General features: G+C 44.5%; 1 protein-coding gene across 1 annotated transcript; it reads left to right on the forward strand.

The window, feature by feature from the left end:
* Positions 1-26,516: 26,516 nt before the first annotated feature.
* On the forward strand, positions 26,517-54,433 carry ANXA5 (annexin A5). Its single transcript, XM_083174442.1, has 13 exons — positions 26,517-26,667; positions 27,505-27,538; positions 35,973-36,057; positions 38,722-38,816; positions 39,320-39,433; positions 40,319-40,409; positions 41,434-41,513; positions 45,405-45,461; positions 45,554-45,647; positions 46,871-46,966; positions 51,345-51,403; positions 51,636-51,758; positions 53,851-54,433. The coding sequence occupies exons 2-13, from the start codon at positions 27,530-27,532 to the stop codon at positions 53,911-53,913; spliced, it is 966 nt and encodes a 321-aa protein (XP_083030568.1). The 5' UTR covers positions 26,517-26,667; positions 27,505-27,529; the 3' UTR covers positions 53,914-54,433.
* Positions 54,434-144,179: the final 89,746 nt, after the last annotated feature.

Genomic DNA, 144,179 nt, shown 5'->3' on the forward strand with positions numbered 1-144,179 from the left:
CTCATGCTGAGCCTGCTGTCAGCACAGCACATGCTGTAGAAGTGTGTGCTACTGGTGATACCCGGGAGGGACGAGGGGGAAGGGAGGGGTTGAACCAGGGCCCCTGCGGGGCCCCTTCAGCAAGCCTGGGCCCGGGTAATTAGTACCTGCTCCCCCCCTCTCTCGGCTCCCCTGAAGACAGCTGCCCGTCCCAAAAGAGATAGGGGTAGATTTTCCCAGTCACTGAGCTGTTTACTTATTTTTTTAATAATTGGCGTGTAATTATTATTATATACCTCCCCTAGTTTAGCTGTGATTTTAATGCCTAGATATTTTAGTGGTGTTGTTAGGTAGCGGAATTGCGTAAATGTCTGTCTAAACTTAGTTGATATTGGTGTATTTCCAAGACACAAGATTTCGGACTTATTCTGATTCACCTTATAACCTGCAAATGCTTCGAATTGGGCAATGTTTTTATATATGCCCTGTACTGATGTTTCCGGATTAGAGATAAAAAGTAACAGATCATCTGCGAATAGTGAGATTTTAATTTCCTTTGTTCCTACTTTTATACCTTGAAATTCTGGGTTTGACCTCAGGAGTATGGCTAATGGTTCTATTGCGAGTGCGAACAGTAGTGGGGAGAGGGGACATCCCTGACACGCCCCCCTTTCTATCTTTATATGGTTTGATAGTTGGCCATTACTCAGGATTTGGGACGTTGCTAGGTTGTATAGCGCCTTCAGTGTCTCCTGGAATTCCTCAGGAAATCCAAATCTTTTTAGGGTCTCCCAGAGGTGATCCCAGGAGAGAAGATCAAAGGCTTTCTCTGCGTCGATTGCCATTAAAATATTTGATGTTTTATCCTGGGTTTGGTCTAAATTTTGTATTACCGCTAATATTTTCCTGATGTTACGTGTGGAGTGCCTGCCCGTAATGAAGCCTGTCTGGTCTTCATTTACCAGCTGTGGTATTGAATGTTTTATTCGATCGGCCAGTATTTTAGTAAATATTTTATAGTCGACATTCAATAATGATATCGGGCGGTATGATTCCAGTTTTTTAGGGTCTCTCCCTTTTTTTGGTAGCACTCGTATCAGAGCTGAATTAAAGTATTGTGGAGTACGATGAGTACTTAGTATGGAATTAAAAAATATTGTAAGGGTTTCTGTAGTTTGGTTGAGCAATATTTTATAAAATTCTCCTGTAAACCCATCTGGGCCAGGAGTTTTTTTAACCCCTTCACGACATTTGACGTATATATACGTCATGGCCGGGAAGTACTTCCCGACACATGACGTATATATACGTCATGACTTTAAACTGTCACTGCGTCTCGAGACGCAGTGACAGAGGGACGATGTCTGCTGTCCCTGACAGCAGACATGTCCCTGCATGCCCAGGGGGGGCTGCGATGTCGCCCCCCCGTCGGCGATCGCTGTGATTGGCTGTTCAGTGTGAACAGCCATTCACAGCGTTTTCCTGTGTTACCAGCGAATCAGACGCTTGGTAACACAGGTGTCAATCACCGCCGGGCGTCAGGGGGCATGAGGGGGTCATCGGTGACGATGACACCTCACCCCACCCTCACCCCACCTGCCCCCAAGGCTGTGATTGGTCCGTGGGACCCACGGACCAATCACAGCCAAGGCGCGACATTTAAACTAACGGTGACTGCGCTGCAGACGCCATTCCGGTCTGGAATAGCGTGCAGAACGGTCACCGTGCCTGTCTGCCGTGAATACCGACCTGATCCTTGCTAATACTTACCTGATCCTTGCAAATACCTTACCTGATCACCTGCTCACTGCTTGTAGCGTGCTGGACGCTTCCTGGATCTGACTTCCTGAGACTTCCTGCTGCTGCTGCAGTGTGATAGAGAGATAGAGAGATAGAGAGAGAGAGATAGAGAGAGATAGAGAGATAGTGACAGAGAGAGCTATATTTTGTGTCTGCTACCCCCCCTTTTTGGGGGTGCAGGGTTTTTTTATATATAAATAACTGTCGCTGCTGCTGCAGTGTCATAGTGATAGATAGTGATAGATAGTGAGAGATAGTGATAGATAGTAATAGATAGTGAGAGATAGAGAGATTTGTGTCTGCTACCCCCCTTTTTTGGGGGTGCAGGTTTTTTTTTATATATATATAACTGTCAGTGCTGCTGCTGCAGTGTCATAGTGATAGATAGTGATAGATAGTGAGAGATAGAGAGATAGAGAGAGATAGTGACAGAGAGTGTATATTTTGTGTCTGCTACCCCCCCTTTTTGGGGGTGCAGTTTTTTTTTTATACATATAACTGTCAGTGCTGCTGCTGCAGTGTGATAGATAGTGATAGATAGTGATAGATAGTGAGAGATAGAGAGAGATAGTGACAGAGAGTGATAGAGAGTGTATATTTTGTGTCTGCTACCCCCGCCTTTTGTGCTGATCACTATATCTGAGGTGATCAGCAACTTTTTGGGGGTGCAGAGGTTTTTTTTTTTTATATATACCTGTCAGTTGCTGCCAGTTGCACCAAAGGTTGTGCACCTGCTGCCCCTCACTGGTAATCAGTGTCGCATCACTGATCACCTTTTTTTTTTTTTTGTGGGTGCTGTGTGGTCTTTTTTTAATTTTTTTTTTACACACACTGTGATTTTGTGGGTGTCCTGTGGCCACTGTGCGCTGATCAGTGACGTACATCACTGATCAGCTTTTTCGGCACAGGGTTGATCTATTTTTTTTTTTTTTGATCAAATTCCTGTTGCCTTTGAGCGCTGTTCAGTGACAGACGTTACTGACCAACATCTGTGCTCAATTTTTGGTGCAGGACCTTTTTTTTTTTTTTTAACCCCTTCATTTTTTTTTTTTTTAACCCCTTCAATTTTTTTTTTTTTTAACCCCTTCATTTTTTTTTTTTTGTATAAAGTATTTTTTTTGTTCTGCACTACATACACACAACACACTACATACCCCCCGGGTTGAAATAAAGTTTGTACCCCCCCCTACACTATACACGTGTTGAAACATTTCACTACCAGTAACACAAAAATAAAAATGGCATCCCAAATGTCCTCCCAAATGTCCTCCCAAATGTCATCCCAGTCATCCAGAAGAATGTATTCAGTGGAGGAGGCATATGCCATGCTTGCCTCTGATTCTGACACAGCCAGTGAGGCAAGCGGGGAATTTGAAGGATTCGTCTTAAGCTCCTCTTCCTCCTCTGGTGATGAGGGACCCCCTCAAAGACGCCCCCGTAGAGCAGCTGAGACCCCCCCCCCAATAATTGATCTCGTATGGACCCCACCACCAGACAATTTTGAGCCCCAGGTTCCTGAGTTTTTGGCCATGCCAGGAATCCAATTTGATTCCACAGGTCTCAGAGAAATTGACTTTTTCAAATTATTTTTCTCTGATGATTTTATAAATTTAATGGTGGACCAAACTAATTTATATGCCCAGCAGTTTATTGCTCAAAACCCCACGTCATCATTTGCTAGGTGGACCCCTGTAGATGCAGTAGAGATGATGACGTTTTGGGGTCTGGTGTTTCATATGGGCATAGTAAAAAAGCCACAAATTAGGCAATATTGGAGTACAGATGTTCTGTACAGCACCCCATTTTACCGTATGGCCATGACTCGGACTCGTTTTGAGGCAATCCATAAATTTATACATTACACCGATAATGCACAGTGCCCACCCAGAGATGATCCCACCTTTGACCGGCTATTCAAAGTCAGGCCGGTCATTGATCATTTCAGTGCCAAATTTGCAGAGCTATACATCCCTGAAAAATTTATTTGTATTGACGAGTCCCTTATACATTTTAAAGGAAGGGTTAAATTCCGCCAGTACCTTCCCAGTAAGAGGGCAAGGTATGGCATAAAAATGTATAAGCTGTGTGAAAGCACCACAGGGTACACCCACAAGTTTAGGGTATATGAAGGGAAGGATTCAAGAATTGAACCGCCAGAATGCCCCCCCTCCCTCGTAGGTGTTAGTGGCAAAATTGTCTGGGATTTAATGCACCCCTTCCTGGATAAGGGTTATCACCTCTATGTGGATAACTTTTACACCAGCATCCCCCTGTTTAAGGCCCTTGGTTCAAGAGGTACAGCAGCTTGCGGTACTGTGCGCAAGAACCAAAGAGGCCTCCCCAAAACGCACATTGCCCAAGTAATGAGAAGGGGTGAAAGCAGGGGAATATGCACCGAAAATATGTTGTTGGTCAAATATAAGGACAAGAGGGATGTCCTTATACTGACAACAATTCATGGAGACAGTACCACCTCCATCCCTGTACGAGGTACCAGTACCCACACCTCAAAACCAAATTGTATCCTAGATTACAATAAGTACATGGGCGGAGTGGATCTTTCAGATCAGGTACTGAAGCCGTACAGTGCCCTGCGGAAAACAAATATCTGGTACAAGAAGCTGGCCGTGTATATCATCCAGATGGCACTGTATAACGCTTACGTGCTATTCCGTTCTACCGGCCAGAGGGGGACATTTATGCACTTTCAAGAGGAAGTCATAAAGGGCCTAATATTTGGGAACCAGCAGGCAGAGGGCCCCAGTACTTCTAGTACTGGGCCCCGTATTGTACCAGGGCAGCATTTTCCCAACGAAATCCCCTCCACTGCAAGAAAGGGCAGGACACAAAAAAGGTGCAAAGTTTGCTATAAAAAGGGAATAAGAAAGGAAACTATTTTCCACTGTGAAACTTGCCCCGACAAACCCGGCCTATGTATAAAGGAGTGTTTCAAAATATACCACACATCGATGGATTATTAGGTTCATCATTTCACCGTGCATCGGGGGTCTTGCTAATGCCACATAGCACCCACCATTCATTCCACCAGAATCTGAGCTGCAAAATCCAAAAATCACTCCTTCCCTTCTGAGTCCTGCCATGCACCCAACTGGTATTTTTTGGTCACATGTGAGGCATTGCCGTACTCGGGAGAAATTGGGGCACAGATTTTGGGGTGCTTTGTCTCCTTCATTCCTTGTGAAAATGAAAAATTTTGAGCCAGAAGTACATTTTTGTGTAAAAAAATGTAATTTTTCATTTTCACAGCCCAGTTGTACCAAAATTGGTGAAACCCCTGGGGGTTTGAAATGTACACTATACCCCTAGATGAATTCCCTGAGGGGTGTAGTTTGCAAAATGGGGTGACTTGTGGGGGGGTTCCACTGTATTGGTAATGCAACATAGCACCCACCATTCATTCCACCAAAATCTGTGCTGCCAAATCCAAAAATCACTCCTTCCCTTCTGAGTCCTGCCATGCGCCCAACTGGTATTTTTTGGTCACATGTGAGGCATTGCCGTACTCGGGAGAAATTGGGGCACAGACTTTGGGGTGCTTTGTCTCCTTCATTCCTTGTGAAAATGAAAAATTTTGAGCCAGAACTGCATTTTTGTGTAAAAAAAATGTAATTTTTCATTTTCACAGCCCAGTTGTACCAAAATTGGTGAAACCCCTGGGGGTTTGAAATGTACACTATACCCCTAGATGAATTCCCTGAGGGGTGTAGTTTGCAAAATGGGGTGACTTGTGGGGGGGTTCCACTGTATTGGTAATGCAACATAGCACCCACCATTCATTCCACCAAAATCTGTGCTGCCAAATCCAAAAATCACTCCTTCCCTTCTGAGTCCTGCCATGCGCCCAACTGGTATTTTTTGGTCACATGTGAGGCATTGCCGTACTCGGGAGAAATTGGGGCACAGACTTTGGGGTGCTTTGTCTCCTTCATTCCTTGTGAAAATGAAAAAATTTGAGCCAGAACTGCATTTTTGTGTAAAAAAATGAAATTTTTCATTTTCACTGCCCACTTGTATCAAAATTGGTGAAACCCCTGGGGGTTTGAAATGTACACTATACCCCTAGATGAATTCCCTGAGGGGTGTACTTTGCAAAATAGGGTGACTTGTGGGGGGGTTCCACTGTATTGGTGCTTGGGGGGTCTTGCTAATGCGACATAGCACCCACCAAAATTCCACCAGAATCTGAGCTGCAAAATCCAAAAATCACTCCTTCCCTTCTGAGTCCTGCCATGCACCCAACTGGTATTTTTTGGTCACATGTGAGGCATTGCCGTACTCGGGAGAAATTGGGGCACAGATTTTGGGGTGCTTTTTCTCCTTCATACCTTCTGAAAATGAAAAATTTTGAGCCAGAACTGCATTTTTGTGTAAAAAAATGTAATTTTTCATTTTCACTGCCCACTTGTATCAAAATTGGTGAAACCCCTGGGGGTTTGAAATGTACACTATACCCCTAGATGAATTCCCTGAGGGGTGTACTTTGCAAAATGGGGTGACTTGTGGGGGGGTTCCACTGTATTGGTGCTTGGGGGGTCTTGCTAATGCGACATAGCACCCACCAAAATTCCACCAGAATCTGAGCTGCAAAATCCAAAAATCACTCCTTCCCTTCTGAGTCCTGCCATGCACCCAACTGGTATTTTTTGGTCACATGTGAGGCATTGCCGTCCTCGGGAGAAATTGGGGCACAGATTTTGGGGTGCTTTGTCTCCTTCATTCCTTGTGAAAATGAAAAATCTTGAGCCAGAAGTGCATGTTTATGTAAAAAAATTTAATTTTTCATTTTCACAGCCCAGTTGTACCAAAATTGGTGAAACCCCTGGGGGTTTGAAATGTACACTATACCCCTAGATGAATTCCCTGAGGGGTGTACTTTGCTAAATGGGGTGACTTGTGGGGGGGGTTCCACTGTATTGGTGCAACATAGCACCCACCATTCATTCCACCAAAATCTGTGCTGCAAAATCCAAAAAACACTCCTTCCCTTCTGAGTCCTGCCATGCACCCAACTGGTATTTTTTGGTCACATGTGAGGCATTGCCGTACTCGGGAGAAATTGGGGCACAGATTTTGGGGTGCTTTTTCTCCTTCATACCTTCTGAAAATGAAAAATTTTGAGCCAGAACTGCATTTTTGTGTAAAAAAATGTAATTTTTCATTTTCACTGCCCACTTGTATCAAAATTGGTGAAACCCCTGGGGGTTTGAAATGTACACTATACCCCTAGATGAATTCCCTGAGGGGTGTACTTTGCAAAATAGGGTGACTTGTGGGGGGGTTCCACTGTATTGGTGCTTGGGGGGTCTTGCTAATGCGACATAGCACCCACCAAAATTCCACCAGAATCTGAGCTGCAAAATCCAAAAATCACTCCTTCCCTTCTGAGTCCTGCCATGCACCCAACTGGTATTTTTTGGTCACATGTGAGGCATTGCCGTACTCGGGAGAAATTGGGGCACAGATTTTGGGGTGCTTTTTCTCCTTCATACCTTCTGAAAATGAAAAATTTTGAGCCAGAACTGCATTTTTGTGTAAAAAAATGTAATTTTTCATTTTCACTGCCCACTTGTATCAAAATTGGTGAAACCCCTGGGGGTTTGAAATGTACACTATACCCCTAGATGAATTCCCTGAGGGGTGTACTTTGCAAAATGGGGTGACTTGTGGGGGGGTTCCACTGTATTGGTGCTTGGGGGGTCTTGCTAATGCGACATAGCACCCACCATTCATTCCACCAAAATCTGTGCTGCAAAATCCAAAAAACACTCCTTCCCTTCTGAGTCCTGCCATGCACCCAACTGGTATTTTTTGGTCACATGTGAGGCATTGCCGTACTCGGGAGAAATTGGGGCACAGATTTTGGGGTGCTTTTTCTCCTTCATACCTTCTGAAAATGAAAAATTTTGAGCCAGAACTGCATTTTTGTGTAAAAAAATGTAATTTTTCATTTTCACAGCCCAGTTGTACCAAAATTGGTGAAACCCCTGGGGGTTTGAAATGTACACTATACCCCTAGATGAATTCCCTGAGGGGTGTACTTTGCAAAATGGGGTGACTTGTGGGGGGGTTCCACTGTATTGGTGCTTGGGGGGTCTTGCTAATGCGACATAGCACCCACCAAAATTCCACCAGAATCTGAGCTGCAAAATCCAAAAATCACTCCTTCCCTTCTGAGTCCTGCCATGCGCCCAACTGGTATTTTTTGGTCACATGTGAGGCATTGCCATACTCGGGAGAAATTGGGGCACAGACTTTGGGGTGCTTTGTCTCCTTCATTCCTTGTGAAAATGAAAAATCTTGAGCCAGAAGTGCATGTTTGTGTAAAAAAATGTAATTTTTCATTTTCACAGCCCAGTTGTACCAAAATTGGTGAAACCCCTGGGGGTTTGAAATGTACACTATACCCCTAGATGAATTCCCTGAGGGGTGTACTTTGCTAAATGGGGTGACTTGTGGGGGGGTTCCACTGTATTGGTGCAACATAGCACCCACCATTCATTCCACCAAAATCTGTGCTGCAAAATCCAAAAAACACTCCTTCCCTTCTGAGTCCTGCCATGCACCCAACTGGTATTTTTTGGTCACATGTGAGGCATTGCCGTACTCGGGAGAAATTGGGGCACAGATTTTGGAGTGCTTTTTCTTTTTCATACCTTGTGAAAATGAAAAATTTTGAGCCAGAACTGCATGTTTGTGTAAAAAAATGTAATTTTCCATTTTCACATCCCAGTTGTACCAAAATTGGTGAAACCCCTGGGGGTTTGAAATGTACACTCTACCCCTAGATGAATTCCCTGAGGGGTGTAGATTGCAAAATGGGGTGACTTGTGGGGGAGGTTCCTAACTTTTAGCACTTATGGTGCCTAGAAACCTACATGGTGCCTAAAAAAAAATCTCATAAAAAGGAGGCTCCAAAATCAAGTAGGTGCTCCTTCTATTATGAAGCCTGTGGTTTGGTCAAAGTGCACACTAGGGCCACATATAGGATATTTTTGAAAACAAAAGAATTGGGGGAATCAATTTTTAGTCACATTTCTCTAGTAAAATCTACTGTATTCGTTAGAAAAATGTATTAAAATTGAAACTCTGCAAAAAAAAAGAAATTTTGAAATTTCACCTACACTTTGTTTTAATTCCTGTGAAACACCTAAAGGGTTAACAAACTTCCAAAATGCTGTTTTGAATACTGTGAGGGGTGCAGTTTTTGAAATGGCATCATTTATGGGGGTGTCTCACATACAAGTCCCTCAAAGTCACATCAGAACTGAACTGATCCCTAAAAAAATCAGTGTTTGAAATTTTCTTGAAAATTTGAGAATTTGCTATTCATATTGTAAGCCTCCTAGTGTCCAAAAAAATTAAAAGGAAGTTGAAATAATGATGGAAACATAAAGTAGACATATGGTCTATGTTAGTTATTAACTATTTTGAGTGGTATGATTATTTGTCTCACAAGCAGAAAATTTAACATTTTGCAAATTGCTAAATTTTCCATTTTTTCACGATATTTTGGTATTTTTCACAAAAAAACACAGACTGTATCGACCCAAATTTACCACTAACTTGAAGTACAATGTGTCACGAGAAAACAATCTCAAAATCACTGGGATAAGTAAAAGCAAAAAAAAGTTATCCCCACTTAAGTGAGACATGTCAGATTTGAAAAAAAGGGCTCTGTCATGAAGGCACAAACTGGCTCTGTCATGAAGGGGTTAAGCTTAAGAGCTTTAATGGCTGATTGAACCTCTAGGGGAGATATCGGGGTACATATTTTTTGGACCGTTTCTAGTGCTAATTTAGGGAGCACTATACTATCCCAGAAGGCTGTCTTTTCTTCCAGGTTCGGTTTATCTTCTTTATATATCTGTTCATAATATCCCCTAAATGCTTCCACTATCTGGGTACTATCTGAAGTAATCGTACCATTTTTATTATACAGGTTGGAAATCAAAGTTGGGGCATTTGAGGCTCTAAGCAGGTTTGACAATATGCGGCCTGATCTATTTCCTAATTTATGGTACCGGTATTCCTTCTGAAACGTATATCTATCTCCTATATCCTGAAGAATGTTTTCAAATTTTTGTTTGGCCAATCCATATTCCATTTTAGTTTTTGCATTTACTGTGGTTTTAAATTTTTGATATGTATCTGTGAGTTGTTTTTGTGCTACATTGTATTCCTGTGTCTGTTGTTTTTTTTTTTGAATCTCGTATGAGATCAGCTCACCTCTTAATACAGTTTTTGCAGCTTGCCAAAAATTCTGTGGGTTCTCTTCTAAATTTTGTATATTATTCCTTTTAAAGTCTTCCCAACATCCTTCCAATTTTTTTTTAAGTTTGTGTGAATTCGCAAGGTGGGTCGGGAACCTCCATTGTCTGTATGTCCCTCTATCCTGTTGTAGTGCAACTTTTGCCCAGACTAACGCATGATCTGAAATCGTTATAGGTTCTATCTCTGATGTTATCACTTTACCAAACATAGCTTCTGAGAACAATAAGTAATCAATCCTTGATAGTGACCTGTAGACACCTGAATAGCATGTATACTCCTTCTCTAGTGGGTGTTGGGCACGCCATACATCCATTATTTTTAGTTGTTCACATATCCATTTTATACCATATTTCAGCATTCGCGCCCCCACAGGCCGTTGCATACTTCTGTCCATGTATCTAGAGGTCACCAAATTCATATCCCCACTCATCAGCATATTGCATCCAGAATAAGGTCTAAGTCTATTTAGTAGCTTAAGAAAAAAGCTGCTGCTATATACATTTGGTGCATATACGTTAACCAGTATATATCTAACTTTATTTATACAGATATCCACTATCACATAACGTCCTTCATCATCACTGAAAGTAGAATTAATAGTGTATTGAATCTGGGAAGAGATCAATATCGCCACTCCCCTTGTTTTTTTATTATATGCTGCAAAGGCTATCATCTTCCTTCCCATCATGTTCAATTTTACTACCTCTTCCTCCATCAGGTGGGTTTCCTGGAGAAAGGGTATCCCAATCTTAAGTTTATTTAGGTATGTCAGGACTTTTTTCCTTTTTATTGGGGAGTTTATTCCTCCCACATTCCACGTTGCTATTTTAAATCCTGACATACCCGAGCAATTCTTTCCATTTGTCTTTTTGCATCCCAAGCTTACAAATAGGGAGAGGGGCTAAACACAGGGGCAACATATTTGAGGGTGACATGACACATATACATAACATTACACAAATACTAACAATACTCTTTCCTCTTCCAGGCGGAGAAAGAAAAGAGGGTCTTAACTAATTTCAATATTGACTTCCTTTTCTTTTCTCTTTTTTTATCTTTCTTTTTTTTTCTTGTGAATTAGTGCTCCTAACCTCTAGCCTCCATTTTATACAATAACATCTACTCTTCAGCATGTATTCTGCTTACTCGGGGAAACCAAGATAGCCCCCATGCAGTTCCCAGGCCTACCAGGAGAAGGACAAAAAAAAAAAAAAAAAAGTGTCCTTAATCTGGTATCCTTTGTTTGTCTTTGGGGTGTCTGTTGTGTCTTTCTTATTTCGGCAGGGAGGTACTCATGGTTCTCATGTTTATTTCCTCAAGATATTTCTGAGCGTCCATGGTTGACGTAAAATCTTTGTGGTTTTCGCCTTCATATATCCTTAATCGCGCTGGATAGAGGAGCGCAAACTTCCTGTTGGCTTTAATCAATGTGGAACAGATTGGGCTAAATTCTCTCCTAGCTTTCGAGACTTCAATGGAGTAGTCCTGGAATAGCAGGATTTGTCTTCCTTCCCATTTTATATCTCTCTTTTGTCTGGATGCCGACCATATTGCCTCTTTGTGGAGGAAGTTTAAGCATTTAAAAATAACTGCTCTAGGATGTTTTATTTCTTCTTCTCCATATCTAGGCTTGCCCAGGCGATGTGCTCTTTCGATCACTAAGTCCGTGCAGGCTGCTTTTACATCCAGTAGTTCTGGTAATGAATTTTGAAGGAAATGTAACAGCGCGGGACCTTTTACCGTTTCAGGTAGTCCTATCACTTTAAGATTTTTTTCTTCTTGCTCTGTTCTCCATTTCGTCAATTTTTTCCCCCATCAGTCGTTGGGTTTTTTCCATATCTGCTAGTTGTTGCTTTAATTGCCTCGTGTCTTGGAAAACCTCTCCCAGTCTCTGTTCAGTCTGATCCACACGTATGGATATCTGGTGTACTTGTCCTTTGATTTCTTCTACGGCCTGTTTCATAATGTCTGCTTGCACCTGTAGCATTGGTTCAATAGTGGCCTTAATTGCCTGTACCATATCTTGGTAACCACTTGATTTTGAGCTTTGTGGGGTAGCTGATGTTAATACGTTTAAAATCGTCTCGTCTTGTTGCAGGCTTATATTGCCTGCTGATCCGGCTACTTTAGTTGACTTACTTGTAGTGGTTGCAGGGGGGGATGTCCCTGTCGCCTGGCGTGAGCGTTCTGCTCGTTCTTTTTGCGCTTTGGCAGGCATTTTTGGGGATAAATATCTATCCATACACTAGACCAGCACTTTAACCGTTTCTTATTCTCAGAATTCTTATGCTTGAAACTTTTTATATGCCCCTCCTCTGCTCAATGTCCCTCGGTAATACTCCGGTCTTATACCTTTATTGGGCTGCTGTAATTGATATTCCAAAGTGCCTATTCAGAGTTGGGCTTTTTAACTCTGGCCCCCTCACCCCTATATGGTAGTCTGTGTATATATTAAGGTTATTATTAACCACTCCAGCCAGGCTTAATGCAGTAAGTGTAAAAACTGTTTCGACTCACCCAGCCCGTAGGGATTACTTGCGGAGATCCAAGTATAGGTTTCTTCCCTCAGGGTTGCTTCCTTTCCGAGGATTTGCTTTATCCTTGCTTTACTTCCTGCACACCACCAAGTTCAATTGTATCCCCTTATATGTTCTAGCAGGATTGATATGAAACAAGACAACAAGCAGCTGTCTTGGTGGGTATATTGTCCTGGCGTTGTGCTTTTAGTGCTTCTTGTCTTGAGGCAGGAGTTTTTCTCAACACTTCACCTTTGCCTTCTCTCTATTTGTGTCGGCTTCAGACGGAGGATTCGCCTTGCAGGCCGTCTGTGTTCTATGCAATGAGAGGTACAGTGCTTTTCCTCTCTGGGTGATCTCTGTATGGTCTCTCTCAGCCGTTCAACCCCTAGAGCAGTTTAGGTGGGTTTCTTCCGTGCCCCTGCTCTCTGCAGCTTCTAGGGTTTCTGCCGCTGAGTTTATCCGGGGTGGCAGCCCGGAGTATTCGCACTGTACAGGGCAAGAGGGTCGGTAAGTCCGGGGTGGAGGGCTCTGTGTTGGGCAAGAGGATCAGTGCGCGTCCAGATTCGGGGCTCTGTGCGGGGTAGAAGGCTCAATGGCGGTACGGGGCAGAGCTCTGGAGGTTATACAGGCTCAGCCGTTCAACCCCCAGGGCAGTTTAAGTGGGTTTCTTCCTCACCCCTGTTCTTTGCAGTTTATGCGGCTAAATTTATCCGGGGTGGCAGCCCGGAATATTAGCACTGTGCAGGGCAGGAGGGACAGTGAGTCCGGGGTGGAGGGCTCTATGTTGAACAAGTGAGTCAATGCACGTCCGGATAAGGGGCTCTGTGCGGGGTAGGAGGCTCAGTGGCGGCACGGGGCAGAGCTCTGGAGATTATGCAGGCTATATCACCTACTTCTGTATGCTTTGCGTAGGGAGCCCGCCTGGCCTCGTGTCTGGTTAGGCTCTGGTTCTCCGGCGCTAGTTGCCATTCAGCTGCAGATCGTAGCAGCACTCCAAAGCGTCTTTATGATCGGCGGCTCTCCCCTCTCTCTCCGTCAGGCTCCACTCCTCTCCACTCCCCTCTCAGCGTCACCCCGGTACGTCTCGGAGTAGCAGTTTGGTCTGCTGTCACTTCCGCCTGTTCTCCGCTGTTCCGTAGCTTCCCGTGCTTCCTGCTAGCGGTGCACGGGCGGTATTCAGGCACTGCCCAGGGGTCTCTCCGTCGGTGTCAGTATTTCATTGCTGCCGGTATTTTCATTTTCATTTCATTTTAGTTTTTGTTCGTATTGTCCGTAGGCTTAGTGTCAGTAGGGCTGGGGTAACGGAGCACTCGTTCACCACGGCTCACTCCATAGCCGTCGGAACCGGAAGTCCAGACCATAAGTATTAATACATTTTTGAGTTTTAATATAAACAGACCCCTATTCAATTACAATTTAATATCAATAATTCCAAATCTAATGATGAAATGGAGATAAATGCTTAAAAGAAGATAGACCATTAGGCATCTCCTTTACCAATAAATCATACTTGCTTACATTGCTGTACTCTGGAGGTAGCAGCCTAGTCGTCACAAGTGGCCGTACAGGTATTAGTGAAATACATTTACAGTGTGAATGTCTATTATGTGGATAAAACAAACAGATGAACTGATATCCCTTGCTTGTGTACCCTCTGTTCATGCTGTTTTGTCAAATTAATATGTTTAATATCACCACTTACTAATATGTCATTAGTCATAGGACAATCAGTTTCTTCTCACAACAGTTTCCTTTAGAAAATACTGTATACCATATATACTCGAGTATAAGCCTACTTTTTCAGAACATTTTTATGCTGAAAAAGCCCCCCTTGGCTTATACTCGAGGGAGGGTCCCACTTGAGTCAGTAAGTTTTCCCATTTTTTTGTTGTAAAATTAGGTGCCTAGGCTTATATTCGGGTCGACTTATACTCGAGTATATACGATAATTTTAGTTCTGAAAGAAACAGGAAATTGCGAGGCTGTGTACACATACGGTAGTATTAAGCTGTGTTTGGTAGTTTAACTAAACATGACAGCTTGTCAAACACCATGCTGGAGCCTGCATTTGGAAACAGTTCAATGTATGTTTATTGATTGTGCATTTGCATATCGGTATATATATTTTTAGTACTCACTTTACTTAAGTTATCACAGTGACATCTACTACTAGAGCCCCTGTCACTGGATCAATTTAATGTTACATTCAGGTAATCCTTCATTTTTAATTTGGCGTGATGAGCAGTAATAAGAAATAGCAATGATCGAGGCCAACCCCCAACAAATAATAAATATGACCCTAAGTCAATAAGGGTTGATGTATAAAGCAATAAAAAAGAGTTGAAAAGTGAACCAGTGGAACAGTTACCCATAACAACCAATCAGCTTGTACCTATACATTTATAGCATATATTTGATAAAAGCTAGCTGGATGCTGATTGGTTGCTATAGGCAACTTCACCACTGGTTCTCACTTTACTGCTTGATATATCAACCCCTTAATTGAGTGTTGTAATAATCAGTAGAGATAGACCTACAGTATCTGTGGGTATCGTTCTGATTTATACAGTAGTATAAGTTTCCCATAAACACCATTTAGCATCTGTCAGTTATCTACACAACCTATAAAATAACAGTTAGTAGCTGAGTGGCTGCATTGGGCAATATCACCCCTTCATCCTTCTCTGAGCCTTGATACATTTCCTCCACTATCAACCTATTTGGATGAAACATGTTTTTTAGCAGAAGTCTTTTTTGCAGAATTGGGGTGGCTGCAGGGCCGGATTAAGTTTCTAATGGGCCTGGATCTGAAAAATATTCAAGGGCCTATTATTTGTCCCCCAGCAAACGGGACTTAGACTCCGGTTACCTCAGTTTCATCTGGGTCATTACATTGACCACATGTACTCTGTTCAGTTTAGTGTTGCCTGTGTCTGCCCCGCTGCCGAGGGAGCCCTGCCATAGGAGATTGTGGCTGTGCACTTGCATATCAATCTTTTCATAAAAACTGTACCCCAACAAACATCTGGCTGTGCCCCCACTTCCCCACTGGAGGCCAAAAGTGACTTACTCCGTTTGATCTTATGCTTTGATCTGGATTGACTCAAACTGTGGGACAGACCAGGGGCGGATTGGCCCACCGGGAAACTGGGCCATTTCCCGGTGGGCCGGCCCAAAACTCATCAAAAAGGGTCTGGCAGCGCTCGCCCCTGGGCTGGCTGGGCCGCGGGCAGCGGCCACAGCACTTTGCCCAAATCCAAAATGGCCGCAGAAGGGCTGCTGAGAAACTAGCTAGAATCTGTTTTGCTACTATAGGCAATATCAACACTTCTAAAATCCTGCACTTTAGTAAATACACTCCACACTGTGGAATGAATGCACTGTGTGACTTTTTACCAACTTAGATGCAGTTGCAGTCCAAAAACATTGATCTTTGCATGAATTTCTCAATACTTCAGTACAGTAATATGACCAATCACAGCATCCCAAGGCATTTAGCTGAATGCCCAAATTCTACAGTAAAATAACCTGCTCTATTAAAGTGTTAGAACACGTTTCATAAATTAAAGAGGTGATTAGTAAAGCAAAGTAGTTTAAATAAAGGGTGTGACATTGTTTATTTTTATAGATATGTAATGTTTTTTTTTTTTTTTAACGTAGTATTTCCTTTAGGATTACAGTTATTTGGAAATGTTAGACACCAGCATTGATGCTGAATGCATAATTTTCTTGCTGTTGGCTATTGTTTCAGAACATTATCTTTTTAATATATTTTTGTTATTTTTTTACAATATATTGATCTGTTTATTTTCCATCCTTTAGTTTATTAATTTAAACTATAAAGGTAATAATTCATAGTTATTATGATGCATTACACCTAACTGTTAATAGCCTGTAGTTTCATAATAAATATTATAGATAGATAGATAGATAGATGCTTCTTATGTAAAAATGTTAACATTAATATCTAAACACTGTTTATATTTTTGGTATAATATAGTTGCATTATAATTGTATTATAATTAGGGAACGTGGTATTGTAATCCTTACTATAACCAGTATAATTAATAACCAATAAAGTGGCTGTGATTATGATGGGTCTTTTTGTCTGCTAATTATATGCAACTTTTAATATATACCCAACGAAATTAAAAAATGGTGCTTATCGTACTGAAGACCATTGTTTTAAAATTGTAATTGTAATGAACATTTAAATAATCCAATTTATAAAGACTTATAGTTACCTATAAACCTGTGTGTCTAAGCATTTTTATTTTACTGTTCTTTTAGAATGAGCCTCACAGCACTGAGGTCATAGGTTTGATTCCCACCATGGCCCTAACTGTGCAGAGTTTGTATATTCTCTCCGTACTTATTTGGGTTTCCTCCGGGTACTCCGGTTTCCTCCCACAATCCAAAAATATACTGGTAAGTTAATTGGCTTCCAGCTAAATTCTAAATTAACCCTAGAATGTCTGTGTGTGCGTGTACATGTGGTAGGGAATATAGATTGTAAGCTCCACTGGGACAGAGACTGATGTGAGTGTTCAATAATTCTCTGTAAAGTGCTGCGGAATTTGTATGTGCTATAAAAATAACTGTTAACATAATATAATATTGTTAGTGGATTCTATATTAAGTTTTTTATGCACTATGGAGCCCCTTATATGTTTTTAATTGAAAAAAAAGTTTATTTTGCCGCAACCCTGCAACCAGGCCCCCATACACTTGTTCAACTTGTCTGAGGGACAAGTTGGACTTGATTGACTGTGAACTTCCCCAGCAGCTTGATGCGAGTGGATCTACATCTATACATGTAAGCATACAAGTGAGCATCATTTATCTACACCGTCGACTTTCTGACAGTTTTTTACAAGTGTAAAGAAACCTTTATATGTGGGGGTTATAACTCCTTAATGTAAGCCTTATTGTAAGCACTATTCGAAATCAACACACGTGGTGATCCCATAAAGAAAATATCCTCACACGGGCCATAAGAAAGAACTTTAAAGTATCCCATCCCTACTGATTCCAATCATCTGGACATACTTCACTATATGCACTTTCTATTTTATGTTTACATGTCTGCGGGAAACATCTGTAAGGAAGAAAAAACTGGGATTGTGAACTTTTGAACCAGGAGATCAGCTTATGTGAGATCTATCCATAACAAATTTGAAACCCTCAGTATAGCGCTAACCCATCATATTTTTATTGTGTATTGATATTGTATTGACAGGACGATAACCCCTGTAGGTGGGTAGGCTGCTATTCTATTTGCGCAATAGAAAACATTTCTTCGTTTTTAGTATAACGTGGACACTGGGAGACGAGGTGATTATAAAAAACGTGAGAAGGGGAAAGGGGGGGGGGGGGGGGCAAAAAAACTAAATATTCTCAAAATCTACGGTATGGTATATCTGGATAAGGGATACCCAACCTGTAGTTAAAACAAGGGAGTAACAACTAACCCAATTGTAATACTGCTTTTACACCGGCCTAAATATCCCAGGTTATTGCACATGAACGCACAAAAACCCAGGATATTGGGCCTGATTTAGGCTTGTTCAGTATGCTGCGAACATCGCAGCTTACGAGCACCTGAGACGCTGCCCTGCTGAACCATGGAATGATTTCTCCTGCCTTCGCAAATATGCGTGCACCTGGATGAAGATAGGGTGGGCAGCTGACGCAGGCATCGGTTAGCCTGCGTATCCATGTGAACGTCCAGAGTTTTCATTGGGACGCCCATAAAGCGATGGGCGATCACTGTCCCTACCGCCATCTGCCCTGTCCCCCCCCCCCGCAACGAACAGCCCAGCGAGGGTATAATTTGCCGAGGCAGTTAGTTGCTGTGGTCTGCAAATTCACAAATACGCAGACCCCCAAACATCGGAACAGGGCCGAATTCGCCTTGTTCCAATTGAACCAGAATAAGGGTCATTGTGAAGTGCAAACGCACCCATTTGAAATATGCCAGGTTGAACACAAGAAGCGAGTAGAGTTTAAACCCGACTCGCGGTGCAGTGTAAACAGGTAACCCGGGATCTGTTCACTGCAATTAAATAGTTGGCGCTGCCAGATTATCTCCTCTGCCAGTGCCGGTTCAGGACCTATCTCCACTAATGTCGCCTGTCACAGCAGTGGAAAGTGATCACAAGCCGGATTTCACCCGGGTTGGAGCTGGGTGCAAAATCCCGGGTGTGACCATGTGATTTGGTATAAAAGCAGTATAAGTGAGAAGAAAGAGTTAATATTAATGAGGGATGTCTATATGTGAGTAGGCTGTGCTTCATTCTGATTTAACACAAATTATACAATGATTGAACTAATGACCTGACTAAATAGACCATGAGATTGCTTTTTGGGATGAAAATATATTTATGCACATTGAGCTACAGTATAATAGATTGTGCATTCTGTTTCTATTTTTACATTATTTTACTAAATCTCACATACTATAGGCACACCCATCGGGAGAACATTGAGTCACAACTAGTGTGTAAGAGTCACATCTTCCAGATCAGCTCCAATTTCCGTTACTTAACTGTGTACATGCTAAAAATTAAAGTGCTAACATTTTATTCATATCTTCTGTACTAAAAGAATTATTGTAATATTAGAAATTTACATTTTCTTATCAGGTATTTTCTTTTGTCATTCAGTCTACCTAATGGGCTTGTACTTGATAATATGAACAGATGGGCTAATTCATAGGGATGTGAGAGTTCGGGTTGGGGGATTCCAGATGCCTGTGGCACTCCCAATCCGAACCCGCACTCCGAGCATGTTTGGGAAGCCCAGACTCGGAGAGCGGGTCTCTGCATCTCACGAGATCCAACTGTCGGATCTCGCAAGATCCGGACCCTTTAAAGGGACGGCCGGTCGGATGACATTTTCACTCCAGTCTAGAAGAGTGAAGAGGCAGCATGTCCTGGCTGCCTGCCTGACTGACTGCCTGCCCGCTGCCCCGCCGTCCAGTCCAGTGATAGTGTGGTGCTGTATTGTCCAGAGTGCAATGACTCCAGTAGTACTGTCTTGTCCAGTCTAGCGATAGTGCTGTCGGCTGTACAAGTGCAGTCCAGTGCCAGTGATAGTGCTGTATATTCCAGTGCCAGCGATAGTGCTGTATAGTCCAGTCCAGTGATTCTGCTAAATAAGTCAAGTCCAGTGATATTGCTGCATAAGTCCAGGAACCTGGTCAGCTGAAATCGTCCCCTGCCCCGATGGTCAGGTTTTGCGTATGCGCATTACTGCGCAGCCACAAACCCCGACTGCAAATGTCCGATGCGATTTCCAATGTCGCTGGGCCGGTGGCACGGAGCGAATCTGAATCACCCCCCAAATGCTCTGTTCCTGGACTTACCTTAATTTATAATTGCCATCACCTTGTTGAAACATCTTTCTTATCAATGAACTAGACACAGAGAATATATTGAATCAGTTCTTGCTGCTATACTAATACTTGCCTGCTATTTGAGCTATGAGTATGGAAGGAGAGGTGATTATGCTGAGGATAAAATATAAACAAAGACATAAGTTACAGTATACCAGTAGCATGACTTTGGACCTTATTCTGGTCTGTTTGCTGCTGGTGCACGTTCACACGAGGTGCGATATTTTGTCACTGCGCAGCTCTGCACATGTGCATACGCACAGTGTGCGGGAGGTGGAGAGGGGCGCGGGCAGCCTCATTAGCATATGTAAACGCCCAATGTTTTATGGGCGTTCCCATGAAAATGCTGGGCGTTCCCATGCTAATGAGGCCATGGCGTGGGCACCGAGGGCGGGCAGCGGACATCACCGGAGCTCAGCTGCCCACCCATTTCCTTCTGAATGTGCATGCATATGTAAGAGTGCCTCAGACCACCCTTATATATGAGTGCACGTTCCACATCATTTGGTGGTCGCTGACCATGGATAATGTGGGTGTTACCCTGCACGCTGCGAATGTATGTTTATGTAAAACATCCATTCACAGCCAGTGCAAAGGAACGCGCCTTGCACATGGTGGGCCGGCGTACCACCATTCACAAGGCGGGGCTAGGTTGACTCGCTGGGATGCCAATATGCATCCGAACGAATCAATCCGAATAAACCTTTGTTATAATGTTGTTTCTTCTTGGTGGTTTAATTTAAGATGAACAGCCAAAAAGTACAATGCAAATAAAAGACTGCAGTTTCTGTACCTGTTATATTTGTCTGGATATAGACAGTGGTCGAAGTGGAAATTTTGAAGTGGGGGTATGGAAATTTTGAAGTGGGGGTATGGAAAAGTAAAGAGTGAATATAGTGCGCACCTTCGGACACCCCCCTGTCCATCAACGTCCCCTGCCAGACTGCCCCGTTGTACAGGGGTATTACAAAAGCACAATATGTGCTGCTGAGTGATCAGAGAGCATCCTGAGGGGGAAAAAAAACTTTTTTTTTTATCTTCAGATTAAAGTGGGGGTATGCCATACCCCCGTATACCGCCCCACTTCGACCACTGGATATAGATATGATATTCTGAAATCCATACTTACTGTAGTTATGTCCCCTGTGTCTCATTGCCAGTGTTTGTAACTGTGTACTCTCTGGGACTGAATTGTAGTGAAACATACATGGCAACAACCTAGATTCCAACAACAACATTAACATTCACACAGCTACTGTATGTGGTGCTTTTATACTAACATTTCCCATTCAATATATATATGTACACAGTCCACAGAGCAGTGTTGTATATTCAACATCTCTGATGGGATGTGGGTAATATCCTAGCTGTCGGGATGCTGGCAGTCAGAATACTAACCGGCGACAAAAGACCGACGCAGAAATCCTGACATTGATGGAGATGCGGACGCTGTTTTTTATTTTTTCACTGGGCGAGTTTTTTTCTGGAGAGTGCTCCCTAAGAAAAACCCCACCACTGTGGTTGAAGAGTCTATCAGCTGCTGCCTGGCCCTGCCCCAGGCAAAACGGCTGTGTGCGGTGTGACATTACTAAGTCACGCCACACACAGCAGGGGGAAGGAGGCAGGGCCAGGCAGCAGGAGCTGGTCAGCCGATGAAGCTGAGTGTGGCTCTGATCTCAGTGCTCATCTCAGCTGCCCTGCCTGGTGGAAGGGAGCGCAGGCAGTGGCAATCCCAAGAATTTTCCGGGTTTGTCAGTCTGCGCACTGGAGCAAAACCAGGAAAATTCTCGTGAGTACCACTGAAGCGGTTAAGGTTGGTTTAAGCACTAGCGGAGGACTTAGGGTTAGGGTCTGAGTGGAGGGGGGTTAGGTTTAGGCTGCCGGGAATGAGGGCTAGGGTTAGGCAGTGGATGCAGCAGAGCAGCAACAGTGGATAACAGATGAGAAGCGTTAATCTCCTGCATAGCTGCCTACATCCCCACTGACACCACCAAAACAGCAGCCCAACTACCAACACAGATCAACATCAGCAGCAGCAGTTACACTCCCCTGTCCCCTTATAAACACCAGCAGCTGGCAACCGGGTGCCGGACGCGGTCCCGACAGTAATTTACCCGACGTCGGGATCACGACTGTCAAAACGCACACAGACAGGTGCCCGATGGCCACCCGCTACTTTCCCTCGTGGGGGTCCACGAACCCATAGAGGGAGAATAGAATACACCCACAGGGTGGAGAGCGCTGAGAGCCCACAAGGGGCTTTGTTGCGCTCCCCATGCTGTCTGAGTCCGGGCAGTCGGGATCCCGACGACGGGCTAATGACTGTCAGGATCCCGACAGTCGGAACCCTATACCGCACCCCTGCCAACCCTCTCCTTCCCTTACAATCACCAGTAATAGTCACACTCCCCCCATACAAACATCAACAGAAGCCAACCCCCCTAATTAACACCAATAGCAATGACCCCTACCCCCCTACAAACAAAGACCTGTGCAGTAGACTCTGGCACAGTGCCATTCCACAGCATTGTGGTAGAGAAGGGGACCCAGTCAGAGCCTGCACGTGGGGACACTGGTAACTGATGTATTTAAAACAGCAACAAAAAAAATAAACCAGCCTGGTTTCAGTGTGTCTAAATTTCCCGATAACTTACATCAAGAGTGCTGTGAGTAAAGGGGTGTACACATGGGCCCTTATTCTGATTGAGTCGGATGGCTGTGTGTTCAGTCGGACAGCCGATGTTATGTGTTTGCGCATGTGCAGAGGCGTTTCTGCGCATGTGCGAATGCCGCACACTTCCAAATACGGCGTGAATTCCGTACAGAAAACGATCGGTCGGAACAATCCGAACATTGGGCGGAGAGGGGCGCTGCGAAACACTTGTGGCGCCTTATAAATAAAATTATAATAATAATAATAATAAAATAATAATTGCTGGGCCTGGATACTGTATGACCTTTTTGTGGAGATGTAGCCACGTCCCTCGAACAAAAAAATATATGAAAAAGGCAAAAGCTGGACTAAGAGTACGCACTTCTGGCACAAGCTAGTGCACCCGGCCAGGGACTGGTGAATTGTTAAGGGTGCCTTTCAGCAGGGTCGTGTGCTGTGTGTCCTGGGCATTGTACAACAGAAACTGCCTGCACATGTCTGTAAGGGAGATGCCAAGTACTGGGTGTCCTGCTACTGCGTAGCAGCGCCAGGCACCTGTGCTCTCAAAATTGCTCCCTACCATAGATGGTCTCACCACATTGCATTGTATAGTAACACAAGTCACACAGTGAATACAAAAACATATTTAAATGGAATAATTCATATGACTATTCATCAAAAACTTTGTAAGGGGGTGGAGTTGGGACTAGAAAAGGGAGGGGTCAGGAGTAATTCCACCCTAAAAGAGCATTCTAGATCTGCCCTGACACAGCAGTGTTGATAACCAAAGGATAATGAGAAGCCTCCATTTTGAATTGAGTGAGAGTATAAATGAGAAAAATATTGGAAAGTAAATCAGTGGTAGTTAGCATATGATTCTCAGATTTTGGAGAACTACAAACCTCAGTTTTCCTGCTGTCCCATCACATCTGTCTCAGTGACAGGGGCGTGCTTTGTATGTGGGCTGCAGGCATGTCCCTGTCACTGAGGCAGAGTGACAGATTCCGCTTCCCCATTGATTTTCAATGGGCTTTGCAGCCTCGGTTTCTGCCCGCAGCTTAGCCCCGCTCCCCGAGTTTACAATTGCCAGTGGGTGCCGCTGCTTCCCAGCCTCCCCACACATAAGTAATAATAATAAAATAAAATAAGATATTTATAACACAATATATTTGTAAAAAAAATGTTTGTAAATATTTTTGAATCATTTATGACAAGTGAGGCACTGCCTCCCCTACCTCCCCTGACTGCACTTCCCTGCTGCACACAGGTTCCTATGTGGCTGCCCACTTGTGGGTTAAGGGGCCAGGTGCAAAAATATAATTTGGGCTCCCATCCTCTACCCCAACCCAAGTTAACAATATGCAACCTGGCAGTGGGTGACAGGGAGAGTAGGGTTACCACCTTTCCCCTTTAATTCCGGACACAAATTAATTACACAGGTTCTGTGGAAGTTTAAAACCAGGTGAAATGGAGTCTTGAAGTCAGCCAGCCACAGAACCTGTGTAATTAATATGTGTCCGGAATTAAAGGGGAAAGGTGGTAACCCTAAGGGAGAGGCATGGGGAGGCAACGTGTGACAGGGACAAATAGTGTGTGACAGGGAGAAGGTGACAGGGGCAGCAGTGGGCACCGGTGCACTGCACCTTCTGCACCAATGGTAGTTTAGTGCAGCCCTACCCTAGTGGTAGGGCCGCAGCTGCCAGTAGGGTGACCAACTCATCCCTTTAATCCGGGACACATATTAATTACACAGGTTCTGTGGCTGGCTTTCACCTGGTTTTAAACTGCCACACCTCAAGACTCCATTTCACCTGGTTTTAAACTGCCACAGAACCTGTGTAATTAATATGTGTCCCAGATTTAAGGGATGAGTTGGTCACCCTTGCTGCCGGGTCCTACTGCAGCACCGGAAAGTGGGACGGCCGGATTCATGTTTGAACACATTCATTTTAATTAAGCCCTTTTCTCTTCCCTAACATGTGTAGTGTACGGATTCCTTTAATGGAATACTTTATTTTATGCAGGTTGGAGGGAAATTCTCCCAGTCTGGAATGACTCCTGTTATCTCACAAATCTTTCACCTTTGATGAAATATTCTGGATAATTAAAAAGAACACTTGAAGCCACCAATACCACAGTACTGCTTCTGGTGCCTCGCCCCAGACAAGCACCACTCATACAGTTAGGGTTACCACCTAGTCCCTTTAATTCCGGACACATGTTAATTACACAGGTTCTGTGGCAGTTTAAAATCAGGTGAAGTGGAGTCTTGAAGTCAGCCAGCCACAGAACCTGTGTAATTAATATGTGTCCGGAATTAAAGGGACTAGGTGGTAACCCAACATACAGTAGAGGCGTAATTACATCCCAGTTGCCCAGACACAAGTTATACTTTGTTGCCCCCCACTCCCCTAAAACAAATGGCTGGAGCCCACGTTGAATTGGCAAGGCTCCAGCTCTGCTGTGTGACAACAGCCCATGGGTTAAGGTGCATACACACGTACAGATTTTTCTGTCTGATCTATCTGGTGGGAACAAAAACCTGGAAATGTATGGGAGCAAATGACAATCAAAAATTTTCACCCAAATGCAGGAAAACAGAAAAAAATATATGCTTTGATAAATTTCTTATATCGGAATGATTGAAACAATTTGTCTGACTGATCACTGTCTGTTTTCAAGCATTTGGGAACAACTTTTTGATTGTCATTTACTCCCATACATTTCCAGGTTTTCATTCCCACCAAATAGATCAGACAGAAAGATCTGTATGTATGTACGCACCTTAAGCATGCAGAATCAGCTTTCTCCTGTGGGTCCCATCTCACAGTGCAGTAGCAGCAGCTGCAGGTGCACTGTCAATTGCTGCATCACAGGCTGAGTGGTATCAGGTGAGAGCCATCCTGTCCCCTGTTGCAAGTGTTGTCAGTGCTCCTAGAGGTGCGTACACACAATGGGGAGATATATTATTAGCAATATATTGCTCAGTGTCTCCTTTTCATCAGCGACCAGAGATGGTCGCTGATGAAAAGGAACCTCTGCTGGGGGAGCCGCAGAGGTAATTAGCTGGTCGCAGGAGCAAGCTCCTGCGACCAGCGATTACAATGGGGCAGAAAACGGGAGCGCGCACCCGGCGATTTATCACCAGGGCACACTTCCATCACTGGCAATATGGTCGCCTGCGACCATATTCCCAGCGATTATAGCCCCTATCGCCCCCGTGTGTACACAGCTTTGGACAGAGACAATAAACTATGCAGAAGCAGTGGGTACGCTGCAGAGCACGGTTGGAAGAGCAGCGTCACACTAAGATCCTGCTGTGAACTACACAGCTGATGCTCTACATCGGTGGTTCAGAACCTCTGAGAACCAATGTTTTCCAGGTCTCCTCACAGAATCTCAAGTGAAATAATTAGCTCCAGCTGTGGATCTTTTAAAATGTGTCAGTGAATAATGAGTGCACCTGCCGGGTGACCTGGAAAACATGAATTGTTGGGGTTGCCCACACAATAATAAACTAATTAGTATAATGTGCAACATGAGATGTGGGAAATATTTTATATTAGGTCACATTTTAACCCCAAATGTTAGCAATGTACTTGAAGTTATAAAGATATGAATTCTCTAATACAGAGTACCTGGACTATATAGTAGATATGTGGAAAAACAGAACAATTTTGAGGAGAAAGTTCCTTTATATCATAAAGTTCAATATTCACATAACATTTCACGTACAAAACCTGGCACACAGCAAGCAGTGTAGTGAAACATCAGAACTTGCATATAGAGTCCTGCTGCACGCTTCTGAAATAGTTAAACAGGGCTGGGAATTTGGTATAAGTAGGAGGAAACATCCTCTGGCAGAGGAGTGAGGTGGAAGAGGGCAGTACTAGTGGTCTTGGGTGTGTCAGCACGCTCTCACTTTACAGCTACACTGAGCTCTGTGTGTGTGTGAGACTCCCTGTGTGTAGGCCTAACAGAGCAGCTGCTTCTTTCTGCTTATCACTGTGTGATAACCAACAGGTCAGGTAAGGTACTCTACACCTGTGTGTTCTACCTGTATAAGGCTGCAAGAGGGATGGAGGTGGTAGTGTATTTGTGCATTACTGTGTTTGGTTAAAAAAACAAGGTTGTATCTATTAGAAGTGAGAGAACTTATGACTGGCAATGATCATTTATTTTGCAAGTAACACTGATATTGTTTGTGCTTAGTTGATATATATAAAAAAAAAAAAAAAAAGTAGTGAATACACCCAGTGTATCCCTTTCAAACTTTAGCAATACTGGGAGTAACTTTAATGTGACTGGGAGTATAGATGTTCCTATAATCCACAGATATTAAATGTATGTTCTGTAGTTCTCTTCATATCTTGTAAGCTAAAATAAATATATATATTAAAAAAAAAAAAAAAAAAAGTCCAGTATTTAAGTTGGCATCAGGCTTGGAGCTGGCACTGAGATGCACACATCACAGGCTCCTTTGCCAGAGTGAGCATATTACAGCCAGTGTTGTAGTTGTTGAGTGCTCAGGCTGAAAGGGTTCTATTGCTGTAATGTTTAAATGTAGCTATCGGGCTGCCCTTGAACACAATACTACAGTAGGGCGGTTTCCTAATTTGCATAATGTCTACCTGTTGGGTGGGCACCGCCTGTGCCTTATACTGTAGTTGTTGGAATAGGTTTTTGTGTTCTGGCACCATGCGAGAAGCTTTCCTGTTGAAGGTGCTGCTCTGCAATATTGCTTATTGTCTTCCTGCGACCTTGTGTCTGAAAGCTTTGGCGAATAGCCATGGCCTTGACTTAAACAATAGTCTGAGTATTTTTTATTTTTTTGTGCACCTAACCTGGCATCTGTCTTTTTGCAGCCCTTGACATCTACCCAATAGCAATATGGCAAAGGTGAGTCTCTCAATTTGTAGTTTTCCAGTAAGCAGATGTGCATTTATACGGCGTGCGTATTCTTTTATCTGACCAGTAACCCTCAAACTTATTTTCTGCTTTCTTCCCCTAACCTTTCTAGAATTGCTTTATTTGCATTTTCTTTTTCATATCAAAACCACAGTATCGTCATGTATGTAGTGTACAGCTTGCTATCTCTCCAGACAGCAATACATAACATTGATGTGTGCAGTTCTGTTTCTGATGTAGTCCCAGAATTGTTTTCCTTCTCTTCTCTACTAGTGAACCCACCCAAATACTAAAAGGAGGCTGTGTATATGCCATGTCACTGGTCATGTGAGCAAGCAGCATCTATGATTGTGATTAGTAACCCTGTCAGTGCTTTGTAGTGTTTAGCCACACAGCAGCTGCTGAGACTGTCCTGTTGTACTGATCTCCTAAACAAATACTGCTAGGGAAATGCCGGCTTCTGAGCTTACCACAGGAATGGCATTATGTTAATAAACGCAATTAAAGCGGCACAACCTTTTTTTATTTGGATTTTCTACGAGCGTACCAAGGAGTTATTGTAATGTAGGGAACACACAAGAATGATCGTGAGATGACCATACGATGGTCGCATAATCTGCTGGAGCACGTGATCTGCATCTGATACCAGTGGAAGGGGTCATTTTCAAATCCTGACTGCAGCAGGTAGGATCTGCAGAACAACCAGCAGGGACGCGCATTGAATCTGATCTAAAACATGCCCAATTTACATACAATCGGTCGAGATTGTATCGGAATTGAGGCCAAATCATTCTAGTGTGTACCCAGCATAATTCTGCGTACCCTGTGACCCAGAAATGAAACTAGAGCCATAGCAGGGTAGTTCTATGATGCTTCTTGGGGCCTTAAGGTGCCCATACATGTTACAATTATTGTATACAATCTCATTGCATCGCGTCTCGGTGATGAGATCTAGTACAAAAATTATTGTATACAATAATCACTGCTCTGCAGAGCAGCCAGTGATCGTTGAAGAGCTGCCGTGAGCAGCGCTAGACCATGCCACTCTGCCCGCCCCTAATCTCTGCCACTTTATCAGGATGACTGCATCTCCTGGCATGACAAGCCCCGATTTTAAAATACCTAAATTGGGAGGTATGCTTGTGTGTCTTACATCATGGAACTGAGGCTGGGGGCACCTGAGGCAGTGACACTGCGTGCCGCCCTCTTTGCAGTGGCGTAACTAGGGTTCTGCAGCCCTAGCGGGGGAGGTGCTACATGGGCGCCGGAGCAGATGCCGGAAATGTGCTTCCTGCGCTGCTCTCTCCTGCCAGATGCTGAGACTAGATGTGCGCACTGCGCCGCTCCCCCCCCCCCCGATGCTGAGATGTGTGCCCTGTGCTACTCTACCCCGCCAGACGCTGAGATGTGCATCTCCCTCCCCCCACCCTGCCAGACACCGCCGATGTTGTGTCACCCTCTCCCCCCACCTAGCAGTCCAGGCGCCTCCCTCCTCCTCCAGCCGCCCGCACCATGAGGGGAAAGAAGCAGTGCTGGGCCTGCCTCCCGCACAGGGATGACACTGCTGCAGTGCTGCTATGTTCAGCCTGAATCCCCCTGCCGGCTGTCTCCCCGTCATCCTGTGGCTGGATCCATTTCTTGAAGCTCCCCCCCCTGATTGGTAAGGGCATATGGAGCCCTGTACCCCTCTAACTGTAACCAATGTGTGTGAAACCTCTTGACCCACCTAGCCTCCTCCTTTTTGTGTGACACCACCCCTCCTCCCTTGTTTGACACCTTGTCCCCTGTGGGGAGGGGGCATAAAGTTATTTGGCTGGGGAGCAAAATTAATACGCCACTGTCTCACTGCTGGTTGCTCAATCAATTTAATGGTACTTTGCAGGTGATGAAAGGAAGAGGTCAATTTTAGACCAGGAGAAATATTACCTCGGCACACTGAAAAGAATTTGCAAGGCATCTCTGTTCCTTGTGGTCCCTAGCTATATGTTATAATTGCATATTAGTATGCTACATGATGACACCTACATTATTAGATTTAAATTGAGAGGCAAGTCACTTGGCAGCAATATCCTCCAAATGGCATTACAAGGACCAACACATTCTAGTCCCACCCATGGGTCTTAGAACAGTTATATTAAATGGCATTTGCTCATTCAACTTAACCCCTTCCCGACATTTGACGTACATTTACATCATGGCCGGGATGTACTTCCCGACACATGGCATAAATGTACGTCATGCCTTTGAAGTGTCACCGCATCTATAGACGCGGTGACAGAGGGACGATGTCTGCTGTCCCTGACAGCAGACATCTTCCCTCATTGCCCAGGGGGGGCAGCGATGCCCCCCGCCATAGGCGATCGCTGCGATTGGCTGTTCAAACGTGAACAGCCAAAAGCAGCGTTTACTGTGTGATGTGTAAAATTTAGACTCTGCTGCCCCCTAGTGTCCAAAAAAATTAAAGGAGGTTGAAATAATGATGTAGTAATAAAGTTTAGATATGGTTTATGTTAGTTTAGTTAACTATTTTGAGTGGTATGATTATTTGTCTCACAAGCAGAAAATTTTACATTTTGCAAATAGCAAAATGTTCAATTTTTTTACGACATTTTGGTATTTTTCACAAAAAAAAAAAAACTTATCGACCAAAATTTACCACTAATTTAAAGTACAATGTGTCACGAGAAAACAATCTCAAAATCACTGGGATAAGTAAAAGCAAAAAAAAGTTATCCCCACTTAAGTGATACATGTCAGATTTGAAAAAAAGGGCTCTGTCAGGAAGGCAAAAACATGCTGCGTCGGTAAGGGGTTAAAGGATCACTTTGTTTATACAGTATATGCAAATGTTGTGTTTGTTATGTAGCTTATTCAATGCATCTACAAAGCACTTTGATTAGCGTTTAGACAGTTAACTCTATATTCATTGTTTTTATAAGCTTGAGAACTAAAACAAATAAAACATTTTTGTCCCCCCTCCACTTATGCTGAGTACACACCAAAACTATTTGGGCACAATTCCATCAATCTGGATCCAATTCAGACCGATTGGATGCAGATTGGGTCAAAATAATTTGGTTGGATCTGTATAAAGGGGCATACACAAGTAGAGATCTGTGCTAAGCAATTTTGCTAAGCTATTTTGCTAAGCAATTTTGCTGGTGTCAAGATCTCCCATGGGGAGCACATACACATGCAGAGATTTGTGCTAAGTGATTTTGCTAAGCAATTTTGCTTAAGCAAAAAAAGTCAGGGTAATGGTTCAGAATGAGAGATTGTGATCAGTATCTCTCATTCTGTACACACAGAGAGATTTGCAGTAATTTGCTAAGCAATCTGACTAGATTGTGACTGCATGCACTGACTAAGTTAGCAAGAGATATTTAATCTCTCGGAGCATACACACGGAGAGATCTGTGCTTACTTTCTAAGCAATCTAGTCAGATTGCTTAGAAAATAGCACAAATTTGCTCTGTGTGTACACCCCTTTAGATCCATTCATCTGAATACAGATGGGATTGGATCGTATGCAAATCGTATCGCACGATTTGCATACAATCCAAATCGTTTTGGGTGTACCCAGCATAACTCTTCACTGTAGGCCTTTTGGCAGATGGGTGTGGATCATTTTGTCTACAACTGGGGTAGCCAACTCCAGTCCTCGAGAGCTACCAACAGTTAACATTTTCCAGTTCTCCTCACAGAATCATAAGTAATCAGCTCCACCTGTGGATCATTTATAATGTCAGTCAGTAATGAGTGCACCTGTGCCCCAGCTAGGTGATCTAGAAAATGTGAACTGTTGGTCGACATGCAGCAAGGTCGACAGGGTCATTAGGTTGACGCAAGCATAAGGTCGACAGTCAAAAGGTCAATATGGGGTTTTCACTGTTTTTTTTTTTTTTTTTTTTTTTTTACCCAAATGTTGACACAGGTTAAAGTGCACCGTGTCCTCACTGCGCTCGCCATGCTTTGTGCTTGGTGCCTCACTACGCTCAGCACACTATTTTATTCTCCCAACATACCCTAGTGCAGGGCTGGGCAACACCGGCCCTCCAGATGTTGATGATCTACACATCCCAGCATGCCTTGCATCAGTTTCAGCATGGCCACATAGCAAAACTAATGCAAAGCATCCTGGGATGTGTAGTTCACTAACATCTGGAGGGCCGGTGTTGCCCAGCCCTGCCCTAGTGGATGGTAGGGCATGAAATACCGCCTGTCAGCTCAAAAAACAGTGAAAAACTGTCGACCTTGCCAATGTCGACCTAATGCTTGTGTCTACCTAGACCTGTGTTAACTTTGCTCCGTCGACCCCCCAATGCTTTTTGACCTAGTTGTTGTAAACCAAATGACCGTATCCCTGGCAGATGTGTGCAGCTAGCTAAACATCATACTTGCTAATACCAAATTGACAACAGTGATTGTCCCCTTTTCATACCAGTTCCCATGCACTCTTCTGCTGGGGTTTGACAATAACCACATCATCTAACCTGAGTCCCAGCTCTAGGAAATCGGTTACCCATTTATACCCCTTTAAAGCTGCATACATACTCTGCAATACATTGTTTGCTCTGCCATTGATCTTGTTTCATGAAAAATTTATTTTTAACGTCTGTTTACACTGAATGATATTCCTAGTCCTAAATGACATAGGCAAGGTGAGCAAGTCTCCAGCACAATGCTGGAATCCGCAGGTCTCTGGAGAGGGGGCAGGGCTAAAATTATGCAAATTGCAGCATTTTAGCACCACCCCCTTCCTGCAGAGCCACAGGATTTTATTTTATTTTTTTAAAGGTGGTGGGGCTTGGTGACTCACCCTCTGCACCCTCTTCCCAGCATCTGCATCTCCCGCATTCACAAAAGCAGGAAAGCATGTGCATATCATCTGCCTGTATTGCATAGTATGTACGGGCCTCAACACTGCCATGAATATCACACGTTATTGCATGCGAATGTACAGCAAACAGGGATATTGTGCAGTGCGGCATAAAACATACCACAGATTGGAATGGTGTGTGTGTGTGTGTGTGTGTGTGTTGCCCTGTGCAGCCGGTGAACCTGCTCTATATTAACAATCACTTATTTATGTGCATTTGTATAGCCGTGTGCCATAACTGCCTACCCTCCTGCATTCTGCGGGAGACTCCCTGAAATAGCAGCAATCTCCCTCTCTCCCTCATTAGTCTACCAATCTCCCTCATTTCACCTGGCCCACATTACACTGTTACATTTTGGGGGAAAAAAGGAATGCGAGACAGAGACATTTACATTGCATCATCAGCACCATTCCTCAGCACTTTACCAAGTATAGCAACTCTTACTAACTGCTTTGGGGCTCATCTACATTTAGATATAAGTCATTTTACAAGAATCCTCTCAAATGTAGCAGTATCTCTTTTCATAATCTCTCCATATATGGGACTAGACACGCCCTTTGGGGGGAGCATGACACACACCCTCAGTGGGGTGCTGTGCAAAATTCTACTACCAACTATAATCTCCCTGAAACTAGTTTTCAAAAGTAGGCAAGTATGCCGTGTGCATATGCATCCTCGGCCAAAGCCTCTTGGCGCACATAATGTCACAGAATTGACAGGGCAATAAATGTTACTACCTGGAGTCTCTAGTAGCAGGGTGTCTCCCTAGGTACCCCTAGCAAGCAGTTATGCCTACATGTTGGCCATGTGCCCTGTGAAATAGCACAGCCTTCTTATCTTCCTATATGTATTATGGCACTATAGGAGGCTAGCACACACCTATGGATAGGGTGCCATACTGAAAAGCTTCCGCGATATTTTACTGGTGCATCCAATCTGACATCTTATTTGCTCACATGTGATTCTGTAGGCTCCGATGCGCACGGGAACGCGCATCGCATCAGGTGTCAAACAGATTTGGCCTATTTTTAACAGATATATCGGCCTGATCCATTGAAAACTGGTCAAATTGCACCTGTGTATGGAGCCGTTTAGTTACCACTTTGTGATAATGGGGAGAATGCATGCTGTAAGAAACAATTTGTTAAACTTACCTGTAGAACAGTCATAACACACTGGGTAACTCCAGTCTGTACGCAAGTTGTCGCAATGATACTTGCACTACATGTGAATATTTGCAAGTATGCTGAGTTGCATGTATCTGTGGTTGCAGATCTATGTACTGCCCTATATTTCGGGTCTTGCAAATAGCCATTTTTAGGGTGCACTTACATCTGCCTTATCCTTGGTTCAAGTGGTCCGTAGGAGAGATCACAGAGCATTGAAAGACTGGATTAGTTCCGACTGCCTGACAGTATAATGCTTTATTTTTCTGGCTGTAAATCAAGCAGCATAGTAGTCTGCTAGTGATACTGTCATGGGAGGTACTGAGAAGACGAGAGGCTCCTGCTATAGTAATCCCTCCTTTATATCTTCCACGGTCACTTGTTTGCTCCTTTATGGTGTTAATATGCAGAGCAGTGGAAACATGCCAAGTGACAAATAGCAGAGAGATGCTGCATGCAGAATGTAAGGGTAATGTGCTCAGATTTAAAAAGGGGGAAAAAAAAATGAATTACCACAGGTTATATTCCAATTAAATAACTATTTCTAAAATTTAAAAAAAACATTTCTGATGATCAACAGTATTTTGTAGGGTTCTGTGTGAAGGGGGGGTCAACCCGGGATATTCCCTGGTTAAATGTGCTGTGTGAGAGGGGGTCCTTTTTATATTTTTTTTTTTTTTTTTTTTTGTCCTACCTGAATTTTTGGATCCAGGGGGGGGGAAAACCGGGGTTATTCTGTCTGAAAGTCGCATAAGTTTTATAGGTCTTCCTATTCTATCTTCCTGGTTATGGTATAAATGGTTGACCTAAACATGGACGACGGGCATCGTAGAAGTATAACTCGTCCTCTCACATGGCTCGTTGTGCTTGCCATTTTTATTCTCCACTGTTTAATATAAATATATAACAAAGTGTATGGTCTATAAACTGGAGACCGATTTTTTTTTTTTTTTTTTTTCTCCTGCCAAGGTTACACTATGCCATCAGCGCAAGGGATAATACAATGAAATGCCTTATTACAGAGACCATAGTTTTACACTTGCTATATTACATACTGTGCAATCACACCTATTTATCTCATTATTGTCGGCTCGCTCAACATAATTGTTCTACACTTGTTTTTCAGTGCAGTCCAAATTCAATATTTTTTTTCACTTTCAGACAATTAGCAAATTATTTACGGTGACAAATCATCAAATGTATTACTGGTAGTGTAAAACAGGGATAATTGCCAACTACACTTTGATGAATACAGACGATAAGATCTGTTCACCCAGTCATGTAAAAATAGATAAAAAAAATGTACCATATGGCTGATCATGCGTGTAATGTTGGTTTGATGTATAACCATACATCTTGCTCACCCCAGGGCAATTGTGTTTTTCTGCTTTCCTTATTTGTAAAACTGCATAATGCATACGATGGCTATAGATTATTGCATTCAAGGGGGATATTCAATCTCCCACCACCATTACCGATGGCCCTTTTTCAATGCTGTCTTCCTTGATCGCATTGAACATGGATCTCGACAGAATGTGCCCGACTTCACGAGCAGCCAGGCACGTTCTGCCGGGAATTGTCAAGTCCCCAGCCTCTTAATCTCAGTCAAGCAGACCGAGAACGGGACAGGATCACGGCTGTCGAGCCAGCCCAAGTTGTGACCCTACATTGAATCAAGCTATAGATTACTTTTTTCATTTATTTTTTTTTGTAAGCGATAGAAGGCACCCCCATCATTGATAATGTTCAGCAATAGTGCAGTAAAAAATACATAATTAAAATAACTTTTTTTTTTTTTTTTTTTTAGATTTATTTTGAAAGGTTCTTTAGCCATCACACCATTTGCTTTATGGTTTATTTTTTTTTTTTTTTTTATCATAAATATTTAAGTGTTCTATTACAAACACATAGCAATTAAATGGTCTAAATGAATGTTTACTTCTGTGGCTTGAGATTTTTTCCATTAAACTGTAATTGTTTACTGTCATTTGCAATACACCATTATGAGCGATTAGGCTATGAGGTGGGTTACCCAATGTCCTATTTGGGTTCTACTCAAGAAAATGAGCTGGTAAAGTAATCATGCATAATCTAACTTCACAATGCCTAGAGGTTCAATATTCAGTGTAACAGAATGCTAACTGTGATGCAATCTGCAATAAAATGTGTCGTTAAGATATCGGATGCCTGAGGTGTGTTATGCCGCCTGTGCGACTCTTGAAAATCATGAGCCATGTGAGGGATGCTAACTTGGGGTCCATGTGCTGAAATCTACAAATGGACACCCAAAAAAAAATGTGGAAGATTAAACATGTTCTGTCCTTTATAAGATCCAGTTCACCAAAACTGTCTAGCCTCTAATTGTCTCTTCCATTTTAGTATACAAGAGGAACCATAAATGATTTCCCTGGATTTAAAGCCAATGACGATGCAGAAGCACTCCGGAAAGCAATGAAGGGTCTTGGTATGTGTTGCCCAGCTGTAGGTGGTCGTCTTTCAGATGGCATGATCTCCTTATCATTTACACTCGCTTTAATTACATTACTTGACTGCACTTGCTGTTAAATTATCTAAAGTGTGTTCTATGTTCAGAAAATTCTCCCAAGATATGTACCTATTTTTATCTGAAGCTGTAACATTTGCGTTTCTTAAGGCTAGTTTTGGCTATTGATGTGTTTTTTTTTTTTTTTTTTTTTTTTTTTTTTTTTTTTTTTCTTTGGACTATATATTCAAAATTGCTTAGAAATCTCTGCATGCAATAATGTGTGACCCTGCGAGGTCGGTATAGCATGGCTAAGTAGACTGGGCAGGAGTCTTATTGTTGACTCCTGTAGGATGAATTGCAAAGTCAAAATTGCAAGTGCAGTTAGCCAAGTCGCATGGTAAATATGTCTTCCATTAGCCAGGGTCGCACAGGGTGTACACCCTTTTTACTGTGTGTGTATTATAAAGCACAATACTGGATGGATCTTTTGAATGAAGAGAGCAATTACTTTAACTTCTAGTTTGTTTTGTACATACACCTGAGCGCTGAGAACTGGATTCTGAGTGGCAATTAATGCAGTCACTGTTCTGATGCCAACAGTGATGGAAAGTCCTATGCTACTACTCAGGGGCGGGCTGGGCTGGGGGGCAGGGTGCCATGTGCCCCCCGGGCCGCTGAATCGTTTTAAATGCGGGCCGTCATTGTTCTGAGGCTGCTGCAGCCAGACTGACCAGTTTCCGAGTGGTCTCCATAAACATGGCCGCCGGCCTCCTGCACTGAGGACATGTCTAGTGCAGGAGGCCACTACAGAGACTCTGTATGTTCCACCTACTTCCTGCCTGTGCGTTACACTTTCTTCCCTATGCTGCAGCCTGCCTCACTGTCTGGCATCAAGGTAAGAGGGAGTGGGACTGTACAGGCTGAGCAGCCTGTAAGGTTCAGTTATTATACAGGGGGGAGCAGCCTGTGGGGGTCCAGTTAATATTTTAAGGGGGAGCAGCCTGTGGGGGTCCCATTATTAATATACAGGGGGAGCAGCCTGTGGGGGGTCCCATTATTATTATACAAGGGGAGCAGCCTGTGGGGGTCCTGTTGTTGTTGTTATTAATATAATACAGGGGGAGCAGCCTGTGGGGTCCTGTTATTACACAGGGGGAGCAGCCTGTGGGGTCCTGTTATTACACAGGGGGAGCAGCCTGTGAGGGTCCCTTTATATACAGGGGGAGCAGCCTGTGAGGGTCCCTTTATATACAGGGGGAGCAGCCTGTGGGGGTCCCGTTATTATTATACAGGGGAGCAGCCTGTGGGGGTCCCGTTATTATTATACAGGGGTAGAAGCCTGTGGGGTCCTGTTATGATTATAAGACAGGGGGAGCAGCCTGTGGTGTACTTTTATTATACAGGAGTAGCAGCCTGTGGGGGTCCCATTATACAGGAGGAGCAGCCTGTGGGGGTACTATTATACAGGGGAGCAGCCTGTGTTGTCCTGTTGTTATTATAAGACGGGGAGTAGCCTGTGGTGTCCTAATATTATACAGGGGGAGCAGCCTCTGTTGTCCTGTTATTATTATAAGACGGGGAGTAGCCTGTGGTGTCCTGATATTATACATGGGGAGTAGCCTGTGGTGTCCTGATATTATACAGGGGAGTAGCCTGTGGTGTCCTATTATATATATATATATATATATATATATATATATATATATATATATATATATATATATATATATATATATATATATATATATATATATATATATATATTTTTTTTTTTTTTTTATATATTTTTAAACCGCAAAACCTAAATTTAACAATGCGCTGTTACGTATGGGCCAGTGCTCTGGACTGGCCCCCCAGGCTAAAAGTTGCCACCCTGCTACTACTGTATAGCTGATTTTGTTTGGAAGTCATGCATCTTTGCAATTACACCGGCCCTAGCCCTCTCGCATGCTATGCACAGTAGAGGCTAATGAAAATACACTATGCAATTAATAAGTGCCACTCAGACTTTTGGCAGGATATACTAAAGGAGATACCCTGTTTATGTATGTATTAAGCCTTGCACTCCGGGACTCCAACACTAAGGGTAATGCAAGCTGTTTTCATTGCACTTATGACTTTTTTAGAGACTGGCAGTGAAACCTAACCTTGTGGTGAGAGGTTTTTGATGGTGTATGCTGTAGGGGGGGATGAGTTTAGTATGCCACCAGTCAGGATCCCAGCATTCATAATACAGACACTGGAATCCGGACTAATGCCAGGAGACCAGTACCAGAATACGGAACTGCCGGAATGCTGGTTGGAAGTATGCTGGGTGGTTTAAGGTTTAGCTGGGAACGGAGGGTTTAGGGCGGCTATGGCATGGTTAGGTTTAGGCGGCAAGGTATGGGGGTTAGGAATGAGTATATTCTGTCTTTAGTTATTGCTAGCCATTACTATTGCGTGTGCTGTTATAGTGGCAATTATTAGACATGGCTAGAAATAATTCCATGCAATGTTTTAAAAAAAAAACCTTATTAAATACAAATCAGTTATTGGCTGCCCTTTAGTCAATTTGAAGTGTAGCATGCTGTTTAAATTGTAACAATTCTTTTGACCACCTTTTTAACTCACGGTCTTCTCTATTTTGACATCTAAACTCAGGTACTGATGAAGACACTATTATGAAGATTCTTACGGCAAGAAGCAATGCTCAGCGCCAGCAAATTGCTCTTGCATTTAAGACCTTATTTGGCAGGGTAAGGATGACAGTAACTGCTCTACAAATGCATTCAAAACCAGATCTTACATATGTGGTACTATAAATAAAGAAAAATGTTACAGTAGTCCTAAAATCGTTACATTTCAGAGAGACCCAGATTGCGGTGTATGTAATAATACAAAATGAATACTCTGGTGCTGCTTCAGCATACCCTACATACTTCTGGTTCACCGAGAGAAAGAAGAGTGTCATTATGGATGCACACTGTCTTTTCTAATTAAAACATTTTATGTCAAATTATGTACTCTGCACGGGTAAATACAGTACAGTAGTCACAAATGTATCTAATCATGTTAATGTATGGATGTGTTTACTGCTGACTTTATCTCACTCCGCATTGCCTCAATACAAAACTTCTCAAAAACAGTTCTGTTCTATGTATCAATGTTTTTTTTTTTTCCTGACCATTTCCAGTCCCAATGGTACTTTTTGCAACAATGAGCAAAATTACTAACTTCAACTAAACTTTGTTATGAATAGGATCTTGTTGATGATCTGAAATCTGAGCTTTCCGGTAAACTAGAGAATGTTATTGTGGCACTGATGACCCCATCACGTTTGTATGATGCATATGAACTAAAACATGCTGTCAAGGTATGTACTGTAGTTAATTATCACAATCAAAAATAATGGAAAATCTGGAGATACTTAATATTAAAGTGTGTGTGGTTTTTTTTTTTTTTTTTATCATCAAAAGGATTGTAGAGCTTTTTTATTTTTTCTACAATTGATTTTAACCCCTGGGTTAACTTAAGACCCATACACACTAGACAAGACTGAGAGCATAGGACCTTTCTGAGTGTTATTATTATTATTATTACTTTTCTAGTATGTACATGCAATATTGTTCACTATGCGTGCTCCCATGCATCGTTCCTTCATCCTGTGTGTACAGACTAGCGACATCCTCATTAATGGTGGCCATGCTGCATCTGAGGGAGAACATGCCTGGGAATGTGAATTGCTAATATAGCAGCAATTACCGGTCAAAGTTGATACAGCAGGGAAATCCTCTGGCCCTTAAAACTTTTAGATAAAAATGCTAGACAAATGCTTTATCAAAAATTATATAATGGATTGTGGTATCTCATGTATAGCTATATGGTTTTTGCATCACCGTATAGCCATAAGATTATACTCCCCAGATTTTCAACTAAAGAAATACTTTAGATCACACTTGTCACTTTTTGGTGCACCCAGTCATTTTTTAAATGATTTCTTCATAACTATATGAGATGTTTGTGTGTGAGTAACACTGGCATTTTAGAGAAAATGAATAAAAAACACATTTTGTTATATAAATGTTGTAAATTAAAAATCTTTCCTATAGAAGGTAAACATTACAGGTCATGATGATGAATAAAAATGTTTGGCAAAACTTCATACTTACTGTATTTTGACAACTTCACTTGGCACTTAAAGGGTTAAGTAAAGAGTGCCATGTTCTACAGAGCTAGATTAATTGTTTTTGTTTTCTAGGGTGCTGGCACTTGTGAGAATGTGCTCATCGAAATTCTTGCTTCTAGAACGGCAGCTGAGATCAATCATATAAAAAATGTCTACAGGGAAGGTATATGGGGGGGGGGATATATATTTATTTCACCTGATTATATCTATTTAAGTAAATATGCAGCTTGGAAAAGTAATGCACATATCATACGGTAGATATCATTGTCCAAGCTAGGGATGGCCATTGGTGCAGTCACGATCAATGGCTGCCATCGATGGTGATACAGCAACCAGCTATACTATGTGATGGATGAGCATCGATAGTCATCCATTGTCTTTAACTGAGTGGCTTGTAGGCCAATCGGGACAGAGTGTCGGGGGCCTCTGTCCCGATACCTTGGAAGAAAAAGACTGTTTCTGCTCTGCCATCGATGGAGGGAAACTGGTTCTAACCCCCCACTGCCCTCACCATCGTTGGCAAAAGTATTCAATAATGACAATAAACAATGGTTTGATTTTGAATAGTCGATGGCCATCCCTAGTCCAAGCCAGGTTGCGGTCATTCAGGGGCATCTTAAACCAGGTTAACTGTTTGTATGTGGATTCAGCACACATACTCAAGGGGAGGGGGATCACCTGAATAGACTAGGTTTGATTTTTCATGGGTTCAAATTGGTTTTGTATTGAGAGAATGTTTGTGTGTTGGACTATTGGTGCACTTAATCCAATCTGTATTAAATTACAGTGGTAAACATCAAACCTACCCTACAGTACATGGCTCTTTAAGGGTATTATATTATGGTGTGTATGTATCTAATGGTTTTGTATTGCCAGAACAAAACTTTAAAATCACACAAAAAAAATATTCAAGTATGTATAATGAGATGATAAATTGATATTGTATGTACAAATTATATTGTATGTACATAAGGTAACACAGCATAGCTGCTATATGCATATCTCTAGTCTCACTGCATGAAGCAATTGATATCTTCAGCTGATTGTAGGAGTTCACTGATATGTAATAAAACATGGATATAAGTCTACCAGTGATAAACAATGTTTTTAAATTGATTTAATATTACAATATTTTAAATGTAATAGGAATTTTGATACGAAGTTCCTCCTATACTGTTTTTCTGTAGAGTATGGCTCTGAATTGGAAGATGACATCACAGGAGATACATCTGGGTACTTCCAAAGAATGCTGGTGGTTCTTGTCCAGGTGAGAAAAATGATGTACAATCAAGTGTGTGTGTGTGTGTGTGTGTGTGTGTGTGTAAGTGTATTTGTATAATCCATCCTATCGATGTACAGCTTATACAGGGAAAAATGGGGTGCAAGAAGGGTTAGTGTGTGTGTGTGTGTGTGTGTGTGTGGGGCAGGGTGCATCTCCTATTGGTGAGATGGAACTAGTTCAGCTCTGTTTTGGCCCTGGCACAGTAATTCTAGCAAAAAGTATTATAGTTTGCGTGGGTTTAAGAAAAAATAAAAAATCTACAACTGGCTCTGCCTAATGGGGAGAGGGGACTTAGGTGGCAGATGGAAATGACATTCTGCACATGCAGTGTATTACTTGGCATATCGAGAACAAAATGAGTACCATGGCAAGGGGAGGGGACTGTTTTGCACACCCTCCTGAGAATGTGGGTGTCTTCTCACAACAAGGGGTATGGCCTTAAAGAAAATGCTATATCCACAAGCCTTGCTTTCTTTACACTTCCTCACCCACTGCCTTTATGCCAGCCTACTCAGCAGTCATAGTTAGGCTCCTCCTTGGGCTCTGGCCTCTTAATGACAGCCCTCTCTTTTCCCCTATTAGCCCCTCTTCCAAACAGCTCTACTCAGCAAATCACCTTTAATTTCTGACTGCAGAGAGAGTGCAAGGCGGTGGGTGAATCACCTATAGAATCTAGGCCCCTCTGGCATAACGCCGCTATTGTTAGGGAAGTGTCAATATTATGTGATCTGCTGCAAGGGGGTAATTTAGATAAAAAATGTTTAGATTTTTTTTATTTATTTTTTTTAATATTTATCAGGAGTGGCTTTCTGGATACTCAAATCCACCCTGCATGCACCACTGTAATGAATAAAATATTCCCATTTATTTACTTTCATAGGCTAGCCTCCCTCCAGGGGTATATTCAATGACCTTTGGTGAGCTGTGATGGAGAGCAGTGCCAAAAGCTTGCGGTCACAGCCCGCGGGTCAGTATTCAACTGGCCCTGTCCCACCCTGCACTCGCCATTATCAACTCGCTGTTTTTTTTTCAGTGAGGTTGAAAATGTGAGTGCTGTTGTCAAAACGGTGAGGGTTGCTGTTATATGCAGCGGCCTTGCTGTTCGGGGGAATCCTCTCCATCCTCTGACGGCGAGGATTCCCCCGTAACATAGAATAGGGCGAGCGGGTTAAAAGGCGAGGATGGCTTGTTTTCGGAAATCCTCTCCAAAAACAAGCCACCCTTGCCTCAGAAACCCCCTCACCAGCGGCATTGAATATCACGCTTAAGAAACCAGCAGCTAACATACCCAAGGGTCCCTTTTAAAGATGTCCTGACCATCCAATGCATTCCCAAAGTTCCTTTTGTTGTGCTTTTGATATGATTAAATATAATTTGGCACACAATGGTCTCATCCACTGTATTTGTGCAGTCCGTTTACTTTAAATGTGACAACGCTGGTATTAAGCTTCCAAAAGTCCTAGAGCTCAATTCAGATTTGTAAGCAACACTGATGTTTTATGTAACTGAGCATTTATCGGTAGACACTGTATGACTCAAGGTACTCTATCGATGCTGGCTGCAATAAGCAGCAAAAATAAAGTGCTATAAATTGTTTGAGGGAAGGGGTCCCCCCCCCCCATCGTTATCTTGCCTAGGATCCCATTATGTCTAAATCAGGCTGCGCCTCCTAGATTCCCCTACCATACATATAATTCCAGCTGAAGGTATTTGTAGAACAGCTGTTTGTACTGTAATTATTTAATACTTTTCTATAGGATGTCTTCTGACTCATGGTGGTGAAAGTTCAATTGTGTTTGACCTGAGTATTTAGTGTTGCTCAACTCCCCTTCCCCAAATTGGCCAATGTTTTCACTGCAGTATTGTCTATGCACAATACCATATTGGCTACTTCCTTCTTAATGGCTGTTGGCATAAAAGCAGAACTGAGTAACCACACATACTGTTCTCGCTGTAGAATCTCTGAAACACTGTATGAACTGGGTCATCTTGGTATACTGGTAAGAAGCGGGGGAGAATATTTCCCTATAGGTCTCTGCTGCAGGTTAGCCCCTTGAGTGGTGGGTTTTGCTGGGGCAGGACAAACCTACCTGAGCAAAACCCACCACAGAACATATGAAGGCTCCCCAGACGCCAGTCAGTCAGCATTGACCACAGGCAGCAGGCTCTGGGATGTTCGAGGCGGCGCCTGAGCGCTCCCGAGTGTGCCGCCTACGTCACTGCTGTAAAGGGCGAATGGCGGCAGGGGGGTGACAGGGGGTGGCCCTAGAGGTGGTGCTCCGCTGGAGGCACCTACTGCATAGTGGTATGCCTGGAAATTTTCTGCGGCAGCATAGCTGCGACTGGAAAACTTCCGGGCATACCACTCAAGTGGTTAAATACTTAACATTCTGACACTAAAGAATTAAAGTATACAGTAATGTCAATTTGTCAAGAGCAATTATCTTCATGAGTGTATTTACTGAAAGAGGTAAATGTCAAAATTCTCGGTGAGATTGTGATCTAGTTCAGTATTAAAAACAGGACGTTCCACTTTAAATCCCTGAAGTGCTAAATGTAATACACTTCCAGTACACAATGTAATTTGCAGTTTATCTTTTTTAAATGGTTTCAATATCCAGTTATGTTTTTGCTTGACATTTAAACCGATTTGGTTGTTTTGGAAAGTGGCTGAGCAAATAATGAAAGCATCCGCAAATAAATACAGCGGATCATTTCCAGAGCAGTTGAGTTATCACTTGCCTGCATATTATTATTATTATTATTATTATTATTATTATTATTATTATTATTATTATTTTTTTTTTGTAATTATTAGATAAGTCACAGCACTGACACTTGCACATATAGTTAAATTGTATTAATTATCAAAGGTCCAACTTTTCAATAATGACACAGGACTCCGGGCCAGATTCTCTAAGCTTCAAAAGTGATAAAATGGAGAGCGATAAACAGCCAGCCAATCAGCTCCTGTCTGACATTTTTCAAACAGTCTGTGACATGGCAGGTAGGAGCTGATTGGATGGCTGTTTATCACTCCATTTTATCACCTTTTGAAGTTAAGAGACGCTAGCCCTCAATCTGGTAGAATATCAAAATCCTTTATAAACACATAAAAATGGAAAAAACAACAAAATACACATACAAGAATCACATATTATAATGAAACCAATTATTTGAAAGAAAGCTGGTGTCTCAGCTATTTTGAACAATTTGAATCTTTCTAAAAATAGCATCAGCAGGGTCATTGAAAATCTAAATATATGGTGAGTGGAGAGAAGGCAGGGATGGGATTAAAAATAGGCCCTGGCATTTAAAGTACACAGGCCCAACTTGGCATCAAAAGTGAAGGATGTAGTTGTGCTTGCTCCGGAAAAGGGGGACCTGCTGAGCAGTGCTCAGGATACAGCCAGGCTGGTCCCCGCTCTCTATCCAGCTGTCCATGCATTATTCCAAGCGACGGCAGCTCAATAGGGCCCGGCACGCCCCCCCCCCCCCCCCCCCAAATCGGCTACTGCTCTGTTTATAAAGATTAAATTTGTTCAAATAGCTGAGACGCCAGCTTTCTTTCAGATGTTTCATTATAATATGTATATGTGTTTATATAAAGGTGGACCATTTGTTACACTATATAATTAATACATTTATCTATAGGTGTCAGCACTGTGACTGTTATCCAATTGTGCTTTCTTCACCCTTTACAAGCTGGCTGCTTGCTGCACATGTAGTTTTCCTTGCTTATTTTAAATATAATTTATTTATAGCTCCAGGGCATTGGTGTGACTGTCATCACCTCCCTTTCCATTTTTTTTTTTTTTTTTTCTAACCACATTAAATAATATTGTGTAGTTTAATCATGTACTGCTTTTCCTTTAGGCTAACAGAGACCCGGACTCCAAAGTGGACGATTCAATTGTTGATCAGGATGCCCAGGTCCGTGTAATGCTTTTCTGTTTTCTTGGTACAAAGAGACAGATGGTTCTGTGAAGCTGCTTAGCTTTATGATTTTCTTCTCATTCTAACAGGACATATTTAAAGCTGGGGAGCTGAAGTGGGGCACAGATGAAGAGAAATTCATCACTATTTTAGGAACACGCAGCGTTCCTCACCTGAGAAAAGGTAAATAATTCTTAGTTACTACATTCATTAAAATGGTCTTCTGAAACTGGGCACTAGTGTGGACATTAAGAGGGGTGCGTGTATTTATCAAATCATAAATAGATAAAGTAGTACCCTTTAGCTCCTAATCAGTGGAAGATTTTACCTATGGACAACAACAAGCGCATGTTTAAAAATAAATTGTATGTTCCAATCTTCCCCAGTCCTTCTCATAAGTGTGTAAGAAGCATATTAATTTTAAGACATTTCTATAAATGAGTCACTTTAAGCAATGGTTATTTCCCTATGAGTTAAATGTCCACACAAACCTCACCCATAAGATATGGAAAAAATTTCCGCTGGTGAATCATCGGACCACAGAAGGAATACCCATTTTGCTGGCTTGTTGAACAAATTCAGAATTTTTTTTTTTGTGTTAATCTTTTTAAAAGCAGTGCTCTGCTCTTCACTTGTGTGCTGCTCACATTTCTTCCTTTTTTAAAGGTGTGTTGTTTTTTTTAAGCACCAGTAAAACTCAGTGGCGGGTTTCACCCATGGGCTGCAGCCCCACCCCCCCAGGTGAAATCCGCCGCTGTAGTGCACTGGCTTGGGATTGGCAGTGACTTCCTCTTGGAAGTCCGACCTGTTGTCATGTCTGTGCGCACACTCGTCGAGTTGTGTGCGCGAGCGCACAGCTTAGAGGGAACACTGGTCGGGATATCAGGGGAACTCCTGCATCGATTGCCAGAATTACCACTGATTCTCGGCTACCCTCCTGCACCCAGGATTCAGTATAATGCATTATACAGTTAAGCCCACCCTTGGCCAATAGGAGTCCCGGTGGCAGGCTTAAGTGTATAATGCATTATACGGACTACCAAGCTGCCATGTTCAGCTCTCCAAGGGATCAGAAAATGGTATTGCCTGGAAATCTGGACTATCCTGTGCCAGCAGCACAGCTCAGGCCAGAAGATTTCCAGGTATACTGTTTAAGGGGTTAATCACCCACCCCCTCTTTGCCCCTCCAAGAATGGAATAGTCTGAGTATTATTCAGAGGAGTAGCCCATTATGATTGATTCCCTAGTCTTGTAGCAGGTTTATTTCTGGTCCTATTGCATTCCCAGCCAAGTCATTGGGATCTAGAATACATATATAATTTTTTTTTTTGACCAGATACAAAATGGGACATGTACTAAGATGTGGGGTTATCTGTAGCTATTACTAACCTCTGTCTGTTTTACAGTGTTTGATAAGTATATGACAATCTCTGGATATCAGGTGGAAGAGAGTATTGACCGGGAAACATCTGGTCACCTAGAAAAGCTACTTCTTGCAATAGGTATGAAACCGACTTCTTCCTTTTTTAAGTGGTAAATTTAATAAATTTGTGCATGTTTAAAAATGATTGATTCTGCAAAGTCACGTTCTTCGATTGCTTTTCGTTTTTCTCGTTATCGTGTTAAATCCTTCCAGGTAACAGTCTAGAATAAAGGCTCATTCTGTAATGTGTAGATTCTGTCATGAAGTATTGCAAAGTATAATTATATATATTTTAAAGGAGACTTGGTTTAGGCTCCAGTGGCATACGCAGGATTTTTAGAGGGGTTTCCAAATGTAATAAATATCCCACTGTGTAGCAGATTGGAGTAAGAACTGGGGGGCTGGAACAGCCCTGAAAACGAGTAGTTTTATACACTGGATAGAGTATGGAATACAGTATTAATATTTAACAGTACAGATGGTCTATAGTACAGGCTGTTTCAAAAATTTAAATAAGTGGTCAGGAAAAGGTTAAACATGCCATAATAAATAAACACACAAACATTATAGAACCAGTACTGCACTTTCTAAGCTCACATTCTCCCACCTCATGTTAAGGCTCCTGTCTCTTCCTCCTGGTAGCTACTCTCTTGTCTATTGTGATTGAGGGTTTAGATCCACACATACAGTAAATGTGGTAGAAGATGCCGGTACACTAGGTATGTGCAGCAGCTCTGCTCTGTCCCTTACACTACATGATGTGGTGGCAGCTGATCTCTATTGATCATATTATGTACCAGTGCCATTGTTATAATTTAAGGCACTTGCCCAGAGGAGGGGGGTTTCTGTGCAACCAGACCCCCCCCCCCCCCCCATCATTTGCCTATGTGTTCTTTTTAAATAGGTCCCACAAGGTCTCCCAATATTATTTTAGCCTTTATGATGTAGAGAATGGTGCTACCCTTCTCAATTAGAGAGATGATTTTAATGGTGTATGTACTGTAAGTACAGTACTTGACATCTTCATTGAACCTCTTATACCCCTTTTACACTGAAATCCTGGATCCGGTATTTTGAACACCGTTCCAAGCCAGGTCGGATCTGGGATTTTCATCCATTTGATGCCGACCCACAGTGTAAACGTGGGTGGAGCTTGGAGATTACATAATCTCCACCGATCGCCGGACTTCCGCGCCAAGGTAAGCTGCTTGGCTTCTCCCAGCCTCCGTGCACACCCCCCCCCCCCCCTAGCCGTAGAGGTAAATGGATCCCGCAAACAAGCATACATTCAACTCCTCCCTGCCTCTACTGCTGTCTGCACAGTATAGCAGACGGGAGCGGAGGTGCTGTGCGCCCACCGTCCAACCTTTGTTGACTGCAGGGTGCTGCGGTCTGGAGATTCCCCCATTTCTGTAACGAGAGCCAAGTTTGATGAACCGGCATACCCGTTTACACTGCCCACTACGCAGGTCCTGCCTGTGTTCTACTCTGGTCAGGACCTGGGTAGAAGTCACTTGTACAGGGACTCTGGTTAATCCCATTTACACCGCCGCTGACCCGGGTCCATGAGGGGGAAAAACCCGGGTTTTTACGGCGGTGTCAAGCACCATAGTATAACTAATAAATGTGAAGAAGTATGTGCAACCCTTTCAGGGCAAAAAGGTAAAAGATTTGTTATGCCGTACACAAAAATCAACCTACAAATATAAATGCTGATTCTTCAATAGAACTAGTAAAATTATGACCATTTTCAAATGTAAAACAGAGAAATAAAATCATAATTTAACATATCGAACAATAATTACCTGCCTGCAACCAAGAGTGGAGGGGGGAAAAAGGGCACAGGATTAAAGAAAAATAGGGCATTGATGACCTAAAGGTTGATAGGAGTACCATGAGGTGGATTGAAAGCACTGCACTGATTCAGACCTGTTAGCAAGGCTGCAATATTTGCAGATGGACAAAACCATGCTGTACTGCAGGTGGGGCAAATGTAATTTGTGCAGAGCGTGTGAGTGGGGTGAAAGTGTTTGACTATATAGCCTCTTACAGATGATCGCCAGTTTGCGTGGCCCAATCTGCCAGAATGGGGCGCATAAAACTCTTGTGCACCCCATTCTCGGCAATGGGACGTGCAAGCAAGTCCCCATCCACCAGCCATGCCCCTGGCCAGCACTGGCAGGCATAATGAGAGGCTCCATCTGTATGATCTCTAGGCAATCCATAGTAAATAGAGCAATCTAGAGGTTGCCATAGAGACAGTGGTTGCTGAGTCCTGAAGCGTACGAGTCTTTCTGTCATTTTTGGGGAAATCCAGTTGATCATCTAAATAACCAGAAAGAGCCCAAGGTGCAGTGCAACAAAGAGGTTAGCCTAAGTCCTATGGTGGCATAAGGATGAAGACCATTCCAAACACAATGAACACGCTGCCCCCTCAGATGCCCATCGGGTGGCTTTGTTTTGGTGCTATACATAATCTCTGTTTAGTAATCTCCTTTTTTTTTTTAAGGGTTTAAATTGGAAGGTATTTAAAATGGTATTCAAAGGCAGAGAAGGGATTTGCAAAGCCCATGTAGCCAGCTCAAGAAGTTTGGTTGCTGGATACATTTTTGGGCATATAAAAGCATAAATAATGGAGAAATGAATCAAAGGTTTATAAAATTTTGACAGTGTCATTTTGAGAAAACCGATCTTAAATATTAGGTAGCCTGGAAATAAAAGAACCTGTGTTGTGGAAAGTGTTTATATTTTTCTGTCAGTGAGCGGGACATAGGAGATGTTTTGGAGGTTTCGTAGACTTGGACTACCAGAAGATCTCCAAGCCATAAATGGTTGCAAGGTTTTGCCATTTGTGAAATGTAAACTCCCAACTAGAGGTAAAGAGTAGAAGTACTGAAGGTTGAGGGACCTCCTTAACTGTTTCCTATCCTTAATAAAAAGTGGAAGCCAGAAGTAAATGATCAAATAGTGGGACTTCAGATTTGAGGACTGGGCATGTGACAACAGCCAAGGGAGAGTGGATCATCATGCCTTGCCACAGTTTTGCTATTAGGGAATGCTAAAACTATTGCTGCCCATACACTTGTGTAATTAGATTCGATGCGACATCACAGTGCAATATCCATTGAACCCGATCGCATCTTGTGGTGCTAAAGTGTCCCCTTTGCAGCACCCGATGTCGCATGCCATCTTGAGATGGCACATCGGGCTCGAAGAGGGAGGGCAGCGTTATGTAGCGCAACAAGTGCTAGCTGGGGTCAGTCAGCGGTGGCGGCAGAATTGTTTAAAACACTGGGCAGCCCTCTGGCTGAGCTATCTCAGTGTTTTAAACACTTCTGCTGCTGCCACCGCTGACTGACCTCGGCCGCCCGCTAGCGCTACATAACGCTGCAGTCTCCCACGCCGCCAGCGGTCCCTCCGGCCCCCTCTCCCCAATCCCAAGTCAATGAAAAAGTCACCTCCCACCAGTGGATTGCTTTTGAGCATCGCATGTGGTTAAAAACCACATGCGATTGCTCCTGCAATTCGCTAAATAAATATTTGCAACACATAAGATCTTGAGACCCAACATTCGACCGGCGTGCATGGCGTCAAATGTCCCCTTCAAAAATGCATACAATCATTCGATTTATCAGCCAGATGTGGTCGAAATTGAATGATTGCATGCAATATCTCATGCAGCCCACACATGCGCCGATGCCGGCGGTGCGATGGGGTGCGTGCTCCCGCGGCGCCTCATCGTACAGTACAAAAAGTATGTGCTGCACATACTTTTTGTACTAGCTTTTTCTAGCACAGCATCGCATCGCATGCACATCGTATGCACAAGGCATATGATGCTGTGTGCTAGTTAAGCCCACAACGCACGCTGGAATCGGTGCGTGTGTGGGCTGCATCACAAGTGTGCAGGTGGCAGCATATGGCAAGGCATGCTGGAATGTGTACTTTCACAACAGCTGGAGGGCAATGTGTGTATAAACTAGTATCATTGAGCCCAATGTATAACAAAATGCATACAGGTCAGAATTTTTTTTTTTTTTCCAAATTTTTTTTTTTATGAAGCACTTACAAAAACATACAGGAAATGTACATTTGTTTTAAGAATATATTGAGTGTTTAGGAGAAAATAACGTATTGTAGAAATATAGAACGATGTAATGTATATCGTGTTTTTTTTTTTTTTTTTTTTTTTTTTTTAATAAAGAATAACTTAATGTTTCTCTGTCTCCATTGATTGTTACTATATACGAAAGCATAAATAAGGTGTATAATTCAATCTTTAAAACCATTTATGTAGCTCTCCCACATGGAACAATCAGATTGTTTTTTTGAGAAACTAGCCATCCTAAAGTGGATTTCATTATAACATATTTGGGTATTGTCCTCCCGCCCACCCATATATACGCACACACACGCGTTACAGACTTGGCTTTCAAAAATGTTTTTTTTTTTTTTAGTGAAGAGTGTTAGAAGTGTTCCTGGATATTTTGCAGAAACGCTGTACCACGCCATGAAAGTAAGTAAGCCTTCAGCGTGTGTGTGTGTCAGAGCAACTTTGATATTTATAGATTACAATATCCTATTCCAGGCCTGGATAAATCTACCCCATGGTATTATATGCAGTCAGGGCAGCACAACAAGGGCCACTTAATGTATGTTAAGTGATCAGTTTGCTTAGTATAATTGTGCTATCTATTCCTAAAGTTATTGTGGCCTACTCAGCGCTGTTCTCTTAACTTCATGTACAGGGAGCTGGCACTGATGATTGCACTCTTGTAAGAGTCATGGTTTCCCGGAGTGAAATCGATTTGCTTGAAATAAGGAAAGAATACCGAAAGAATTATGGGAAATCTTTGCTCCAAGCAATTAAGGTAAAATAGATGAATTCATTCTCCATATCTCACAAAAGAAATACAGTATATACTCGAGTATAAGTCGACCCGAATATAAGCCGAGGCACCTAATTTTACAACAAAAAAAACTGGGAAAACTTATTGACTCGCGTGGGACCCTCACTGGAGTATAAGCCGAGGGGGGCTTTTTCAGCATAAAAAATGTTCTGAAAAAGTAGGCTTATACTCGAGTATCTATGGTATTTTGGCTCTTCATGTGTATATATCAAGATAATGAGATCTAGAACATGATCTATCTCTTATTTTTCCATATTCCGTAGACTCCCTGTTTTTCATATGACCCAAGAGTTGGTACAGTGGTTTCCTTTTTTATAGTGTTACCATAATGCTAACGCATCGCGACATACGGTTTCACAAGAGATTGGATGCATGCAATCTAGCTTACATTATAAAACTGCGGTTGCGATTGTGGCAACATTCTAAGAAGACTTAAACCCCTTCTTACTGCAGCCAAATTCCCGGGTCTAGCATATAGACCCGGCATTTTCCTTTTTAACGCGGGATTTTTGGCAGTGTGAACGGGTCGCATACCTGCATCTCAGACACGGGTAAAACCCTTCTTTTTACCCGTGTCTGAGATCCGGGTATGCAGACACGGGTTGACCCATTCACACTGCCAAAAACCCGTGTTAAAAGGCAACTTCCCGGGTAGAATTTCTTCACCCGGGAATTTGCCTTGCAGTGAGAACGGGGGTCCAGCGCGGCATGCCGGGGAAAAGCTGTGTATTTCTCACTCGCAGTGAGAACACGGCATTATCTGTACAGGGTGATTCAAAAGTCGCAGTACACCCTTTTGTTTCATAAACTGTGCAGGAAATGGGAAAATTTACTTAGATTCAAGATGGGGCCCATGTGCGGTACATACCCTAAAAGATAGCCCACTTTCTCCCCCCCCCCCCCCCCCCCCCCCCAAACCATACTGGAGTATTCAAGTTTTCACATTTCCTGCAGTTTTTGAAAGGGTGTACTGCGACTTTTGAATTGCCCTGTACATCAGGTATTTGTTTTTTGTCCCCAGAATTAAAGGAGGTGGCAGCTGACTGTTGTGCATTGCCATTGGAATTTTCACAGACACCGCTGGATTAGGATACATATTTAGCATGTCTGTTCTATGATGGTGGAACCACTTTCCTTTTTGACAATGGAAAGCTCTACCATTTTTGTGTCCCTGGTCCTTTACAAACTATTGTAGGCCTGTAGATCCACCTGTCATACCTAGCTCCGTTGTACAAGATGTTTGTTTTGATATTTACTTTTTGGAGAGAATGTCCGGTACTTGTGTATTATCACGGCGCCCCCGATATTAATTTTCACGATTTTTTGTATCCCATCGCATGCAATACACCCGATGCAATGCGATGTAAGCCCCTATACGATGTTAAATTGTATAAGCACCCTAATGGGTGCTAACAATGTTAAATGCACCCCCACACCCCACCCCCCAGTATGAACGTGAACCCGAAGCGTGGCGAGTGCAGCAAGCCTGCGAGAGGCGGCGGTACGCCTTTTCATACCCCCACTATCCACGTCGGCGTGGAGTTGACTTTATATAGTGTGGCGAGCACAGCGAGGGGACGAGTATACCTGTGAAGTAATGTGGGGCTCGCTGCGCTCGCCACACTATATAGAATCAACTCCACGCCGACGTGTATAGTGGGGGTATGAAAAGATCGGAGGACGTGTACCGCTGCGCTCGCCATGCTTTGGGTTCACATTCATACTGGGGGTGTCATGGGGGTGCATTTAACATTGTAAGCACCCATTAGGGTGCTTATACAATTTATAATCGCATCGTATGCCATATACAATTTTAACATTTTATGACATTGGGGAACATCGCGGGACATCGCATGCCTTATGGTCTGCGATGCGATGGGCGCCGTGAAAATACACAAGTACCGAATGTCCTAAAAACCTGCTATTTTCTATTTTTATCGTAAGTTTCCACAAGTCTAGGTCTTCAAACATCGAGGGACAGATTATTATTATTACTTATTTATTTTTTGTAATTTTTATGCTGAGTATCTTACCGTGGTTTTCCTCTCCACAGGGCGATACATCGGGAGACTACAGGAATACCCTCCTCCTTGTGTGTGGAGGGGACGATGAGTAACATTTCAGCTGAGAAGTAGTAGATCCGCTTTGTGCAATGTCTGTATATCCTACTAGAGCGATTTTTACTAGATGCTAATTGCTTTGTTACTCACATGGTGCATGATCAGCTCATGAGAAATAGAACTGTGTCCACTTAAGAGAATTTGTAGGTTACAACCATAATGCTGGTGCTATTATATATTTGGACCAATGCACAGTCAGTGTTTATACTGTATGTACCGTGTTTTCTTATCCTTGTACTGAAATTGAAACCAGTAGCTGCCATTTCAGACTCTCCGAGTCAATCACTCTATAATCTCTACTTTATTTTTCCATTGCCTGTATTTGTCTTTTGACTGAGAATATTGTGTAGTTTTGTACCTACCATTTACTACATGCAGTATAAGATAATCTAGGTAATGTTGGCATTTGCACAAACAAAATACTGTCTAGTAATGGTCTGTGAAATAATGTAATAATGTAAGTAATGTTGTAAGCATCCTTACTTCGCAAGAAATAAACTTTGGTATTTCACATTATTTCTTACATAATTTTGATTTAATGCATGGTTGTATACTCGTTGATAAGGTAGATTATATTCCTATGTATTTTTAAAGCCGGAACCTTGGTACTACAGTATCGGCATCATTTCCAGCCCTCCCTTAAGCACTCACTACTTTGATTAGAAATTTTGCCATGTTTTGGCTACACAGCCTACTACATAAGCTGTTCACACTGCTAAAAGTTGGCATTCTTTTCTAACCAGCGAACTAGTCATTTTACAGAGTTTTAAATCTATAAGACCATATGTTACCAGACTTTATAAACCAAGCCAGCTGGTTGGAATGAAAATATTTAAGCATGGCCATTTTTTTTTTTTTTTTTTTTTAACCTGAGGTCCAGATGCAACCTTAGTAATGGTAGCTAAGATGAATTCTAAATGGCCAAAGATAAATGCTTAAGAAGCCTAAAACCATTGTTTTAAAACATCTATCCTATCTATCCTATCTATCTAACTGAGGGAATGAAGTTGGGGCTACTTAGGTCGTCTGGAGGAGTGGCAGTGGCGTAACTATGGAAGGTGCAGGGGATGCAACTGCTGAGGCCCGGGCCCTTGGCCCAGCAGGCAATCCCCAATTTTTTTTAAATAGTTCAGGAAGGAGTAGGACAGTGTCGGCGGCGCTGCCCCATGCCCAGCCCCCCCGCCAGAGGCAATGTTCACCAATCAGAAAGGCGGTCCCGTCGATCCTGTCTCCTTTCCCCGATCACCTATCTGATGCTGCCGGGGCTTAACATCACTATCTCGTGACCAGTCCTGGCGTGAAAATCGCATAGCCCTGTGCTGCTGGTGCTGTGCTGTCACTGTGGGAGATCTAGCGGCATGCAAAAGACCATTTCCGGGAGACGGGCTGCGGCTGCAGGGACTCAGAGGAGCAGTCGGAGAGGAGCCCGTATCCCAGAGATGGTCTTTTGCACGCTGCTCGGTCTCCCACACAGTGATAGCGCCACTGGCCAGCAGCACCACGTGGAAGGAGCAGTCTGAGACCCGGCACTGATGAGGACGACCTCCCCATTTGCTGGAGGTACTGTACACAATCAAATCTTCCCTGCATCCCCAGACCCTCTCTCCACCTCCTTACTTTTTATCCCCCACCATTTCTTCACTCACTCACTATCAAACCCTTCCCCTCCGTGTATTCTCTCTCTCTCTCTTTCTTTCTTTCTTTCTTTCTTTCTTTCTTTCTTTCTCCCCCCCCCCCCCCCCCCCCCCCCCCCCCCCCCATGTGGCAGGGTTTTTGCTCCTTCAATAAACCTTCAGCTATGAGTGTTTTATGGACTTGGTACAACAATGCATAAAAGCTGCAATTAGACAAGGGGTTAGTGAGAGGGCTTTGTTCAAAATTTAATAAAAACCCTCATCGTAAATTCCACTCTCTGGTAGCTGATTTCATGCCACATGATGCACTCTGCTGTTACCGTCAGCAGGTGTATTACTGGACACCTCACTGCAGGGGTATAGCTAAAAAAAAACCACAAAGAGCTCAAGAGGCGCACACACCAGTGGCATCAGGAAGCCTGGTGTCCACTCTGGATGATATGTGTAGGTTTCAGGTCTTGCTTGGTAGACTGATATTTCCCAGAACAGGAAAAATAAGGCCAAGCCATACCCTCCAACTCTACCAATTTAATGGTCTGTAACGGCTAATATAAAGTGTACAGATTTGTACTTCCCTGTAATAAAGTCCTAGTGATGAAACCTGTCAGGGTGAGGCCTGCTACACCCACCTCTCTCCTCTCTCCTCTTTCCTGACTGCTCGCCCCACACGGGTCTGAGTAAGCAGTTTGCCTTAGTGAAAAGTTTCATGCAACGTGGTAACAAGCCCACGCGGTTTTTAATTTGGGAAGAGCAGATATATGCAGTATCCTGGCTTTTATGATGTTTTCATATATTAAATCTGTTTAATGCACCATGAAGCCTACCTTGTCATCAATCTGTCTCCATCCGTCCATCCATCCTCAGGCTCTGCAAGTGAACACACTCACCACTGGGTACTTTTTTTTTTTTCTGTGATTTTTATAAAATCCATGCTAGTTCTTTTTGGTACTTTTAAACTCTTAAGAGTCTAAACAAAAGGACCTATTTAATATTCAAAAACTTCCATATATTTGTTATGATGAAGTCACCATGACGAAACGCGTTTGGTTTCTGGGCTATCATTTCATCAAGAAAAAAATCACTGAAGTGACAATACAGGCGCTTAAGGGACAGTTGTGCCAGCTACTCCCACAAGAGGATGGTCAGTCCCCAGTAAAGATATTGGAAAATAAAAAAGGTGATCAAGTTGTCTGAGGATGACTAAACACGTCAGACCAAGCCACACTCCCCTGTTAGGACTCTGGAAACCTTTTATTGATTACCCCACTTGGATCAGCTCTCCTCCTAACTGGTATTTGCTAACCAACTGGACACTTCAACCTATCCCGAACGTGAGTTAAAAACACCTTTTCTTCACAAGTGGAAACAAATTAACAAGGCATCCAGTCAGGTTTATGGACACCCACCATACCAGTATACCATGGTCTCTAATGTGACATACCACATCTAATTACTGGAGGAGAGCAATACTAGGAACAAGCGGGACTTGTCTGGAAGGACAATGGAAAATATACTTAGAGTGCATTTTTAATTCTAATTGTGTATTTTATATTGTTGTTTTTTTATTATTAATTAACCTTACATACTAAATCTCATGATATTTAATAAAGCTTCATGTGATACCCAATTGATCATAATAGACTTTTTTATATATAATCTCAACATATTACATTTGAGCACTCCAAAAACCCCCTTTTCTCTTTTCCAATATTTAATCAAGCACTGACTGTTAAGTGAAGTGTCAGGATAAATGCATTTGTTTTATTTTATTTTATGTTTTAATAAATACATTATATGGAAACAAATTGTGTAATATTGTTCCATTGAGAAATCACTCCCATTTAAGTGGTGGAGGTATACCTCTGAGCGTGCTCTATTCTTTGTATTAGTTTCCCCTATTCTCTACCAACAGGGAGGACATATAGAGCTGCGGTCATTCCAATAAGTGCAAACTGATGTGAGGTAGATAGAAAATATATATGTATATATTGCTCAAAAAATAAAGGGGACACTTAAACAACACAATGTAACTCCAAGTGCATTACACTTCTGTGAAATAAAGCTGTCAACTTTGATTGTCAATCAGAGTTGCTTCCTATTTTGCATGCTGTTGTGCAAATGGAATAGACAACAGGTGGAAATTATAGGCAATTAGCAAGACACCCCCAATAAGGAGTTGTTCTGCAGGTGGTGACCACAGACCACTTCTCAGCTCCTATGCTTTCTGGCTGATGTTTTGGCCCCTTTTGAAAGCTGGCGGTGCTTTCATTCTAGTGGTAGCATGAGACTGAGTCTACAACCCACACAAGTGGCTCAGGTAGTGCAGCTAAGCCAGGATGGCACATCAATGTGAGCTGTGGTAAGAAGATTTGCTGAGTCTGTCAGCATAGTGTCCAGAGCATGGAGGCGCTAGCAGGAGACAGGCCATTACATCAGGAGACGTGGAGGAGGACGTATAAGGGCAACACCCCAGCAGCAGGACTACTACCTCCCCCTTTGTGCAAGGAGGAACAGGAGGAGCCCTGCAAGATGACCTCCAACAGGCCACAAATGTGCATGTGTCTATTCAAACGGTCAGACTCCATGAGGGTGGTGTGAGGGCCCGATGTCCACAGGTGGGGGTTGTGCTTACAGCCCAGCACCGTGCAGGACATTTGGCATTTGCCAGAGAACACCAAGATTGACAAATTAGCCACTGTGCTCTTCACAGATGAAAGCAGATTCACACTGAGCACATGACAGACGTGACCGCATCTGGAGACGCCAAGGAGAACGTTCTGCTGCCTGCAACATCCTCTAGCATGACCAGTTTGGCAGTGGGTCCGTAATGGTGTGGGGTGGCATTTCTTTGGGGGGGCCACACTGCCCTCCATGTGCTTGCCAGAGCTACAGATGAATCTTGGCTAGTCTTTGCTGGCGATCCGCCAGCAGCACGGCACCGCTATCTGACTGTGACGCGCGTGCGCCACAGTATCCAGGCGACGGGGCGGCGAGGCGGACACATTACTGTCCGCCTCCTGCTCCAGGGGCAGGGGGGACCCGAGGAGGCTACGGGGGGGTGCGGTCGCCCGGTGTGGGCACCGGGCGACTGAGGGCAGCACCGTCGGAAGGGGACGCGCGCGCACCTCGTGCGTGCGCGTCCCCTTCCGGCATACAGATGGCGACGCCATCGCCATCCCCTGCAAAGATGAATCCCGACCCATCTGTAGCCTGACTGCCATTCGATACCGAGATCCTCAGACCCCTTGTGAGACCATATGCTGGTGCGGTTGGCCCTGGGTTCCTCCTAATGCAAGACAATGCTAGACCTCATGTGACTGGAGTGTCAGCAGTTCCTGCAAGACGAAGGCATTGGTGCTATGGACTGGCCCACCGTTCTCCAGACCTGAATTCAATTGAGCACATCCGGGACATCATGTCTCGCTCCATCCACCAATGCCAAGTTGCACCACAGACCGTCCAGGAGTTGGTGGATGCTTTAGTCTTGGTCTGGGAGGTGATCCCTCAGGAGACCATCCGCCACCTCATCAGGAGCATGGCCAGGCATTGTAGGAAGGTCATACAGGCACGTGGAGGCCACACACACTACTGAGCCTCATTTTGGCTTAGTGGGGAAGGGGCGTGGCCACATTAGTACCAATTCACATTACGCCACACAATCGTGCCACTTATACACACTGCACAAGCTAGAGCCACTTGGACACACTGCCCCAGGATTATGCTATGTGTAATAGACCATAATGTCTATTACACATAATGCCACATACCGTAATGCCCAATATATATTATGCCACGCACTGTAATGCTTATTATATATTAGGATACCTAAGTTCCGCTTACCTACATTGCTATAACAGCCTACTCCTCTCCCTCCCACATGTCACATACGCCAGCTGCCTCCTCTCCCTGTCAGCCTCCTCCTCCCCCCCCCCCTCCCCACACACACAAATAAGTGTTTACAAAAGATTCAGTATTCAAACATACCCAGCATGGGGCAGGATCTTCAGGGACAGAACCTGATTGCATGCAAGTCCATTTTAGTTTTCCAGCACATACAGCTATTGGGAACGTGCTCCTTGTGTTTACTTATGGTGTCCTTGTGTTTACTTATTGTGTTTCTACTTCTATGTATATATTTCTCCTGCTCAACCGTATAAGAAACCATGGCTAACCAGCAGTGGACATCAGGACCCATTTTTGCCATCCAGGTTCTCGCTATTATGACCTTGGCCAGTGAGCACAGTCCTGCAATATACATTTTAACATCTGTCTTAACTCTCCTATCACTCACTATATAAAGAATACAACTTTTCAGGGTGAGTATTTTTCTGGGTATACCTGTATCAATCATTATTGGCCACAGATTTATATTCCCAGAGCAGATGCAAAAAAGTGCCTGAATATTTTTTACACTTTGGACAAAGTGATGAGGCCAAACCCCCAAATTTTACCATCCTATTTGTTGTAAGATTCGCTCTATGGAGAATAAAAAGTTGTACTTGCTGTACTCGTATAGCATTTATAGCCTTGGCCCCTGATGATATGGCACCGTGCCATTACTCCTCACTTAGGGTCCCCATGACCTCCTCCCACCTTGCCTTTAATTTCCTTAAATGATCACTAGGTTTAGCCCTCCCGATAGTTCTATATATCCTGGAGGCCTTCTCTTATCACCCATTTTTATCATTTTTTTTATCGCAGATTCTGAGAATCTTGGGTGGGGAGCTGTGAAACCGCTTATCAAGGGCACTTCTCAGTTGGAGAGAACGAAAAAAATATGACTGTGGCAGCTCAAATTCGTCCTTCAAAGAACAAAGTATTTAATAAGAATATATCATTCATTCAGATCTAGGATGTGTTACGTTAGTGTTCCATTTATTTTTTTGTGGTGTATGTATGTATGTGTATATAAAAAAAGGTGTCACTCTTGCAATTGTGTTTGTGCGGTGCAGGGTCCAGAAAGTCAATAAATAGCAACACTTTTCTCCCTTAATAGGGAAGAAAGAACCAGCACTCACGTTTTTTTAGGTAGAAGATATATACTTCAGATATACATCATGTTCACAAGCCTGTTGGCCGACCCAACAGCTGTTTCGGTACTTGTTTCCTAGAACGGCCACAACGATTTAGATCGTTGTGGTCGGAAGATAAAAAATCGGATCGATCGCATCTCATGCGATTTGGTCGCATGCGATGCGACCGATCCGACCGACCGATTTTTCACCCGATTTTTTTTTATTTTTCACCAGATTTTTTTAAATTGCCCCCCCCAAATGTTACTAAGTGGGCTAGACCCCACGATAGACGTGAACCCGAAGCGTGGCGAGCGCAGCGAGCCCGCGAGGGGCGGCGGTACGCGTCCTCCGACCTTTTCATGCCCTACTATCCACTAGGGCGTGGAGTGAGAATAGAATAGTGTGGCGAGCGCAGCGAGCCACCGAGCCCGAAGCGTGGCGAGCGGACGCGTATAACTTCACAGGTATACGCGTCCCCTCGCGGGGCTCGCTGCGCTCGCCACGCTTCGGGCTCGGTGGCTCGCTGCGCTCGCCACACTATTCTATTCTCACTCCACGCCCTAGTGGATAGTAGGGGAATGAAAAGGTCGGAGGACGCGTACCGCCGCCCCTCGCGGGCTCGCTGCGCTCACCACGCTTCGGGTTCACGTCTATCGTGGGGTCATGGCGGGCACATAAAAAATGTGAAATGGGTCATATTGACCCATTTCACCTTTTTTAACATTTTTCCCTATGTGAGATGGACTTAATCAAGTCCATCTCATCTTGTGCCATTATAATGGCACAAGACCGACGCGATCCTCCCGATTTCAATGTTAAAAGATTTTTTAACATTGAAGTCTATGGAAAAATCGGGTGAATCGGTCGGTCGCATCGCGGCCGATTTTAATTGGTCGCGACCGACTGATTGACCCGATTTCTGTCAATCAAAGGGGAAAAATTGTAAAAAATCGGCCACATCGTGAGGATCGTGTCCCTTAATTAAGAGCCACGATCACTCACGATTGTGGCCGTTCTAGGAAACAAGTACCGCTGTTTCAACTGGCCAGATGCCAGACTTCATGAGGGTTTTTTACAGGGCATTTCAGCAGTGTTTAAATACTTGAAATGAGCAAAGAAAAGGTGCCAAGACCGCCCCAATTCTAATGAGCGGGAAGCTGTCACTCTGCACCTCACAGAGGAGGTGCGCATGGCTCTCCTATCTGCATTCAGGGGGGGGGGGTGTGGAGGCGCGTCAGAGGGAATCCCCAACCTCTGCCCGGGGATGCGCTGCGTCAACAGATTGAAGTTGAAGTGAATCTGTGATAAGCAGCTACAGGGGAGTGGGCTGCTATCTACATAATCAGATAGCTCAAGGTGACTTGCGGGGCTAAGGACCGACTGATGTTTGTGAGGGCTGTCATAGTTCTTAGCTCAGAAGTTAGCTGCCGACGTCAGACATATAGTTATCACAATGAGCAATAGAGGTTGATTATATAATTAACCCACTGCAGAAGCATTCAGCGGTGTTAGTTGTATTGGTATTACAATATACAAGACTGCCAATACATGACGTTACTGATTACATCTCAGCGGTTGATCATTGTCGGGATTTCGGCGGTCGGGATTCCGGCGTCGGGATTTTGAACGCCGGGATTTCATACTGAATCCGCATCCTCTAGCCATTAGCAATTAATTGACCTATTTTGTAATAAGGAGACCTGCGTGTACCCAGTACCTTACTTTAAGTGGGAATAAATTAGTTTATTATTCACCTTCAAGTATGGCTTTGATGTGGGGATTCCGGCGTCGGGATTCTGAATTAAACTGGACGGGATTTAAACTGCATCCCGAGGATGCAAAGATTGCTATGGTACAGTATACTATAAGACAGTCAATGTACAGTATGAGCACTAAGCAACCTGTTAAGGGGCAGAAGGCGGTGCTAAATGCAAGACAGTACTATTTTAATCTCAAAGGCACCCACATCATCTGTGGTACACTCAAGCACTGTTCGTGGGGTATAACACTCTAGTATTGTTTACAGTGTGAATACTCCCCATATGTCAGACAGCATAACATTACACATGGTGTGTATTGATAATATTTATATAATATTATATAAACTCGCCACGTCTAAAGTGACCATTAGTGTTCCAGGAGGTATGTCTGTGATTGTTATTTTGATAGTCCAAGTTGGATGAGGTCATTGATTCCCTTTTGTAGTGCCAGGTGGGGTCATGGTCCAAGGGAAAATAGCATTCTGTCTGCATAAGTTGGTTAGAGGCTTCTTTTGTATAGTAGTCAAAATCAAGCAAAACTATTCCATCACCTTTGTCTGCTGCTCTTTTCACAAGATCTTTGCCATCTTTCAAGGTCTTTATTGCCTACTTCTCATCGCTAGTCAAATTTTGGTATGAGATCCTTTGTTTACTGATAAAGGGGCACGTATTGCGTTTCAGTACCCTCATAAAGGTGTTCACTGAGGCATTCTGTGTAGGTGGATCAAATGAGTGCTGGTTTTAGGTGCTATTGACAATAAGTTAATAGCCTATTGTCTGTGGTGTTGGATTGCGCTGAAAGAAGTCGCTAAACCTTAACTGTCTGCCCAGCCTGTACATGTCTGTTTGACACTCAAAACACTTTTGTGTCAATGTAGGCATAAATGACAAACCTCTTCCAAGCAGTGATTCTTCCGCCAGGGTCAGGGTTTGTGTCTGGACAAATGAAAGACTACTGAGCAGTGTTGTTTCTCCATTCTTGTTTTCTTCCTTTTTTGCCCACCTCTGCGGGTGGGTACTAGATATTGAGCATCTGAGTTGAAACTGAAGGGGCATCAGTCGCTTGCAGATGTCTGTGAATGACTATCGATATCAGTAAAGTGTATTGCTGGTCTCCTGGCTCCGCCCCTTCTGAAATTTGGGCGAGGTCTCCTGATGTCAATCCTGGAATACCAGGCGTAAACTTTATTTTCTTTATAATCAATTTTTACTTGTTTATACTTGTTCTGTCAGGAGGTTATCTTTGAATTTTTCCAATTCTTCGTCCATTTTTTTTTGAGCAGATCGCACTCAGGCTGACTTAGTGCCTGGTAGGGTTCTGTTTCATGCAATTCATCAATTTCCACTTTAATGATTGTTAGGTCAGTGCTAGTTTGTTCAATCACTAGTAACATGAGGTCCTGGGAACACTTGTTAAGAATGTTACACCATTTGGTGCAAAAATTGTTATTTTGTCTGCCCAAAGTCGGATGTTTGCGCAGCCTAAAACCTCTTGGGATGAGTTGGTCTTTGTGGTATTGTGACAATGTTAGTGCCAGTGAATCCGTGTCAGTGAAGAGGATTCTTTCTTTGTCCGTGTCAGAAAACTAAAGCGTGGACGTGATGTCACTACCTGGTTGTGTAGACATTTGTGTGGAGTAAAAAGGGTTCCACTTTGTAGATGTTGTTATCACAGTAAAGGTCCATACACACTGGGCGACTATGCCCAGCGTGTATGGAAAGCGATGAGGACAATCACCGCTGCGGGGAAAGCCGCTCAGTGCATATACACTGAGCGGCCTTCCCCCTGCCCGGCACAGACACAAAGGGGAGGACGGCTTTGCATAGCGCACAGCTATGCAAAGCCTTCCTCAAAGACGCTCATCTGCTGGTATTACCAGCAGATGAGGGGCTTTCTCTGCGATGTTGCATGGAACATACACACTGGGCGGCTTTCAGCTGAAAGCTGCTCAAACAGGCTGTTTTGAGCGGCTTTCAACTCAAAGTTGCCCAATGTGTATGGGCCTTAAGAGATTGTATTGCTGTGTTAGAGATTTAGAAAAATATGGTATGGTGCACTGCAGTAAGATTTCATAGACTTGCTGCTATGTACATTAGGGCGGAGTGAAAAAACTGAAATTGAGAAATTCAAAATCGGCTAGTGTGGGAAAGTTGTGACTTGACCTGAATAAGAAACGTGCAAAAGCATTTTGACCTGAGTCAACATCTTCTGTTCTGGCAAGAGGCCTAAAGTTTCACTTTTTAGGTGAAAATAACGAAACCTACGAAGATGCTCCAATCTAGTTATAATTATGTCAGGATGTCTTAGAGTGGTACATTAATATACTTTAGCATATTAAAAAACAGTATGAGCTTGTCCTAGTGCAAAGTGACTGACTGGCGGGAGAAAAAATCCCTAATAATTGACCCATTTTCATGGTCACAATTGTGAATATTGTGTGTTTTCTCCTGAACGTGTTTATAATAGAAGAAGCAGAAATACTCTAAATGGAATTTCAGTGACACTGTGTGAAATATAACACTGCATAATGGCCCTTAATCAGACCTGATCGCAGTACAAATTTGTTTTCAAAATGGGCAAAACAAATGCTGCATTGCAGGTGGGGCAGATGTAACGTGCGGAGAGAGTTAAATTTGGGTGGGGTGTGTTGAAACTGAAATCTAAATTGCAGTGTAAAAATAATGCAGCAGGTATTTACCCTGCACAGAAACAAAATAACTCAACACAAATCTAAAGGTGGCCATACATCTACAGATCGATTGTCAGATCTGGCTGGTTGGAACAAATACCTGGTAATATCTGAATGACAGTTTTTGGCAGTTTTCCAGCATTTCAAAGCAAAGTATCAGCATTTCAAAGCATCCATTACCAGTATTTTGTTCCAAACAGACAGATCGGACAATAAATCTGTAGATGTATGGCCACATTAACTCCCTCTGCACATGTTACATCTGCCCCACCTGCAGCTGCATTACAGCATATAATTATGCCAAAGATAAGCCAATATATTAACAGTTAAATACATTAAAGTGCATTATGCTGTAAATAAGTATTGCTGATCAATCCTGCCTAGCAGGGCTGTCTTTTTGTATGGGCTTAATGGGCACTTGCCCAGGGGCCCCAGGTGTATGTTGATAGCTGAGGATCCGCCTTTTTCCAGAGATACCAGAATTTTGAAAATCGGCCCTGGGGAACTGCAGATATCCAACTTCAAAGCAGCAGTCCACATCCGACCTGTTAAGTACAATTTCCAGTCATATTTCTCAGGTTCTCTCTGACACTAGTGGCTTGTCTCTATCATGCCCAGAACCAGAGATATCAGCCTTCCATCAGCCGGTCCCTGCTCCAGCTCCAAATGTCTGGTGTAGTTTTATATTTTTGTCAATGGATTGCTCTGGCTCCTGATCTCTGATACCCAAGTACCCAGCACCTCCTGAAACTTGGGACTCTAGGTTTTTATACTAGGCTAAGAAATCTATTTCCAGATAATGGCGATATCTGCAGTCAAACAAGCTGCCCTTCCACTGGAAAATGACGAATATTAAGCCCACTCCATTATCCAACCAACCCCTGTGTATAAAACACCCCCTACCTCCCTGGAAGTCATTTACAAGGGACCCTTCATACAGCTCAGTGCCCCCTTCCACACGTTAGTGTTCACCCTCCCGCCACCTGTGCAGTAAAGGAGTAATTAGCAGAAGTTACTGCTCCAGGTCCTACATGTTGAATGGAAGATAGAGCACCCCCTGCCACCCGTGGGACATCAAAGCTGCTGCTGATACCACCCCCCACCCCTAGGAGGGGAGAATGGGTAAGGGACCCAGTGCATTGCTTTGCCCAGGTGCCCACACTGCTGTTAAGACGGTCCTGCTGCCTAGAAATGAACACAGTGATTGGCATATATGTACTGCTGGACACCACTCATAGAATGATTAACCTGTTATTTTTTGAATCAATGTATTTGTTTATTTATTTATTTACAGTTTCTTATATAGCTCAGCAGATTCCGTTGCGCTTTACAATAGTAGACAGTGATAAAACAAACTGGGTAATGACAGACAGACTTGGGGGTTAGAGGGCCCTGCTGCAAGCTTACAATTTATTACATCATAATACACTTCAACGTATTTAACAGTTAATATATTGGCTTATCTTTGGCATAATTATATGCTGTAATGCAGCCCAATCATGTTCCCAGTATAGGGGATGCAACACTGTTTTTCTGTCAATAAACAGAAGTGATATGTAAAATGATACATTAGACAGTTTACACTGTTACTTGTAAAACTTATGCTGCTTTCCCACTGCAGACCCGTTTTAGTTTACAGGTAATCTTAAATGGTATTTAGCATTCCCACTGCAGCAGATTACAGTTTCAAATGCCATTTAAGTACCATTCCCATTGCAGGTAAAACGTTTTAGCTCTTCAAAACGTTTAGTGCCTGTGACAATGGGTCAGGCCTGTCTTTCCTTGTTGAGATATATATATATATATATATATAGATATAGATATAGATCTATATATATATATATATATATATATATATATATATATAGATCTATATCTATATATATATATATATATAGATCTATAGATCTATGTATATATATATATATAGATATATATATATCTATATATCTATATAGATCTATATATATATAGATATATATCTATCAACAAGGATAGACAGGCAGCTTGGAGGGGGTAGAGGGGGGAAGCTGTCCCCTTGTGCTGTGGGGGTAGAGGGGGGAAGCTGTCCCCATGTGCTGCGGGAGGAGGGGGGTCCCTGCTGCTGCTGAGGGGAGAGGGGGTACCTGTCAGCCTGACACGGCGCTGCCGCTGCTGTATCTCCCCCCCGGCGGCCGGTCCTTGCGGCGTATGTACAGTCAGTGTCGGTGGTCCCTCTGGCGCAGGGGAAATAAGTACTATTTCCCCTGCGCCAGAGGAACCGCCGACACTGACTGTACATCCGCCGCAAGGACCGGCCGCCGGGGGGGAGATACAGCAGCGGCCGCCGGGGGGGGAGATACAGCAGCGGCAGCGGCCGCCGGGGGGAGATACAGCAGCGGCAGCGCCGTGTCAGGCTGACAGGTACCCCCTCTCCCCTCAGCAGCAGCAGGGACCCCCCTCCTCCCGCAGCACCTGGGCACATCTTGCCCAGCGCTGCACGCTGTGGACCCGATGCGGGTGCCTGCACCCGCAGCGGGACCATGTACACCGCCATTTACACGGGACCCATGTAAAAGGTGTAAAAGGGGTATAACAGGACGGGGGCGAGGGGGAGGGGGGGCGGGGGGCAGCGGGGCGTACCGCCGGGCTGAAAGTGGTTAATCTTTCAGCCCGGCAGCGTACACACACGGAGATGATTGCTGAAAAAAATCAGCAATCATCTCTACCGTTTAAAGATGCATTCCCATTGCATCTTAAACGGTAGATTACCGTGCAAAACCCTGCTCTGAAAACGGGTTGAAATACCGTTTAACTTTAAACGGTATTTCAACTCTGGCGGTTTCCCACTGCAGCCTTAAATGGTATTTTGCCCTCAAAAATCGGCAAAATACCGTTTTAAGGCTGCAGTGGGAAAGGGGCATCATTGTAACAGTTACTGTTTTTCAATAACAGACTGCAACAGTTATTTCTTATTTATATACACAGGATTGTCTATCTTTGTATATGCACTGCAAAGAGAGCAGCATAAATCCAATTTCATGTAGTTCAGTGACAGGGGCGGATCCAGGATAAAATGACAGGGGGGGCACCATGATAAAAGAGGGTTTAGGTGGGGGAGGGGCGGTGTTAGTGGTGCCAGTGTACATGCTAAGATAGCGGCAGAGAGAGGGTGGGAATGGGATTAAAAATAGGCCCTGGCATTTAAAGTACGCAGGCCCACCATGGCGACAAAAGTGAAGGATGTAGTTGTGCGCGCGCCGAAGGCGCGCTCTGGAAAAGGGGGTGTGGCCACTCAACAGGGGACATGTCCTTGAGTGTAGTGTACAACATCATATACAACTTCTACACATTATGCAACAAAATACTAGACCCCATTATACTTGCCCCTACACATGATGCCAAAAGTAATGAGCCAAAATTCACATAATGCCACACGGATTGTGTCAAAATTCACATAATGCCACATGGATTGAGCCAAAATTTACATAATAACACATGGATTGAGCCAAAATTCACATAATGCCAAATGGTTTGAGCCAAAATTCACATAATGCCAAATAGATTGAGCCAAAATTCACATAATGCCAGATGGATTGTGTCAAAATTCACATAATGCCAAATGGATTGAGCCAAAATCCACATAATGCCACATGGATTGTGTCAAAATTCACATAATGCCACACGGATTGAGCCAAAATTCACATAATGCCAAATGGATTGAGCCAAAATTCACATAATGCCAAATGGATTGTGTCAAAATTCACATAATGCCAAATGGATTGAGCTAAAATTCACATAATGCCTCACGGATTGAGCCAAATTCATAAAATGCCATATGGATTCAGCCAAAATTCACATAATGCCACACGGATTGAGCCAAATTCATAAAATGCAATATGGATTGAGCCAAAATTCACATAATGCCACATGGATTGAGCCTAAATTCACATAATGCCACATGGATTGAGCCAAAATTCACATAATGCCACATGGATTGAGCCAAAATTCACATAATGCCACACGGATTGAGACAAAATTCACATAATGCCACACAGATTAAGACAAAATTCACAATACGCTTCATAAACAGGGACATTGTCCACCAAAGGCGCGCATTAAACATTTACACCATAATGTCCATTGCACGTTAAGTTACACAGCATGATGTCCATTATTTATTATGCCAAACACCATAATGCCTATTTAAAATTATGCTACATACAGTAAGTGCTACTTATCTACATGCTCATTGCCAAGGGTTCCATGCTCATTGCCAGAGGTTCCATGCTCGTTGCCATGTGGGATTACATGCTCATTGCCAACGGGGAATACATGCTCGTGGTAAATGGGGGACAGCCGTCGCCAGGCAGAAGTGATAGCCACTGACAGTGGCAGAGCCTGGCTGTATTCCGAGCACTGCAGGTCCCAGCTATTTGAAATAATACCCATTTCACACCAGAAAATGCATTCCCAGGTTGGCCCCTTTTACACCAGCCTAGTCCCTGCATTTTCTGGTGTGAGGGGGAGAGAAAACCACCCCTCCCCCCCTTTAACCAGTTATCTCATTTAACCAGCTATATCTTCGGAACTAACTGACCCATTTACATGCGACAAGTATCATATTGAAGAACTTTCGAGTGGGCTTTGAATGATTTTGGTCCTGTAAAACTGGAACCTTTGGTTCCAGAGTAATCTGCCCTCAAAGAAAATGAACAGCCATGAAATTACATTTCAAAAATAAAAAAAATCGATTTACACGCTATATCTCTGGAACCGATTGACCGATATGGACCATCCTGGTATCATATTGAAGGACCAGCGATTTGGAATTGAATAACATCAATCACAAGCTCCTATGATGCCAGGGGGGAACTGGCAGCTGTCGGAACCGGGTGGGGGTCGGAATTGACGGGTCCCATATTATCCTATGGGGAAAAATGTTACAGCTTTGCCAGGCGATATCTCTGGTTCCCGGGGGGCTAGAGACATGGGGCTGGGCTCGTTGGAAAGCTCTGGTCCTCATCTACAAAATGAATGACAGGGGGTGCACGTGCCCGGGTGCCCCCCCCCTGAATCCGCCACTGTTCGGTGACACTGTGTGAACTATAACACTGCATAATGGCCCTCAATCAGACCTGATCGCAGTACAAATTTGTTCTCAAAATGGGCAAAAAAATGCTGGACTGCAGGTGGGGCAGATGTAACATGTGCAGAGAGATTTAAGGTGGCCATACATCTACAGATTTATTTTCCGATCTGTCTGGTTGGAACAAAATCCTGGTAAAAGATGAGAGCAAATGACAGTTGACCATTTGCTTTGAGATGCTGAAAAACTGTCATTCAGATATTACCAGCTGTTTGTATCAACCGGCCCAATCTGACAATTGATCTGTAGATGTATGGCCACCTTTAGATTTGTGTGAGTTATTTTGTTTCTGTGCAAGGTAAATACCGGCTGCATTATTTTTACACTGTAATTTAGATTTCAGTTTCAACACACCCCACCCAAATTTAACTCTCTCAGCACGTTACATCTGCCCCACCTGCAATGCAGCATTTGTTTTGCCCATTTTGAGAACAAATTTGTGCTGGGATCAGCTCTGATTAAGGGCTATTATGCAGTGTTATATTTCACACAGTGTCACCGAAATTCCATTTAGAGTATTTGTGCTTCTTCTATTATAAATACGTTCAGGAGAAAACACACAATATTCACAATTGTGACCATGAAAATGGGTCAATTATTAGGGATTTTTTCTCCCACCAAAGTCATTCACTTTGCACTAGGACAATCTCGTACTCTCTTTTACTATGCTAAAGTATATTAATGAACCACTCTAAGACATACTGACATAATTATAACTAGATCGGAGCATCTTCATAGTTTTCGTCATTTTCACCAAAAAAGTGAAAATTCAGGCCTCTTGCCAGAACAGAAGATGTTGACTCAGATCAAAAAGCTTTTGCACGTTTCTTATTCAGGTCAAGTCACAACTTTTCCACACTAGCCGATTTTGAATTTCTCAATTTCAGTTTTTTCACTCCGCCCTAATGTACATATTGCCCACGCAATATTGACCAGGGAGAAAGAAGGCCTTGGTTTACGGCTGCTTAAATGCCTTGCTGGTGACTGTGCAAAATGTAATATAAATTGGCCAATGCATTGAAGAATAAGACAAACTCTATTGCGTAATTATGAAGATTTCCACATTCTTCTAAATAGACAATGGATCACAAAAATGTTCTATCCATAATGTTGACATTCAGAATGTTAACATGATTGTTATGTTGACTTTTTTTTAACGTCGACAGTAGTAGTTTAGTGTACTAACGAAAAATGTTGACTTTTTTGTTAATTTATTATTTACTGTAATCTTAAATGTTTTTCAGAATTTAAGCACTAGATGGCACTATTATCCAAGCTGTGTAAAGCTCTAGAATCAATGCTGCAGGCTTTGCTGCATTTTAGAAGTTTAGAAGTTTTAAAGTTGTGTGTCTTTACAGAATTACTTCGAAAAGCTAACAGGATAGTTTTCCTTTTTTTAGATATGTATCTGGGCACACCTTATTGTTGTAACAGTGCCTGTATCAAAGCTATAAGACCAAACATTTTCAGGGTTTGGCACCACAATTACAACACCTCAATTATTTTTATTTTTGTAAATGTTTATCAAAGATGCTAATGCAGAGGTTCCCAAATGCGGTCCTTAAGGCACCTAGTGGTAAAGGAGGGAGATTGCCCAATTTGCCAGCTGTTCCAATGACTGGAGCAGTGGCCATCGATGATTGGTGACCCATTGAGATCTTCGGGGATATTAAGCATGTTATTAGCCTTCCTAAAGTCTAAAACATTTGTTATTGTATGCAATGAATCAGTCTCTGTCTTCATTTTCACTCATACTGGTCATTGGTTGCAGTATTTCATCTACATTTACATCCTATATGCTATCATCATTTGTAAGTATTACAGATGGGGCAGGTCCCATCTTGGCAGGGGATGGCGATGGCGACGCCAGCCGCCATCCCCCGCCAGCGCCATCTGCATAGCGAGAAGGGGACCCGCGCGTACGAGAGGCGCGCGCGTCCCCTTCCGACGGCGCTTCCAGCCACTCCCCCGGGTCACCGCCGGCTTGTCGGTGGTAACCTGGGGTCCTGCCGCCTGCCCTCACCCACCCCTAACCCAGTCCATCTCCCTGAGACGGACAGGGTTCCCGTCGCCCCGCCGACGGAGATTGAGACGCACGTGCGCATGAGACGCACACGCGTCTCAGTCAAATGGTGAGGCAGGCTGCTGGTGGATCGCCATCGCTGACGTTCTGGCAATTCGCCAGCAAGGAAGAGGCCTGCCCCATCTGTAGGTCTAATACTGTGTCTTTATGAGTGGGCTCCCTCGCAAAGAGCTGTAGGGATGCTTACTGCAAGGACTTCAGACTGTTACTACAGATGGAACCCCTCTCATTCACTGCCTGCGCTCGCCAGATAGTTCCCACTGGCGAGCGCTGGCAGAGAGGGACTCCATCAGACCTGGGATGCGTGTGCGTCTCAGTCACTCGATGGCTGGGCGGTGGGACCCTACCCGTCTCCGCTTCAGGAACGGCCGCGCAAGCCTGGCGGTTCTATCGCCAGCCACCTCAAGCATGAGCAGCGCTCCATCTGTACTTCTAGAGCAGGGGTAGCCAATTCCAGTCCTCGAGAACTACCAACAGTTCACGTTTTCCAGCTCACCTCGCAGGTGACTAACACGTAAAATGTAAGATTCACTTGTGAATCTGTGAGGAGACATGGAAAATGTTTACTATTGGTAGCTCTCAAGGACTGGAGTTGGCTTCCCCTGTTCTAGAGGAACTTGCAGTAGACACTCTCCTTATTACATCAGATATATATTAAAGTCTCCCATGATTATTACCTCTCCTTTTTAACCACTTGAGTGGTATGCCCCAAGCTCAGCTGCGCTGCCGTGGAGAATTTCAAGGCATACCACTATGTAGTAGGTGCGCACCAGTGGTGCCTCCATCAGACCACCACTGGTGCACTACCTTTAGGGGTCCCCTCCTCCGTCACCTCCCACCCCTCCTGTTGGTTCCCTCGGGTCCCTCCTCTCCAGCGTACCCAGCGATCGTACACCTAAGCTTCCCTGCCGCCATGGGGATGTTCGGGGCGGCTCGGGGGGACTCGGGAGAGTTCAGGCACCCGAGTCCTCCCGAGCCGATGTGAAACTTCCCCGAGCCTGCCTGATGACTGACAGGCAGCTGGGGCAGCGGCGGCATGGGAGCTCCGGCATACTAACGCCAGAGCGAAGGTGAGGGGGGGGCCTTCCTATGATCTGTGGACAAACCTGCCCTGGTAGGTTTGTCCTGCCCCAGCAAAATTCACCACTCAAGGGGTAAATGGTATTTTTTGCGATGTTCTTGTCCAGTTTCACTTTGTGACCTGGTGTGTTTTTAGATCACACCACAACAAAGAATGTTCAACCTCATTATGGAAAGCTGGGGTCTTCCAGACATTTGATCTCATGGCATTCAAATGAAACCATAAGCTTCCATGTTATAGCGTGTGTTCAAAGTCTCATCAGGCAGCCTTAGTGGGTGAATTGTTTGCCAGGTGGTCTGGGTTACCTGTATTCACCCTTCTACATGCTTCTTCATGTGATCAGGATGGAGGAGTTCCACATTCTCCCCATTGAAGGACGATCAGCTAAATTAAGGGCCGTTCTTGCACTCTAAATTTCCTAAGGTGACTTTATCTAAGGGGCATTCTGCAGTTGCCTCCCAACTGTCCTGCTTCCAACGGGAGCGTCCCGGTTTTTGGGGAGGTTCCCGTCTGCCGTCCGGGGCCGGCAATGTCCCGCAGCGTGGAGGGGGGCAGTTGGGAGACCCCCCTGTCACCCACAATCTATTCCCGCAAGCAGAGGGGCTGGGGGCTGACCAGCAACTTACAGAGCTGCTAGCCATGCCCGACAGTGGTGAAAAATGGGAGTGTGGCCTTAAGAAATTATATTTGTAGTAATTTGCCGCTAGGCCATGCCCCCTAATTTCAGGCATGCAGCTATCCCTCCTTGCCTGCTCTCTAAGTTGGGAGGTATGCCGTTATGATGAAGACTATACTTCAGGATCATAAGACAGCCACAGAAACAAATTCCTGGGTAGAAAACATGGGTGGTAAGAATACCAGGTATATTTAGGATGCAGATTCCGCTTCCTGCATTTCCTTTTATTTTATAGACTGGGTTGACTTTGGGCCTGCCAGCTGCTGTACATTTAACATGTCTATTTTGGGTCCAAAGGTTTTTTTTTTATCTTGGAGGTTCTTCAGAAAGCTCCTTTTGAGCCCCTTGAGTCAGTTGACATGAGGAGGCTTACTTAGAAGGTGGTGTTTGTTAGCCATTGTCTCTTTAGTTGTTGTCGGTTAATTCTTCTCTCCTGATTTTCAACTCTCACAGGGAAATGCTCTATATCCTCGATGGCTAGCCTTGACACTCCAGATGTTGTTGAACTACATATCCCAGAATGCTCTGCTTCAGTTTTGCTATTTGGACATGCTAAATCTGATGCAGAGCATTCTGGGATGTGTAGTTCAACAAAAGCTGGAGTGTCAAGGTTAGCCATCAAGGTTCTATACTGACTTTTTGTCCATTTGATTGCCCTTACTACTTCTTGGATGTTGTCTAGTCATTCAGAGTTTTTTGGAAAGTGGACAGTCTTTTGGTATTTTCTGACACTCACCCCTGGGGCTGACCTGCTTCCAAGCAGGTGTATAACCATGCTGCCAGGTTACTGCCACCTGGGTTCCACCATTAACAGGGTTCTGGCACCTACACAATCTAACTGAATAAACAAGAAAAAGAAGTGGCGCTGGTATTGATGAAATAATCATACAAATATTTAATAACAATTTAAAATAACATATCATTAGACAATTTGCATACAATAATAAAAGGTGGGTCAATAACTGGACCGGAGGCTGAATGGATTGGACCCGAGCAAGATGGAAATGGGTAGTAGCTGGTGGGGTAATAGGGGGGGTTGCCCAATAGTTACCACTGTTGGTGATTGTGATCCAGTCCCAAAAACAGAATTCCAATGGTCCTCAAATGGGTGCGAATGTGGGGGCCACAGTAAGTTGGAGGCCCAGTAGATGTTGTAGGGCTGTAGACTGTTTAGGCCGCAGTGTCCCACGTCGCTTGGAGGTTACAATAGGGGGATAGGATCAAATGGCAGGTGTCCTCAGGGTTGGAAATTTTAAGACCAACTGGTCAAAGATCTCAGTCTGTAGTGACCAACCGTGATTCCTGCTTGGAGAGATATCCACGTGGTGTCGGCAATAGTGGACCGCAAGTGCGGGATGGTAAAGGGGCAATTGTTTCCCAGAGCTTGGAAATGGGCACCCATTGCACTGAAGGTCCAATGAATAGGGTCCAAGTATATTCAGCTGATCCTGGTCCAGGCTAGGGCCTGACGCGTTTCGCTGCTTGTGGCAGTGCAGCTTTATCAAAGGCAGGTTCTGGCACCTACACAATCTAACTGACAGGAGTTATGACTGACACATGTGCAGTAGCAGTGAGGGTACTGCACATGTGCAAACCCCGCCTTCATTAGACTGCAGCCCATAGAAGCTGGCTATGGCTTATTATCAGGCAGGAAGTGGCTTCCTACAGAAGTCCAGCTCTCTGCTAATCGCTTAATAGTACATCTGGGTGATCTAAAATTTCCTATTGCTGCAAACCGCAGTCATAAGAAATTATAAGTCTAAGCCACAATCATTTGTAAACCTGCCCCTAAGTGTGAAATATTAATCATTTTGTTATACCTATACAGTATTCTTCTGTTGCTGGAAGCAAGTGGAGCTTTGAAAATTACATTTTGGATTGCACAAATGCTGTAAATTAAAGTCAAGACAATTCTGGATTCCTCCGTGTATGCTATTAAACTGTTCATTTGAAGGAAATCAACAAAATTCCCTAGTTGCCTGCATATAAATATAACCGGCAGTATGAAGAGTTGCAACCGGATAATTATTCCTTAGTCATAACTTAATGGAGAAAGCTATAAACATATGATCAACTGACGATAATGATCAACAACAAATACATCATTAGCAAGTGTTATGTGAGCGATGATATCATTCAGTCTGTACTTGTTACACCTGCAGTACACTCTCCAAACTGACCGTTGTATAAGATTCTCAGCAAAGCACAGAATTTGTCAGAGGGAAAATATATGTAATCAATTCTCCTGTTAGTTGTGCTTGGGTGAGTGACAAATAGTAATATTGTGCACACTTCTTTTTAAACCGCGTATTCGCTCTGTGCTATTTACTGTGTATCTTCCTAAGAACTGCTGTCAAAATTTGACAGCTCAGTAAATGCAAATCTGTAGTGTAGAACCCAGGTGCCCATAGTAAGACAATGCCATGACCACTCCCAAAGTACTGAAGGCTGATGTATGTTCCTTTGCCATCCGAAAATACTGCTCAACCTGTACTTCTGTAGAAATGAAGAATCACTGCCATTCAATAGATAGACAATTTAGGAGATATAACCAATACCTCTTGCACAGATATCAGTCCTGATTTGGCGGAGTATAAGAAGAGTATTTTTAAGAATTTTTAACATTGTTGTTATCGTTGGGTGGTACCACATTGATGGTCATTATCACACTCCAATCATTTATTTGTATTCCACTTTTGCTGTCCTTCACTAACAGGAGGGATTTATTGGAGGTGCTGCTTACTAATTAGTAGCGCAATACAGGGGTCATACCTCTTTCTCTCTCTCTCTCTCTCTCTCTCTCTCTATATATATCTATATCTTTATCTATATCTATATTGGAGTCTGCTCCACTAAATATAACATACCCCAGCACTGGGATTGTGCGTGGCCTCAAAACATTATTAATATGAAATGAAAAGCTTTAATGTTGATTTTTAAATCCCCATGGACCAGATGTACTAAGCCTTGAAAAGTGATAAAATGGAGAGCGTTAATCCATCCGTCAATCAGCTCCTAACTCTCATTTTTCACACTGCTGATTGGCTTGGGGTTTATCACTGTCAATTTTATCACTTTTCAAGCTTAGTACATCTTGCCCTATAACTGTAGAGGGCACCTACACCAAAAGTTGGTGACCTGACATTATAGTAGCAATAACAGCTACATAATATCTATTATCTAGTAGAAGTAGTGGAAAGTCACTGTGACTCATATGGAGAGACACAACTATTTTCTTTCCATCAAATAATAATGTGAATGAACTCTATCAGCTCTGACGGCAGCAGCTGCAGAGATTAGAGGTCTGTGGTTTATAATACTAGAAAAGTCTTGTTTACTTAATATCATATCCCAGTGTACAGATGGAGCCGGGCTCCCTCTTGCTGGTGAATCGCTGGACTGTCTCACACGCACACGCGTCTCAGTTTCCATGCGGCTGGGCTACGGGAACCCTGTCCATCTCCACTTCAAGGAGACGGACAGGGTTAGGGGAGGCGGTGGTGGAGAACGCGGAGGCGGTGGGGACCCCGGGTGACCACCGGCAAGCCGGCGGGGACCCGGGGGGAGCGCCTTCGGAAGGCACATCCCCTTTCACAGATCAGATGGCGGCTGGCGATTCTTCCGCCATCCCCTGCAAAGACCACAGCCGCTCCATCTGTATGTAAGTCCTGTAGAGACTGCTTGAATACAATATTATTCCAATGCATATTGATCTGTAATAAAGCTGGAGCAGTGGTCGGGGAACGTTTTTACCTTTTACCCTAAAATATATTTACACATACAGAGTACCACAACCCTCGCCATCCCTGCGAATTGGGTGCAAGCAGCACTCGCCATTCCCAGGTTGGGGTGAAGTGGCCTGTGACCACATGCTCTAATAAATACAAATACAGGGCCTCAACACTCTCCATAATGAACTAACTCACCTTAGTATACAATTAATCAAATAAATAATGGGGTTTTAGTTCATGAATTGATCTATGCATTTAAGCTTGCAGCCCATCGCCAAGGGACCCCATTTCACTGCAAGTCCTACACTAACAATTGTCTCTCAAGAGCCTGCACACTGCTGACACATCATAGCTAAAGTGGACATGTGGTTTTTCCTGGTTTAAAATATATTTAGATACGCCAACCTTACACCGCATGATTTGAAATGAAGAACATCATATAATTATAATACACACTCTACCACAGAAATTGATGATATACTAGTACAGTACACAGCCTGGCAGCCATTGATGATGATTATGATGATTACCATGTACGGCTGTGTGTGGTACAAAATTTGTACCACACACAGCCGTACATGGTAATAATCATCACCATCATCAATGGCTGCCAGGCTGTGTGTGCTATAGCCATTGATAATGTGATGTCCAGGCAACTATTAGGGTCAGTATTTCAAGATGATATAGTGACAGTCTATGCAACTTTTTTCCCTAGACTAGAGATGGGTATTCCTTGACAGGAGCCTATAACCAGGCAAAGAATCTCGGCGCAGACTGTGCGCTGCTGAGATGGTGCAGCAACTAGTCATCACTACTCAAGAAGTGGGCAGATGGAGGTGGGCCCGGGGCATCACACAGGGAAGTGTGTTTTACGCACTGTACTGTGTGAGGTCCTTGTACACTAGAGTACTGTAACACACACAGCCGGGCATGCATATAAAATCTATAGGTATATTCTATATGCAATTAAATGAAATTCCTAGGGGTAATGGACAGTCATGCTGCCGAGACATAACCGGGCATGCATATAGATTCATTTGCATTCATTCGTGTTCTGGAAGCCGCGGCCAGCGCAGGAGGGCTGCCTGTGCCTGGAGAAGGTGGATGGTGACCAGCGTGGCCCGCAGCCAGTGACTGGCTTAGCGGCCCGGGGGGCACATGGCACCCTGCCCCCCGGCCCAGCCCGCCCCTGATCCCAGCAAACATAAACATGACATTTCGACCCTCCAGGACACATTTACATGTCACTCCCTTAGTACAAATGAACCTCCCCAGCAAACACTAATATGCACCCCCCCCCCCCCCCCCCCCAGAAGACATGAACACAACTCCCATCACATATCTAACTCTGTGCTGTTGTGGCTGGCTCCTCTCTCCATGCCTTGTAGCTCCTCCAGTGAGTGCACATGTGCACCATGCTCAGCAACAGAGCATCGGAGGACTGGCTGCCGGGATGCTGCTATTGGGGAGGAAAGGGGGGTAGCAGAGTGGAGATAGGGAGTTGCACAGGGGAGGGAGGAGGTGCGACGCTGCTGCTGCCAGTGCAGCGCAGCACAGCCATCACACAGGCGCAGGCAGCTGTAGGAGCTGTGTACGGGGGTCAGGGGGCGGAGCCGTGAGCCAACACTCACGAGCTCCGCAAAGCACTATGGGAGGAGCTTCGCGCGGCCGGGCTCCTGCAGCAGCCCGGCCGCCGTCATTTTGAGACTGAGACTGCGGTAACGCTGTCCGCAGCCCAGCCAGGGGAGGAGAGTGGCCTGGCCAGCCCAATTCTAATGTTTTTATGGTCCGGCCCACCGGGAAATGTCCCGGTTTCCCGGTGGGCCAATCCGCCCCTGTTAGCAGGCCCATATGCCAAATTGTCAGGGCCCTGGATAGGTGATTGCATATCAGCATCTTTCACCAGTAAAAAACGTGGTGTTGCAATTCTCCTACATAAACATCTGCAGTACAAGATTCTCCACACAGAACTTGACCCAGAGGGACGCTATATATTACTTTCTTTAAAAATTCATGGGGAAACATTCACTATACTGAACATATACGCTCCAAACACTCCTAATCTTCCTTTCTACACTAAAATTTCTAACTTGCTAATGTCAAAATATACCCCTAATCTTATCGTGGGAGGTGATTACAATCTAATATTTGATACTTCCATGGATAGATCTCCATCTCTTCCACGGCGTACCTCTAGAGGATGAGATGGCCTGTCTTTAATGCTATCCTCTCATAACTTAATTGACCCTTGGAGGACGCTTCACCATAATGATAAAGAATTTACATTCTTTTCTCACGTGCATCAAATATTTACTAGAATTGATTATATTCTAACAAATGAATCCCTTATACCAAGAATTCAGAGCGCTAGCATCGAAAATATTTTAATTTCAGATCATGCCCCCATTAATTTAAACATTGCACTTCGAACACCTGTGAATTCTAACCTCACGTGGAAATTCCCATCCTACAGTATCTCTATTTACAAGAAGACTTTCGTTCATTCCTCGGGTCTAGGTGGAAAGAGTACTCGGAAACAAACTCATGTCACAAATCCAACCCTGTTCTCTTTTGGTCAGCATCCAAAGCGGTTATGAGAGGGTACATTATTGCCTTCATGTCCCGCAGACGCAAAAACAGAAGAGACAGACTTAACAGTCTCTCCAAAAACCTTAATCAAGCATATACTGCTTATATTGCTGATCCAACTGAGAACACTAAAGCCGAGTACTCTCGCCATAAAGCCCTCATGGAAACGTTTATTAATCATGAAGCTCAATTAAAAGTAGACTACACCAAACAAAAATTCTTCAGATGGGGGGCAAATCTGGCAAGATGTTGGCACACATGGTTCGTCAACAACATAGGAAGAAATACATCTCGTGACTAAAACACACAATGGGTTTTTTCACATCTCAATCAGATTTTGCCAAACAGTTTCACATCTTCTCAAACTTGTATTCCCCCGCCATTCCTCCTTCTTACTCAGCAACTGCTCTTTATGAAGAAGCTACCTTACCAAAACTGTCAGACACACAGAGAGGAGTCCTAGAGGCTGACATTTCGGTAAATACGAAATCTGCTTAGCAATAAAGGCTTTAAAACTTAATAAATCTCCGGGACCAGATGGTTTCAGTGGAGAATATTATAAAATTCTACGAGAAGATCTGCTCCCTGATCTGTCAGCACTCTTCCAGCTCCTCTTAACTGATAATCCTAATTATCCAGACTTTAACGACGCACATACCATTTTACTCCCTAAACCTAACAAAGATGAAGAGAAGGTTGACTCATATCGCCCTATAACCTTGCTAAACCAAGATTTTAAATTATTAGCTAAAATAATGGCTACTCGCCTCCAAACATTAATGCCATCACTATTGACACATCACCAACTTGGATTCACGCAGGGTAGACACTCCGTACAGGGAGTGAGATCTGCAATAGCGGCTATAGCCTCCTCTATTTCAACTAAACAAACGCAAAATACCATCCTAAGCCTAGATGCAGAAAAGGCGTTTGATAAGATTATGTGGGAGCATTTATATGGAGTACTAGAACATAGACAATTTGGATCGCGGTTCATTAATATTATACGCTTTTTCTACACCAATCCAACTACGAGACTTATAGTCAACAATTTAATTGGAGAGACAGTTAGTTAACCTTCACAGAGGCACGTGCCAGGGTTGCCCCTTATACCTCCTTTTATTCAACTTATACTTAGACCCATTAATACGCATACTTGAAAACTTTACTATCTTTCAGGGAATTAATATCGGAAGAAAGTCACTTAAGATTCTAGCCTTTGCGGGTGACCTTCTGCTCTTTTTTGCAAACCCTGAGGTCAGCTTACAGGGAGTATTTTCAAAAATAGAACAATTCGGGACCATTTCAGGATTCACTCTAAATGTTCAAAAATCTACAGCTTTATCCCTTTCCTCCCAAACATGCCCATCCTGGTCACGATCCCTTAATTTAACCTGGGCAACCACCAGTATCCCTTACCTTGGAATTAAATTGCCCAAAAACTTATCGTTATTATACAAGCTCAATATTTCTAAGATTATAAACAAGGTAATTTTAGACTTGCGAGATTAGCATGATTTACAGCTTTCCTTTCTAGGTCGCGCTCACCTCATCAAAATGATCTGATTCCCAAAGTTACTATATCTCCTCCAACTCCTATCTGTCTTGTTAACTACAAAAGATGAGGCTCAACTTAATTGTGCATTTCGTAGGTTTATATGGTCAGGCAAAAAAACTAAAATGAGCCTGAAAATCCTCCAGAAAAGCAAACAGGAAGGAGGTATTAACTTCACACACCTAACACTTTACAATCAAGCTGCAATTTGCAGATATATTAAAGATTGGGTGACCTCCTCTAACTGCTATGCAAATTCTGAGCTGGAACAACAACTTGTTCCTAATATATATACATCTTATAGCCCTATTACACATGGATAAAAAAGACTTACCTCCCTCAGTACAAGATAATCCATTGTTAACTTCTACCAGATCAGTCTAGTTTAAAATCCAGAAAACTTGGAATTTGAACCCCCTGAATTCATTATTTCTTCCACTTTGGTTAAATCCTTCGTTTCAAGATGGGAACTCACAATTCCCTTTCCATCTATGGTCACAATTGGGTTTATCTTCTATTAGATATATCACAGATATTAATTCTCACAAACCCCTCACCATTACTCAAATCAACAACAAATATGCCTTTTCTAGTTCCCAAGTACTAGCTGCACATCAGGCACAACATTATACAAGCGCAGTCCTTAAAACTCTCTCAGATAATTATCTCTCTAATCCACTAGATGCGATCTTTCTCCTACCTAATCAGATGCCAAAGCTTATTTCCCTTTTCTACTCTGTCATCCGTAAACCATTATTCTCGAAAAACTTCACTACAGGCATACACACATGGATAACGATTTTTCCGCACTTAAATCAAACAGATATGCTACATTCACTGTCTTACTCGTTGCGCACTATGCCAGCCACCTCTTACAGGGAAATTACATATAAATTATACTACTGAAGTTACATTTTTCCCTCTAGAGCCTCCTAGATCGGTATCACTACATCAGCCTCCTGTCTTAAATGCAACCATACCCCTGCCACTTTGGTTCATTGCCTTTGGGAGTGCCCCAAAATACAACATTTTTGGAACCAAATCACTGATTATATTAACACCACTATTAAAATAACATTTCTTGCATCCCCGGAATGGGCGATCCTGGGGGTTGTGAATTCTTTCTCGCACCTTACTCCAGAAGAGAAACAATTCCTCTCCATGGCTGCCGGAGTTGCTAGGAAATCAATATTCCAACAGTGGATTTCTCCAATTCCGCCCTCTTTACAAATCTTTGAAGACAAACTATTTTTCATTTTTAAAATGTCATGGATTGAGACCTCCTTACTAAAACATACACAATACCAACACTTTTTTCGCATATGGGATAACTACATTAACTCCCAACCTCCAGACACAATACGCCAAATACGAATCTGTCTCCCTCGTCCAAACATTTCTGGTACAACCGCGTAATGCCCTCCTGAGCACAGTATAGTTCCCTACAAATATTGTCACCAACTATTCATCTACTCCAATACGCTGATGGTTGGTTTATACTACCTCCTAGACCTCGGCGCAAGCTCTTCTCCTTTTTCTTCCCTCCTTTTTCTTCAACCCTATCATCTAAGCTCCTCATCCCTTTCCCTAGTGCCTAATACTTTCATCCTTTCTCAGTCACTTCATGTTTACGCCCTTTCTAGTTTTTGTTTCCATTTCTATACTCTGATTTACTAGATCACTTGCCATTAACACATGACACAACTTGTCATGCAGACTCAATTATTAAAGTATATCTATGCTTACAAATTCCAAATGTTGAGTTCTACCTTTAATAACATAAATGAAAAAAATTGTTAACTCTGCTTCGAATGGAAAGAAGACGCTTATTTTTCTATTACTCCCATGATGTGGTAGTTGATCTATTCTTAAATGTGGATACATATAATGCAGCTGCTCAGACAAATACCCAAGCACTCATTTATCCACTGGGACTCTTTAAACTGCCGATACTACATCCTCGGAAACTGGTTGATAGGCAAAAACTGCCGATGACATTCTTGTGTTCACTGTTTCTACAAAGCTTATTGCATGCAACGTGTCTTTGTACTCCATGTTATATTTTACTATGTAAACGTTATGACACCGAATAAAAATTTACGATTATAATAAAAAAAATTTAAAAAAATCAGAAATATGTTCTGAAATATGGATGTGTGTATGCCAGTATTTCTCTGGCTATGTTATAATGTTCAAATAATTCTTGTATGATTATGATAGGTAGTAAAGTTTTGGATGTCCAGATGAATCTGAAGAAATTTGATGCTGCAAAAATGTCATGAGAATTTATTATGCATTCAATAAATATTGTAATTTTGCTGTTTTAGTTACAATTTAAAGAATTAAAATATTTGACTCCTCACTAACACAGTCAGGTAAGTGGATAAAACACTGCTTCCGAGAGGAATAGCACCCTCGCTAATTGCACCCTCGCTGATAAATCCTGCTGCTGTCAACATTTTCTAAAGATCTTACTGGCAAAAAAACTAAAGGGAAAATTTTTCAAAGCTTGGATAAAGCAACAATCATTTACTGTACAATGCAAAGCCAGATTGTTTTGTCGTGTCATTAGAAAACAAGAAAACTCTCTCAACATTTTTTAAAGGTGTCTCTGAGGAAAAATGAAAAATCTGTAAAATTGAAATGGTTGTTGGGCTTGCTGCTATACACACAAGTAAAGTCTATAATCTATTTATGGATCTTGCACCACATATAAATAAAACATTTTTGAGTGAGCTGTCTCTTGCATGTGTGTAAGTGAAGGTTTGGTACTGCATACAAGCAGTGGCGCATGTAGAAATTATTTCTTATTATTACTATAGCACTTATGGAACCATAGTCATGTTCACCAGAAGTAGGCTTGGCCATGTGTCATGAGGGGGCGTGGTCATATGAAACTAGACGAATGGTTACATGACAAAAGGGGCATGGCCACATTATGCCACACACCATAATGAATCTTACACATTATACCACATGCCGTAATGCCCATTACACATTATGCCCAACACCGTAATGTCCATTTCACATTACGTCCCACACCGTAATGCCCATTACTTATTATACCACACGCCATAATGCCCATTACTTATTATACCACACGCCATAATGCCCATAACATATTATGTCACATACTGTAAGTGCCACTTACGTACATGCTAGTTGCCAGGAGCAGCGTGCTTGGTGCCAGGAGTCTTGTGCTTGTTGGCACAGGGGGTTTCATGCTTGTTGCCATGGGAGGATTACGTGCTTGTTGCCCAAGGGAGGGCAATTACATGCTCTCCCAGGGGGCTCCCTCCAACCATGCCTGCTCATGCCCCTCTCCCCACACAGCAGCACTGTCATGTGCAGGTCCCACTAGCAGTGACTCCCGGGCCCCCAACCCAGGCTGTGCAGCACCGCAGGCTTTCCTCGCCCCTCCAGCGGCTCTCGGCCATTTCAAATATGGTGCCGATTCATGAGCCAATCAGAGCTCATGGACAGGCAGCCAATAACCGTGGCTACTTGATCGTGAACTCTGATTGGCTTAGGAGCCACGCTGTATTTGAAATGGCCGAGAGCCATCGGAGGGGTGAGGGAAGCCTGCGGAGCTGCACTCCACTCTTCTAGTCTCTCAGTGGCAGGGACGGATGGGGGGGGGGGGGGGGAGAAGCTTGTGGCACTGCTCTGTGCTCTCCTGCCCTTCTCAGTGGCGGCAACATATCTCTTAAAGGTGCGCTGTTCTACGGGGGGGGGGGGGGAGCCTGTGGCACTGCTCTGTGCTCTCCTGCACCTCTCAGTGGCGGCAACATATCTCTTAAAGGTACGCTGTTCTACTCCGTACCCCCCTTACTTGCACCACTGCATACAAGTAGAGCCAGCAGCCTGCATGCCTGTTTTTATCAATGCCACTTATACCAGCCCGAGGTGGATGACATCATTATATTGTAAAACATATTGATAATTACATTGAGTGCTGTACTATTGATTTTCTAACTATTTAAAATCATTACACCTAATTCATTTAATGTGGATCCTATACTATATAACAAATGCATCTTATGCAGGAAATACTACAGGTACAGTATATGCACAAAACTGTTGCTAGTATTGCTATTTATCTCCATCTACTGGATAATTATACACAAAAGTATTTTGCCACACCTGCTTACATGCTCTTTTTTATCCTGTACAGTATGTATTAAGTTTAGTTAAGGTTTTTGCTACAGTAGATTGTAAGCTTGCAGCAGGGCCCTCTTACCTCCAAGTATGTCTGTTGTTACCCAGTTTGTTTTATCTGTTTACAATTGTAAAGTCCAATGGAATCTGCTGTTGTATATTTATAAAAGCCCCCATACATAGGTCCGACTTCAAATCGGACCTGATTTCCTTTCAACTCCTCGGCAGCTTTCTGTGAGGGCTACATACGATTTGGCACTTGATGTGCCGTTTATTCTCTGGAGCTGCCAGCGGGGAACAGTCTGCGGTAGCAGCAGGTGGATGGGCAGGAGATTTGAAAACTCCCATTCAAATGAATGGGTGGTCGCTGATTGGCTGAGAAAGCTTTCTCCACCAATCAGTAGCCGCCCAGTCATTTAAATGGGAGTTTTGAAATCTCCTGCCTGCCGGTCTCTACTACAGCCTCTCTCTCTCTGGCTGCAAGAAGGGGGGGATGATTGGGGGTCTAGGAGATGCAGAGCCTGGAGAGCACCTCTCCTGCATGGCGCTTCCCCACCCTGCAGACTACAGGTGTGTGCCAGTGGTCCTGCAATACATCATTGGTGCTAAAAAGCACCTGCGATATTCCACTGATGGGTCCGCCTCCAATTTGGCCATTTTTAATCAGATATATCGGGCTGATCTGCCCAAATAGAATGAAAACAGGCCAAATCGGACTTGTGACTGGGAATATTAAGAGAAACCATTTTCTGTGTATTTTATTGTATTCCTCACTGACACAATCTATGTTTTTTGTTGTTTAGTTCTTATTGACCAAATTATAAGTGGCAGCTAAGCTTTGCTCCAGGTGTGGTCTTTATAGATTTATTTAGTTTCTTATATAGCACAGCATATTCCGTTGCGCTTTACAATTGGAATGCATATTTAATTCAGTGTTAAACCCTTACTGTACCCTCTACAGTATCTCTCTATTTTTTTATATGTGTATGTAGTTATACACAATTCAGTTTTATTTATATAGTATATTGTATTTTACAAGTTTGGCTTGACCACTCTAGTTAAGATACGTCACAATGAACATCACAAGCATATGTTACTATTTTGGTTTTCAGGAAGACCCTTAATCATACTAAGGAATGCACTTAGACAACCTGTTGATTTATTAATTCCTTCACACGTTGCAAAGCAGAGATTACTTGCAATTTCCTGCTATGGTTTAATAGTCTCTAAAGGTCACAACTGTAAACTAAAATATGGTTAAAACATCAGTGAAAGCTTTATGATTCAAGGTATGGAACAGTATTGTCTTATTGAGCTTCCTGCTCTCCTGAACCGTAACTTCCACCACTGGGGAGTCGCTGAGGCTGTGTTTCCCACATACCCCTATCATGCCTCATAACCCAGCCTCCTGCTCTCATGCACCCTAACTCCCACCCAGTAGGAAGAGACACTGACTCAGGGCCACCGTCCTGTACTCCTGTGCTGCCACGCTGGACCCTTACCCACTGGCAGAAGCTGCACAGTGTCCCCCACCCTCCTCTTTAGTCCCCCTTATGCCCACATACCCCTATCACTACTCAGCCTCCTGTTTTCCTGTGTCGTGACCTCCGCCAGTGGGGAGCCACTGACTCAAAAACACCCTACTATATTATTGCACACACACACACACACAAATGTCACTGTACCCTTCACACTTTCAATGTACATCTTACTCTGTAACCGCTTTTTAATTAACAAAAGAATGCACACCCCCTTCCAAATCATATGCTCTCTATTTAACACATTTCACCTATAACTCAAGTTGCAATACAGGCCATCTTTCATACAATTCTAACCATATTTCTCACAATACAAACGTTCACAAATTAAGGGGGCGCAGCCCCTTACAACAGTGTGAAGAGCGCCCGTAGGGCGCGATGAATCACCTAGTATATATATATATATATATATTGGATATAATGAAGATGGATTTTTATATCTGAACATTTAGGTTATATGATTGGCCTATGAATTTGAGCTAAATATATGTGTTTCTCTCTATAAAGTTTTTAATAACTATATTCGATTATACAACATTATCAGCTTTAAATAAATTGTATTATATATATATTTTATTGTATGTAATTATTGTTTTGTATTTGATAATGGAATCATGAATGATCCAATATGTATTTCTTGATAAACTTTTAAACAGTGTAGCTAAAGTATTAGATAGTTTGTTGTCAGTGAATCAGCCACAGGCATATTGAGAAGGGTTATATCAAACTACCTACAGCTGTACCGGAAGGTATATTAAGCACACCACGGCTTCAGATGACCACACCTCCTGACTAAGTCTTTGAATAACGAAACGCATTGGGCGTGGTCTCCTTCCAACATCGTTGTGCAGAACGTTCCTGGTCTGCCTAGACGCACATTGACGGTGGTGACGAGTCCCGGTCTCCTGTCTACTGCGGATTTCATGTGTTTGGCAAGCTGATTGCTGTTAATTTACATGTATGTGAGCTTGATTTTATAGTAAAAGAACTTTCATTTTAATGCTCATTTGTTGCGCTATTTTCCTTTTCCTTGTATATATATATATATATATATATATATATATATGTATATACATAAATACAAAAAAGGGGTGACCTTTGTTGCGCCACCAATATAATAAGCAGCTACTTCTATAACCCCCCCCTGTTAACGGGAGATGGTACAGGATAGCAATGGTGTATATATATATATATATATATATATTTATCTTATATATTTGGCAACATCTGTCACTCAATGTGTGACTGTGTCTATAATGCTGGGTGGAGCCTCTGACTCCGCCCACACACACTCACATAGTCACAGAAAACCAGCCCACAGTGACATACACCCTCTGCCTCCCCATGCTGCCAGGCAAAGACACTGCTACTCCACACCAGGTGAGCGGCAGGTCTGCCTGTACCCCCCCCCCCAGGACACCCGCAACCCACCCTCCCGCGATTCCCGGGCCCCCGCGATTTACGGCACCCCCCCGCGAACCCCCTCCCGCGATTTGCGGACCCCGCCCCCTCCCACTATTCGCGCCCCCCCCATCGCCATCAATGCCAACCATCGATGGTGTCTGCACCAATGCCCATCCCTACTCTGCAACAGGCAAAAACCTTTACTACCCCTCATGCCCACACACCTCTAGCACTGCCCTGCCTCCTGTTCTCCTGCCCCGTAACTTCCGCCAGTGGGGACCCGCTCACCCTGTGTTGCCCACATTCCCCTATCATGCTTTACCACTAACAGCTAACCTTGACACTCCATATGTTTTTAAACTACACATCCCAGCATACTCTGCATCAGATTTAGCATGGCCGAAATAGCAAAACTGAAGCAGAGCATGCTGGGATGTATAGTTTAAAAACATCTGGAGTGTCAAGGTTAGCCATCAAGGCCCTAGTGGATGGTAGGGCATGAAATACCGCCTGTTGGCACATGTTGTCTCAAAAAACAGTGAAAAACCCCATGTCGACCTTTTGACTGTCAACATAATGCTTGTGTCGACCTAATGACCTGTCGACCTAGACCCATGTCGACCTTGCTGCCTGTCGACCTAGTGGTGTCAACCTAGTTGGTGTAGACCTAATGACCATATCCCTTCTGAATAGTTAACAACCTATCTAAATAACGAACAACATCACAGTAATGTCAACCCTATGCACACCCGAACAGAGTAGCACTTGAGTTGCTACTTTGGGGTGCCATTAAGTGGCCAGATGCACACAAAACACTTGATTTCCCTCCATAGAGGTGAGGTACAGTGTTATCCTTTTATTAAATTGATACTTGTATTTATATTATTCTGTGACATTTGTATTTATTTTTAAAATAAGTATAATCAGTTAATTCTCTATCTTATTCTTTTTTACAATTTTTTGATCAAAAGTTTAAATGATTTTTTTAGCATGATTAATATATAAAGTTAAAGTAAATAATTAGTAAATTTATTTGAAATCTATGAACTAATGACAATTTGCGCATTAAAGCAGTTGGTGGAAAAACAAACACTTTGGTGGTGTCCCCACACCATGTACAAAAGCAACAAAAGACAATGGTCCTTACTCTGGTTCATTCACAATGGCAAATTCCTTCTCAAAGAGACAAAACCATGTGCACTGCAGGTGGGGCAGATGTAACATGTGCAGAGAGATTTAAATTTGGGTGAGTTATTTTGTTTCTGTGCAGAGAAAATCCTGGCTGCTTTATTTTTACACCCAAATCTTATTCTCTCTGCACAAGATATATCTGGCCCACCTGCAGTGCACATGGTTTTGTCCATTTGAGAAGGAATTTGCCTTTGCGAGTGAACCAGAATAATGGCCAATGTGTATAGAACACAAAGAGTAGTGTCCTCTCCACTGGCGCTTCAAAATAAACTAAACACCAAACATCCCTGAGGTGGCTGATCATCTATCCTTCTCCACCTCAAAGTGGGTTTATAAGGTCAGGATAGATCAGATGTCAGGATCCCAATGAGATTAATTCACATGCACATGAACATAACCTTCACCATAAGAGAGATACCATACATCCCTTTAAAGAGATAAACCTCTCCTCTTCTCCATTATTTCAGACATTGGGGCAGATGTATGAAGAGTTGTTATGGGGGAGCCCATGTATGAAGGAGCCTGTGAGTGCTAAATGACAAGGGCACATAGCAGGCCAATGTATGAATGGATATCAGCAGGGTGGCGAAGCCCTATCTCAACAGCTGGGACAGCGCTGTCCCTGCTGCTAGCTCTGAGCTGCAATGGAGATCTCGTGTGAGTAGTGAGATCCCGCACATGCCCAGTCCAGCCGGGAGGGGGGGCTGGGTTTGGGGAGACAGCGCTTCAGTGTAAACTGATTCGCTGTCTCCAAGAGGGGGGAACTTTGTGCTCACCCACTTCGGCAGACAAGATATTAATACATCAGTGGCGTAACTATAAAAATCCCCCCCACCCCGCCGAAATTTCGTCCTGCAGCCCCACCTTACCCCTCCGCCGGCCCCGGCTGCTGGGTCTGTGGCCGGGACCCGCAGATCTACAGTCTGCGGTTCCGGTGCCTCTCCTAATAAAAAATGACCTTCATTAAAAATGGCTGCCCCTAACAGCAGACCATAAGGTGTCTGCGGTAAGGGGGCGGACATTTTGTTAAGGTAATTTTTCATTAGGAAGAGCAGGAGACACTAGCAGTGTGCCAGGACCAGCGCAGACAAGCACATCTCCAGGTCCTGGCAGCGATGGCGGCGAGCAGGGGGGATGGGAGGTAAGGCAGGTCCCAGCGGCAGTACTGCGCAGCAATAGCCCCGCAGACCCCCGGCGCCCTCATTTACTCAGCACCTCCCCGCCACCGCGGGGTCTGCAGGACTATAGTTATGCCACTGTAATACATCTTATCGATGTCCCTATGGGCCCCTATAATACATCAGCCCCAGTGTATGGAAGGTAGAAATACTGGACTTGTTATTCCGTGTACACCCGCTCACATCCAGGTGTATTCGTATATATGGAAAGGAATAAAAAAATATATATATATTATAGCAAAGTAAATAGTTTTATTATAACAAATCACATGTAGACAGAATGTACATTATCAATATAAAAACAGGATTCACCATGGGGGAGAAATTACCGGAATCGGTGGAGAACTAGGTGAAAAAGTTCTCAAAAGCGCTTAAAGTGACAGTCACTGTCATTAAGTAAAGGCTTCCAGGGTCCCAGCAAGCATCTCTCCAAGTGGGGTCCAGTGGCAAGGTTCAACCCGTACTTGGGTCTTTATTAAGGAAATCTGTGTTGGTTTAGTGTTGGTAGCACTGAAACGAGTCCTTATAGTGCTAGGTGCCAATCATATGCGCTTCTTTTGGTGCCAAAAAGTCCAGTGTTTGGTCCACAGAACACTCGTGGCTCACTTCTGCCCCACTTCCAGTTGTATTGTATGCATGTCATTGCCCTATTTCCGGTCATGTGAGCGGACTGACAGAGATCAGCGGTGGCAAAGGTGTGGCTTATTAGAGTGTGCAGTGGATGGGAGGTGTCATATTGTGATACGGCTGTAGAGTGGGAGTGTCATATTCAGATTGGTCTTTGTCCCTTTTTTTACAGCACAGAGGCATACTGTGGTTGTTTATCTCTCTTAGCTATATTCTATGGTGGCAATTTGATGTGTGCCGTGCAGGGATCTCTCTTAAAACCACATGCAAATTGTTACCCATAAAAAACAAATATAAATAACAATTATACATAAAAATTATTATACATAAAAATGTTACACCTATACACATACAAAGGCAACCTAAGAATCATAATATACTGTACAGGCAAAAAAATCCCACTTACCTGCACCTCAAAATTTGTGGTATAAACCTTGTTATGCCCATACGGCCTCATTTATGTAGGGAAGACAACCACCACATTTAAATAACGTAATAATTAAGCTTGCAAGCAATGTCTCGTCTCTGGGTGATCACTTGTCCCTTACTTTAGGGACAAGTGATCCCCTAGAGGCGAGACACTGCTTGCAAACTGGCCATGCAATAGCCAGCATTAGATCTAGACTAATTGATCACATTCCCCTACCTACACGTGGTGGCAATAGGAACAAAATTCTACTACAGAGGAAAACATTCTAGATCCATAAACTGTATAGCTTATAGCTATATAGCATTGTTACCATTAATAATATTGTTCTGTTTCTCATCATATATTTTTTCATTTCTGGTTAATACCCACAAATATTGGATGAATTTATATCTAGCCTATACCATTAAAATACTATATTGGTAACAGTGACCATGCTCATAATGTTTGTATCTTTGTTTGTCTTCAGCAAGTTGCTATGGCAACACGATGCTGCCTGTGTGCATGCGTGCTCTGATGACGTTATCTGTCTGCACCTGAGGGCTCTGGTCGCCCGATACACCTTTCGGCTGATGGAGTGAGCTAGCGTCACACAGGTGAGCGGATTTTAATTGATTTGGTGGGGGTGTGGTTCAAGGGATCTGTATGTATATATACGTGTTCTTGGCTGTATGGTATTTATCCCTGATGACGGGTCTGAGCACACGAAACATGTTGGAATAAAGTTTCACGTTTTTCTCTGCATGTATTGTCTCCAGATCTGAGCGCTATGCTCAACCTCCTGAAAAGTCAGTCGACCTGACTGTATAAGTTGAATAGGGATAACAGGATCCTATATGACGCAATGCAGCCCTACTATTACAGTTCCAAAAATGTCACCAACACTTTATAACCATACAAAAACACAAAAATTGGAACTTTTAAACAGTGAGGCGCAGAGTATACTTAAAGATTTTCAGATCTTCTTCCTTGATAGTATTTCTATGGTGATGGTGAGATCCAATCTCAATGTCCGTTTTTTCGTCAAGGTGAGTGTCCTTGAACAGTAAAAATAATAATAAAAAATAAATAAAAATTAGTTTTAACGTGTGTGTAATTATTTAATGTAGGTCCATATACTAAGACGATACAGGTGCTCTTCAGTAAGGTGAAAATTTATTATGCATACCGAACTCACGTTTAAACAAGTTGGTACGAAGCTCATAAAGGTATCTTTTCACGTGATGGTGATTTTGTGATATTCTCTCTCTTTAATATTAGGAGTTATTTCTCCAATGTGTTTGAAAAAAAGAAAAAATACAACACATGTGTAGAATTGTAAGGTACAACACTTTTATTGGCAAGCTGCTCAATCAGAGGTCTGTCATTCAGGTGCCAACAGGGAGGGGTAAATCTGGTTAGGAAAAAAAAAAAACAGTTTGTATCCCTATTGCACACTGAATGAGAAATATACATATAATAATCAGATAATACAGAGATCTTGGTTGCATATATCTGCAGATATAGGGTTAAGCCCCCAGGCCGTACGTCAAGGCATCTCTGTCACTGGGGGTCCCTAACACTGGGTATGGGTCTGGGGTGTGGGCCCCCAATATGCCGGCACAGGCTGACTACTCCAGGGCAGCACACAAATGAAAGTTAGTAGGTGTTAAATAAGAAGCACATAAGTGCTATGTAAGGAGGTGAAGGTGTGGTTAAAATAATACATACAATGTGATAGGGAAAAACATAAATGTTAATAAAGTGTTAGGGTGTGTCAACCTGGAGCAGACCAGCCATACCAACAAAGAGGGAATCACACTCCCAAACCCATCCCATGCACAATAACAAATTTATGGGCCTAATAGCCCAGTGTAAGGCCACATGATAATGGCTTACAACATCTGAGAGCCAGCTTAACTGGAGATACCCCTGGCTTCTCCAATGGCACTCAGGTGTCAGCAATCCCTCCTAATGCTGACCCATCTATGCCTCTCTCAACTGCACAACACTTTTATTGGCAAGCTGCTCAATTAGAGGTCTGTCATTCAGGTGCCAACAGGGAGGGGTAAATCTGGTTAGGAAAAAAAACCAGTTTGTATCCCTATTGCACACTGAATGAGAAATATACATATAATAATCAGATAATACAGAGATCTTGGTTGCATATATCTGCAGATATAGGGTTAAGCCCCCAGGCCGTACGTCAAGGCATCTCTGTCACTGGGGGTCCCTAACACTGGGTATGGGTCTGGGGTGTGGGCCCCCAATATGCCGGCACAGGCTGACTACTCCAGGGCAGCACACAAATAAAGTTAGTAGGTGTTAAATAAGAAGCACATAAGTGCTATGTAAGGAGGTGAAGGTGTGGTTAAAATAATACATACAATGTGATAGGGAAAAACATAAATGTTAATAAAGTGTTAGGGTGTGTCAACCTGGAGCAGACCAGCCATACCAACAAAGAGGGAATCACACTCCCAAACCCATCCCATGCACAATAACACATTTTTGGGCCTAATAGCCCAGTGTAAGGCCACATGATAATGGCTTACAACATCTGAGAGCCAGCTTACCTGGAGATACCCCTGGCTTCTCCAATGGCACTCAGGTGTCAGCAATCCCTCCTATTGCTGACCCATCTATGCCTCTCTCAACTGCACAACACTTTTATTGGCAAGCTGCTCAATCAGAGGTCTTTCATTCAGGTGCCAACAGGGAGGGGTAAATCTGGTTAGGAAAAAAAAAAAACAGTTTGTATCCCTATTGCACACTGAATGAGAAATATACATATAATAATCAGATAATACAGAGATCTTGGTTGCATATATCTGCAGATATAGGGTTAAGCCCCCAGGCCGTACGTCAAGGCATCTCTGTCACTGGGGGTCCCTAACACTGGGTATGGGTCTGGGGTGTGGGCCCCCAATATGCCGGCACAGGCTGACTACTCCAGGGCAGCACACAAATGAAAGTTAGTAGGTGTTAAATAAGAAGCACATAAGTGCTATGTAAGGAGGTGAAGGTGTGGTTAAAATAATACATACAATGTGATAGGGAAAAACATAAATGTTAATAAAGTGTTAGGGTGTGTCAACCTGGAGCAGACCAGCCATACCAACAAAGAGGGAATCACACTCCCAAACCCATCCCATGTACAATAACAAATGGTCTGTGGACCTTTCTCAAGACATCTTGAGAAAGGTCCACAGACCGAAACGTGTCAACGGACTGGGCTGCAAGTCTTTTCATGGGAAATCCCTGGGAAAATAAACCGTTATAGGCTTTGGGCCACCGTATCAAGTGGTGAGTAAGGTGCGCCATTCAAAATTCTGGTGCACCCAGTATTGATATTGGTGCCCCAAAGTCTATCGATACAATTTGGTATATCTTCTCTTTACATGTAAAATTGGATGTGGGGACTCCACCTGAGAGAAAAAACTGTAAAGCCTTATACCTATAAAGAAACCTTGATGAGCGGATCATTGAACACACAAGTGTGAGTTGGGGTACGCCCATCAATTACCTACCATTAAAAGAATATCAATACTTAGGGTGAGGTATATTGCAACTCTGTGCAATAAGACCTCTACCGCTTATGTAGTATTAAGGTACAAAATTTCTGATACAGAGTATATCTGATCCCTTTTTTGAGAAACATCTGAATGGTGAATCCTAGTAAGAAATATGAAAACAGGGGACAACCAAAAGAAACCTTTTTGAGTTTGAACACCAAAAAATCTCCGTGAGTAGGGGTACGCCCATATTCTAAAGATACCTTGATATATTTAATATATGCACAACTTTGGTGAGTGAGGTACGCTATTATTTTGGCCCCTCACAAATCAAAATTATCTCTTGCACCTTACAATTCTACACATGTGTTGCATTTTTTCTTTTTTCAAACACATTGGAGAAATCACTCCTCATATTAAAGAGAGAGAATATCACAAAATCACCATCACATGAAAAGATACCTTTATGAGCTTAGTACCAACTTGTTTAAACGCGAGTTCGGTACGCATAATAAATTTTCACCTTACTGAAGAGCACCTGTATCGTCTTAGTATATGGACCTACGTTAAATAATTACACATTAAAACTAATTTTTATTTATTTTTTATTATTATTTTTTTCTGTTCACGGACACTCACCTTGACGAAAAAACGGACATTGAGATTGGATCTCGCCATCACCATAGAAATACTATCAAGGAAGAAGATCTGAAAATCTTTAAGTATACTCTGCGCCTCACTGTTTAAAAGTTCCAATTTTTGTGTTTTTGACCTGACTGTATAGCTTATTGTCACAGTTCTCAACCATACATTTGTAATAGCCGTCAGCCTGGAGATGCAGTATCTGTTACATCTCTTGTACTGTCAGCAGTTCGTCTGGGTAAAGGGCTCACAGGTCAGGGAGGGTGGGCGCTCAGAAGAGCAGATAAAGGTAGTGCAATGTCCCGTAACTTGACGCGTTTCTCCGCTATTGGGGAGCAATGGTATCATCAGAAGATAGCTATGACACTGTGACAATAAGCTATACAATCAGGTCAACTGACTTTTCAGGAGGTTAAGCATAGCACTGAGATCTGGACATTATTAATTAAAGGTGCAATATCTATTACATCTTTTAAATAAGGTTTTTATTTAACTAGTGCAGTGAAATTTATGTTTTGAGACTTATATTTATTAAAAAGTACATTATTAACTAACAAGTTTTGGCACTCTCTTATATATACAGGGGAGAGAGAGAGGAGAGAGAGAAATAAAGCGGCACTTGGAGTCTTGGTAAATGTAGAAACAAGTTGGACTATTTTAATCCATGTGCTAAATCAACGTTTCGGGGCTCGGCGGCCCCGCTTCAGGATACAATGAAGATGGGGCCGCCGACCCCCAAAACGTCGATTTAGCACCTGGATTAAACTAGTCCAATAAAGCGGCACTCGGAGTCTTGATAATTGTATAAACAAATAAAGATGGCTGAAAACAGCAAAGAAACCAAGAGCTTGTACTATGGGAGAGGGGCAAGGATAAGAAAGCAGAAAAAAGTAGAAGAGATAAAGTGAAAATAAATAAAAAGCTTAAAAAATAAACAATATAAATAAAAATAAAATAAAACAGGATGCACAATGTTTACAGTCCCTTTATGCCTTTATGGGCAGTTTGGGAACACCAGTCAAGGATTTGGTATACAGTAAGCCAAGTTTACTAGCTATCCCTATTCATCCCTACCTGGAGTTTGTCTGTGCAGATACTCCAACTGGCAGCCGGGCAGCTTGTGAAGGTCCGCTGCTAAGCATGCAGCGGAGGTCAGCAGGAGTCCTTTGATGATGTTACCGGTCTTTCATATCTGCCGTGTTGGGATTGGCAGGGTTTGTTCCTCCAGGTGTTCCTCTAGTCCACCAACGCATTTCGCATCCGCAGGATGCTTTTTCAAGGATGTTTTTTTTTTTTTTAAAAGTCTCTCTTTCTATAGTAAAATGTTCATTAATAAAAACAGAAGTACCCGGAAGCGGAAGTTACCTCTTTGGCGGCAACCATAAGGCTTTCCAGGTTTCTTGCTTTTGGAACAGAACACCAGTTTACCGGGCAGCGAGGTCGGGAACCGTGGGCCTCACAGTAATGCAGACTCCAATCAATGTCTGTCTGTATACAGCATCCATATAGTAGACCCGCTCACATGCCCCCTTCCAACAGGTACACTATGCTCTGCTCCACTGTGCCAGAGCATGTGTACCTGTTGGAAGGGGGCAAAAGCTTTGAAAACTAATCTGCTACCTTCTGTGTTTGTGCATGTGTGAGAAAGAGATGTAGTTTCACTGTCTGCCAGCAGTGTTTCGGAGACTCAGGCTGAACTGCTCACAGCCCCTTTAGGCTGCTGGCACATTTATGCTAATTTGAGACACAAGGGGTACAAGATGTGGTGCTGGCATTAAAACTCAGTGGAAACTCTCACCTAATTTTGTTGACCCTTACAAGTGACACTATTATGGAGTTATAGTGTCACTGTTGAGATGAAAATATAAATATTACAGATGTGTAGCATTATTTTGCAGATGAAAATGCTTTAGTGACACTATAGGGTTTATTTATTAAGGAATATTTATGGCATACCCCCACATATTAAGTATCCGCTAGATGATGTATCTCTTGGGGACAACAGCAGATATTGAATTTATCTGCTTGCCTTCCCTATTTTGGCTACTTAATTGCGGAATCAAGCATTTTGTAAAGCATGTAAAGCATTTTGGAGCTAGGCCCTGGTAGCCGATGTCATCTTTATATGATGTTAGCTGGGCTATACTCCACAGACTTCACCAGAAAAGGGATACCTCTCCGGGATTGGATTGAAATCCCGACCGCCGAAATCCCAACAAGCGGGGGGACGTGGCTCGCTGCGATCGGGGCCGATGCCTCGCTATGCTCGGCACACTACTTTATTCTCCCTCTATGGATGTCGTGGACACCCACAGAGGGACAAAGTTCAGAGATTTCGGTGGTCGGGATTTCGACCGCTGGGATTCCGACTGCCGGGATTTCAACTGCTTCCCACCTCTCCAGTACTGTCCTCTTGCACATGTGTGGTCAGCAGAACTGCGCATATGCAGAACAATGCTGGGGTTTCAAAGAAAAAGTGATTGGTACCAAAATACCCTGTCATTGCCTGTAGTTTGCGTTTAGTTTGTTACAATAATTAATATGTCCCTACAGATGAGGTTATTACTGAGCTATAGTGTTACTATGGTGGTTATAGGAGATATTACTGAAGGGATGTGGTTAGCATCCCAGCAAACAGGATGCCGGCAGTCACAACAGCTATGTGACGAGCATCAGCTCGGGTCAGGCACTACAGGGGGACTTAGGGTTATGCCCCTTTCCCACTGCAGCCTTAAAACGGTATATTGCCGATTTTTGAGGGCAAAATAGCGTTTAAGGCTGCAGTGGGAAAGCGCCAGAGTTGAAATACCGTTTAAAGTTAAACGGTATTTCAACCCGTTTTCCGAGCAGGGTTTTAGCCGGTAATCTACCGTTTAAGAGGCAATGGGAATGCCTCTTAAACGGTTTTACCAGCAAATGCAGCGAGGATGGCTCATATTTGAGCCATCCTCGCTGAATGTGTATACAGCAGCCGGGCTGAAAGATGCGCGGCTTTTAGTCCAGCTGTCTGCTCCCTCCCTTGCTACCCCCCTCCCCGCCCGCAGCGTCATATACTCACCGCTGCTCACCGGCGCCGTCCCGCTGTAGCTCACCGGTGCCGTACCGCTGCCACTCACCGCCCGGCAGTCCTGCTCCCCCGCCCGGCCACACAAGCTGGGCGCTCCGCCCCCCCCCGGCCTGCTCGCCCCTCTCCCCCGCTGAACACGGAGACCTGCTTGCCCCGCCCCCCCCCCCCCCCCCGCTGAACAGGGAGACCTGCTCGCCTCGCCCCCCCCGCTGAACACGGAGATTATTAGCCAGTAATATATACATTGCTGGCACAGGCCAGCAATGTATATATTATTGGTACCACTGCACACCAATGATTACTTATCAGCCAGTAATATATACATTGCTGGCACAGGCCAGCAATGTATATATTATTGGTACCACTGCACACCAATGATTATTTATCAGCCAGTAATATATACATTGCTGGCACAGGCCAGCAATGTATATATTATTGGTACCACTGCACACCAATGATTAATTATCAGCCAGTAATATATACATTGCTGGCACAGGCCAGCAATGTATATATTATTGGTACCACTGCACACCAATGATTAATTATCAGCCAGTAATATATACATTGCTGGCACAGGCCAGCAATGTATATATTACTAGCACCACTGCACACCAATGCTGTAAAAACGTTTTGAAGAGCTAAAACGTTTTACCTGCAATGGGAATGGTACTTAAATGGCATTTAAAACTGTAATCTGCTGCAGTGGGAATGATAAATACCGTTTAAGATTACCTGTAACTTAAAACGGGTCTGCAGTGGGAAAGCAGCATTAGATTGAAATTTAGGTTCTTCTGCCACCCTGCATGTACGGTATTCGTTGTGCTGCATGTACAGACAACAGAGGACATTGCTAATGTCCATAGGGAGCATGCACTGTTAATGATAGAGTGTATACACTAGATCAGGCATGTCCAAACTGTGGCCCTCCAGCTGTTGTGAAACTACACATCCCAGCATGCCTTGTCATAGCATTACCTAATAGCAAAACTGTGTCTTGGCATGATGGGACTTGTAGTTTCACAACAGCCATAGTTTGGACTTGCATGCACTAGATCAGTGGTCTCAAACCTTTTTTAGGGAGTGAGCTACTCGAGACAAAATAAACCGCCTGAAGAGCTGCAAAAAAAAAAAAAATCTGCATAATCGAAAAATGCCCTTTACACATTAAGCCATACACTGTAATGCCCCTGACACATTATGCCACATACCGCAATGTCCCAGACACAATATGCCACACACAGCAATGTCCAATATGCCGCATACATACCTTTCAACACTGGAGGCAGAGAAGGGACATCTGTGCGTGCCAGTGGCATGCGCCCAAAATTAGGGGGCATGACCTACTAATTTGGCACTCCTGCAAGGCCAAATCCCCCATGTTTCTGCTATGGGGACATGGCCAGTGCTCTGAGAGCGCGCGCCAAAAACAAGTGTAGCCACATGGGGGTGTGATACACAATTGCTCCAAATATAGTGCAGTGGCAGATACACATATGTCCCCAATAGTGCCAGATACACATATGCCCCCAATTGTGCCAGATACACATATGCTCCCACAGTGCCAGAAACAGGTATACCCCCACAGTGCCAGGTATGTCCCCACAGTGCCAGATTCTGCCCCACAGTGCAGGGTATGTCCCCACAGTGCCAGAAACAGGTATGCCCCCACAGTGCCAGATATATCCCTACAGTGCCAGGTATGCCCCCACAGTGCCAGAAACAAGTATGCCCCACAGTGCCAGGAGCTTGCCCACCATGCCAGATATGCTCCCCCAGTGCCAGGTATGCTCCCTTAGTGCCATTTTCTCAGCAGCAGCACACTCACCATTGTTGCTGCTGCCAGGGAGAGGACAGTCTGGTGTACCCCTGCAATGTCGCTGTCTGTGTCGCTGTCTGCGTTGTCGTCGCCGCTGCTTCTCTTCTCAGGGGAGGAGGGCACAGCGCACCGCGCGTCTCTCCTTGTGACTGGGCAGTCCGCCAAGCAAAGCTAACGGGCCAGCTCCTGATTGGCTGCTGCCCCGCGATGGTCTCCCAGCTAATGGAGGGGTGGGAGGCAGAGTGGTCGAGCCACCCGCATCGCTGCCGCGAGCTACTGGTAGCTCGCGAGCAAAGGGTTGGCGGCCACTGCACTAGATGATACAGTATGTGCGATAATGTTAATGATTGTCGTTACTGTGCAAAAAAAAAAGTGTCCAGTGTGTATGCACTTTTAGACTACGGGTGTGGGGGTGGTTTGTTAAGGTGGTGGGGCACAAGGGTTAGGCTGTCGGGAGACAGGGTTAGGTGGCATGTATTGGTACCATGGGCATCCCCACCACCAGTCAGCTGTATGTATTCCTTAATGAGTTATCGCATTATTGCAGAGTAGTGATACCATAGAATGACATAATTAGTGAGATGTAGAGTTAGTATGATGGGGCAGTGTCAATAGAAGTGATTATACGGTTATTGTGGTGGTGACACAGATGATGATGAGGATGATGATAATAATGTTGAAGTGATATTACAGATGATTACCTATTTGAGTTGCACTGTTATTGTGGTGGTGACACTATAAAAAAAGGCTAGTGACCCTGTGCCAGTGAGCAGCTCTCCCCTTGTGTTACCGCCAGTAAGGGGACAGAGAAACACAGACACAACCGCCTGCATCCGTCTGTCATGTCTGCCACCTGACTTCTCCCTCATCACTATATACTAGCGGTTGGCGCTCCCCTGCCCCCTAAATCTCTGCAGTGACTACCCCTGGTCTCCCCTGCTGTGCAGCCGGCATGTCCGCCCCGGGCCCGCTCTGCCTACATGCAGGGCCGGCAACAGAAATCTTGGGGCCCCATACACTGATATCTATGGGGGCCCCACATCCTCAACAAGCACAGTAGTGGTGCTGAGCAGGGAGAGAGGATGGGAGTAGTGGTGCGGAACAAGGAGGTAAATTAGAAGTAGTGGTGTGGAGCAGGGAGAGAGGATGGGAGTAGTGGTGCGGAGGAAGGATAGGAGTAGTGGTGCGGAGCAGGGAGAGAGGATGGGAGTAGTGGTGCGGAGGAAGGATAGGAGTAGTGGTGCGGAGCAGGGAGAGAGGATGGGAGTAGTAGTGCGGAGCAGGGAGAGAGGATGGGAGTAGTGGTGCGGAGCAAGGAGGTAAATTAGAAGTAGTGGTGCGGAGCAGGGTGAGAGGATGGGAGTAGTGGTGAGGAGCAAAGAGGGAGCATGGGAGTGGCTGGAGAAGGGATTTTGTCTCCATAAGGATGGCCAAGGAGCTCGGTCACCATGGCTGCTGACAGGGGCGTAACTAGAACTTGTTGGGCCCCATAGCAAAAATCTTGAAAGCCCCCCCCCCCCCCCCCCTTCTCTCAGGGAGGGAGAGTGTGTCAGAGAGAGAGAGAGAGAGAGAGAAGGAAAGAGAGATAGCATCTTGGAGAGTGTCACAGAGAGAGATAGAATCAGGGGGACAGAGTGTCAGGGAGAGAGAATCAGGGGACAGAGTGTCAGAGAGATAAAGAGAGGGGAGCAAGAGAGACAGGGGGAGAAAGACTTGCTTGCAGGGGGGGCTGAGGGTAAAATATGTGCACACTGGGGTTTATGGTCACCTCCTATCTCCTATCTCCCCCACTCCACTTTACACTGAAAGCTAACACCAGCAGGGGACTTTTAAACCCAGCTAACATGCGCTGGCTCCCCCACTGTCAAACTAGTTAGTGCAGTGAGAGTTGGTGACCTGTGCCCTGTCCCCGCTGCTTGCCTGTCAGCCTCTACCTGTTCTGCGGCCGTGGATTCCAGGAGCATGCGTTTCCTGCTGGGGTTCTCCGTTATCCGCCGGGTCCTCACCTCAGCGCTAGGCAGTCGGCACGGAGGAGGAGACTGCACGCTGCCGGACATCTGAGTGGTGGGGGTGCATCTGGCGCCTGGGCGGCAGCAAGGCTGAGCAGCATCTGAGCGGCAGGAGGGAGGCAGGTCAGAGGGCTCGGCTGCGTGGCGGCAGAGCCGGTGTCTGAGTGACGGGGGACCAGGCGGAGGGGAGGATGGTGGCTGGCCCTTTGACCCCCCTGTCGCCGGGCCTGCCTACATGGCGCTCCCTCCCCTGCCGCCGGCACTCAGCCACCATATTCCGTACGCTCCACCGACCTTCCCACATGATCCCATCGTGCGACACGTCCATTGGCTGCCCTTTTCAGCACGTGAGCGTCGCGTCACTTTACGGCCTTGAGTGGCTCAGGGGCGGGACATGGGCAGTCTCTTGTTGCGTCACAAGTCACATCGCAAAATAAACGACGACGTCGGCGACCGTTACCGTTTTGACTGCAACCTGGATAAAAGAAGCTCATTGTTTTCACTGCCTAATTGTGAACATACAGCCTTATGTACTAAAAGGTAAACAATTGAGTCTGATCGATTGCCCAGCCAGAGTTGTGTGACAACATTTTCAATGGCAGAGCTGTATTAAGCTTGGGAAAGTCATACAGTGGGCAGTGATATCCCTGCAGCCACTCAGCTCCTAGTTGCCAAGTTACAGGCTGGGTCTGAAAATGACAGTTGGGGGCAAACGGCTGCTTTCATTATCACGGTCACTTCATCACTTATCCAGACTTCATACATCTGCCCCTCAGGAATGTGTAGTGAATGTTAAAATGGTAAGGGGGCATTGAAATGTTGCATAATTTGAATTGGAGCACACTGTAATCTGTCAATATGATCTGCTGTATGTAATGTGCATGACACTATAAATTATAAGGTACTTGTTTCCTTGCACGGCGCCCACTAAGCTATTTGCTTAGTGGGCTTTTCTGCGTAGTGAAATCGCATTGCATGCGCCATGCGATGTGTGATGCAACGCGATTTTCCTATGTAATTTATTCACTGCTCTAAATTGGAGAAAAGGGTTTTTAATTCCGCACTGGGTGCTCTTACTTGTTCGTCTTCCTATTTTTTATACTTTTCTTTTCTTTTTTATTGCTTTCAGTTTTTTCTCTAAAATTCTTCATATATTTTTCAAGAATATGGTGCAACCCCTCTCCTAATAGTAATGGATAAATATGAAAAGAGAGGAAAGATTGGAGATTCTTGGGGTGCTCTCTGAAAGTATATTATAGGAGACGTCCAACTGAAAAATATCACAATCTCTAAAATGTAACTTTTATTATTTTGGTTAAAAAGAGGTGTATAGTTTACATCCTCTCAAATACGACGATAGTGAAGATGTGCAAAAAAGAAAAGAAACTGTGGTTAAAACCAGGATGTGGATACTGGTATTCTGGCAATATTCATACATTAATGTCTATAGAACCCCTATTTTATTCTGTGGGATTAGTTATTTTAATCCCTGGGTTTATTGTGATTGCTTATAAAGCTAGTTTTATTTATAATTGCAATGTAATTTCATGTGTATTTTGTTACATGCATTGTATCATTTATTTTGTAGAGTATTCAATTTCATACAATGTATCCAGGGGCGAATTGGCCATTATATCCACCGGGAATATTCCCGGGAGGCCGATCATAGTGAGGCCGCCCGCCCGCCGCCGAAATACAGTCTCCTTCCCATGTAGGTATTTTATAATTCAGCAGCTGCCCCGCTGCTGAATGCGTCTCAGCCTCCTCCCGCCCACTGTCCTCTTGTTCCGCCACTGCCCCTCCTCCTCCTCTAGTAGTAGCGCATCTCCATGAGCCGGGGCCAGGGATGTCAGCAGTGGCGGTTATCAACATCAGTGGCGGGCTGGGCAGGGTGCCAGCTGCCCCCCCAGGCCACTGCAGTAGAACTGTTTGTGGCTGCAGATGTGCCGTGCACATGTATACCCCCTTCCTGACAGAGCCAGTTTTTGCGTTCCTGACAGAGCCATTTTTTTCAAATCTGACATGTTTCACTTAAGTGGGGATAACTTTTTTTTGCTTTTACTTATCCCAGTGATTTTGAGATTGTTTTCTCGTGACACATTGTACTTCAAGTTAGTGGTAAATTTGGGTCGATACAGTCTGTGTTTTTTTGTGAAAAATACCAAAATGTCGTGAAAAAATGGAAAATTTTGCAATTTGCAAAATGTCACATTTTCTGCTTGTGAGACAAATAAACATACCACTCAAAATAGTTAATAACTAACAAAGACCATATGTCTACTTTATGTTGCAATCATTATTTCAACCTCCTTTTCATTTTTTTGGACACTAGGAGGCTTCAAATATGAATAGCAAATTCTCAAATTTTCAAGAAAATTTCAAACACTGATTTTTTTAGGGACCAGTTCAGTTCTGATGTGACTTTGAGGGACTTGTATGTGAGACACCCCCATAAATGATGCCATTTCAAAAACTGCACCCCTCACAGTATTCAAAACAGCATTTTGGAAGTTTGTTAACCCTTTAGGTGTTTCACAGGAATTAAAACAAAGTGTAGGTGAAATTTCAAAATTTCTTTTTTTTTGCAGAGTTTCAATTTTAATACGTTTTTCTAACGAACACAGTCGATTTTACTAGAAAAATGTGACTAAAAATTGATTCCCCCAATTCTTTTGTTTTCATAAATATCCTATATGTGGCCCTAGTGTGCACATTGACCAAACCACAGGCTTCATAATAGAAGGAGCACCTACTTGATTTTGGAGCCTCCTTTTTATGAGATTTTTTTTTAGGCACCATGTAGGTTTCTAGGCACCATAAGTGCTAAAAGTTAGGAACCTCCCCCACAAGTCACCCCATTTTGCAAACTACACCCTTCAGGGAATTCATTTAGGGGTATAGTGTACATTTCAAACCCCCAGGGGTTTCACCAATTTTGATACAACTGGGCTGTGAAAATGAAAAAATTAAATTTTTCATTTTCACAGCTCAGTTGTATCAAAATTGGTGAAACCCCTGGGGGTTTGAAATGTACACTATACCCCCTGATGAATTCCCTAAAGGGTGTAGTTTGCAAAATGGGGTCACTTGTGGGGGGGTTCCACTGTATTGGTGCTTCTGGGGTCATTCAACCAGAATCTGTGCTGCAAAATCCAAAAATCACTCCTTCCCTTCTGAGTCCTGCCATGCACCCAACTGGTATTTTTTGGTCACATGTGAGGCATTGCCATACTCGGGAGAAATTGGGGCACAGATTTTGGGGTGCTTTGTCTCCTTCATTCCTTGTGAAAATGAAAAATTTTGAGCCAGATCTGCATTTTTGTGTAAAAAAATGTAATTTTTTACACAAAAATGCAGTTCTGGCTCAAAATTTTTCATTTTCGCAAGGAATGAAGGAGACAAAGCACCCCAAAATCTGTGCCCCAATTTCTCCAGAGTATGGCAATGCCTCACATGTGACCAAAAAATACCAGTTGGGTGCATGGCAGGACTCAGAAGGGAAGGAGTGATTTTTGGTGGTGGAATGAATGGTGGGTGCTATGTCGCATTAGCAAGACCCCCGAAGCACCAATACAGTGGAACCCCCCCACATGTGACCCCATTTTGGTCACCAGCTTTGGGAGGGGGGCTGGCGCTGCGGCTGGTGGGGGGTTGGGAGGGGTGCTGGCGCTGCGGCTGCCGGGTGGGTGGGAGGGAGGGGGGCTGCCGGGTGGGAGGGGGGGGGGGGGGCTGGCGATCGGTGGTGATCGGTGCTGTACTTAACAGCACCGGTCACCACCGATCACTGTGTTACCGAGCGGCTTAGCCGCCGGTAACACAGAAAACGCTGCAATTGGCTGTTCACATTTGAACAGCCAATCGCAGCGATCGCCGCAAGGGGGGATGTCTGCTGTCAGGGACAGCAGACATCTCCAAACTGTCACCGCGTCTATAGACGCGGTGACAGTTTATAAAACCATGACGTATATATACGTCTTCGGTCGGGAAGTACCTCCCGACCATGACGTATATATACGTCATATGTCGGGAATATCTGTCTGGAAGCGCATATATATATATATATATATATATATATATATATATACATACATATACATACATATATATATATATATATATATACATATATATACACATATATATGTACACATATATATACACATATATATATGTGTATATATATATATATATATACATATATATGTGTGTATATATATATATACATATATACACATACATATATGTGTATATATATATATATACACATACACACACATATATATATATATATATATATATATTTATATATATATATATTTCACTGCTGCACCACATTTTATTATTTGATGCTGCTGCTGCAGCTTGCGGGGGGGGTGGGAGGGGGGAAGCGCTGCGTGCGCTGGGGGAGCCGAGTGAGCCTGCTGTTCCGGGCGGCAGAGCTGCCGGGTGAGTGCCGGTGGGTGGGAGGGGGGTGCTGCCGCTCGGTGGTGATCGGTGCTGCACCGATCACCACCGTTTTCTGTGTTACCGAGCGGCTTAGCCGCCGGTAACACAGGAAACGCTGTGATTGGCTGTTCAGATTTGAACAGCCAATCACAGCGATCGCCGACCGGGGGGGGCACCCCTGCCCCCCCTGGGCGGCGAGGGGGGATGTCTGCTGTCAGGGACAGCAGACATCTCGTAACTGTCACCGCGTCTATAGACGCAGTGACAGTTAGAAGCCATGACGTACATGTACGTCAAATGTCGGGAAGTACTTCCCGACCATGACGTACATGTACGTCAAATGTCGGGAAGGGGATACATGTGGCCGGTATGCAGTGCAGCGTGCGCTCCTGACTGCTCTGACAGGCATCAGTGGGGAGACAAAGTGCACTGTGACTGTATTGTACACAGTCACGACAGGACCTGTCACTGTGCAGTCCCTCTTTGCCTGGGACAGCCACCAATGAGCTAACCGAGCTCACGCAGGCTAGCCCCTCCCCTCCTGTGTCCACTGTCCTGACCTCAGGCTCCTCCTCTTCTCTCCTCCCGGGCAGCTTCAACTGCTTCCTGCCTTCCTCCCTTCTCCACGGTCCACAGTCACAAATCACAGCACAGGAGCTGCTGGCCTGCGTGAGTGCTTTGGTGAGGGGACATGGTTGGGGCTATCCCAAAATAGTTGTTATGTTAGAAACATGTGTCAGTGCTTATGTGTGTGGAATGGACTAAGTATGTCTCTGTGTGTGTAAAACTATGTGTAACATATGTGGGTGGGCCCTGTTGCTTTCATTAAATGTGTGTGTGTGTCTGCATGTGATTGTGTGGAAAAATACATGTCAGTGGTTTGTGTGTGTGTGTGGGTGGGTGGGGTGGGGGGGGGGGGGGGTTGGCTGTTGTTACAGTATCTGGTACTTGTATATAGATATTAGCATCTGTAACTATATATAAACTGGAATAGTTATGTGTGTATATGTGCCATTTGTATATGTGTTTCTGGTAATTGTATATGTCTATACAATCTATATATTCCAAGGTTTATATGTATATATGAGTGTTTGTGTTTATATACAAGCCTATATATATTGATATACAATATGTGTACCTATGGACAGTATATTAGTTCAGTAGCATAGGGTTTAGAAGGGTATGTAATGTAGTGGTGGGTTTAGAAGGGTCATTGATGTACAAGGGTGTACAGAGTTCATTAGTGTAGCTTATAGAGGGGTCTGTGATGTAGTGGCGGGTACAGAGGGGTCTGTGATGTAGTGGCGGGTACAGAGGGGTCGATGATGTAGTGGCGGGTATAGAGGGGTCGGTGATGTAGTGGCGGGTACAGAGGGGTCTGTGATGTAGTGGCGGGTACAGAGGGGTCTGTGATGTAGTGGCGGGTACAGAGGGCTCTGTGATGTAGTGGCGGGTACAGAGGGGTCTGTGATGTAGTGGCGGGTACAGAGGGGTCGGTGATGTAGTGGCGGGTACAGAGGGGTCTGTGATGTAGTGGCGGGTACAGAGGGGTCTGTGATGTAGTGGCGGGTACAGAGGGGTCTGTGATGTAGTGGCGGGTACAGAGGGGTCTGTGATGTAGTGGCGGGTACAGAGGGGTCTGTGATGTAGTGGCGGGTACAGAGGGGTCTGTGATGTAGTGGCGGGTACAGAGGGGTCTGTGATGTAGTGGCAGGTACAGAGGGGTCTGTGATGTAGTGGCGGGTACAGAGGGATCTGTGATGTAGTGGCGGGTACAGAGGGGTCGATGATGTAGTGGCGGGTATAGAGGGGTCGATGATGTAGTGGCGGGTACAGAAGGGTCAGTGATGTAGTGTAGGGTATAGAAGGGTCAGTAATGTAGTGGTGGGTATAGAGGGGTCAGTAATGTAGTGTAGGGTATAGAAGGGTCAGTGATGTAGTGTAGGGTATAGAGGGGTCAGTAATGTAGTGTAGTGTATAGAAGGGTCAGTGATGTAGTGTAGGGTATAGAAGGGTCAGTAATGTAGTGGTGGGTATAGAGGGGTCAGTGATGTATAGGGTATAGAGGGGTCAGTAATGTAGTGGCGGGTATAGAGGGGTCAGTGATGTAGTGTAGGGTATAGAGGGGTCAGTGGTGTAGTGGTGGGTATAGATGGGTCAGTGATGTAGTGTAGGGTATAGAGGCGTCAGTAATGTAGTGGCGGGTATAGAGGGGTCAGTAATGTAGTGTAGGGTATAGAAGGGTCAGTAATGTAGTGGTGGGTATAGAGGGGTCAGTAATGTAGTGTAGGGTATAGAAGGGTCAGTGATGTAGTGTAGGGTATAGAGTGGTCAGTAATGTAGTGTAGTGTATAGAAGGGTCAGTAATGTAGTGTAGGGTATAGAAGGGTCAGTGATGTGTAGGGTATAGAGGGGTCAGTAATGTAGTGGCGGGTATAGAGGGGTCAGTGATGTAGTGTAGGGTATAGAGGGGTCAGTGATGTAGTGTAGGGTATAGAGGGGTCAGTAATGTAGTGTAGGGTATAGAAGGGTCAGTGATGTAGTGGCGGGTATAGAGGGGTTAGTGATGTAGTGGCGGGTATAGAGGGGTCAGTAATGTAGTGTAGGGTATAGAAGGGTCAGTAATGTAGTGGTGGGAATAGAGGGGTCAGTGATGTAGTGGCGGGTACAGAGGGGTCAGTGATGTAGTGGCGGGTACAGAGGGGTCAGTGATGTAGTAGTGGATACAGAGGGGTCAGTGATGTAGTGGTGGGTATAGAGGGGTCAGTGATGTAGTGTAGGGTATAGAGGGGTCAGTGATGTAGTGTAGGGTATACAGGGGTCAGTGATGTAGTGTAGGGTATAGAAGGGTCAGTAATGTAGTGGTTGGTATAGAGGGGTCATTAATGTAGTGTAGGGTATAGAGGGGTTAGTGATGTAGTGGCAGGTATAGAGGGGTCAGTGATGTAGTGGCGGGTATAGAGGGGTCAGTGATATAGTGGCGAGTATAGAGGGGTCAGAGATGTAGTGTAGGGTATAGAGGGGTCAGTGATGTAGTGGTGGGTATAGAGGGGTCAGTAATGTAGTGGTGGGTAAAGAGGGGTCAGTAATGTAGTGGCGGGCATAGAGGGGTCAGTAATGTAGTGGCGGGTATAGAGGGGTCAGTAATGCAGTGGTGGGTATAGAGGGGTCAGTAATGTAGTGGTGGGTATAGAGGGGTCAGTAATGTAGTGGCGGGCATAGAGGGGTCAGTAATGTAGTGGCGGGTATAGAGGGGTCAGTAATGCAGTGGTGGGTATAGAGGGGTCAGTATTGTAGTGGTGGGTATAGAGGGGTCAGTAATGTAGTGGCGGGTATAGAGGGGTCAGGGATGTAGTGGTGGGTATAGAGGGGTCAGTGATGTAGTGGCGGGTACAGAAGGGTCAGTAATGTAGTGGTGGGTATAGAGGGGTCAGTGATGTAGTGTATGGTATAGAGGAGTCAGTGATGTAGTGGTGGGTATAGAGGGGTCAGTGATGTAGTGGTGGGTATAGAGGGGTCAGTAATGTAGTGGTGGGTATAGAGGGGTCAGTAATGTAGTGGTGGGTATAGAGGGGCCAGTGATGTAGTGGCGGGTATAGAGGGGTCAGTGATGTAGTGGTGGGTATAGAGGAGTCAGTGATGTAGTGGTGGGTATAGAGGGTTCAGTGATGTAGTGGTGGGTATAGAGGGGTCAGTAGGGTAGTGGCGGGTATTGAGGGGTCAGTGATGTAGTGTATGGTATAGAGGGGTCAGTAATGTAGTGGCGGGTACAGAGAGGTCAGTGATGTAGTGGTGGGTATAGAGGGGTCAGTAATGTAGTGGTGGGTATAGAGGGGCCAGTGATGTAGTGGCGGGTATAGAGGGGTCAGTGATGTAGTGGCGGGTACAGAGGGGTCAGTGATGTAGTGGCGGGTATAGAGGGGTCAGTGATGTAGTGGCGGGTACAGAGGGGTCAGTGATGTAGTGTAGGGTATAGAGAGGTCAGTGCTGTAGTGTAGGGTATAGAGGGGTCAGGGATGTAGTGTAGGGTATAGAGGGGTCAGTGATGTAGTGGCGGGTACAGAGGGGTCAGTGATGTAGTGGCGGGTACAGAAGGGTCAGTGATGTAGTGGCGGGTTTAGAAGGGTCAGGGATGTAGTGGCGGGTACAGAGGGGTCAGTGATGTAGTGGCGGGTATAGAGGGGTCAGTAATGTAGTGTAGGGTATAGAGGGGTCAGTAATGTAGTGTAGGGTATAGAAGGGTCAGTGATGTAGTGTAGGGTATAGAGGGGTCAGTAATGTAGTGTAGTGTATAGAAGGGTCAGTGATGTAGTGTAGGGTATAGAAGGGTCAGTGATGTATAGGGTATAGAGGGGTCAGTAATGTAGTGGCGGGTATAGAGGGGTCAGTGATGTAGTGTAGGGTATAGAGGGGTCAGTGATGTAGTGTAGGGTATAGAGGGGTCAGTAATGTAGTGGTGGGTATAGAGGGGTTAGTAATGTAATGGTGGGTATAGAGGGGCCAGTGATGTAGTGGCGGGTATAGAGGGGTCAGTGATGTAGTGGTGGGTATAGAGGAGTCAGTGATGTAGTGGTGGGTATAGAGGGGTCAGTGATGTAGTGGTGGGTATAGAGGGGTCAGTAGGGTAGTGGCGGGTATAGAGGGGTCAGTGATGTAGTGTATGGTATAGAGGGGTCAGTAATGTAGTGGCGGGTACAGAGAGGTCAGTGATGTAGTGGTGGGTATAGAGGGGTCAGTAATGTAGTGGTGGGTATAGAGGGGCCAGTGATGTAGTGGCGGGTATAGAGGGGTCAGTGATGTAGTGGCGGGTACAGAGGGGTCAGTGATGTAGTGTAGTGTATAGAAGGGTCAGTGATGTAGTGTAGGGTATAGAAGGGTCAGTGATGTATAGGGTATAGAGGGGTCAGTGATGTAGTGGCGGGTACAGAGGGGTCAGTGATGTAGTGGCGGGTACAGAGGGGTCAGTGATGTAGTGGCGGGTTTAGAAGGGTCAGGGATGTAGTGGCGGGTACAGAGGGGTCAGGGATGTAGTGGCGGGTACAGAGGGGTCAGTGATGTAGTGGCGGGTATAGAGGGGTCAGTAATGTAGTGTAGGGTATAGAGGGGTCAGTAATGTAGTGTAGGGTATAGAAGGGTCAGTGATGTAGTGTAGGGTATAGAGGGGTCAGTAATGAAGTGTAGTGTATAGAAGGGTCAGTGATGTAGTGTAGGGTATAGAAGGGTCAGTGATGTATAGGGTATAGAGGGGTCAGTAATGTAGTGGCGGGTATAGAGGGGTCAGTGATGTAGTGTAGGGTATAGAGGGGTCAGTGATGTAGTGTAGGGTATAGAGGGGTCAGTAATGTAGTGGTGGGTATAGAGGGGCCAGTGATGTAGTGGCGGGTATAGAGGGGTCAGTGATGTAGTGGTGGGTATAGTTGAGTCAGTGATGTAGTGGTGGGTATAGAGGGGTCAGTGAAGTAGTGGTGGGTATAGAGGGGTCAGTAGGGTAGTGGCGGGTATAGAGGGGTCAGTGATGTAGTGTATGGTATAGAGGGGTCAGTAATGTAGTGGCGGGTACAGAGAGGTCAGTGATGTAGTGGTGGGTATAGAGGGGTCAGTAATGTAGTGGTGGGTATAGAGGGGCCAGTGATGTAGTGGCGGGTATAGAGGGGTCAGTGATGTAGTGGCGGGTACAGAGGGGTCAGTGATGTAGTGGCGGGTATAGAGGGGTCAGTGATGTAGTGGCGGGTACAGAGGGGTCAGTGATGTAGTGTAGGGTATAGAGAGGTCAGTGCTGTAGTGTAGGGTATAGAGGGGTCAGGGATGTAGTGTAGGGTATAGAGGGGTCAGTGATGTAGTGGCGGGTACAGAGGGGTCAGTGATGTAGTGGCGGGTACAGAGGGGTCAGTGATGTAGTGGCGGGTTTAGAAGGGTCAGGGATGTAGTGGTGGGTACAGAGGGGTCAGTGATGTAGTGGCGGGTATAGAGGGGTCAGTAATGCAGTGTAGGGTATAGAGGGGTCAGTAATGTAGTGTAGGGTATAGAAGGGTCAGTGATGTAGTGTAGGGTATAGAGGGGACAGTGATGTAGTGTAGTGTATAGAAGGGTCAGTGATGTAGTGTAGGGTATAGAAGGGTCAGTGATGTATAGGGTATAGAGGGGTCAGTGATGTAGTGGCGGGTATAGAGGGGTCAGTGATGTAGTGTAGGGTATAGAGGGGTCAGTGATGTAGTGTAGGGTATAGAGGGGTCAGTGATGTAGTGTAGGGTATAGAGGGGTCAGTGATGTAGTGGCGGGTATAGAGGGGTCAGTGATGTAGTGTAGGGTATAGAGGGGTCAGTGATGTAGTGTAGGGTATAGAGGGGTCAGTGATTTAGTGTAGGGTATAGAGGGATCAGGGATGTAGTGTAGGGTATAGAGGGGTCAGTGATGTAGTGTAAGGTATAGAGGGATCAGTGGTGTAGTGTAGGGTATAGAAGGGTCAGTGATGAAGGCAGAGATTATATGTTTACAAGAAACCCATTTAACCCACGAGAAAACACTAGCCCTTAAGCGACCATGGGTTGGTTGGTCATATCACTCGGTTTTCACATCTGCATCACGAGGGGTATCTGTATTAATTAAAAAAATGTGGCATTTGAATGCATCTCGACGGAAATTGACACGATGGGGCGATATATATTCCTTGACGGGATTGTTAACTCATTCAGAGTATCTATACTAGCAGTTTATGTCCCCCCCCCATTCTCATATGCTATACTAAATAAAGCAGTAGACTTTGTCTCCTCACGTCCGGATAATATGGTTTTGTGTGTGGGGGACTATAATGCGGTTTTGGATCCAGTATTAGATCGATGGAAAAAGGATACAAGGGTTTATAAAGATGAAAGGGGAATAGCAGCTTTCATAGCAGAAATTGGGTGGTATGACGTGTGGAGAAATCGAAACCCACATAAACAGCAATTTTCATGCTACTCGGCCTCCCATAACACATTTTCACGTATAGATATGGTGTTTGCCTCTCAAAATCTGTTAAAATACATATCCCATATAGATTACAAAGCACGTGGAATCTCCGACCACTCTCCGGTCGTCGTTCAAATAGACTTTGACACGGATAGAGGCTATACTTACTGGCGATTTCACCCCTCATGGTTACAAGCTTTTGATCAAAATGATGATCTTATCCCTCAGATTGAGGGTTTCTTTGGGTACAATATTGGCTCTGCAAAACCAGCATGTGTATGGGAAACCTTTAAGGCCTTCCTTAGAGGTTTACTTATCAAAAAAATATCGGTAATTAAAGGGAGATACCATCAGAAAGAGGTTACACTAGAGGCTCATATGCTAGAACAGGAAAAAATTTATCTTCGAGACAAGGACACCCCCTCAAAATTAAATTGGTTAGATGCCCAAAAAAAATGGGTCGAGCATTTACAAAATATGGCCACATTTAGGTTAATAAACCAATCCCATCAGATATACCTGAATAATGATCGAGCTGGCAAATACCTTGCATATTTAGCCAAAGTTAATGAACCTGCAAAAATAATAACTGCCATTCGGACCCGTTCGGGTGAGATGGTCACTAAAACACAGGACATCGCGGCTACCTTTGTAGAGCATTTTTCGGAGGTTTACGAATCAAAAGCTAAAACTGGTGGGGACGAAATCAACCAATATCTTAATAACATTAATTTCCCTAAACTCTCCCAGGAAAGCCATGATAGTCTTGAGGCATTTTTTACTATAGATGAGGTGGTGAGCGTAATTAAAAACTTACCTTTAGGGAAAGCCACTGGGATAGATGGCTTACCATCAGAAATATATAGACACTGTAGTGATATTTTGTCTCAAAAATTATTATTGTCACTACAAGGGATGGAAGAGGACGGAAGTCTATCAGACTCTATGACAGAATCAATAATATCTCTTATACTGAAACCAGATAAAGACCCCACAATCGTGGATTCCTACCGCCCAATATCTTTAATTACAACTGACGTTAAAATATTTGCAAAAATACTGGCGATTAGACTGGGCAAGGTAATACGAGAAGTTGTGCACAGGGATCAAACGGGTTTTATGGAGAGCTGCTCTACTGCCATAAATATCCAAAGAGTTTATTCTTATATACAATTGCAAAAATATGTGGGGGGCAGGTTTGGGATAGCCTCCTTCGACGCAAACAAAGCGTTTGATTCAGTTGAATGGGGGTATCTCAAATGTGTCATGGAAAAAATGGGATTTGGTCCTAGATATATACGGTGGGTTTTTCTGTTATATCAGAACCCTAGAGCCCGGATATTGGTCAATGGATACGTCTCAGACTCTCTTCACCTAAAACGAGGGACCAGACAGGGTTGTCCGCTATCCCCCTTATTATTCGCACTGGCCATTGAGCCAATTGCCTCCAAACTGAGAACAGAATTGGGGGAAAAAAATAGGATAGATGAATATCAACCCTGTCTGGTCTCCTTATATGCAGATGATCTTTTAATAGGGTCAGCTAATTGCCAGGAAAAGATACCAGCAGTGATCAGATGCATGAGGGAATTCGGTAGTATATCGGGTCTTACGGTGAATTGCAATAAATCCCACCTACTTGTGTCTCAGAAGCAAGGGACTCCCCAGGTTAATTTGGATTTGGGAATCCCAGTTGCAGAAAAATTCAAGTATTTGGGAATAGTAATCTCCAATGAAGTGGATGCCTTTATAAGAGATAATGTTGACCCTCTGATCATTCAACTGAAAATGAAATGTAAGAACTGGTTGAAACTTTCACTCACTATGATTGGCCGTGTGAACCTCATTAAGATGATAATGCCTCCTAAATTCTTATAAGTTCTGCAAAGGGCCCCGATGTATATCCCTAATGAAGTTTTTAAACGGATTGACACCGTGATATCCTCTTTCATTTGGAAAAATAAGGCTCCGCGAATTAAATATAAAACATTGATTAAAGATAAAAAGGAAGGAGGACTCTCATTGCCGGATTTTAAAGCTTATTATTTTGCCGCCCAAATGACACAATTAAGATCTTGGATACATATAGAGGATGCCGAGGTAGAATTACTGGCGCTGATACATGAGACAACGCATGGATTAACGCCGCTTCAAGCATTATTGGGGAGGGGCAGGTTTGTAAATGAACCCCCCATATTGAAACAGGCTAAAAGAATCTGGCATGGGGGAAATAAGAGTAAGGGCTACGAGGGAATAGACCCCGACACCTTTATAGTTACCTTAGATTCCTTTCACCAAATAGCCAAATGTCAAGGACAGCGGTTATGGGTTCATTATGGTATAAACACAATTGGGCAGGTATTTTCAGATAATGGGATTAAAACGTTTGGTCAACTACAGTTAGAATATCAACTGCCTCAGACCATGTTTTTCAGGTACCTACAAATGAGGAGCGCATTAAATCACTTCTTTTTACAAAATAATGTAAGGCTAGTTGACTCTCCACTTAAGATTTTTATAAGACAATTGAGTAGAACAAAAGCTATTTCAAAATGTTATAAATTTATTCAAGATAGTGAACTGGGTGAGATCCTTGTAGGGCTACGGCATAAATGGGAGAATAATATCATGGAGCTGACACCGCATGCATGGAATAAGGCACTGTCGATACATTGCCATACCACCCAGTCTATCAAAGTGCAACAAATACAGTTTAATATTATCCATCGTATTTATCTAACCCCAGTTAAATTGAATAAATTCTCACAGAGTCAAAGCAATATTTGCCCGAAGTGTAGGATGCCAGGAGAAAACAATGTTTGCGATTTTTGGCATTTGATATGGCAATGCCGTAAATTGCAGAAATTTTGGTGGGATGTCATTGAAACAATAGAAGTATTAGGTATACCTAAACAGAATATAAATGAACTGGGTCTCTTGATGGGAGTGTGGTCGGAACATCTATTGACCTCAGCTCAGAGACAACTTTTAATTAATCTATGTGGACTTGCAAAAGTTATAATCGCACGCTCCTGGATGGCGAGAGAGGGCCCAATCACTCAACAATGGATAAATTTAATTAATAGCACGGTTCAACACGAAAAAAACATATACGTCACTAGAAAACAAGTTTCGAAATTTTATGAAATTTGGGGGGGATGGTTAGCATCACGATATAACACATAGGAACTTATGATATATAAATTAAACACGTTAAAAACGTAGATATTTATAACTGATTGAAATTAACACGGACACTAACACAGTAGTTTGGATGAAAGATTGAAATAAATAAAAATGAAATAAAAACCTACATAATACATAGTAAAATGGATTAATACACATTTCTTGCACTTTTATGAATTTTTTTTTTTTTTTTTTTTTCTCCCTCACCTTTCACTTCTAAGTTAGTTTGGGTTAAGGGGCCCTGGAACAATATCCCATTAAAGGAGCGAGAAGCAAGATAAATAAATAAGAATTAGCCACTTGATATTTGGGAACTGTGTATAATAAGCGCAGTAGAATAGGAAGTAGTAGGAACTCTGATACTAGGGGGTATCAAGGTGTTTGGAGCTTAGGAGGACAGGATTAATTGTCTTCATATGATGTGCACTTGTCTTTTTGTATGTATAAATGTAATGAAAAAAACTTTGAAGAATCAGCGGAAAAAAATTTGTAATGTTGTTTGGCTGTGTTTATGTTATACTTTTTAAAAAAATGCTAATAAAGAAATATTTTAAAAAAAAAGAAGGGTCAGTGATGTATTGTAGGGTATAGAAGGGTCAGTGATGTAGTGTAGGGTATAGAGGGGTCAGTGATGTAGTGGCGGGTATAGAGCGGTCAGTGATGTAGTGTAGGGTAGAGAGGGGTCAGTGATATAGTGTAGGTTATAGAGGGGTCAGTAATGTAGTGGCGGGTAGAGAGGGGTCAGTAATGTAGTGGCGGGTACAGAGGGGTCAGTAATGTAGTGGCGGGTATAGAGGGGGCAGTGATGTAGTGGTGGGTATAGAGGGGTCAGTGATGTAGTGGTGGGTACAGAGGGGTCAGTGATGTAGTGGTGGGTATAGAGGTGTCAGTAATGTAGTGGCGGGTATAGAGGGGTCAGTGATGTAGTGTGAGGTATAGCAGGGTTAGTAATGTAGTGTCTGGTATAGAGGGATCCGTGATGTAGTGGCGGGAATAGAGGTGTCAGTAATGTAGTGGTGGGTATAGAGGGGTCAGTAATGTAGTGGTGGGTATAGAGGGGTCAGTAATGTAGTGGCGGGTACAGAGGGGTCAGTGATGTAGTGGTGGGTATAGAGGTGTCAGTAATGTAGTGGTGGGTATAGAGGGGTCAGTGATGTAGTGGCGGGAATAGAGGTGTCAGTAATGTAGTGGCGGGTATAGAGGGGGCAGTGATGTAGTGGTGGGTATAGAGGGGTCAGTGATGTAGTGTAGGGTATAGAGGGGTCAGTAATGTAGTGGCGGGTATTGAGGGGTCAGTGATGTAGTGGCGGGTATAGAGGGGTCAGTGATGTAGTGGTGGGTATAGAGGTGTCAGTGATGTAGTGGTGGGTATAGAGGGGTCAGTAATGTAGTGGTGGGTATAGAGGGGTCAGTGATGTAGTGGCGGGAATAGAGGTGTCATTAATGTAGTGGTGGGTATAGAGGGGTCAGTAATGTAGTGGTGGGTATAGAGGGGTCAGTAATGTAGTGGCGGGTACAGAGGGGTCAGTGATGTAGTGGTGGGTATAGAGGTGTCAGTAATGTAGTGGCGGGTATAGAGGGGTCAGTGATGTAGTGGCGGGAATAGAGGTGTCAGTAATGTAGTGGCGGGTATAGAGGGGGCAGTGATGTAGTGGTGGGTATAGAGGGGTCAGTGATGTAGTGTAGGGTATAGAGGGGTCAGTAATGTAGTGGCGGGTATAGAGGGGTCAGTGATGTAGTGGCGGGTATAGAGGGGTCAGTGATGTAGTGGTGGGTATAGAGGTGTCAGTGATGTAGTGGTGGGTATAGAGGGGTCAGTAATGTAGTGGTGGGTATAAAGGGGCCAGTGATGTAGTGGTGGGTATAGAGGGGCCAGTGATGTAGTGGCGGGTACAGAGGGGTCAGTGATGTAGTGGTGGGTATAGAGTGGTCAGTGATGTAGTGGTGGGTATAGAGGGGTCAGTGATGTAGTGGCGGGTATAGAGGGGTCAGTGATGTAGTGGCGGGAATAGAGGGGTCAGTGATGTAGTGGCGGGTATAGAGGGGTCAGTGATGTAGTGGCGGGAATAGAGGGGTCAGTGATGTAGTGGCGGGTATAGAGGGGTCAGTGATGTAGTGGCGGGTATAGAGGGGTCAGTGATGTAGTGTGGGTATAGAGGGGTCAGTGATGTAGTGGCGGGTATAGAGGGGTCAGTGATGTAGTGTAGGGTATAGAGGGGTCAGTGATGTAGTGGCGGGAATAGAGGGGTCAGTGATGTAGTGGTGGGTATAAAGGGGTCAGTGATGTAGTGGCAGGTATAGAGGGGTCAGTAATGTAGTGTGGGTATAGAGAGGTCAGTGATGTAGTGGCGGGTTTAGAGGGGTCAGTAATGTAGTGTGGGTATAGAGGGGTCAGTGATGTAGTGTCGGGAATAGAGGGGTCAGTGATGTAGTGTAGGGTATAGAGGGGTCAGTGTTGTAGTGGCGGGTACAGAGAGGTCAGTGATGTAGTGGTGGGTATAGAGGGGTCAGTAATGTAGTGGTGGGTATAGAGGGGCCAGTGATGTAGTGGCGGGTATAGAGGGGTCAGTGATGTAGTGGCGGGTACAGAGGGGTCAGTGATGTAGTGGCGGGTATAGATGGGTCAGTGATGTAGTGGCGGGTACAGAGGGGTCAGTGATGTAGTGTAGGGTATAGAGAGGTCAGTGCTGTAGTGTAGGGTATAGAGGGGTCAGGGATGTAGTGTAGGGTATAGAGGGGTCAGTGATGTAGTGGCGGGTACAGAGGGGTCAGTGATGTAGTGGCGGGTACAGAGGGGTCAGTGATGTAGTGGCGGGTTTAGAAGGGTCAGGGATGTAGTGGTGGGTACAGAGGGGTCAGTGATGTAGTGGCGGGTATAGAGGGGTCAGTAATGCAGTGTAGGGTATAGAGGGGTCAGTAATGTAGTGTAGGGTATAGAAGGGTCAGTGATGTAGTGTAGGGTATAGAGGGGACAGTGATGTAGTGTAGTGTATAGAAGGGTCAGTGATGTAGTGTAGGGTATAGAAGGGTCAGTGATGTATAGGGTATAGAGGGGTCAGTGATGTAGTGGCGGGTATAGAGGGGTCAGTGATGTAGTGTAGGGTATAGAGGGGTCAGTGATGTAGTGTAGGGTATAGAGGGGTCAGTGATGTAGTGTAGGGTATAGAGGGGTCAGTGATGTAGTGTAAGGTATAGAGGGGTCAGTGATGTAGTGGCGGGTATAGAGGGGTCAGTGATGTAGTGTAGGGTATAGAGGGGTCAGTGATGTAGTGTAGGGTATAGAGGGGTCAGTGATTTAGTGTAGGGTATAGAGGGATCAGGGATGTAGTGTAGGGTATAGAGGGGTCAGTGATGTAGTGTAAGGTATAGAGGGATCAGTGGTGTAGTGTAGGGTATAGAAGGGTCAGTGATGTATTGTAGGGTATAGAAGGGTCAGTGATGTAGTGGCGGGTATAGAGGGGTCAGTGATGTAGTGTAGGGTATAGAGGGGTCAGTGATGTAGTGTAGGGTATAGAGGGGTCAGTGATGTAGTGGCGGGTATAGAGCGGTCAGTGATGTAGTGTAGGGTAGAGAGGGGTCAGTGATATAGTGTAGGTTATAGAGGGGTCAGTAATGTAGTGGCGGGTAGAGAGGGGTCAGTAATGTAGTGGCGGGTACAGAGGGGTCAGTAATGTAGTGGCGGGTATAGAGGGGGCAGTGATGTAGTGGTGGGTATAGAGGGGTCAGTGATGTAGTGGTGGGTACAGAGGGGTCAGTGATGTAGTGGTGGGTATAGAGGTGTCAGTAATGTAGTGGCGGGTATAGAGGGGTCAGTGATGTAGTGTGAGGTATAGCAGGGTTAGTAATGTAGTGTCTGGTATAGAGGGATCCGTGATGTAGTGGCGGGAATAGAGGTGTCAGTAATGTAGTGGTGGGTATAGAGGGGTCAGTAATGTAGTGGTGGGTATAGAGGGGTCAGTAATGTAGTGGCAGGTACAGAGGGGTCAGTGATGTAGTGGTGGGTATAGAGGTGTCAGTAATGTAGTGGTGGGTATAGAGGGGTCAGTGATGTAGTGGCGGGAATAGAGGTGTCAGTAATGTAGTGGCGGGTATAGAGGGGGCAGTGATGTAGTGGTGGGTATAGAGGGGTCAGTGATGTAGTGTAGGGTATAGAGGGGTCAGTAATGTAGTGGCGGGTATTGAGGGGTCAGTGATGAAGTGGCGGGTATAGAGGGGTCAGTGATGTAGTGGTGGGTATAGAGGTGTCAGTGATGTAGTGGTGGGTATAGAGGGGTCAGTAATGTAGTGGTGGGTATAGAGGGGTCAGTGATGTAGTGGCGGGAATAGAGGTGTCATTAATGTAGTGGTGGGTATAGAGGGGTCAGTAATGTAGTGGTGGGTATAGAGGGGTCAGTAATGTAGTGGCGGGTACAGAGGGGTCAGTGATGTAGTGGTGGGTATAGAGGTGTCAGTAATGTAGTGGTGGGTATAGAGGGGTCAGTGATGTAGTGGTGGGAATAGAGGTGTCAGTAATGTAGTGGCGGGTATAGAGGGGGCAGTGATGTAGTGGTGGGTATAGAGGGGTCAGTGATGTAGTGTAGGGTATAGAGGGGTCAGTAATGTAGTGGCGGGTATAGAGGGGTCAGTGATGTAGTGGCGGGTATAGAGGGGTCAGTGATGTAGTGGTGGGTATAGAGGTGTCAGTGATGTAGTGGTGGGTATAGAGGGGTCAGTAATGTAGTGGTGGGTATAGAGGGGCCAGTGATGTAGTGGTGGGTATAGAGGGGCCAGTGATGTAGTGGCGGGTACAGAGGGGTCAGTGATGTAGTGGTGGGTATAGAGGGGTCAGTGATGTAGTGGTGGGTATAGAGGGGTCAGTGATGTAGTGGCGGGTATAGAGGGGTCAGTGATGTAGTGGCGGGAATAGAGGGGTCAGTGATGTAGTGGCGGGTATAGAGGGGTCAGTGATGTAGTGGCAGGTATAGAGGGGTCAGTAATGTAGTGGCGGGTATAGAGGGGTCAGTGATGTAGTGGCGGGTATAGAGGGGTCAGTGATGTAGTGTGGGTATAGAGGGGTCAGTGATGTAGTGGCGGGTATAGAGGGGTCAGTGATGTAGTGTAGGGTATAGAGGGGTCAGTGATGTAGTGGCGGGAATAGAGGGGTCAGTGATGTAGTGGTGGGTATAAAGGGGTCAGTGATGTAGTGGCAGGTATAGAGGGGTCAGTAATGTAGTGTGGGTATAGAGAGGTCAGTGATGTAGTGGCGGGTTTAGAGGGGTCAGTAATGTAGTGTGGGTATAGAGGGGTCAGTGATGTAGTGTCGGGAATAGAGGGGTCAGTGATGTAGTGTAGGGTATAGAGGGGTCAGTGTTGTAGTGGCGGGTATAGAGGGGTCATTGATGTACTGTAGGGTATAGAGGGGTCAGTGATGTACTGTAGGGTATAGAGGGGTCAGTGATGTAGTGTGAGGTATAGCAGGGTTAGTAATGTAGTGTCTGGTATAGAGGGATCCGTGATGTAGTGGCGGGAATAGAGGTGTCAGTAATGTAGTGGTGGGTATAGAGGGGTCAGTAATGTAGTGGCGGGTATAGAGGGGTCAGTAATGTAGTGGCAGGTACAGAGGGGTCAGTGATGTAGTGGTGGGTATAGAGGTGTCAGTAATGTAGTGGTGGGTATAGAGGGGTCAGTGATGTAGTGGCGGGAATAGAGGTGTCAGTAATGTAGTGGCGGGTATAGAGGGGGCAGTGATGTAGTGGTGGGTATAGAGGGGTCAGTGATGTAGTGTAGGGTATAGAGGGGTCAGTAATGTAGTGGCGGGTATTGAGGGGTCAGTGATGAAGTGGCGGGTATAGAGGGGTCAGTGATGTAGTGGTGGGTATAGAGGTGTCAGTGATGTAGTGGTGGGTATAGAGGGGTCAGTAATGTAGTGGTGGGTATAGAGGGGTCAGTGATGTAGTGGCGGGAATAGAGGTGTCATTAATGTAGTGGTGGGTATAGAGGGGTCAGTAATGTAGTGGTGGGTATAGAGGGGTCAGTAATGTAGTGGCGGGTACAGAGGGGTCAGTGATGTAGTGGTGGGTATAGAGGTGTCAGTAATGTAGTGGTGGGTATAGAGGGGTCAGTGATGTAGTGGCGGGAATAGAGGTGTCAGTAATGTAGTGGCGGGTATAGAGGGGGCAGTGATGTAGTGGTGGGTATAGAGGGGTCAGTGATGTAGTGTAGGGTATAGAGGGGTCAGTAATGTAGTGGCGGGTATAGAGGGGTCAGTGATGTAGTGGCGGGTATAGAGGGGTCAGTGATGTAGTGGTGGGTATAGAGGTGTCAGTGATGTAGTGGTGGGTATAGAGGGGTCAGTAATGTAGTGGTGGGTATAGAGGGGCCAGTGATGTAGTGGTGGGTATAGAGGGGTCAGTAATGTAGTGGTGGGTATAGAGGGGCCAGTGATGTAGTGGTGGGTATAGAGGGGCCAGTGATGAAGTGGCGGGTATAGAGGGGTCAGTGATGTAGTGGTGGGTATAGAGGTGTCAGTGATGTAGTGGTGGGTATAGAGGGGTCAGTAATGTAGTGGTGGGTATAGAGGGGTCAGTGATGTAGTGGCGGGAATAGAGGTGTCATTAATGTAGTGGTGGGTATAGAGGGGTCAGTAATGTAGTGGTGGGTATAGAGGGGTCAGTAATGTAGTGGCGGGTACAGAGGGGTCAGTGATGTAGTGGTGGGTATAGAGGTGTCAGTAATGTAGTGGTGGGTATAGAGGGGTCAGTGATGTAGTGGCGGGAATAGAGGTGTCAGTAATGTAGTGGCGGGTATAGAGGGGGCAGTGATGTAGTGGTGGGTATAGAGGGGTCAGTGATGTAGTGTAGGGTATAGAGGGGTCAGTAATGTAGTGGCGGGTATAGAGGGGTCAGTGATGTAGTGGCGGGTATAGAGGGGTCAGTGATGTAGTGGTGGGTATAGAGGTGTCAGTGATGTAGTGGTGGGTATAGAGGGGTCAGTAATGTAGTGGTGGGTATAGAGGGGCCAGTGATGTAGTGGTGGGTATAGAGGGGCCAGTGATGTAGTGGCGGGTACAGAGGGGTCAGTGATGTAGTGGTGGGTATAGAGGGGTCAGTGATGTAGTGGTGGGTATAGAGGGGTCAGTGATGTAGTGGCGGGTATAGAGGGGTCAGTGATGTAGTGGCGGGAATAGAGGGGTCAGTGATGTAGTGGCGGGTATAGAGGGGTCAGTGATGTAGTGGCAGGTATAGAGGGGTCAGTAATGTAGTGGCGGGTATAGAGGGGTCAGTGATGTAGTGGCGGGTATAGAGGGGTCAGTGATGTAGTGTGGGTATAGAGGGGTCAGTGATGTAGTGGCGGGTATAGAGGGGTCAGTGATGTAGTGTAGGGTATAGAGGGGTCAGTGATGTAGTGGCGGGAATAGAGGGGTCAGTGATGTAGTGGTGGGTATAAAGGGGTCAGTGATGTAGTGGCAGGTATAGAGGGGTCAGTAATGTAGTGTGGGTATAGAGAGGTCAGTGATGTAGTGGCGGGTTTAGAGGGGTCAGTAATGTAGTGTGGGTATAGAGGGGTCAGTGATGTAGTGTCGGGAATAGAGGGGTCAGTGATGTAGTGTAGGGTATAGAGGGGTCAGTGTTGTAGTGGCGGGTATAGAGGGGTCATTGATGTACTGTAGGGTATAGAGGGGTCAGTGATGTACTGTAGGGTATAGAGGGGTCAGTGATGTAGTGGCGGTAATAGAGGGGTCAGTGATGTAGTGGCGGGTACAGAGGGGTCAGTAATATAGTGTAGGGTATAGAGGGGTCAGTAATGTAGTGGTGGGTACAGAGGGGTCAGTAATGTAGTGGCGGGTACAGAGGGGTCAGTAATGTAGTGGCGGGTACAGAGGGGTCAGTGATGTAGTGGCGGGTACAGAGGGGTCAGTGATGTAGTGGCAGGTATAGAGGGGTCAGTGATGTAGTGGCGGGTACAGAGGGGTCAGTAATGTAGTGGTTGGTATAGATGGGTCAGTGATGTAGTAGCGGGTATAGAGGGGTCAGTAATGTAATGGTGTGTATAGAGGGGTCAGTAATACAGTGTAGGGTATAGAGGGGTCAGTGATGTAGTGTAGGGTATAGAGGGGTCAGTAATGTAGTGGTGGGTATAGAGGGGTCAGTGATGTAGTGTAGGGTATAGAGGGGTCAGTAATGTAGTGGCGGGTATAGAGGGGTCAGTGTTGTAGTGGCGGGTATAGAGGGATCAGTAATGTAATGGTGAGTATAGATGGGTCAGTAATGTAGTGGCGGGTATATAGGGGTCAGTAATGTAGTGGCGGGTATAGAGGGGTCAGTAATGTAGTGGCAGGTATAGAGGGGTCAGTAATGTAGTGGCAGGTATAGAGGGGTCAGTAATGTAGTGGTGGGTATAGAGGGGTCAGTGATGTAGTGGTGGGTATAGAGGGGTCAGTGATGTAGTGGTGGGTATAGAGGGGTCAGTGATGTAGTGTAGGGTATAGAGGGGTCAGTGATGTAGTGGCGGGAATAGAGGGGTCAGTGATGTAGTGGCGGTAATAGAGGGGTCAGTGATGTAGTGCAGGGTATAGAGGGGTCAGTGATGTAGTGGCGGGTATAGAGGGGTCAGTGATGTAGTGGCGGGTATAGAGGGGTCAGTAATGTAGTGGCGGGTACAGAGGGGTCAGTGATGTAGTGGCAGGTATAGAGGGGTCAGTGATGTAGTGGCGGGTATAGAGGGGTCAGTGATGTAGTGGTGGGTATAGAGGGGTCAGTGATGTAGTGTAGGGTATAGAGGGGTCAGTAATGTAGTGGTGGGTATAGAGGGGTCAGTAATGTAGTGGTGGGTATAGAGGGGTCAGTGATGTAGTGTAGGGTATAGAGGGGTCAGCAATGTAGTGGTGGGTATAGAGGGGTCAGTGATGTAGTGGCAGGTATAGAAGGGTCAGTGATGTAGTGGCGGGTACAGAGGGGTCAGTAATGTAGTGGTGGGTATAGATGGGTCAGTGATGTAGTGGCGGGTATAGAGGGGTCAGTAATGTAATGGTGTGTATAGAGGGGTCAGTAATACAGTGTAGGGTATAGAGGGGTCAGTGATGTAGTGTAGGGTATAGAGGGGTCAGTAATGTAGTGGTGGGTATAGAGGGGTCAGTGATGTAGTGTAGGGTATAGAGGGGTCAGTAATGTAGTGGCGGGTATAGAGGGGTCAGTGTTGTAGTGGCGGGTATAGAGGGATCAGTAATGTAGTGGTGAGTATAGATGGGTCAGTAATGTAGTGGCGGGTATATAGGGGTCAGTAATGTAGTGTTGGGTATAGAGGGGTCAGTAATGTAGTGGCAGGTATAGAGGGGTCAGTAATGTAGTGGCAGGTATAGAGGGGTCAGTAATGTAGTGGTGGGTATAGAGGGGTCAGTGATGTAGTGGTGGGTATAGATGGGTCAGTGATGTAGTGGTGGATATAGAGGGGTCAGTGATGTAGTGTAGGGTATAGAGGGGTCAGTGATGTAGTGGCGGGAATAGAGGGGTCAGTGATGTAGTGGCGGTAATAGAGGGGTCAGTGATGTAGTGTAGGGTATAGAGGGGTCAGTGATGTAGTGGCGGGTATAGAGGGGTCAGTGATGTAGTGTAGGGTATAGAGGGGTCAGTAATGTAGTGGTGGGTATAGAGGGGTCAGTAATGTAGTGGTGGGTTTAGAGGGGTCAGTGATGTAGTGTAGGGTATAGAGGGGTCAGCAATGTAGTGGTGGGTATAGAGGGGCCAACAGTGTAGTGGCGGGTATAGAGGGGTCAGTAATGTAGTGGCGGGTATAGAGGGGTCAGTGATGTAGTGGCGGGAATAGAGGGGTCAGTGATGTAGTGGCGGCAAAAGAGGGGTCAGTGATGTAGTGACGGGTATAGAGGGGGCAGTGATGTAGTGGTGGGTATAGAGGGGTCAGTAATGTAGTGGCGGGTATACAGGTATCAGTAATGTAGTGGCGGGTATAGAGGGGTCAGTGATGTAGTGGCGGGAATAGAGGGGTCAGTGATGTAGTGGCGGGAATAGAGGGGTCAGTGATGTAGTGGCGGTAAAAGAGGGGTCAGTGATGTAGTGACGGGTATAGAGGGGGCAGTGATGTAGTGTAGGGTATAAAGGGGTCAGTAATGTAGTGGCGGGTATAGAGGGGTCAGTGATGTAGTGTAGGGTATAGAGGGGTCAGTGATGTAGTGTAGGGTATAGAGGGGTCAGTGATGTAGTGGCGGGTATAGAGGGGTCAGTGATGTAGTGTAGGGTATAGAGGGGTCAGTAATGTAGTGGTGGGTATAGAGGGGTCAGTGATGTAGTGTAGGGTATAGAGGGGTCAGTGATGTAGTGTAGGGTATAGAGGGGTCAGTAATGTAGTGGCGGGTACAGAGGGGTCAGTAATGTAGTGGTGGGTACAGAGGGGTCAGTAATGTAGTGGCGGGTACAGAGGGGTCAGTGATGTAGTGGCGGGTATAGAGGGGTCAGTGATGTAGTGGCGGGTATAGAGGGGGCAGTGATGTAGTGGTGGGTATAGAGGGGTCAGTGATGTAGTGGTGGGTACAGAGGGGTCAGTGATGTAGTGGTGGGTATAGAGGTGTCAGTAATGTAGTGGCGGGTATAGAGGGGTCAGTGATGTAGTGTGAGGTATAGCAGGGTTAGTAATGTAGTGTCTGGTATAGAGGGGTCAGTGATGTAGTGGCGGGAATAGAGGTGTCAGTAATGTAGTGGTGGGTATAGAGGGGTCAGTAATGTAGTGGTGGGTATAGAGGGGTCAGTAATGTAGTGGCGGGTACAGAGGGGTCAGTGATGTAGTGGTGGGTATAGAGGCGTCAGTAATGTAGTGGTGGGTATAGAGGGGTCAGTGATGTAGTGGCGGGAATAGAGGTGTCAGTAATGTAGTGGCGGGTATAGAGGGGGCAGTGATGTAGTGGTGGGTATAGAGGGGTCAGTGATGTAGTGGTGGGTATAGAGGTGTCAGTGATGTAGTGGTGGGTATAGAGGGGTCAGTAATGTAGTGGCGGGTATAGCAGGGTTAGTAATGTAGTGTCTGGTATAGAGGGGTCAGTGATGTAGTGGCGGGAATAGAGGTGTCAGTAATGTAGTGGTGGGTATAGAGGGGTCAGTAATGTAGTGGCGGGTATAGAGGGGTCAGTGATGTAGTGGCGGGTATAGAGGGGTCAGTGATGTAGTGGTGGGTATAGAGGTGTCAGTGATGTAGTGGTGGGTATAGAGGGGTCAGTAATGTAGTGGCGGGTAAAGAGGGGCCAGTGATGTAGTGGCAGGTATAGAGGGGTCAGTGATGTAGTGGTGGGTATAGAGGGGTCAGTGATGTAGTGGCGGGTATAGAGGGGTCAGTGATGTAGTGGCGGGAATAGAGGGGTCAGTGATGTAGTGTAGGGTACAGAGGGGTCAGTAATGTAGTGGCGGGTACAGAGGGGTCAGTAATGTAGTGGCGGGTACAGAGGGGTCAGTGATGTAGTGTAGGGTATAGAGAGGTCAGTGCTGTAGTGTAGGGTATAGAGGGGTCAGCAATGTAGTGGCGGGTACAGAGGGGTCAGGGATGTAGTGGCGGGTATAGAGGGGTCAGTGATGTAGTGGCGGGTATAGAGGGGTCAGTAATGTAGTGGTGGGTATAGAGGGGTCAGTGATGTAGTGGCGGGTATAAAGGGGTCAGTGATGTAGTGGTGGGTATAGAGGGGTCAGTGATGTAGTGGTGGGTATAGAGGGGTCAGTGATGTAGTGGCGGGTATAGAGGGGTCAGTGATGTAGTGGCGGGAATAGAGGGGTCAGTGATGTAGTGGTGGGTATAGAGGGGTCAGTGATGTAGTGGCAGGTATAGAGGGGTCAGTAATGTAGTGTGGGTATAGAGGGGTCAGTGATGTAGTGGCGGGTAAAGAGGGGTCAGTAATGTAGTGTTGGTATAGAGGGGTCAGTGATGTAGTGGCGGGTATAGAGGGGTCAGTGATGTAGTGTAGGGTATAGAGGGGTCAGTAATGAAGTGGCGGGTACAGAGGGGTCAGTAATGTAGTGGTGGGTTATAGAGGGGTCAGTAATGTAGTGGTGGGGATAGAGGGGTCAATCATATAGTGTAGGGTATAGAGGGGTCAGTAATGTAGTGGTGGTAATAGAGGGGTCAGTGATGTAGTGGCGGGTACAGAGGGGTCAATAATATAGTGTAGGGTATAGAGGGGTCAGTAATGTAGTGGTGGGTACAGAGGGGTCAGTAATGTAGTGGCGGGTACAGAGGGGTCAGTAATGTAGTGGCGGGTACAGAGGGGTCAGTGATGTAGTGGCGGGTACAGAGGGGTCAGTCATGTAGTGGCAGGTATAGAGGGGTCAGTGATGTAGTGGCGGGTACAGAGGGGTCAGTAATGTAATGGTGTGTATAGAGGGGTCAGTAATACAGTGTAGGGTATAGAGGGGTCAGTGATGTAGTGTAGGGTATAGAGGGGTCAGTAATGTAGTGGTGGGTATAGAGGGGTCAGTGATGTAGTGTAGGGTATAGAGGGGTCAGTAATGTAGTGGCGGGTATAGAGGGGTCAGTGTTGTAGTGGCGGGTATAGAGGGATCAGTAATATAATGGTGAGTATAGATGGGTCAGTAATGTAGTGGCGGGTATATAGGGGTCAGTAATGTAGTGGCGGGTATAGAGGGGTCAGTAATGTAGTGGCAGGTATAGAGGGGTCAGTAATGTAGTGGCAGGTATAGAGGGGTCAGTAATGTAGTGGTGGGTATAGAGGGGTCAGTGATGTAGTGGTGGGTAAAGAGGGGTCAGTGATGTAGTGGTGGGTATAGAGGGGTCAGTGATGTAGTGTAGGGTATAGAGGGGTCAGTAATGTAGTGGCGGGAATAGAGGGGTCAGTGATGTAGTGGCGGTAATAGAGGGGTCAGTGATGTAGTGTAGGGTATAGAGGGGTCAGTGATGTAGTGGCGGGTATAGAGGGGTCAGTGATGTAGTGGCGGGTATAGAGGGGTCAGTAATGTAGTGGCGGGTACAGAGGGGTCAGTAATGTAGTGGCGGGTACAGAGGGGTCAGTGATGTAGTGGTGGGTATAGAGGTGTCAGTAATGTAGTGGTGGGTATAGAGGGGTCAGTGATGTAGTGGCGGGAATAGAGGTGTCAGTAATGTAGTGGCGGGTATAGAGGGGGCAGTGATGTAGTGGTGGGTATAGAGGGGTCAGTGATGTAGTGTAGGGTATAGAGGGGTCAGTAATGTAGTGGCGGGTATAGAGGGGTCAGTGATGTAGTGGCGGGTATAGAGGGGTCAGTGATGTAGTGGTGGGTATAGAGGTGTCAGTGATGTAGTGGTGGGTATAGATGGGTCAGTAATGTAGTGGCGGGTATATAGGGGTCAGTAATGTAGTGGCGGGTATAGAGGGGTCAGTAATGTAGTGGCAGGTATAGAGGGGTCAGTGATGTAGTGGCGGGTACAGAGGGGTCAGTAATGTAGTGGTGGGTATAGATGGGTCAGTGATGTAGTGGCGGGTATAGAGGGGTCAGTAATGTAATGGTGTGTATAGAGGGGTCAGTAATACAGTGTATGGTATATAGGGGTCAGTGATGTAGTGTAGGGTATAGAGGGGTCAGTAATGTAGTGGTGGGTATAGAGGGGTCAGTGATGTAGTGTAGGGTATAGAGGGGTCAGTAATGTAGTGCCGGGTATAGAGGGGTCAGTGTTGTAGTGGCGGGTATAGCGGGATCAGTAATGTAGTGGTGAGTATAGATGGGTCAGTAATGTAGTGGCGGGTATATAGGGGTCAGTAATGTAGTGGTGGGTATAGAGGGGTCAGTGATGTAGTGGTGGGTAAAGAGGGGTCAGTGATGTAGTGGTGGGTATAGAGGGGTCAGTGATGTAGTGTAGGGTATAGAGGGGTCAGTGATGTAGTGGCGGGAATAGAGGGGTCAGTGATGTAGTGGCGGTAATAGAGGGGTCAGTGATGTAGTGTAGGGTATAGAGGGGTCAGTGATGTAGTGGCGGGTATAGAGGGGTCAGTGATGTAGTGGCGGGTATAGAGGGGTCAGTAATGTAGTGGCGGGTACAGAGGGGTCAGTAATGTAGTGGCGGGTACAGAGGGGTCAGTGATGTAGTGGTGGGTATAGAGGTGTCAGTAATGTAGTGGTGGGTATAGAGGGGTCAGTGATGTAGTGGCGGGAATAGAGGTGTCAGTAATGTAGTGGCGGGTATAGAGGGGGCAGTGATGTAGTGGTGGGTATAGAGGGGTCAGTGATGTAGTGTAGGGTATAGAGGGGTCAGTAATGTAGTGGCGGGTATAGAGGGGTCAGTGATGTAGTGGCGGGTATAGAGGGGTCAGTGATGTAGTGGTGGGTATAGAGGTGTCAGTGATGTAGTGGTGGGTATAGATGGGTCAGTAATGTAGTGGCGGGTATATAGGGGTCAGTAATGTAGTGGCGGGTATAGAGGGGTCAGTAATGTAGTGGCAGGTATAGAGGGGTCAGTGATGTAGTGGCGGGTACAGAGGGGTCAGTAATGTAGTGGTGGGTATAGATGGGTCAGTGATGTAGTGGCGGGTATAGAGGGGTCAGTAATGTAATGGTGTGTATAGAGGGGTCAGTAATACAGTGTATGGTATATAGGGGTCAGTGATGTAGTGTAGGGTATAGAGGGGTCAGTAATGTAGTGGTGGGTATAGAGGGGTCAGTGATGTAGTGTAGGGTATAGAGGGGTCAGTAATGTAGTGCCGGGTATAGAGGGGTCAGTGTTGTAGTGGCGGGTATAGCGGGATCAGTAATGTAGTGGTGAGTATAGATGGGTCAGTAATGTAGTGGCGGGTATATAGGGGTCAGTAATGTACAGATGGAGCAGGGCTTATTATTGCTGGCGGAGCGCCAGGACCGTGTCCCTGGCGATCCGCCAGCAATCTGGCGCTCTGGCTGAATGAGACGCTCGTGCGTCTCCCACGCACGAGCGTCTCAATAGCCGGGCGGCGAGGCGGCGCGGCGGGTGCAGTCCTGCCCGTCTCCAGCTTCAGGGAGACGGGCAGGGCTGCGGGGGGCTGCGGGGGGGCGGTGTGGACCGGCGGGGACCCGGGGAAGCCGGCGGGGACCCGGGCAAAAGCTCCGTCGGAACGGGACGCGCGTGCACCTCGTGCACGCGCGTCCCCTTCCGACATACAGATGGCGCGGGGCGGGGGATGGCGGGTGGCGAGTCCTCCGCCATCCCCAGCAAAGACAAGCCCTGCGCTATCTGTAGTGGTGGGTATAGAGGGGTCAGTAATGTAGTGGCAGGTATAGAGGGGTCAGTAATGTAGTGGCAGGTATAGAGGGGTCAGTAATGTAGTGGTGGGTATAGAGGGGTCAGTGATGTAGTGGTGGGTATAGAGGGGTCAGTGATGTAGTGGTGGGTATAGAGATGTTAAATCAAAAGATAGATAGATAGATAGATAGATAGATGGGTGGGTGGGCGGGTAGGTATATCGATAGATGGTAAATCATTAGATAGATATGTGGGTAGGTAGATAGATGGCAAATCATTAGCATAACCCAGCACAATACATAATTGTCAGTGTATACCGAGAACATATTATCATGCCCCTTTCCTTTTTTATTAGGTGAGTGGTCTCCTTGAAAACCGATGAAGAAGTCTTAATATGCGACTACTGCAGGGTGACCGGGACCTGGACTGCAGAATCGTCCTCAAGTCAACGAACAAAGATGGCAGCAACAAGAGACCCAAGTCAGGTAATTAATGTGAACATTAATTACTGATAATATGTTTGTGGTATACATTTGGGGGTTTGTAGATAGATAATTGGGTGGGTGAAGCGCAATACCTTTAAAAGATAGGTGGGTAGACACAGCATAATCATTGCTGTCATTACCATCCTCCATATACATCTCCTGCTACCTGATGTTTCCTCATACACACCCAGCCTTCCTGGGGAGAGATCCCTGTGGGAGATAAATATCTTGTCACAGACCAAGTTCCTAATTTGGATGTGCCTGCAGACTTGGAGCTACCCTAAAAAAATCCTTGGTGCATGTTGAAGATCTATAGGGGTTCTAGCAAAAATAGACTAAGCTTCTCAAATGGGGACGGCCAGCCTCTTCAGCCAATTTCGCAGCTTTGTGAGGAATATGATTTGGGTAATATCAGGAGATGTGGACAGGAGCTTTATTAATGACATCAGCCAATGATAGCTAATAGGGTATATTTGTATATTTCGAATTCATATGAAGGTATATGTCATCCTTCCATGCACATGCAGTATTTCATTATATTTGTTAATATAACTCTGCATAGCCTCCTAATGCCCAGAGGGACGGGCAGTCCATCAGCCACAGGTCCCCAGAGGTTTCCCCCACAGGGGGTTTTCCCTCTCCTGAGTGCTGAAGGATGATTCTTTGTGAGTCACGAGGCTACCACCAGCTTGGTCCTCCTATAGGGCACACAGATGTTAAATCAAAAGATAGATAGATAGATAGATGGGTGGGTGGGCGGGTAGGTATATCGATAGATGGTAAATCATTAGATAGATATGTGGGTAGGTAAATAGATGGCAAATCATTAGCATAACCCAGCACAATACATAATTGTCAGTGTATACCGAGAACATATTATCATGCCCCTTTCCTTTTTTTATTAGGTGAGTGGTCTCCTTGAAACCGATGAAGAAGTCCTAATATGCGACTACTGCAGGGTGACCGGGACCTGGACTGCAGAATCGTCCTCAAGTCAACGAACAAAGATGGCAGCAACAAGAGACCCAAGTCAGGTAATTAATGTGAACATTAATTACTGATAATATGTTTGTGGTATACATTTGGGGGTTTGTAGATAGATAATTGGGTGGGTGAAGCGCAATACCTTTAAAAGATAGGTGGGTGGACACAGCATAATCATTGCTGTCATTACCATCCTCCATATACATCTCCTGCTACCTGATGTTTCCTCATACACACCCAGCCTTCCTGGGGAGAGATCCCTGTGGAAGATAAGTATCTTGTCACAGACCAAGTTCCTAATTTGGATGTGCCTGCAGACTTGGAGCTACCCTAAAAAAATCCTTGGTGCATGTTGAAGATCTATAGGGGTTCTAGCAAAAATAGACTAAGCTTCTCAAATGGGGACGGCCAGCCTCTTCAGCCAATTTCGCAGCTTTGTGAGGAATATGATTTGGGTAATATCAGGAGATGTGGACAGGAGCTTTATTAATGACATCAGCCAATGATAGCTAATAGGGTATATTTGTATATTTCGAATTCATATGAAGGTATATGTCATCCTTCCATGCACATGCAGTATTTCATTATATTTGTTAATATAACTCTGCATAGCCTCCTAATGCCCAGAGGGACGGGCAGTCCATCAGCCACGGGTCCCCAGAGGTTTCCCCCACAGGGGGTTTTCCCTCTCCTGAGTGCTGAAGGATGATTCTTTGTGAGTCACGAGGCTACCACCAGCTTGGTCCTCCTATAGGGCACACAGATGTTAAATCAAAAGATAGATAGATGAGGTATATCGATAGATGGTAAATCATTAGATAGATATGTGGGTAGGTAGATAGATGGCAAATCATTAGCATAACCCAGCACAATACATAATTGTCAGTGTATACCGAGAACATATTATCATGCCCCTTTCCTTTTTTTATTAGGTGAGTGGTCTCCTTGAAACCGATGAAGAAGTCCTAATATGCGACTACTGCAGGGTGACCGGGACCTGGACTGCAGAATCGTCCTCAAGTCAACGAACAAAGATGGCAGCAACAAGAGACCCAAGTCAGGTAATTAATGTGAACATTAATTACTGATAATATGTTTGTGGTATACATTTGGGGGTTTGTAGATAGATAATTGGGTGGGATAAGCACAATACCTTTAAAAGATAGGTGGGTGGACACAGCATAATCATTGCTGTCATTACCATCCTCCATATACATCTCCTGCTACCTGATGTTTCCTCATACACACCCAGCCTTCCTGGGGAGAGATCCCTGTGGAAGACAAGTATCTTGTCACAGACCAAGTTCCTAATTTGGATGTGCCTGCAGACTTGGAGCTACCCTAAAAAAATCCTTGGTGCATGTTGAAGATCTATAGGGGTTCTAGCAAAAATAGACTAAGCTTCTCAAATGGGGACGGCCAGCCTCTTCAGCCAATTTCGCAGCTTTGTGAGGAATATGATTTGGGTAATATCAGGAGATGTGGACAGGAGCTTTATTAATGACATCAGCCAATGATAGCTAATAGGGTATATTTGTATATTTCGAATTCATATGAAGGTATATGTCATTCTTCCATGCACATGCAGTATTTCATTATATTTGTTAATATAACTCTGCATAGCCTCCTAATGCCCAGAGGGACGGGCAGTCCATCAGCCACGGGTCCCCAGAGGTTTCCCCCACAGGGGGTTTTCCCTCTCCTGAGTGCTGAAGGATGATTCTTTGTGAGTCACGAGGCTACCACCAGCTTGGTCCTCCTATAGGGCACACAGATGTTAAATCAAAAGATAGATAGATGAGGTATATCGATAGATGGTAAATCATTAGATAGATATGTGGGTAGGTAGATAGATGGCAAATCATTAGCATAACCCAGCACAATACATAATTGTCAGTGTATACCGAGAACATATTATCATGCCCCTTTCCTTTTTTTATTAGGTGAGTGGTCTCCTTGAAACCGATGAAGAAGTCCTAATATGCGACTACTGCAGGGTGACCGGGACCTGGACTGCAGAATCGTCCTCAAGTCAACGAACAAAGATGGCAGCAACAAGAGACCCAAGTCAGGTAATTAATGTGAACATTAATTACTGATAATATGTTTGTGGTATACATTTGGGGGTTTGTAGATAGATAATTGGGTGGGTGAAGCGCAATACCTTTAAAAGATAGGTGGGTGGACACAGCATAATCATTGCTGTCATTACCATCCTCCATATACATCTCCTGCTACCTGATGTTTCCTCATACACACCCAGCCTTCCTGGGGAGAGATCCCTGTGGGAGATAAGTATCTTGTCACAGACCAAGTTCCTAATTTGGATGTGCCTGCAGACTTGGAGCTACCCTAAAAAAATCCTTGGTGCATGTTGAAGATCTATAGGGGTTCTAGCAAAAATAGACTAAGCTTCTCAAATGGGGACGGCCAGCCTCTTCAGCCAATTTCGCAGCTTTGTGAGGAATATGATTTGGGTAATATCAGGAGATGTGGACAGGAGCTTTATTAATGACATCAGCCAATGATAGCTAATAGGATATATTTGTATATTTCGAATTCATATGAAGGTATATGTCATCCTTCCATGCACATGCAGTATTTCATTATATTTGTTAATATAACTCTGCATAGCCTCCTAATGCCCAGAGGGACGGGCAGTCCATCAGCCACGGGTCCCCAGAGGTTTCCCCCACAGGGGGTTTTCCCTCTCCTGAGTGCTGAAGGATGATTCTTTGTGAGTCACGAGGCTACCACCAGCTTGGTCCTCCTATAGGGCACACAGATGTTAAATCAAAAGATAGATAGATAGATGGGTGGGTGGGCGGGTAGGTATATCGATAGATGTTAAATCATTAGATAGATATGTGGGTAGGTAGATAGATGGCAAATCATTAGCATAACCCAGCACAATACATAATTGTCAGTTTATACCGAGAACATATTATCATGCCCCTTTCCTTTTTTTATTAGGTGAGTGGTCTCCTTGAAACCGATGAAGAAGTCCTAATATGCGACTACTGCAGGGTGACCGGGACCTGGACTGCAGAATCGTCCTCAAGTCAACGAACAAAGATGGCAGCAACAAGAGACCCAAGTCAGGTAATTAATGTGAACATTAATTACTGATAATATGTTTGTGGTATACATTTGGGGGTTTGTAGATAGATAATTGGGTGGGTGAAGCGCAATACCTTTAAAAGATAGGTGGGTAGACACAGCATAATCATTGCTGTCATTACCATCCTCCATATACATCTCCTGCTACCTGATGTTTCCTCATACACACCCAGCCTTCCTGGGGAGAGATCCCTGTGGGAGATAAATATCTTGTCACAGACCAAGTTCCTAATTTGGATGTGCCTGCAGACTTGGAGCTACCCTAAAAAAATCCTTGGTGCATGTTGAAGATCTATAGGGGTTCTAGCAAAAATAGACTAAGCTTCTCAAATGGGGACGGCCAGCCTCTTCAGCCAATTTCGCAGCTTTGTGAGGAATATGATTTGGGTAATATCAGGAGATGTGGACAGGAGCTTTATTAATGACATCAGCCAATGATAGCTAATAGGGTATATTTGTATATTTCGAATTCATATGAAGGTATATGTCATCCTTCCATGCACATGCAGTATTTCATTATATTTGTTAATATAACTCTGCATAGCCTCCTAATGCCCAGAGGGACGGGCAGTCCATCAGCCACGGGTCCCCAGAGGTTTCCCCCACAGGGGCTTTTCCCTCTCCTGAGTGCTGAAGGATGATTCTTTGTGAGTCACGAGGCTACCACCAGCTTGGTCCTCCTATAGGGCACACAGATGTTAAATCAAAAGATAGATAGATGAGGTATATCGATAGATGGTAAATCATTAGATAGATATGTGGGTAGGTAGATAGATGGCAAATCATTAGCATAACCCAGCACAATACATAATTGTCAGTGTATACCGAGAACATATTATCATGCCCCTTTCCTTTTTTTATTAGGTGAGTGGTCTCCTTGAAACCGATGAAGAAGTCCTAATATGCGACTACTGCATGGTGACCGGGACCTGGACTGTAGAATCGTCCTCAAGTCAACAAACAAAGATGGCAGCAACAAGAGACCCAAGTCAGGTAATTAATGTGAACATTAATTACTGATAATATGTTTGTGGTATACATTTGGGGGTTTGTAGATAGATAATTGGGTGGGATAAGCACAATACCTTTAAAAGATAGGTGGGTGGACACAGCATAATCATTGCTGTCATTACCATCCTCCATATACATCTCCTGCTACCTGATGTTTCCTCATACACACCCAGCCTTCCTGGGGAGAGATCCCTGTGGAAGACAAGTATCTTGTCACAGACCAAGTTCCTAATTTGGATGTGCCTGCAGACTTGGAGCTACCCTAAAAAAATCCTTGGTGCATGTTGAAGATCTATAGGGGTTCTAGCAAAAATAGACTAAGCTTCTCAAATGGGGACGGCCAGCCTCTTCAGCCAATTTCGCAGCTTTGTGAGGAATATGATTTGGGTAATATCAGGAGATGTGGACAGGAGCTTTATTAATGACATCAGCCAATGATAGCTAATAGGGTATATTTGTATATTTCGAATTCATATGAAGGTATATGTCATTCTTCCATGCACATGCAGTATTTCATTATATTTGTTAATATAACTCTGCATAGCCTCCTAATGCCCAGAGGGACGGGCAGTCCATCAGCCACGGGTCCCCAGAGGTTTCCCCCACAGGGGGTTTTCCCTCTCCTGAGTGCTGAAGGATGATTCTTTGTGAGTCACGAGGCTACCACCAGCTTGGTCCTCCTATAGGGCACACAGATGTTAAATCAAAAGATAGATAGATAGATGGGTGGGTGGGCGGGTAGGTATATCGATAGATGGTAAATCATTAGATAGATATGTGGGTAGGTAGATAGATGGCAAATCATTAGCATAACCCAGCACAATACATAATTGTCAGTGTATACCGAGAACATATTATCATGCCCCTTTCCTTTTTTTATTAGGTGAGTGGTCTCCTTGAAACCGATGAAGAAGTCTTAATATGCGACTACTGCAGGGTGACCGGGACCTGGACTGCAGAATCGTCCTCAAGTCAACGAACAAAGATGGCAGCAACAAGAGACCCAAGTCAGGTAATTAATGTGAACATTAATTACTGATAATATGTTTGTGGTATACATTTGGGGGTTTGTAGATAGATAATTGGGTGGGTGAAGCGCAATACCTTTAAAAGATAGGTGGGTAGACACAGCATAATCATTGCTGTCATTACCATCCTCCATATACATCTCCTGCTACCTGATGTTTCCTCATACACACCCAGCCTTCCTGGGGAGAGATCCCTGTGGGAGATAAATATCTTGTCACAGACCAAGTTCCTAATTTGGATGTGCCTGCAGACTTGGAGCTACCCTAAAAAAATCCTTGGTGCATGTTGAAGATCTATAGGGGTTCTAGCAAAAATAGACTAAGCTTCTCAAATGGGGACGGCCAGCCTCTTCAGCCAATTTCGCAGCTTTGTGAGGAATATGATTTGGGTAATATCAGGAGATGTGGACAGGAGCTTTATTAATGACATCAGCCAATGATAGCTAATAGGGTATATTTGTATATTTCGAATTCATATGAAGGTATATGTCATCCTTCCATGCACATGCAGTATTTCATTATATTTGTTAATATAACTCTGCATAGCCTCCTAATGCCCAGAGGGACGGGCAGTCCATCAGCCACGGGTCCCCAGAGGTTTCCCCCACAGGGGGTTTTCCCTCTCCTGAGTGCTGAAGGATGATTCTTTGTGAGTCACGAGGCTACCACCAGCTTGGTCCTCCTATAGGGCACACAGATGTTAAATCAAAAGATAGATAGATGAGGTATATCGATAGATGGTAAATCATTAGATAGATATGTGGGTAGGTAGATAGATGGCAAATCATTAGCATAACCCAGCACAATACATAATTGTCAGTGTATACCGAGAACATATTATCATGCCCCTTTCCTTTTTTTATTAGGTGAGTGGTCTCCTTGAAACCGATGAAGAAGTCCTAATATGCGACTACTGCAGGGTGACCGGGACCTGGACTGCAGAATCGTCCTCAAGTCAACGAACAAAGATGGCAGCAACAAGAGACCCAAGTCAGGTAATTAATGTGAACATTAATTACTGATAATATGTTTGTGGTATACATTTGGGGGTTTGTAGATAGATAATTGGGTGGGTGAAGCGCAATACCTTTAAAAGATAGGTGGGTAGACACAGCATAATCATTGCTGTCATTACCATCCTCCATATACATCTCCTGCTACCTGATGTTTCCTCATACACACCCAGCCTTCCTGGGGAGAGATCCCTGTGGAAGACAAGTATCTTGTCACAGACCAAGTTCCTAATTTGGATGTGCCTGCAGACTTGGAGCTACCCTAAAAAAATCCTTGGTGCATGTTGAAGATCTATAGGGGTTCTAGCAAAAATAGACTAAGCTTCTCAAATGGGGACGGCCAGCCTCTTCAGCCAATTTCGCAGCTTTGTGAGGAATATGATTTGGGTAATATCAGGAGATGTGGACAGGAGCTTTATTAATGACATCAGCCAATGATAGCTAATAGGGTATATTTGTATATTTCGAATTCATATGAAGGTATATGTCATTCTTCCATGCACATGCAGTATTTCATTATATTTGTTAATATAACTCTGCATAGCCTCCTAATGCCCAGAGGGACGGGCAGTCCATCAGCCACGGGTCCCCAGAGGTTTCCCCCACAGGGGGTTTTCCCTCTCCTGAGTGCTGAAGGATGATTCTTTGTGAGTCACGAGGCTACCACCAGCTTGGTCCTCCTATAGGGCACACAGATGTTAAATCAAAAGATAGATAGATGAGGTATATCGATAGATGGTAAATCATTAGATAGATATGTGGGTAGGTAGATAGATGGCAAATCATTAGCATAACCCAGCACAATACATAATTGTCAGTGTATACCGAGAACATATTATCATGCCCCTTTCCTTTTTTTATTAGGTGAGTGGTCTCCTTGAAACCGATGAAGAAGTCCTAATATGCGACTACTGCAGGGTGACCGGGACCTGGACTGCAGAATCGTCCTCAAGTCAACGAACAAAGATGGCAGCAACAAGAGACCCAAGTCAGGTAATTAATGTGAACATTAATTACTGATAATATGTTTGTGGTATACATTTGGGGGTTTGTAGATAGATAATTGGGTGGGTGAAGCGCAATACCTTTAAAAGATAGGTGGGTGGACACAGCATAATCATTGCTGTCATTACCATCCTCCATATACATCTCCTGCTACCTGATGTTTCCTCATACACACCCAGCCTTCCTGGGGAGAGATCCCTGTGGGAGATAAGTATCTTGTCACAGACCAAGTTCCTAATTTGGATGTGCCTGCAGACTTGGAGCTACCCTAAAAAAATCCTTGGTGCATGTTGAAGATCTATAGGGGTTCTAGCAAAAATAGACTAAGCTTCTCAAATGGGGACGGCCAGCCTCTTCAGCCAATTTCGCAGCTTTGTGAGGAATATGATTTGGGTAATATCAGGAGATGTGGACAGGAGCTTTATTAATGACATCAGCCAATGATAGCTAATAGGATATATTTGTATATTTCGAATTCATATGAAGGTATATGTCATCCTTCCATGCACATGCAGTATTTCATTATATTTGTTAATATAACTCTGCATAGCCTCCTAATGCCCAGAGGGACGGGCAGTCCATCAGCCACGGGTCCCCAGAGGTTTCCCCCACAGGGGGTTTTCCCTCTCCTGAGTGCTGAAGGATGATTCTTTGTGAGTCACGAGGCTACCACCAGCTTGGTCCTCCTATAGGGCACACAGATGTTAAATCAAAAGATAGATAGATAGATGGGTGGGTGGGCGGGTAGGTATATCGATAGATGTTAAATCATTAGATAGATATGTGGGTAGGTAGATAGATGGCAAATCATTAGCATAACCCAGCACAATACATAATTGTCAGTTTATACCGAGAACATATTATCATGCCCCTTTCCTTTTTTTATTAGGTGAGTGGTCTCCTTGAAACCGATGAAGAAGTCCTAATATGCGACTACTGCAGGGTGACCGGGACCTGGACTGCAGAATCGTCCTCAAGTCAACGAACAAAGATGGCAGCAACAAGAGACCCAAGTCAGGTAATTAATGTGAACATTAATTACTGATAATATGTTTGTGGTATACATTTGGGGGTTTGTAGATAGATAATTGGGTGGGTGAAGCGCAATACCTTTAAAAGATAGGTGGGTAGACACAGCATAATCATTGCTGTCATTACCATCCTCCATATACATCTCCTGCTACCTGATGTTTCCTCATACACACCCAGCCTTCCTGGGGAGAGATCCCTGTGGGAGATAAATATCTTGTCACAGACCAAGTTCCTAATTTGGATGTGCCTGCAGACTTGGAGCTACCCTAAAAAAATCCTTGGTGCATGTTGAAGATCTATAGGGGTTCTAGCAAAAATAGACTAAGCTTCTCAAATGGGGACGGCCAGCCTCTTCAGCCAATTTCGCAGCTTTGTGAGGAATATGATTTGGGTAATATCAGGAGATGTGGACAGGAGCTTTATTAATGACATCAGCCAATGATAGCTAATAGGGTATATTTGTATATTTCGAATTCATATGAAGGTATATGTCATCCTTCCATGCACATGCAGTATTTCATTATATTTGTTAATATAACTCTGCATAGCCTCCTAATGCCCAGAGGGACGGGCAGTCCATCAGCCACGGGTCCCCAGAGGTTTCCCCCACAGGGGCTTTTCCCTCTCCTGAGTGCTGAAGGATGATTCTTTGTGAGTCACGAGGCTACCACCAGCTTGGTCCTCCTATAGGGCACACAGATGTTAAATCAAAAGATAGATAGATGAGGTATATCGATAGATGGTAAATCATTAGATAGATATGTGGGTAGGTAGATAGATGGCAAATCATTAGCATAACCCAGCACAATACATAATTGTCAGTGTATACCGAGAACATATTATCATGCCCCTTTCCTTTTTTTATTAGGTGAGTGGTCTCCTTGAAACCGATGAAGAAGTCCTAATATGCGACTACTGCATGGTGACCGGGACCTGGACTGTAGAATCGTCCTCAAGTCAACAAACAAAGATGGCAGCAACAAGAGACCCAAGTCAGGTAATTAATGTGAACATTAATTACTGATAATATGTTTGTGGTATACATTTGGGGGTTTGTAGATAGATAATTGGGTGGGATAAGCACAATACCTTTAAAAGATCGGTGGGTGGACACAGCATAATCATTGCTGTCATTACCATCCTCCATATACATCTCCTGCTACCTGATGTTTCCTCATACACACCCAGCCTTCCTGGGGAGAGATCCCTGTGGAAGACAAGTATCTTGTCACAGACCAAGTTCCTAATTTGGATGTGCCTGCAGACTTGGAGCTACCCTAAAAAAATCCTTGGTGCATGTTGAAGATCTATAGGGGTTCTAGCAAAAATAGACT

The sequence above is a fragment of the Crinia signifera genome, chromosome 1 (assembly GCF_055691185.1).
Source record: "Crinia signifera chromosome 1, ASM5569118v1, whole genome shotgun sequence".
Taxonomy (NCBI): domain Eukaryota; kingdom Metazoa; phylum Chordata; class Amphibia; order Anura; family Myobatrachidae; genus Crinia; species Crinia signifera.

Coding starts and splice junctions, on each gene's coding strand:
- ANXA5 (XM_083174442.1), top strand. Junction 39,434..40,318: donor AACTAAAACATGCTGTCAAG/GTATGTACTGTA, acceptor TTTGTTTTCTAG/GGTGCTGGCACTTGTGAGAA. Junction 45,462..45,553: donor TTGTTGATCAGGATGCCCAG/GTCCGTGTAATG, acceptor TCATTCTAACAG/GACATATTTAAAGCTGGGGA.